Source organism: Aquarana catesbeiana, linkage group LG03, assembly GCF_042186555.1.
Source record: "Aquarana catesbeiana isolate 2022-GZ linkage group LG03, ASM4218655v1, whole genome shotgun sequence".
Lineage (NCBI taxonomy): Eukaryota > Metazoa > Chordata > Amphibia > Anura > Ranidae > Aquarana > Aquarana catesbeiana.
In genome coordinates, this window is record NC_133326.1 from 642,251,190 (window position 1) to 642,395,368 (window position 144,179).

Genomic DNA, 144,179 nt, shown 5'->3' on the forward strand with positions numbered 1-144,179 from the left:
CCCCCTGTGCCCCCTTTACATTTCATCTCTCCACAGGACAGGTCAGGGCAGCACTGTGCTGCCCTGACCTGTGGAGAGGTGAAAGGGGTACAGGAGGACACAGCACACTGATAATGTGGAGAAGTAATATGATGGTGGGCAGAGGAGGAGGCTACTGTGAGGATGTATCATGCCCGCAGCCTCTGTCCCCCTCCTGTAGTATGTCCGCAGCCTCTATCCACCTCCTGTAGTATGTCCGCAGCCTCTATCCACCTCCTGTAGTATGTCCGCAGCCTCTGTCCACCTCCTGTAGTATGTCCGCAGCCTCTGTCCCCCCTCCTGTAGTATGTCCGCAGCCTCTATCCACCTCCTGTAGTATGTCCGCAGTCTCTGTCCCCCTCCTGTGGTATATCTGCATCCTCTATCCACCTCCTGTAGTATGTCCGCAGCCTCTATCCACATCCTGTAGTATGTCCGCAGCCTCTATCCACCTCCTGTAGTATGCCCGCAGCCTCTATCCACCTCCTGTAGTATGTCCGCAGCCTCTATCTGCCTCCTGTAGTATGTCCGCAGCCTCTGTCCACCTCCTGTAGTATGTCCGCAGCCTCTGTCCACCTCCTGTAGTATGTCCACAGCCTCTATCTACCTCTTTTAGTATGTCTGCAGCCTCTGTCCACCTCCTGTAGTATGTCCGCAGCCTCTGTCCACCTACTGTAGTCTGCAGTCTCTGACCATCTCTTCTCTTTTATCATGTCTGCAGTCTCTGAGGGGATCCTGGAAAGGAGTCAAGAGTGGGAGCGCCGCCGGGATGGGGGTTACGGGAAGAGACAGACACGTGTGGACTGAGGAGAGGAGACTATAGAATAGCCACCAAGCTGGAGCCGTCTGACTGAGCCCTGCAGGGTGCACCTGAGAGGAGGTCAGTGACAGTGCCGCCAGGCCAGTCTGAGGGGGGTCACTGATGTAAGGGGGGAGTGAATACAATAATGTAAGAGGGCACTGATATAAAGGTTCCCCTCTATATTAGTAATCCCCCCCTTACCTTAGTGTTTTCACTCTGCGGAAGGTGGTCTCTGGTCACCATCCTGCAGACTCTGATGTAAGGGGGAACTCTCTGCTGGCCGGGTTATAGTAACCCGACCTTCATGTAAATTGAGAAATATGTGTTTTTGACTTTTGTTTAACTTAAACACATTGCTAATAGCACTAGCTATGTGTTTATAGTTCAAATATTGATAATTGCACTGTTTAGCACTAAAAAGAGTAATTTTAGGTACTTTTTTGCAGTACCAGTAAAAAATGTGGATCTGCCAGTAAATTTCATGTTTTCTTTGGCAGTAAAAAATTGGTGCCGTTTGTAAATCTTGGCGTTCTGCCATTAAATTTCACTTCGGGGGGTTGGCAACACTGCTCATGACACACTGAAAATGACCTTTGAATTGTAGCCAGTTGGACCCTGAAGGCTGGCTAAGAAATAAACTGGGTGAGAGGGAGCTGCCCAACGGGGGTGCTCTTCAGGACACAGATTTAATACCTTTTTGAGGATATCATTATAGATAGGTTCATTAAGTAAAATTGGGAGATATTTAGTGATGGTATTTTTAATTCTACTGTATTCTAAACTAAAAGGTGTGGAAAAAATCGGAATGTTCCTATGTGAATGAGAGTACTTTTTGGTGTTTTTATTAGGATTTTCTGTCAATAAAGTTTCTCTAGGAATATTCTCTACCGGACATCAAGCCCTAATTAATAGTTTATTTGGATATCCTCTATCTATAAACCTGTGAGTCATATCAATGGCCTCCTTCTCAAAGCTGGCGGATGTACTGCATATACGCTTCAATCTCAGAAATTGTCCTTAGGGCACACTTTTAATAGTGTGTCCTGGATGGGCAGAATCCGTTCTCAAAAGTGCATTACCAGCTGTGGATTTTCTGTGTAGGCTTGTGGTTACAATACCATCTGAACCCGTTAGTGTCACATCCAAAAAGGTGATCGAAACCTCACCAAGTTCTCCAGTAAATCTTAAATTTAACATATTGTCATTCAAATATGAAAGCCATTGATTTAGATCCACCTGATCGTTAGATGTGACGAACAGGAGATCGTCTATGTATCGACAAAATAAAATTGTATTCAAACGGCGGGGGCTATCACATCCAAAGATGCGGGACCTCTCCCACCACCCCTATAGAGGTTGGCGAGTGAGGGAGAAAATTTCGCTCCCATAGAGGCCCCGCATCTTTGGAGGTAATAGTCCCCGTCAAACATGAAAAAGTTGTGTGTCAATAGGTAGTCTAAAGATTGTAAAATAAATTCCTGTAGCAACAAGGAATATCTGCCAGATTCTCTGAGGAAAAAGCCGACTGCTTGCATACCAAGATGGTGCGATATGCATGAGTATAGACTGGTTACATCACAGCTGATCCATCTATAATTGGTTTTCCAGTTAAATTTCTTAAATTTCATAAGCAGCTGTTTTGTATCCCTCAAAAAACCAGGAAGACAATGCACCATGGGCTGAAGCTGGCTGTCCACCCACTCACCAAGACGTTCATTCAATGAACCGATCCCTGCAACAATCGGTCGGCATTCTAGAGGAATAAAGGAATCTACCTCTTTCTCTGTAAAAATACCGGCATGTACAGCCCTAAAGTGATAATTCAGCTTTAAAGGAGGAGGTAGGGTCAGCCCTCAGTTTTTGGTACGTGTTGATGTCAGATAATTGGCGTAGTGCTTCATCCCTATACACATCAGTATCCAAAACAACTACAGAGCCCCCTTTATCTGCATTCCTAATTACAATTTTATTGTCAGAGTTTTAAGAGCCACCTTCTCTGTGGCAGACAGGTTATCAGATAGAGAGCCCCTATGACAGTTTCGGGCCAGGTGAGTCAAATCCCTCTCAACCATTTTCTGGAACATATCCATGTCCTTACCCCTCGATGCCACCGGAAAAAAATTACGATCTAGATTTAAATGATATTCAACCAGAGGCATCGATGGGGTCACTAGGACATGGGTTGGACTCAGAAGACAGATCTTTAAGATCCTGTAAAGCACAAATTTCCATAAAAGAAAAAGGAGGGGAAGATGACTGACTTCTGGCTTTCACCAGACCGAATCGGTCCTGTGGGTGTTGTTAGATGTTCAGGTGATGAATCTGAAGCTGTAGTTGCTAATGTATCATTAGCCACATCGCTTTCTTGGTCAGAAAAGCTTACATGTTTTCTCCGATGTCTGTTGGATTGAGCAGAGAAAAACTGAAGCTTTTTCCAAGTATATACCTTATCATTCCCATAGTCTATCCGATCACGTGTCATTTTGCCTCTTTTTGTATCAATGACCGACTTCTCCATCTTGTCCAGTCTTTTATTCAATCGTTCATCTAGCTCCGCAAAACTGGCATGGGACTGTAAACCAGTAAGATCTTTTTGTATAGCTGTCATTTCGGTTTGTAAAATTTCCAATTCCTTTTTCTTAGAGGTAATCAAGATGTCCATAAGTTTAAATGAACAGCTATTCAAAGTTTCAGTCCATTCTTTCTTCAAATATTCATTAAATAATTCTGAGGTGGGGAACTTTTTAACCCTCAAACCTCTCGGAATCTGTGCCAAAGATATGTACTCCGTGAGGAAGTTGATGTCCCAATATGACCTGATTTCTTTGGCCATAAGGTGCTCTGGTTTTGCCTTTTGCCCTTTATCAGGTGTTTTAATTGTTTGTAATTTGTCTACCTGCTATATATGCATGTTATAATAATCTTCAACAGCTATGAATAATCATCAGTTGATGTGAAACGCGTTAGAAGTTATCCCCATCATCCACTAGTGATGTGACCTGTTTGCACTTGTTTTTTACTACAATAAATGTGCTTTTTTTCTACACGGAAGTGCGGACGTCCAGATTCTTCTTCCTTGTCTTCCATGAATGAGTATGGCTAAGTACGACGGGGTATGACTGAGTACGGCTGGGTACGGCTGAGTATGGATGGGATGGCTGGGTACGGCTGAGTATGGTTGGGTATGGATGGGATGGATGGGTACTGCTGAGTACAGTTGGGTATGGCTGAGTATGACTGAGTATTGCTGGGTATGGCTGAGTATTGCTGGGTATGGCTGAGTATTGCTGGGTATGGCTGAGTATTGCTGGGTATGGCTGAGTATTGCTGGGTATGGCTGAGTATGGCAGGGTATTGCTGGGTATGGCTGAGTATGGCTGGGTATGACTTAGTATTGCTGGGAATGGCTAAGAATGGCTGGGTATGACTGAGTACTGCTGGGTATGGCTGAGTGCGACTGGGTATGGCTGGGTATGGCTGGGTATGGCTGGGTATGGCTGAGTATGGCTGAGTATGGCTGAGTATTGCTAGGCATGGCTGAGTATGGCTGGGTATGGCTGGGTATGGCTGGGTATTGCTGGGTATGGCTGAGTATTGCTGGGTATGGCTGAGTATTGCTGGGTATGGCTGAGTATGGCTGAGTATTGCTGGGTACGGCTGAGTATTGCTGGGTACGGCTGAGAACGGCTGAGTATTGCTGGGTATGGCTGGGTACAAATGAGTACGGCTGAGTACGACTGGGTACGGCTGGGTATGGCTGAGCATGGATTGATGGATGAGTATTGCTGATGGATGGAGGAGTATGTATGGCTGAGTATGGTTGGATGGCTGAGCATGGATGGTATGAATGGCTGAATATGGATGGTATGGATGGCTGGGTATGGCTGGCTAAATGGCTGGAGTGGGCACATATCAGCGCTGTGGGCACTACACATCCAGCCCACATCGCTGCAGCACTCGATCTCTCCCCCTCTCCCCTCGCACTGTATAGATCTGTACAGAGAGGGGAGGGAGGAACCGGACATGACGCCGGTTTGTTTACATGTGATCGCTCCGTCATTGACTATCAGCGGCCATTTACTGTGATCTGTGATGCGCTGGGTCCAATCACGGATGTTCCGGGTGCGCGCCCCAGGGGACGTGCGAGAGCAAGATTCCGGGAGGACGTCCATGGACGCCCTACCAGAATAAGCCGACCGCTCTGTAGCCATCTTTCGGCTATGGCCCGGTCGGCAAGTGGTTAAATGGGGTTGTAAACCCTCAAGGTTTTCCACCTTAATGCATTCTATGGCAGATGGGGGGGGGTCTGCCCCCCAGAGCCCCTCTTGTACTTACCTGAACCAGATCTTTCCCACGCCGGGAACGAGCACACCAGCTCCAGCCGGTGTCTCGTGTCCTGATCGGATAGATTGATAGCAGCGCAGCCAATGGCTCCTACTGCTGCCAATCAAATCCAATGATGCGGGAGTCGGGGTTGGGGCCAAGTCCTGCTGTCTGTGGCAATAGACACAACAGCAGGACACAGGAGCACATCCGCACGGGTGCCCCGAGGGAGAGCGCTTCTCTGACGGGGCACTCAAGAAGAGGAGGAGCCAGGAGCAACGCTGAGGGACCCCGGAAGAGGAGGATCGGGGCCACTCTGTGCAAAACCAACTTCACAGAGGCGGTAAGTATAATATGGATGTTTGTTTTTTGTTTTTTATTTACCTTTAGATATCCTTTAAGTACATAGAAGTGGTATATACAAGGATTAACATCCAAAATAATATGGTCCCAATGCATGCTTCATGGTAAATTGTTAAGCAAAATACGTCATTAATGTCAAGCATTCAAAACAAAAAAATCATAACTGTCAGAAAAAAGGGTTCCAGTTGTCCCTCCCCAGCCATAGTTTTTTGTTTTTTTTTTATTATTTTTTTGCTATATTGGTTGTCACCTCTGATCTAGTATTCAGGTGTATTTGAGTGCAGCAGTACCAATGTTTTACCATATATACTAAGAGCAAGGTTTTGCTTTGCTTTATGTGCATAGTTTGGGGTTGTTGTGGGACAAATGGCTCCCGAAAAATACCTGAAAAGGAATAGAGGGAAGTGAGTGGAAGGGATGGGATGGGATGGGTTACCTGGATGAGTATGTTATACTCAGCATCAGCAATAAGTAATGCGAAGGTCAAAATTTGTGTTACATCTCAAGGCCCCAATAAAGTTATATCAAAGTCAGTTTCAATTCACGGCTGTCAAACTCTCTGGTATTTGCAAGGTTGCCTTATCTTGGCATGGACCATTGCCTGCGTGATCCTATGTTTGCTGGCCATGACTCAAAGAGTTGGGATTTTCCATGACTTTTGTTTTTGCTATTGTTTGCTTAGCAACCGTGGTGGTTACCAAAAATGTAAATTGTGTACACACAAAACCACAGACATCAGACAGAAACCATAAAAAAAATCCGCAAATACGTAAGTATTTTGTTGCCGCTACGCCACTGATATGTGTTCCCACATCCAAATATCTTATATCAAAAAGTGCAGCACAACAAATTTAAATATCTGTGCAATCTCATAAATATATTAAAGCGGAGTTCCGCCTGGGTGAAAAAAAATTAAAAGTTAGCAGCTACAAATACTGTAGCTGCTGACTTTTAATATAGGGATACTTACCTGTCCTGGGAACCTGTGATGTAGGCACCCGAAGCTGACCCGTCCATCAGTCCTGGGTGGAGGCGCCGGCATCCTTACTAAGGGAAACAGAAAGTGAAGCCTTGCTGCTTCACAGCCTGTTTCCTACTGCGCACGCGCGAAGTCTGCTGCTCTTTCTGAATGGCCATTGCTGTCTTCTGGGACCTGTGTGCAGTGTTGCAAACCCCCCCCCCGAAGTAAAATTTACTGGCAGGACCCCAAAATTTACAATTTTTTTTACTAGCAAAAATCATGAAATTTACTGACAGAGCCACATTTTTTTACTGCCACTGCAAAAAAGTACCTGCAATGCCTATTTTCAGCGCTAAACAGTGCAAATATTAATATTTAGACTATAAACATATAGCTAGTGCTATTAGCAATGTGTTTAAGTTAAACAAAAGTCAAAAAACATATTTCTTCATTTACATGGTTTACCTCCAGCTTCAGAGGGTCAGAGGCTGTGCGGACATGGTACAGGGGGTCAGAGGCTGTGCAGACATGGTACAGGGGTCAGAGGCTGTGCGGACATGGTACAGGGGTCAGAGGCTGTGCGGACATGGTACAGGGGTCAGAGGCTGTGCGGACATGGTACAGGGGTCAGAGTCTGTGCGGACATGGTACAGGGGTCAGAGTCTGTGCGGACATGGTACAGGGGTCAGAGTCTGTGCGGACATGGTACAGGGGTCAGAGTCTGTGCGGACATGGTACAGGGGTCAGAGTCTGTGCGGACATGGTACAGGGGTCAGAGTCTGTGCGGACATGGTACAGGGGTCAGAGTCTGTGCGGACATGGTACAGGGGTCAGAGTCTGTGCGGACATGGTACAGGGGTCAGAGTCTGTGCGGACATGGTACAGGGGGTCGGAGGCTGTGCGGACATGGCACAGGGGTCAGAGGCTGTGCGGACATGGTACAGGGGACAGAGGCTCAGACTGTGCGGACATGGTACAGGGGGTCAGAGGCTCAGGCTGTGTGGACATGATACAGGGGTCAGAGGCTCAGGCTGTGTGGACATGGTACAGGGGTCAGAGGCTCAGGCTGTGTGGACATGGTACAGGGGGTCAGAGGCTCAGGCTGTGCGGACATGGTACAGGGGGTCAGAGGCTCAGGCTGTGCGGACATGGTACAGGGGGTCAGAGGCTCAGGCTGTGCGGACATGGTACAGGGGTCAGAGGCTGTGTGGACATGGTACAGGGGGTCAGAGGCTCAGGCTGTGTGGACATGGTACAGGGGTCAGAGGCTCAGGCTGTGCGGACATGGTACAGGGGTCAGAGGCTCAGGCTGTGCGGACATGGTACAGGGGGTCAGAGGCTCAGGCTGTGCGGACATGGTACAGAGGTCAGAGGCTCAGGCTGTGCGGACATGGTACAGGGGTCAGAGGCTCAGGCTGTGCGGACATGGTACAGGGGTCAGAGGCTCAGACTGTGCGGTCATGGTACAGGGGTTAGAGGCTCAGGCTGTGTGGACATGGTACAGGGGGTCAGAGGCTCAGGCTGTGCGGACATGGTACAGGGGTCAGAGGCTCAGGCTGTGCGGACAATGGACATGGTACAGGAGGGGGTCTGTCTCTGTGGATGGCTCTGCTCCTGCTTAGTCACTCTGTTTATCTGTCCTCCCTCCTCCATACTTGGCTCAGTATAGGTAGGTCACCGTCAGCACAATACACAATCCGAGGTCTGACTGACGTGGATGGATGGATGGTTAGTCAGTGGCAGTGTTCCGTTCCGGAATCCTATCCAGGCCAGGCAAGGCATCATCGACCTCCCCAGACCCCTGCTGTTGTGAGGCGCCGTCGAGAACGAGCGCCAGCCATTCAAAAATGGCGACAGGTGGCGAAATTACATCTCTGCGCATGCACCCGCCCGTGACACCCGCCCAAGCGTGTACAAGTTCTCCCGAGCTTGGCAGGCTTTGGAACAGCGCATGCGCAGTAGCGATGTTGGCTTGCAGCCATCTTTTTTACGGCACCGCTGCCCGTAACGGACATTTACGGGCGCCCCGAAAATGGGGTGTAATTTACGGGCTGCCCGTAAATTAACAGACGGTTGGCAACACTGCCTGTGTGTCTCCCAGAAGGCAGTGGGGGGGAAGGAGGAGGGCCGGACATTGCGTAAATTGCCGCACAAGATTGCAGTGATCTTTCCCCGAAAGGTGCCAAATGTGGCACCGGAGGGGGGGAGGAATCAGATCCACGGAAGATTCATTTGTGGGTGGAACTCCGCTTTAAATGTAGTAAATGAAATAAATACAATGAAATAACTAATAATAATTATTATTATAATAATAATAATAATAAACTTCCTGCAACAAAAATGTGTCCGTGTGATTATTTAAAGTCTGTATCTCTTGCAATATCAAACACACAAAACAAATATATTTGTAAGTCTTTATATCTTCAAAAGCATACTTCCATCATAATATGTAGTGCAATCTTCAAAACCATTGTCCTCTTAAGGATCAGCATCAGCTCCACAGATGTGCAAAAAGATGGCTTACTTCCGCTTCCAGGTGTGATGACATCACGTGGCCCTTTGCTGACGCGTTTCGCCACATGATCAATTATGTTATCAAAAGTGTTGCATATCTGTGGAGCCGGTGCTGAACCTTAAGGGGCAATGATTTTAAATTAAAAGTGATGTTCCTGTGTGCACTAGTTCTAAATGCACTTCTTTCATGAGTGTTACTCCATTTATAGTTAAATAAAGGTGGTGTTTGTAGAATTATTACACTATGAGAGGCATTTTTATTCACTTTTGGTAAGTGTTATCCCAGCTGGAGTGGAGGTTTAACCACTTCCTGCCTGGCCTATAGCAGAAAGATGGCCGGGAAGTGGTTCAGTTATCCTGACTGGGCGTTATATGACGTCCAGCAGGATAAGTTCGTTTTGTAACAGAAACGAAGAAAAAGGTTTTGTTTTTTTTTTAATTTGTTTTTATTTGTAGTGCAAAAAAAAAAAAAAAACACCAGAGGTGATCAAATACCACCAAAAGAAAGCTCTATTTGTGGGGAAAAAAATTATAAAAAATTGTATTTGGGTACAGCATTGTATGACTGCGCAATTGTCGTTCAAAATATGAGAGCACTGAAAGCTGAAAATTGGTCTGGGCAGGAAGGTGTATAAGTGCCCTGTATTGAAGTGGTTAAGGAAGATTGGAGACTGGGTATTAGTAAATTTAGTGGATTCCCTCAGTGTATACTTACCTGGGTTAAAGGGAAAAGTGAGTGTTGACATTACCTAGTGTAGGTCAAACATTGCGGTAAGCGGTTTGCATTAATTGTGGTAACACACATGGTGAAGCATGCACTGATGTAATCGAAGCACATGTGAGCAGGTCAAGATGACAGGGTGATCATCACGTCCTCCATGTCTCTCTCCTGGTTTGGCGTCAAGTAAGGGTCGCACTTTGTACAGGGTCACCGCCATACACATGGGGTACCTTTACTTGAGCCACGCTCACAACCCGGACAGTTGGCTAAACATGAACAAACTCTAGTAAACTTTCTTGATGTATTAAACATTCAAGATTACTTGTAATGGTATGGGGTCACACTGTCCATCTAGCATGGACTCCATGCGTACACTTCACTTTTATAATTCTTTCTCTTCTATACCTGTGTACAGGATGGTGCAGACCTGCTCTCGTTGCTCATAGAGACAAATTGCTGCTAAAGAAGTGCCAACAACACCTCCCTCACTGCAAGAGGTTATCTCGCCTGCCAGATGTACATGCTAAGACAGGCTACGAGAGAAACCTTTGTTACCTTTGGTTACTGCTTGTATCTTCACATTGTATTATCTCTTGTACTGATGTCTTCATACCCCAATATGTTTAATGACCTGAGTCGTAGACTATGTGTGCTGGTTACTTGCATTACACCCCTTTAGTAACATCAGACTAGGCAAAGGCAAAGTTTCAAAAGTTTGACTTGCATAAAAAGTTAACATAATGATAATGACAATTGACAGTCAAAGATAAAGTGCAAACATTCCCTAACATCCCTAGTCCCTAGCTACAGGCTTGTGGCTGCCCCAGCATACCTGTCCATTTAAAAGTCCAATACTGGTTGAGTCTATGTCTGGAGTTTACCTCCAGCTTCAGCAGGACTTAGGCCATCCAGACTCTGGCAATTAGGCAGAACATCTGTGTGTGTGTGTGTGTGTGTGTGTGTGTGTGTGTGTGTGTGTGTGTGTGTGTGTGTACATTATACAGCCCTCCACCCCCCAGGATCCAGGCTCTCGTTTTTTTTATAGTACACAGACTGGAGGAGCGAACTCAAGAAAGCCCACCAAAAAAACCCCCAGGAGTTACAGTTGACCCCTAACTTCCCACTGGGACAGCAGTAACCTCTGTCTGCCTACACACGCATGGCACTTATGAGCACTGTCATGGCACTGATGTGGCACATATGAGCACTGTGATGGCACTGATGTGGCACTGATGAGCACTGTGATGGCACTGAAGTGGCACAGATGAACACTGTGATGGCACTAAAGTAGCACGGATGAACACTGTGATGGCACTGATGTGGCATTGATGGCACTGTAGGGGCACTGATGTGGTACTGATGAGCACTGTAGTGACACTGTAGGGCAAAAATGGCACTGTGATGGCACTGATGTGACACGGATGAGCACTGATGAGTCATTGATGAGCACTGTGGGCACTCCAAATCCAGCCCACTCATGCTGCTGCACTGTCTCCCTCCTCTCCTCACACGCTGTATAGATCGGTGCAAGGAGAGGAGAGAGCTGATTGCTCCGTCATTGGATGGAGTGATCACATGGTAAAGGGCTGCTGTGATTGGCCCTTTACCCCGATCTATGATGCGCTGGGTCTTAGCCATCACGGACACTCCCGGCTGCGCACCCCAGGGGGCGCGCGAGAAGTTCAAGCATGGGAGGACATCAATAGATGCCCTCCCAAAACTAGGCAGTCATGCTGTAGCCGTAATTCGGCTATAGTGCAGCCGGCAAGTAGTTAAAGGATTGTTCTCTCAGTAGATCCTTTTTTTTTTACCCTCTGCCACCAGTAGGCTGAAAGCCTGCCATCCTCCTAATCTGTGATGTAAACATAGAGCAGGTGCACAGGAAAAGAGGAGAGAGCAGTACTGAGATTCAAATTACTTTAAGCCCATCTCCAGGGAAAGCAAAACTGCTCCCCTGCATGGTGTGTTGCCCCCACACTGCAAGGGTTATATGCAAGGGTCTAGGGCAGAGGTCTCCAAAGTTTCTAAACAAAGGGCCAGTTTACTGTCCCTCAGACTTTAGGAGGGCCATACAGTGGTAAATGGGAGTAGAAGATACCCCGTTGTTGGTGGGAGGAGGAATATCCCCCCATCATTGGTATTAGTGGAGGAATAGTGCCCCATTGTTGATGTCATTGAAATTAATAGTGCCCCATTGTTGGTGTCATTGGGAGGAATAGTGCTTCATTGTTGGTGTCATTGGGAGGAATAGTGCCCCATTGTTGGTGTCAGTGGGAGGAATACTGCTCCATTGTTATATATCATTAGGAGAAACAATGCCCATTGTTGTTGTCAGTGGAAGTAATAGTGCCTCATTGTTGGTGTCAGTGGGAGGAATAGTGCCCCAAGGGCTGGATAAAGGCAAGCAAACGGCTGCAGCCAGCCCATGGGCCACAGTTTGGACACCACTGGTCTAATGGTTTTTCCACTACCCCAGCATCCGGGGCTCTCTTCTACTCCCCTGTGCTCCTCAGTGACCTGTCGCTCAGCATTCTCACGTCCATTTAGGGCTATGGACTCTGTATTGGACTTGATGGCATCAGAGACCTGTGACTATGGGATCCTAGAGCAGATAAGGAGGACCGGTATTACAGCACAGAACGAGCCTCAAGCAGCAGAGGATCAGGAAAGAAAAACTGCCACTTGCGACCCCCCGAGACCTAAACAAGCATTTAAGCCTTGCAGTGCGGGAGGCATCCCAACTGCAGGGAAGCATTTTTAATAAAGGTGACATGGGGATTCTGGAATATTTCTCAGGACACAGTATGGTCAGGGTACCCAGCCTGCCAAGTTTATGCCCAGAGAGGCAGAAGACATAAGCCTTTCTTCTTTGTGTACTTTGACACCCTATATTTGTATATTTGTGCTATATCACACCCCCCATTACTCCTAACACTTGTCTTCTACTTTTCTCATTTTGTGGCTCAAGAAAAAGTCAGCAATTACCCCATAACATACTAGGATCCTTTTTTCCAAAAAATGAATTTTGTTCAACTGATTCCAATGAGGTTTGAGTATTACAGTCACACAGCTATAGTAAACATCTTTATCCCTCTGTTAACCTTTGTGAATTGAGCCTACTGATATAAATATGTTTTACTTATCAGTACAGTAGATGCAGCCTGCACTGGAGGACAGGAGGCCTTATCTCTCCGTCCTCCTGGAATATACACATTATAGACATGAGATAAAATAGACACAGACATGTCTATAAGTTATGTCACGTTCAATAATTACATTGCCTATTAGATATTTCAAAACCTTCAATAAAAGCTATTAAACATGAAAAAACTGTAATTCCAAACTCTTCCTATTACTAAGAGAAATATCCACAGCAGTCATCACCCCAATTCATGGAACTGCATTAATCCAATTTAAAAGGTTTGTGCCTGCCACCTAGTGGTTGAATGTAATACTGTTTTTTAAGGAGGTACTGTTGAGATTTTTGGTCAATTTTATTTGTTTCTTTAAATTGGTTCTTCGCCCTGTCTGCAAAAAAATTAAAAGTCAGCGGCTACAAATACTGTAGCCGCTGACTTTTAATAAAAGAACACTCACCAGTCCTGGAGTCCAGCGCCGTCCTCGCCCGAACCGATTCTTTGCCGCTGTTCACCATCATGTTTACTGTGGGAAGCCTTCAGGAACCTGACATGTCCCAGAAGGCTGCGGGGGGGCAAGGACTTTTGGTGGATTGGCGCATTTCGCAACAGTTTTTGCTTGAGCTTTTGAAATGATGTCACAGTTAGGGCCTGTGATGACAGGCTTTGGGCTTACTCCATTGGTATTAGTTTAACGTCAGTCTCGGGGTCTCTTCTGAGATCATTGTGAATGCATTGGCAGGTGTATTTAACCTGCTTCAAGAGGTTTTTGCAACCTCATAGACTTTAAGCACTATTCCACTATGAGAGTGGTGCACATAAATAAATAAATGAGTCTCTTCTTCTTTCTTCACCTACCTGTTTCGGTATACAGCTGATATTTTTTTCACATATATGGCTTATTTGTTCAAAACTCTTTAGACTGCCGATCAGCTATTTGAGTTTTTTTTTTTCAAGTAAACAATTGTTGGAGTACATCCTTCCAAATATAGAGTATGGGGGGGTGTTATTTCCAGCCCCAGATCTCCAGATTCGAGGATGCTCTGTGAGTGCTGGGTGTCATGGACCCGCCTCCTGTAGGACCTCACAATAGGGGCCTACACTGGCCCTACACTGACAGTGTAATGATGTCATCAGCTAAGTGCCACTCCTTGCTTTATTAGGACCTCTCACTGCCGGGAATAGATCCGAAGAGGACAATGACCATACCTGTCACATGACTTGCCTGAAGACATCTGAAGACATCTGGAAAAACAAAGCATTAAAAATATAAGGCAAAGCTAGGCTAAATGTGGCGTCATTTTAACCATAAAATAAAATGAAAAACAAAAAAGCCCCAAAAAGAACAAAAAGGCAGCAAATGGGTTGGTTGCCCAAAGAGCTAGCAATCATAACTTGTACAGTTTCCAAACCACGACCCTAATCTCTCTCTATGCAGTTTCCCTATGCTTTCCTTACAACAGCTTCCAATTCACTGACACACTGGGGTTGAATTACTAAAGACTATGTACTGTGCAAGTGCAGTTGCTCCAGAGTGGGAGCTTCTAACTCCTGGGTTGATGTCTTTTGACAACTTCCAGGTGCACACCTCCTATGCGCACTGGAGGCTGTGCTGTTGCTCATTCTATCACCCGCTGTGTCCAACGGACACAGTTGATGACAGCTCGTTATACCTGGCTGGCCGGGTACCATGTGATTGCTGTGATCAATCACAGCGATCACATGTCAAATGTCCACAATAAATGGCTTTCATTCATAACCATTCATTGTGTATTATTGTGAGCTCTGTGATTGGCCACAGTGATCACATGGTACAGACAGGGCCAATCATAGCGCAGCTGTACCATGTGAAAGCTGTGCCCAATCACAGCCATCACAATTGTACATAATGGATGCCATTTATAAAAATAGTTGCTTATGACAGTGATCATCACTATTATGAGCAATCAGAGTGTAAACAAAATCCTGATCCCCTCCCCAGATTAGTACAGTGTCATTATGGTAACATCACATTGCTCATAGTATATAAAACAATGTAGAACATTTTTTTAAAATAATGTATTTACCATGCCTCTTACTAAATACATTGAGGTTTCCAAAAGGGGGTCATTTTTTTGTCCTTTGTTTTGTATTGTCCTGGCTTTTTAGGGCCTCCAGAAATTAGATAGGACATCAGTACATCAGAACTTTTTTTAGATATATATACACACCGCAGTTTGTAGACAAAATTCTACAATAAAAAGCAAAGGAAAAAAAACTTTTTTTTTTTCCAACATGTTTGGTATTTTTTAATTTATATAGCAAAAACAAAACAAAAATCCAGTGGTGATTAACCACTTCATCCCCGGAAGATTTGGCTGCTCAATGACCAGGCCCTTTTTTGCGATACGGCACTGCGTCGCTTTAACTGACAAATGCCCAAACAAAATTGATGGCCTTTTTTTCCCCACAAATAGAGCTTTCTTTTGGTGGTATTTGATCACCTCTGCGGTTTTTATTTTTTGCGCTATAAACAAAAGAAGAGTGACAATTTGTCCGCCCGCTTCTCCCGGCGCTCATGCCAGGAGGAGCGGGGGCATCTGTCCATTACCTTAGCCGTTGCCCGCTTCTCCCTTTCATCCTCGTGTGCCTGCCAGCACTGTGGGGGCCGCCCGCTTCTCCCGGCGCTCATGCTGGGGGGAGGGGGGGGGCATCCATCCATCATCCACCCACCCTCTTTTCCCACGGATCCATCTGGTCAGGGTGCTGCCCGCCCGCCTGCTTCTCCCGGCTCCCATGCCGGGGGGGGCGTCCATCCATCCATCACCGTAGCTGGGTGCAATCCCGCATAGTTGGGGGGCGCCGCCCGCTTCTCTCTATCATCTCTCTGTTACTGACAGCGCCATGGGGGCCACCCGCCCACTTCTCCCGACGCTCACGCCGCAGGGGAGGGGGGTCGTCTGTCCGTTCATCCATCCTCCAACTACCCACTTTCCCCACAGCTCCATCTGTCCAGGGTGCTGCCCGCCCACTTCTCCCGGCTCTCTTGCCGGGGGGGAGGGGGGGCATCCGTCCATACATCCATCCTCCACCCACCCACTTGCCACTCACCCACCAGTTCACCTCCCTGGTACCACGCAGTGCATCATGGAGGGGACGCCCGCACGCCTCCCAGTTCTCATGGGGGGGTGGGGGTCGCTCACTCGACTGCTCACCTCCCGGTATTTACGTGGGGCATCATGTGGGGGGGGATCCCCGTACGCCTCCCGGGCATCCACCGCTTCAGTCATATCGTGGCATTTCGGCCCCAGGAATTCTGTTATAGCGTTTCGGCACAGGTTTTCTGTTATAGCGTTTCTGTTTAGGCGTTTAGTCTCAGCGTTTGTTTTTCTGTCATAGCGTTTCTGTCTCAGCATTTCTGTTGTAGCGTTTCTGCCTCAGCATTTCTGTTGTAGCGTTCTGCCCCAGCATTTCTGTCATGGCGTTCGGCCCCATTGTTTCTGTCATGGTGTTTCTGCCCCAGCATTTCTGTCATAGCGTTCTGCCCAGCATTTCTGTCATAGTGTTCAGCACTTCTGTCTAGCGTTCAACATTTCTGTCGTAGCGTTCTGCCCAGCGTTTCTGTCATAGCGTTCATCATTTCTGTGATAGCGTTCTGCCCAGCATTTCTGTCATAGCGTTCAGCATTTCTGTGATAGTGTTCTGCCCAGCATTTCTGTCATAGCGTTCAGCATTTCTGTCATAGCGTTCTGCCCAGCATTTCTGTCATAGCGTTTTTTTCTGTCATAGCGTTTCTTCCTCAGCATTTTTGTTGTAGCGTTCTGCCCCAGCATTTCTGTCATGGCGTTCTGCCCCATTGTTTCTGTCATGTTGTTTCTGCCCCAGCATTTCTGTCGTAGCGTTCTGCCCAGCATTTCTGTCATAGCATTCAGCACTTCTGTCTAGCGTTCAGCATTTCTGTGGTAGCATTCTGCCCAGCGTTTCTGTCATAGCGTTCATCATTTCTGTGATAGCGTTCTACCCAGCATTTCTGTCATAGTGTTCAGCATTTCTGTGATAGCGTTCTGCCCAGCATTTCTTTCATAGCGTTTAGCATTTCTGTCATAGCATTCAACGTTTCTGTCTTAGCGTTCAGCATTTCTGTCACAGCGTTCAGCATTTCTGTCACAGCGTTCAGCATTTCTGTCGTAGCGTTCTGCCCAGCGTTTCTGTCATAGCGTTCAGTATTTCTGTGATAGCGTTCTGCCCAGCGTTTCTGTCATAGCGTTCAGCATTTCTGTCATAGCGTTCAGCATATCTGTCTTTACGTTCTGCCCTAGCATTTCTGTCATAAGCGTTCAGCATTTCCGTCTTAGCGTTCTGCCCTAGCATTTCCATCTTAGCGTTCTGCCCAGGCATTTCTGTCATAGCCTTCTACCCCGGCGTTTCTGTCTCGGCGTACAGTTTCGGCATTTCAGTCATATCGTTTCTGCCCCAGGGTTCTGTCATAGCGTTTCTGCCCCAGGATTTCTGTCATAGCGTTTCTGACCCAGGATTTCTGTCATAGCGTCTCTGCCCCAGGATTTCTGTCATAGCGTCTCTGCCCCAGGAATTCTGTCATAGCGTCTCTGCCCCAGGATTTCTGTCATGGCGTTTTTCTTTATTCGGTCATGCCGTTTTCTGTCATAGTGTTCTGCCCCAGCATTTCTGGCTCGGCGTTAGGTCTCAACTTTTTCTGTCTCGGCATTCAGTCTCAGCATTTCTGTCATAGCGTTTCTGCCCCAGGATTCTGTCTTTGCATTTCTGCCATCAGTATTTCAGTATCAGCGTTTCTGTCATTGCGTTTCTGTCATGGCATTTCTGCCCCAGTGTTTCTGCCCCAGGATTTCTGTCATCGCATTTCTGCCTCAGCGTTCTGTCAGAGCATTTCTGCCCCAGGATTTTCTGTCATGGCATTTCTGCTCCAGGGTTTCTGTCATGGCATTTCTGCCCCAGGGTTTCTGTCATGGCATTTCTGCCCCAGGGTTTCTGTCATGGCATTTCTGCCCCAGGGTTTCTGTCATAATATTAGAATTAAAAATGGGGGATTAAGGGACTTTGAGTGAACCTGTGGCCTGGTAAGGCCAACTGTTCCATCCCTTGGGACTTTAAATGTGGCCTGGTAAGGGTTTCTATCATGGCATTTCTGCCTCAGCGTTTCTGTCGTGGCATTTCTGCCTCAGCGTTGCATTTCTGCCCCAGGTTTTTCTGTCATTATGTTTCTGCCTCAGCATTCAGTCTCAGCATTTCTGCCATAGCATTTCAGCCTCAGCATTTCTCAGAGGGGCATTGTTATTCAGTCACGTCATGTAGCTGTTTTCCTCTTCACTGTTTGTCATGTCTCATCATTTTTTGTTCATGTTTGTACCTGGGTCAGTTAGCTAGGGCTCACATGTCAGGATCTGTCACGTCTACAGATCCATAAGGGCTGAGGTTTCGTTTGTTAATGATTGTTGACCACAATCTTCTCGCCCGTATACCATACGTCATACAATGCACGTTCATTCAACACACCTGTACGATTACCCACCACGGTCTGTGGGTACACCAGCCCTGAGTTTTCAGTTAATTACCTGTCTCTGCGCGGCAGGTTACTCGGGCTCACTCACTACTTACACGAGGGTGGGGGAGTCCGTCATCAGGTTCATTTACGCGCAGTGGTCTTGTCAATTCTGCTCATGTTCCCATACTTGGGTAGACACAGAGGGGCGTTGTTGTTCTCATGTCTTGTCTGTCATTTCTCTTGTTCGTCTTCTCAGGTTGGGCTGTATTGGCATCCATCATCCCCTTGTTGGTCCTTAAGTGGTAGGTTTGGCCAAACGTCGTCATGATTCTGGATTCCACTCTCGGCTCTGATCTCTTGTCTAGGATGTGGCCTGGAAGACTGCTCAGGGACTTCAATCCAGTCATCTTTTCCGTTCCCCAGCCGGTTCCAGGTAGGGGGGTTTCAGTCACTTTGGGTATGACTGTTTCATGCCATGGGACTTATTTTCCTGGGGTGGAGTCTGGCCCTCCTTCCTCGGTTCAGGATTCAGACTCGGTTGCCAGGTCACAGGCTGAAGCACGACCTGATCGAATCAGGTGGGACCAGTATTCTGTGTCTGGCATGGTTTTTCCATGTTGACAATGCTTATTGCCATAGTGCATGGGCCTCATCCACCTACTCCATCACATCCTTCAGGTATTTAGCATTTTGAACTCCTGTCAGTTGTCCTTTGGCACTCACCCTCGCACTTCCCCATACCAATATGGGTAGGCCAGGGTTCGGGGGGGTTTCACTGAGCACTTCACTGGTGTCCGTTTGAAGTTTCGATCTTCTCGGCTATCATTTTGCAGGGGCTCCTCGGGACAGCCAATGCTCCCCTTCCCCCACTTATCCTCTCATTCACAAGCAGTTCATTCTCATGTCTGGACCGTTTCGGGCTTCAGGCTCTATCCAATCATTCAAGGGACGTTTAGTTGGGTTCTGGGTAGCTTCGCAGGTTCTATAGGGGATTCTGTCTCTTTGCCAAGTCAGGAGTCGGGGGGGGGGGTTCTCCTGTCATAGCGGACACTTATCGGATATATACTGTTGCCATCCGGGCGCGCTACTCCACTTGATGGATTGTTACCTTCCCTTCTTCACCTAAATTTGTCTTTTTGCCCTCTTTTCAGGCATACTGACCAGTCAGGCCAAGGCACACCTCAGGCCTTGGTGCTTAGGAGTATCGCTTTCTCACTCGAAGACTCTGACTACAAGTGTAAAGGCTAGCCGGAGGCTAGCCTGTATTTGTGCGAGGAGTCTGAGAGGGCTATTTAAGCCTCTTCCTCTGTCAGGCCAGGGCTCGTCTGCATTTCTGGGTTCCCACCCACCCGTTTTCCCCAATCTTCATACATACTCATAATACTTTTTATTACATTCAGGGTATGCCCTCTTTTCAGGCATACTGACCAGTCAGGCCAAGGCACACCTCAGGCCTTGGTGCTTAGGAGTATCACTTTCTCACTCGAAGACTCTGACTACAATTAATATTAGGCCACTTACCGGTCCTGGAATCCAGCAATGTTGGCACCCCAGCCGATGTTTGCTAAGGCTCTCAGGTGCTGCCGCCTTTGGTAATATGGGAACCCAGCAGTGAAGTCTTTCAGCTTCACAGCCGGTTCCTTACTGCACATGCGCAAAGTGCGCTGCGCTTTCTGCTTTCTGCCTGGCGGTAGGGGAAGGAGGAAGGGGCCGAACTTCCGAGTGATACTGCCGCGGTGAAATCTCTCGGAAGCGGGGATGGGTACCTGATGATGTCACAGCCTCTGGCTCTGCCAATCCGAGCAGGCTTTGTATTCATTAATAGAATAATAAAAATACATCGCTTGCCGTGATTGGCTCAGCGGTGTATACTGTATTCTGCAGTGTACCTGGCGCTACTGTACATGCAGTATTACTGCACATCCAGCTCCAGATCTCCCCTTTATATAATATGATTTCTGGTGCTTTGGAGGAGAGGATTCACTGGCCATTGTTGCTGCCTACCAATTGTGGGATCTCTGGGACTTGTAATTCACCATTTTCCTTTTTGATTTCATAACAGTGATAATACAGTGGTAATACCTGACAGATTTCATATTGGTGTGAAATGGCTGATAGACAGGACCCCATACATCCCAACTTTTTGAGATGGGAATGAGGGGACACCTATCAGCAAAAGTATGCAGGCATAGGACACACTCCTTGCCACGCCCCCTTAAAGGAGAATTGTACAAAAAAACAAGATTGGTTAAAACCACAATTCCTTTTTTTTACCACTACTATTCCTTTATATTGGCTTTTGGAATTTACAAATGCAGCAATTTGGAAATCAGATGAAAGGTTTAGAGCTGGAAAACACTTTTTGATAGATAAAAAGTGCATTTTATATACATCTATATAGATCAGACCAAAATGAGGGACAAATGAGGAGGAATGAGGGACAGATGGACTTTGTTCCAAATCAGGGACAGTCCCTCGAAATCAGGGACAGTTGAGAGCTATGGGACCCCATCATGGCTCCAGCAAGAAGAAGGAAACATGAAGCCAGTTTCAAGCTCAACGTTGTAAACTTTGCCAAGGAACATAATTACTGCGCTGCTGAAAGACAGTATGAAGTAACAAAAAAGATGGTCTCAGACTGGAAAGCAAAGTAAGATGCATTAAAGAGTATGCCAAGGGGTAAATGTTCATTAAGGAAGAGGCACCCCACATTGGCCAGAACTGGAAAAGCATGTAGCAGACATGGTGCATGAGCATCGTCACAATGGTTTTGTAGTGACACAAAACAATATACGGATTTTTGTACTTCAGTGAGCCAAATCAAACCCAGATCACAGCAAAGGATTTAAGGCCACTATATCCTGGTGTACAAGGTTCTTGGAGAGGCATGATCTGGTACTGAGGCAAAAGACCAAAATTGAACAAAAATTACCTGCAGATCTCGATGGCAAAGTAAGTAATTTCCATCGATATGTAATACAGCAGCTCAAGAAACACGACTATGCGTTAAGTCAGATCAGAAATATGTATGAAACTCCTATGAATTTCGATATGGTTGGAAATAAAACAGTCAATTCAAAAGATGCAAAAACGATGTTAATTAAAACAACAGGACATGAGAAGTCCAGCTTTACAGTGGTACTAGCATGTTCAAGCTGATGGCGCCAAACTAAGACCAATGATTATTTTCAAAAGAAAAACAATGTCGAAAATCAAGTTCCCTGTTGGAGTTTTTGTACATGTGAATGAAAAAGGCTGGATGGATGAAGAAGGGGTAAAGCTACGACTTGAAAATGTATGGAGTAGGCGACCAGGTGGTCTTCAACGAGAACGTGGCCTACTGGTGTGGGATATGTTCAGGGCTCATTTAACTCCCAGCACAAAGGAAAGGCTGACAAGAATAAACACAGATGCGGTGGTTATTCCTGCAGGATTGACATTGTGGGTACAGCCACTGGATGTGTGCCTAAACAAGCCATTTAAAGATCGCATTCGAGAACAGTGGAATGAGTGCATGGTTAGCGGCGAAAAGTCATTCACAAAAGGAGGAAACATGTGTGCCCCATAGTTGGATGATTTGTGCAACTTTGTCGAGTTTGGAGTGGAGGAACTTGACTGGCCTTCACATTAAAGTGTGAGCCAGGCCTTCTCATCCAACATTAGTGCCTGACCTCACAAATGCACTTCTGGAAGAATGGTCAAACATTCCTATAGACACACCCCTAAACCTTGTGGACAGCCTTCCCAGAAGAGGTGAAGCTGTTATAGCTGCAAATTTTCTGCTGTGAGCTGACTTTTTGTTAGAAGATGGCTATGTTTGTTTTTTCATGCTCCCACTATATGTAGAAATGTAGGGAAAAGGAGAGGTTCAGGAGATGAAGGAGGCGGAAAAACACACTAAGAAACAGTTTCATGAAAAATAGATTAAAAGGCCATTAAAGCGGAGTTCCACCCAAAAATGGAACTTACGCTTTAAGTACTCGTGGCTTGTCATTTTTTTTTTGGTGGGGGGGGAGTGGGTACCTGGTTTTCACAGGTGCCCAGCTCCTACTTCCTCTCCTGGCGCCGTGGCGCCGGAAGGAAGTTCACCTCTCCCCTCTCTATCCCTGCATTCTTCTGGGACACGTCACAGGTCCCAGATTGCCTGGCCATTCATAACGCGCAGCATGGCTCACGCATGCACAGTGCGCGCCTGGCTGTGAAGCCACAGCCGGGCACCCCCCACACTTGCAATGCCAGCGCGGCAGAGAGGAGGGGGAGAAAAGCGAGGCTTCGGGGGGCCGCATCACTGGACCGTAAGACAGGTGAGTGTCTGTTTATTATTATTTAGCAGCTACACTTTTCGTAGCTGCTGACTTTTAAATAGGTGGAACTCCACTTTAAGTAGTGGATATATATGGATTTTATTGGAGAATAAAAATGCTGTTGTTGACCATTTGTCCTTGGAGCACTCACATTTACCACACCCCCTCATCCCTATAGTAAAAATAAAAAGATAGGCATACATCGCTTGAGCGTGTTCTCTCTGGATAAACCTGTCCTGCCACTGGCCAACTGGCCAATTTTACACTGCTGTATCCTCTGCTATATGATATCCTATGCAATTGCTTAATTCCTGCCTGTGTCCTGTATCTCTAGTATATTTTGGCTCAGTCTTGCTCAATAAAACTGTCCTTCTGCTGGCCAATTTTACCCTGCTATATCATCTGTGATCTTAGGTTAGCTTACAACTTATTTCTGCAACCTAAATCTAAACCCTGTACTGAGTCCCCCACCACTGTATTTTTTTTTTTCTGAAGTATTCAGGCCAAACACATGACATTAGGGTCCTCTTCCCTTGCAGATATTTTCCTGCCATTGGGCAGTCCTTAAAGAGGAGTTCCGCCTGGGGAAAAATTAAAATTAAAAGTCAGCAGCTACATTCTGTAGCTGCTGACTTTTAATATATGGACACTTACCTGTCCAGGGAGCCCACGATGTCGGCACCCCAGACGATTTTCGGAACGGCTGTCGGGTGCTGCCGCTGCCATCTTCACTAAGGGAAACCAGACCGGCTTCACGGCTGGCTCCCTACTGCACATGCATGATGCGCGCTGCGCTTTCTAACTTGTCCAGCTGCGGAGAAAGGAGGAGGGGGGCTGAACTTCCGAGGGTAGGCGCCATCTCCCGGAGGTAAGAACGGGAACCTGTCAAAAACAGGTCCCTGTTCCCTCCTCCCCCTGAAAGGTGGCAAATGTGGCACCGGAGGGGGAGGGGGGGAAGCAAATAAGCGGAGGTTACACCTTTGGGTGGAACTCCACTTTAATTATGCGGATAGCAACACTAACACGGTAAGTTAATCAGGTGTATTTTCTCCATGCAGGTGATGTTCATCCACAGCAGCAATGCAGGTGGAGGAGGAAGTAGAGAGGAACCGAGTTCCTCTATGGTTTTCTCGGTCACAGAGAGGCAGCATTCAATGTGACTTTGGCGCCCATCTTAGGTCAGGCAGAGTCTATTTAAGACTCTAGCTCCTGCTTTTGGTGCACAATTCGCGTGTGGGGACAGGTCACCCATCTGTCAGGAAAGTGCTTAGCAACATGGAAATGTTCCAGTCAAGTAGGGAAAGTGTAGGGACTTGTCATCCTACTTGGAAGCTGCCCCACTTGGGTACGACCAGTCAGGCCACAGTTCGTTCCTTAAAACAGATGCAGTTGGCACACCTGAGACTTTCTGTTACTACGCATCGCTGTTACATCCTATGAGTGTTGCACCACGATACGCCTACTCACACTCAATGACACCCTCTGACATGGTTTTACATGGGTGGGCAGAATGGAGGTGAGGATTGCAGTCAAAGTAAAAAAAAAAATGTTATTGGCTAGGGAATATTTTTTTTTAATACTTTGTCTGGGGTTGGGCTTTAATTGGTTGCTTTGATCAACAAGAATTTTATACACGGGTTACTCTCACATTATCTCTTACTGGATACTAGATTATGGGTTACTGTACTTTCCACAATTACTGTTTGTCTATTTAGGACATAACTCTCTGAAAAATGTTGAATATATTGTTCAGGAATAACTGGGCAGTTTGTACGGGGTGCGTGGAATACCACTCCCAGGTCTGCTCCCAGAGCTAGAGATGTACAAACCCATATTGGGCAGGAATCGGATAAAATGTAGTGACTCCTTCCACAGGAATGTCTTTTCTGGCCACCTTCCATTTCTCTCTCTTTCTCTGTCACTGATGTGAGAAACATGAAAGATGCAATGCCAAAGAAAATCACACAGCTACAAAAGAGCAAAAAGTGCACTATGGTGCTAAAAAATGGTTTCCATATCAGTGTTGTTCCTTATCTATGTTCTGAAATACATTCCTGCGTTGTAAAAGAATTGTATTATCTTTTCTAAACCTACCCAACTGTATGGAAATGTTGAATATTGAAGGAAAGGTAAAGTGTATTTCTTTTGAGCATATCATGAATTATTTTTGCTGTAAATTCCAATATAAATGTGCTTTATGTTCAATGTTTTTATTATTGTATTAAATGCAAAGATTTGTCAATCAACCACTAGAGCAGGGGTATCAGACTCAATATCCTTGTGGGCTGTATCAGCATTATGGTTGCCCTCAATGGGGCGATTGTATCTGTAAGGCTAGATGTTCAGAGCCCCCTCCCCCCATCATCAGAATCAAGAGTCCCCCACTCTCCCTTATATCACAGTGTATACCCCTTACCTTGTGCCGATGCCAGGAAAAAGATGGGGGTGAAGCTGGGAAGCAGAAAGTGCAGAGTCTGGAGGAGGACCAGAGGAGGGCTGGAGTCAGCTGCCGAAGTCTGCTGAATGCTGAGATCAGGGGAGGCGGAGATGCGGAGATGAGGGGGTGCTTCGGATCTGTAGGAGAGGCACAGGATCTGTAGGAGAAGTTCTGTCCTTCTCTCTGCTGTTGACTGCTGAGGCGGGGGGGGGGGCGGTATTAGAGCCAAGCTTATCTGCTGAGACGGGGGGGGGGGGGTGGCAGAGCCAAGCCTATCACGGAGAAGAGAAGGATCTAGTGGAGTTCTATCCTCATCTCTGCTGCCGACAGCTGAGGCAAGGAAAGAGCAGAGATGAGGGGGATGCCGCAGCTGCAGGAGAGGTGTGAAGGCCACATGAAATGGCCTGGTGGGCCAGATTCAGTCTGTGGGCTTTGTGTTTGACGTATGTGCACTAGAGGGAGCTTTGTATTTGACTCAGCCTCAGTCAGCCAAAGTTGAGATAACATATCAGCCATATGGGGGTGCATGGCTTTCAACGAATCAGCTGACTTGTAAATATCCAGCGTGAGAAAGAGCAGTAAAGTAAAACCTCTGTGTAGGTCTGAATATTTATTGAAAAAATAAGGCTGCTCCTATTGACATAGTTGAAAATATTTAATAGAAAAAAATACTAATATGCATTAACTAGATTATTTAAATCACGTTGAATTCTTTTTATGTGTAAAGAAAAGTTACTAAGAATGCATGCAATACTTATTAAAAGTTAAACAAGCTCACTGTGCCTAAAGTAGTGGTCGCCTATCTTTCAAACCTCACGGACCACAAAACTCACAGTTTTGAATCCCGTAAACCACTAATATGAATTTCACATGCCTTATACACACAATGCCCCCCTCCCCCTGGATCACACTGCTGCCTTATACACACACAATGATCCAGCTCTCTGCCCCTTCCCCTGTATCACACTGCTGCCTTATACACACACAATGCTCCAGCTCTGTGCCCCCCTCCCCCTAGATCACACTGTTGCCTTATATACACAATGCCCCCCTCCCCCTGGATCACACTGCTGCCTTATACACACACAATGCTCCAGCTCTCTGCCCCCCTTCCCCTGGATCACACTGCTGCCTTATACACACACAATGCTCCAGCTCTCTGCCCCCCTTCCCCTGGATCACACTGCTGCCTTATACACACACACACACACACACACACACAATGCTCTGGCTCTCTGCCCCCCTCCCCCTGGATCACACTGCTGCCTTATACACACACAATGCTCCAGCTCTCTGCCCCCCTTCCCCTGGATCACACTGCTGCCTTATACTCACACAATGCTCCAGCTCTCTGCCCCCCTTCCCCTGGATCACACTGCTGCCTTATACACACACACACACACAATGCTCCGGCTCTCTGCCCCCCTCCCCCTGGATCACCTCCTGCTCTCTGCACTGCTCCCGGCGCCTCCCTCTAAGTTCACAGGAAGTGGAACTACAGAGGAGGTATTGTGTATCAAAGCGCACTGACAGTAGTGACTGTCAGTGCGCATTGAGAACAACACTGGAAACAACATTGACCACAATGTTGATTTGCAGCAGAACCCCTGGGGACCACAAAAATGTTTTCATGGACCATCCATGGACCACTGGTTGGCAACCGCTGGTCTAAAGCTTCTTGCAGACAACCTGCATGTGTCATGTCAATGGACCCCATTATTACCAGGGGCGGATCCAGGGGGGGGGCAACGGGGCAATTGTCACCCCGAGAAATCTGTTGCAGGCCAGGCGGGTGAGCTCCGCGGGCAGCTCCGAGAGCAGGCGGCCCCGCCGCGGGTGGATAAGAGAGTGGGCGGCTCCGCGGGAGGGCGGGCAGGCAAGCGGGTGAGAGAGCGGATTGGCCGGGCTGCCGGGTGGCTCCGTGTGTGGATGGGAGGGTGAGACTGAGCAGGCTAGGTGTGTGGGTGGGGGCGGCTGGCCAATCAGCGAGCCGACGGGCAGGGGAGCAGAGGGATAACATCATCTCTCACCGCCCCCACATCTCTGCAGTAACTTCTGCCCTCACTGTGCAGGTAGTGTTGGCAGCAGGGAGATTACATTATCTCTCTGCTGCCTGTCTCTGGGACAAAGAAACAAGAGACAAGCAAAACACCACCTTACCTGGAACGTGACAATCCACATCTGGTGGCAGATGACGTGGCAAGTGACAATCCGCATCTAGTGGCAGGTGACGTAGCAAGTGACAATGCGCAACATGTGGCAGGTGCCAATTTGCATCTGGTGGCAGGCAAGTGAAAATCCACAAAATGTGGCAGGCAATGGTGGCAAGTCACACGCTTGGGGTTCCCACTGTTTCTGCATTATGGTGAGTTGAATGATTTCATTTTATATTACAATGTATTAATAGAAATAATGCGCTTCAATCATCCTGACACCATAACAACCATGGTGCCGGGATGATTAAAGCACCAACAACTGCCATTTCCCTGATAAATTGTCCGCAAAAAAAACGTATTTTCTGGCAGTGCCCCTCCTGAGACTAGGCTCTGGATCCGCCCATGATTATTACCTCCTTAAACAAAGCTAACTTTACAACCACATGTCATTGTTCAGGAAGAACCATTCTGCCAATCACTCTTGCATGACACATGCTTCCTATTGCGCAATGAGTGCATTGACCCTGAGATACGATGTGATGGGCAGGGCTGAGGAGGCAATGTCATAAGTAAGGGAAGCGTTCAAACTGGCCGTACAGAGATCTGTCATCAATCTTGACTGTCAAGCTGCAGAGGGATGGGGTGCAGTTGGGGGCACAGATCAAATTCTATATAAAGTTATATTTAAAGGGTAACTCTACTTTCATGGGAAAAAAATAGCAAATTAAAAAAATAATAATAATATAGCGTATACAATTGCGACACAAGTCCCATTGTAATTGAATGTTATTAAAAATTAACTTTCCTTTTTAGTCTGCAGTTATGTAATTTTCTGTAAGGTGCAATGCAATACGGCTACCTCTAGGTGTTCTTTATACACAATGTGTACAGAATGCCCCCCAGAAACATAATTTCCTGCTTGTGTGATTGGCTCACTGATTTTCTCAGAAGTCTGCACTAAGATTCAAGTCAGATTTTTGGCATCCCCTGCAATGGAAATGTCATTTTTGATACTCCCAATAGGAGATAACATCTAAAGGGATGCAGATCCTACCACTTTCCTCATTAGAGCCCTGATTCTGCAGCAGCTGGTTGATAATTATGAAACCACTCCAATTAGACTCACTCAGCATAGGGGCACAGAGGAACACACAGTGATTTCTTCAGAATAACAAAAGGTAGGAATCTGCAACAAAGTTTGTTAAAATCCTTGTAATGTACATGGATCACCCAGAGGGCAATGTTTTTTTTCTCAACAAAAGTGGAGTTCTGCTTAAACTGCTTCCGGACTGCCCGGGAGCGCAAAATCACGTACCTGTACGTGATTTTGTGTACGTCACGCAGCTTAGGGGGCGCGCGTGCACCGTCGTAGCGTCGCTCCTGCTGACACAGCAGGAGTCAATCAGCGGATCCGGCAGCCGCGATGTCCACCGCGACCTGCCGATACTTCAGAAAAGACGAGGAGCAGCGGTGTGCCGATGTAAACAAAGCACACCACTGCTCTGTCGGGGGGAAAAGAGAGAGATCGTGTTTTAGCTAAGCTGAATCACAAACTCTCTTTTCCTCCAGTGTAACACTCCCCCTACAGTTAGAAAGCACCTTCCAGGGAACACATTTAACCCCTTGATTTCCCCTAGTGTTAACCCCTTCCCTGCCAGTGTCATTTATACAGTAATAAGTGCATTTTTATAGCACTGATCACTGTATTGGTGTCACTGGTCCCCAAAAAGTGTCACTTAGGGTCAGATTTGTCCACCGCAATGTCACAGTCCCGTTAAAAAATGCAGATCACCGCCATTACCAGTAACAAATAAATAAATAAATAAATAAATAAATAAAAGTCCATAAATCTATCCCATAGTTTGTAGACCCTATAACTTTTGAGCAAAACAATCAATATACGGTTATTGGGATTTTTTTTACCAACAATATGTAGCAGAATTCATATTGGCCTAAATTGATGAAGAAATTTGTTTTTTACATTTTTCTTTTTTTTGGATATGTATTATAGCAGAAAGTAAGTGTTCATAGTGCAAAAAAAACCCCAAAAAACGCAGAGGTGATCAAATACCATCAAAAGAAAGCTATATTTGTGGGGGGAAAAAAAAGACATCAATTTTATTGCACGACCGCACAATTGTCAGTTAAAGCGACGCAATAAAATGGCCTGCTCAGGAAGTAGGTAAAACCTTCTGGGGCTGAAGTGACTAAATAAAACTACATGGGCAGAGGAAAGATTAAAGGGCAAATATTTAAAGTAAAACATTTTTTATAATTTTGGGTAGAGGAGTGCATATGCACACAGGCGCGTAAACAAGAGTCGTGCATTCTTCAGTAAAGAAGAAAAAAAATTAAAAATCAGCATTTTTAGTCAGTAATTTACGCCTAATGAGTGCAAATGCACGCAAATACCCTTGTTTGAATGCAAAAAATGTGTGCAAATGCTAATTTACATATTGTGCAGAACAAAAACGCAAGAATATGTTTTCGTGCATGCGCAAATTTGTGCAAATACATGCAAAATAAAAACGTCTGAAAAAGTAGATGCTCAAACAGGAGTATCGTGTGCAAGAGGCCTTATGGACTATTTATTTCAATACTTGTTTGTTTGCACACTCTCTGTACTATTCATTCATTTTTGCTATATAATAAGAGGTGCACTATTCTTTGTATACATGTTTTTTTTGGGGGGGGGGGGGGTTCCAAAATTTTTATTATTTTCTGGATAAAATTTACAAATAAAAGGTTACAAGACAGAGCATATCAAACAAAACAAAGGTAAAAACAGTATATATGAACTATATAATATTAAGTCAAATTCCTAACATATTTATTAAACATGGATGAACAGTTTCAAATTTTGTCCATACCCGATTAACCGGAGTAAAAAGGAAAAGGAAGTTAGATAAAGCAAAATAAAATAAATTTCAATTAAAATAACATGTTTTTATATCAATTTTGGTATTCGGGTGATTTATAGGTGCAGCTCATTTTATTACACTTTAGCACAGGAACATTTTTTTATTTTTTAAAGTAGTATTACAGCCTCAGCTGTTTTTTATTTTTAATTTTTTTTTTTAATAATACTTTGAAGGGGGAATTGAAAAAACAAAACTGGTGTTTTAGAATTCATAAGAATTTTCTAGCTGTGAAGTTAAAAAGCACTTCAAATGATGTGAGGCTTTTTGCTTCATTTGGTATCCAAGGACACAAATGTCTATGATGATTTCAAACATTAATAAACCATTCATTACATATGGTGAAAGTTTTTAATATAAAAAAAAAAAAGAAAGAAAGCAGGCTGGGAAGTCGCGAGAAGCCTGGAGTTCTTGAGTAAAAAAAAAAAAAAAAAAAGCTGCAAAAAGCTGCCAAATATTTCGTACCGTCCTGCGATCTCTCAAGACATGAAGGGAAGGGCAGGTCTGGTAATAAAGGGCCCACTAACCTTAGAATCAAGCAGACTACCGGTACTTTATGGGAATACATCAAATGTATACATATTTATGTAGATATAAATATAATGCTTATCAGCTTAAAGTGTATGTAACATGTAATAGCCAACTTTTTTTTAGTTTTCTTTTTCTTTTTTTTGTTTATTGAGGCAGGAAGTTGGAGGAAATCCAAAACCTATGATACTGTCAGAAGAGCAAAAGATGAAGGGAAATCATCCAATGGGGACAAATCTTCCGGTGACAGTTATCTATAATAGGAATCCCTCTTACCTTCCTCTCATTTCCTGTTAAGTCGTAAGGAAACAATAGGAAACATCTCCAGCGTGATGCAGATGCCGGATAATCTAACAATAGGGATGTTAACCCTTCCCTTCCCTATCCGAAGTGACTCTTTCCTGCAAGGAATCATACAAATGAATCACGGGTAGCCAATTTCTGGGAATTCTGGAATTGCGTGACTCTCCGAAAATCAGACAGATCTGCATGCAAATATTCACAATCCAAAATAAAGGAAATTAGTAAAGGGACTTTTTAGGTGCTATAAGTAAAATGATACATAGAGACATGTACAGTATATAATCATGTATTCCTATGCAGAGTTGCACTCATTCAGCTCAATACACCAAAGACAGGTGATTTGGTAAAAGTCCAAAGGTGATGGAAAATACTCTTTATCAGTGTCCACGCCATCCACCACCTTCCAGTGTGTGATCCCTCAACTATCACCTCCACCATAAACCAATCGTTCGCTTTACCAGCTTCTACAGACCTCCTATCACGGGAGGTCAGTGACACTTGTGGCTTATACCCAGTCAGGGCCTTTACACCATCCGAGGAACCTCTTTGGACATGCAGATCAACCATCCAGAAGGCATTGTCAATTGTGATCCTCAAAATATAAAAGGCTCACCATAGCATAAAATCCTTAAAACTTCCAAATTATCAAACATAAAATATAAAAGGCTCACCATAGCATAAAATCCTTAAAACTTCCAAATTATCAAACATAGTGCACTTACATCACAGAAAATGATTTTCGGCTTTAAAAACAAACAAGCCAGTCGCCAGAAACCCATCCTTCCTGGACTCGAGGACCGTGGTGACATCAGCATGTTGCTCCGCCCTTTGCGTTTCATCATATAGTGACGTCGTCTGGGGTACCTGAGTATAAAATCATAAAACGTATTGCAAAATCATATAGTTAAAAAACAGGTAAAGAACCCCAAATAGTAAAAAACATACTGGGTGAATCTTAGTATACAAATATAGTCAGCAACCCCATACAACTTCCCATACATACAACCATGTCAACATCTAAATAGCTTTTCAAGCAATAATACATGAGTCAGAACGCAGCATAGGAAAAGTGCAGTGTCCCAATGCGTTTCGCAAGTTGAGTTTCTTCAGGGGTTCAAGGGGTGCAGCTGAGAAAAAAGTAGGCAGGCACACGCCATCTAGAGGACAAGCAGAGCATGACAACAATATAATGATTCTATATGTCCACATCCACATTGATTCCTTGTGGACCTTCACCTACAGGCACAGCATTTCTCTTTTGTTTTGAGTGACAGATAATGTTGTGAGTTAAAAAAAAAATTAAAAGTCAGCAGCTACAAATACTGCAGCTGCTGACTTTTAAAATAAGGACACTTAGCTGTCCAGGGCGCCCGCGATGTCCTCACTCGAAGTCGATCTGTCCCTCGGCTCCCAGGTGCAGGCGCTGGCATCTTCAGTAAGGGAATCAGGAAGTGAAGCCTTGGGCTTCACAGGCTGTTTCCCTACTGAGCGTGCGCGAGTCACGCTGTGCATTCTGACTGGTCCCTGCTGTCTTCTGGGACCTGTGTGTCTCCCAGAAGACAGCGGGGGGAATGGAGGAGGGGCCGGACATGGCGTAGATCACCGTGGATACTGCAGCGATCCTTCGCCAGAAGTGAGAGCAAATACCTGAATTAGACAGGTATCTGCCTCCCCCTGAAAGGCGCCAAATGTGACACCGGGGGGGGGGGGGAATCCGATCAGCGGAAGTTCCATTTCTGGGTGGATGAGCACTTTCTGGATTTATATGGATATTGTTAATAATATTAATTAAGCTATTTACATGCCATTGATTTTAACTATTGTATTTAATCACATTATTAAAGTGGTTGTAAACCTCAGACATGAAATATATAACAAAGCATATCCCTCTATAGTGTGTACTTGTCTCACTTCAGAGCACTCAGTGTAATTTCTGTCTGCTGCTTCATTCCTCTCCTATAAGCATGATAGTTTTTTTATCTGACAAGTTTTCCTGACACCAAGAGAAAAAAGGTGACGGGGAGGGACCTCCAGCTGATTGACAGCTTCAGCTCTGTTCATGTGTGCTGTGTGAAGGGGGTGTGTCTCTTCCCTCCAATCAGCTCTCAGAGCCCTCCTCACTGATATACCTTCAGCTCTCCACCCCCTGCTTTTCAAAGTTGAGAGATTCTGTGTAAATTCTGCACTTTGAATGGATGTAGAGGAAAAACGGCTGTGGATAAACAGGTACAACTTATGTGGGAGGATTTGTTTCATCTCTGTGTATCACCTGAAGCCAGTCACTTCACTGGGTATATGTAAAGGTTTGCAGCCACTTTAATACAGCACTGTCCTTTTTTTTCTTTAGATATGCCTGGTATCAAGGGTATAGTGTTCAGCACTGATTATTTGGTCCACATGCATATATTCCCTCCTTTCACTTGAGTGTCAAATTGGCATCCCGCTAGCTGTTGCAGAACTACAAGTCCCATCATGCCTCTGCCTGGGTAGAGTGGTGAAGGATTCATGGCCGGTGGAGCACTGTGGTGAATTTGAAGAGAATTTCTTTGGGAGGCATTTATTGATGGACACCGTTTTTTACATTTTACTTTTATAAGAACCTTAATCTTTTTTTTCTCTTGGGACTTTTGGACTGTCACTGAAGCAATGTGTGATTTTGAATCTTTGCACTTTTTATTATTATTTTGATTTTTGCCCATGATCTAATGTTTTGCACACATTTATGCATTTGCACTTTGTCTAACTTTGCATAATTGCACTATTACGTATATTGTTGTTTAGAGGAGGTGCACTATAAATACTTTGGGTCATATTAGGTATAAGACAGCTGACATTAGGTTTAAATGCATCAGCCCCGGAAGATTTGGCTGCTCAATGACCAGGCCATTTTTTTGCGATTCGCACTGCGTCGCTTTAACTGACAAGTGCGCGGTCGTGCGGCGTTTCACCCAAACAAAATTGACGTCCTTTTTTTCACACAAGTAGAGCTTCCTTTTGGTGGTATTTGATCATCTCTGCGGTTTTTATTTTCTGCGCTATAAACAAAAAAAGAGCGACAATTTTGAAAAAAAAACACAATATTTTGCACTTTTTGCTATAATAAATATCCCCATTTTTTTTAAAAAAAGCAAATTTTTCCTCAGTTTAGGCCGATATGTATTCTTCTACATATTTTTGGTAAAAAAAATTGCAATAAGCATATATTGATTGGTTTGCGCAAAAGTTATAGCGTCTACAAAATAGGGGATAGATTTATAGCATTTTTATTATTTTTTTTTAATCTTTTACTAATAATGGTGGCGATCTGCATTTTTTTATTGAGACTGCGACATTATGGCGGACACATCGGACACTTTTGACACAATTTTGGGACCATTGGCATTTATACAGCGATCGGTGCTATAAAAATGCACTGATTACTATAAAAATGTCACTGGCAGAGAAGGGGTTAACACTAGGGGGCGATTAAGGGGTTAACTGTGTTCCCTCTCTGTGTTCTAACTGAAGGGGGAGGGGACTGTCTAGGGGAGATGACAGATCGCAGTTCATACTTTGTATGAACAGACGATCTGTCTTTTCTCCCCTGAGAGAACCAGGATAGGTGTGTTTACACACTGATCCCAGTTCTCAGTGTGTCACGAGCGATCGCGGGAGCCCAGCGGTCATTGCGCCCGCCGGGCACTCGCATCGGCTCCGGGGGCGAGCAGTGCGCGCCCCTAGTGGCCATAGGGCGAAGCGACGTAACATAACGTCGTTTTGCCCAGCTATGCCATTCTGCCGCAGTAACGCTGCGGCGGCTGGTCGGCAAGTGGTTAAAGCGGAGCTTCAGTCATTTTTTCAACTTTCAATCTATTAAATCTTCTGCCCTTGTCGTTTTAACTTTGTATAGTAAAAACATTTTTTTCAGCCAGTAAATACCTTATACAGCCCACTTCCTGTTTCTTGCCTGGTCATTGGCCTAGGCCAGTGATGGCGAACCTTGGCACCCCAGATGTTTTGGGGTGCAGACCGCAATTCCTCTTTAAGATCACTAATATTTAATATTTACACTGAAGGAAGTTATATTTTAGTATGTGGACCTGCGCTACTCACTTTATCTGCGAATCGCTTTATTGATACATTAATAATTGAAGCAGCAGCGGTCCAATTGTTTTTTTTATTTAAAACGGAGGTCCGGCCGTTGAAAAAAAAAAAAAAAAAAGTCAGCAACTACTTCAATGTTTTTTTTATATTTTTTTTTTTGTAGAATGTTAATGTAATTTTTAATTTTAGGGTGGACCTTCGCTTTAAACACTTTTCTGTGGCGCTGGTATTTTTGCACAATGCTTGTGACGGCCAGCCTTGCAAAGCCTCATGGGACTTGTAGTTCCGCAACAGCTGGAGGGCCGCCAGTTTGACACTTTTGATAGTATAAAGGTCACTGAACTCTGAGCTAAAGATTTTGACCATTTACATCCATAACAAAAAAACGGTGCACCACGCATGCAAAATGTATGTTTTCACTTTTTTTTTATATCCTCTCCCTATAAATGTGAATAATTCTTCCCACAATATCCCTCTCTAGATTTTTCTCTCCATGCTCCATAAATGGTAACTGTTATTCTAAACAATCCCACCCATTCATCACACCACGTGTCATAATAAACTTCTCCAAGCAGCTACTACTACTTTCTTCCATTCGTCCCACACTGACAGATTCTTTCTCAGGGAGGAGCGTGAGAGGCTCAGGAAGGCTTCCCCTGACATCCTTCACTTGTGACAAACGTCTATCTGAGATCCACATACTTCTACTGTCTGTGATACCCTGAGATTTACTGTACACTGCTTTCCAATGGAGTACTCCGCTGTGTGGACTGTCATCATCTTCTCCATCCTCAGAGTCTGCAAAGTGCACGGTAAGTCTGATCCTGAAATAATAACTTGGCAGATCTCTAATATTGTACAGAATCGTAGAAAATGTCACTTTTTTTTTTGTTTTTTTGTTAAATTTAAAATAATGATCGGTTTCTTTAACATGCCTAAAATGGATATTACAGTCTGCACAGATTCTTTTAGGTTGAGTCACCGACCAGATTTTCATTTTCTGCAGAGGGTTCCAGCATCAAAATTCCTGCAGCTTTCAGATTTTCTGGGAGATCGATTTTTAAAGTAACTTCGAATCAAAAGCATTCTTCCTGCAATGGAAGACCTTGGGGTTGATTTACTAAAACTTGAGAGTGCAAAATCTTGGACAGCTGTGCATAGTAGCCAATCAGCTTCCAGGTTTTATTGGCAAAGCTTCATTGAAAAAGTTGTAGTTAAAAGCGAATTGGCTAACATGCACAGCTGCACCAGACTTTGCACTCTCCAGTTTTAGTAAATCAACCCCATTGACTACTTGGAGATAATAGTGGAAAATTGGTACTGGACTTTATAGGCACTGATGTACACAATTGGGGTTATTTACGAAAGGCAAATCCACTTTGCACTAAAAATGCACTTTGAAGTGCAGCCGCTGTAGATCCGTGGGGGACATGCAAGGAAAATAAAAAAACTGCATTTTGGCTTGTATATGATTGGATGATAAAATCAGCAGAGCTTCCCCTCATTTCAGATCTGCCCCTCAGATTTACAGCGACTGCACCTCCAAATGCACTTGTAGTGCAAAGTAGATTTGCCTTTCGCAAATAACCCCCAATGTTATAATTAAAAATGTTTTTATTATAAATTGATTAAAAATGGATAACAATCAGACAGACAATGATTAAAAACTTTTCAAAGTAATGCCCCGTACACATGATCGGACTTTCCGCCAACAAAACCGTGGATTTTTGTTCAAAGGTTGTTGGTTCAAACTTGTCTTGCATACACACGGTCACACAAATGTTGGCCAACAATTACGAACGTGGGAACGCGGTGACGTACAAGACGTACGACGAGCCGAGAAAAATGAAGTTCAATAGCCAGTGCGGCTCCTTCTGCTTGATTCCGAGCATGCGTGAACTTTTGTCCGACGGACTTGTGTACACACGATCGGAAATTCCGACAACAAAGTTTTGTTGGCGGAAAATTTGAGAACCTGCTAGCAAACATTTGTTGGTGGAAAGTCCGACAGCAAATGTTCGATGGAGCATACACACGGTCGGACTTTCAGACAACAAGCTCACATCGAACAATACCCGTCGGAAAATCTGACCGTGTGTATGCGGCATAAGGGTTGCCTAAATATTGATACCACATACCAGGGGCGGCGCATCGATTAGGGGCACCCGGGTGCTGCCCCCTCTCTCCAGGCCACCCCCTATATGCAATGGATAGATAACATGAATCCATCCATGGCCGCCGCAGCCACCCCCTATTCATGCGTCTGGCCCCTTTCAGGACGCATAAATTACAGCAGCTGGGTTTTTTTTAAGCACCTGATTAGAGCCAGAGGCTCGAATAGGCTTCAAAATAGGGTGGGCTCTGGTTGCAGAGGATGCGACCAGAGCCCACCCAGGTGTGTTACAACAGCGAATGAATATTCGTTATATATGTTAGAAAAAAATGTATAATGTTTGGGGGTTCTAAGTAATTTTCTAGCAAAAAAAACAGTTTTTAATTTGTAAACAACAAATCTCAGAAAGAGGCTCGGTCCTTATGTGGCTAAAGAGAGATGTGTTCCTCAAGAAATACAGCAGCTGGTTAACAACATATCATAAATGTCAGGTTGCTTCCGGCGCGCCAGAGGTCACAGACCATGGTCAGAGTATAGGTCATTGACTACTTATGCCCTGTACACACGATCGGACTTTCCGACGGAAAATGTGCGATCGGAGCTTGTTTTTGGAAATTCCGACCGTGTGTAGGCTCCATCTGACTTTTTCCATCGGAATTTCTGACACACAAAGTTTGAGAGCTGGCTCTAAAGTTTTCTGACAACAAAATCCGTTGTCGTAAATTTCGATCGTGTGTACACGATTCCGACGCATAAAGTGCCACGCATGCTCAGAATCAAGCGGAGGAGCCGCACTGGCTGTAGAACTTCATTTTTCTTGGCTTGTCATATGTGTTTTACATCACCGCGTTCTTGGCGCTCAGAATTTCCCACCAACTTTGTGTGACCGTGTGTATGCAAGACAAGTTTGAGCCAACATCCGTCGGAGAAAATCCATGGATTTGGTTGTCGGAATGTCCGATCATCTGTACAGGGCATTACTCTCCAGTGGACACTAAGTCACAACTCCACTTGCTTCTAACACTGAAGCCTCTGGCAAACTCTTCTGGAAGCATTGGATGCCTGCATCCCCCATTGTGGTTCCTCCTGCCTGTCTCCTACTAGACACAGAAAAAATGAATGGGCAAGAAAAACATCCAATTTGGCCACCACCATATCCATACGTCCAATGAGGAGGTGTTCTGTGTTTGGCTCGGTGTTTGGTGACTCTCAGTTGCAAAAAATAGGCAGCACACGGCCCCTGCTCCCTGAGGTTGGGGATGTAGAGGTTGGGGATGTAGAGGTTGGGAATGTAGAGGTTGGGGATGTAGAGGTTGGGGATGTAGAGGTTGGGGATGTAGAGGTTGGGGATGTAGAGGTTGGGAATGTAGAGGTTGGGGATGTAGAGGTTGGGGATGTAGAGGTTGGGAATGTAGAGGCTGGGAATGTAGAGGTTGGGGATGTAGAGGTTGGGAATGTAGAGGTTGGGGATGTAGAGGTTGGGGATGTAGAGGTTGGGAATGTAGAGGTTGGGGATGTAGAGGTTGGGGATGTAGAGGTTGGGGATGTAGAGGTTGGGGATGTAGAGGTTGGGAATGTAGAGGCTGGGAATGTAGAGGTTGGGAATGTAGAGGTTGGGGATGTAGAGGTTGGGAATGTAGAGGTTGGGAATGTAGAGGTTGGGGATGTAGAGGTTGGGAATGTAGAGGTTGGGGATGTAGAGGTTGGGGATCTAGAGGTTGGCAGTAGGGACCATTGAGCACAGCAGGGACACAGGAATCTGAAACACCTATAAGATGTAAGAGCTCGCTCACACCATCAAGCCGCACTGGACACATAGCCACTGGTGTGCTCTGTGGGACAGAACCGACCCCAGCACATTGCACTGTTTACTTTTTTCACAGAACTTTATTGAAATGTCAGGAGTGACATTTTAATAGTCTTTGTCACGGTGATGAAAATGTGTAGAAGAAACGTATGTATGCGATATCTTTGCTCACAGCATTTGTAGGAGGAATGCTTTTTGAGAAGTGACAGATTTGCTTTAACCCTTTCATGACTAAGCCTATTTTTGACATTTGATGTTTACAAGTTAAAATCCGTATTTTTTGCTAGAAAATTCTTTAGAGCCCCCAAACATTATATTTGTATATATATATATATATATATATATATATATATATATATATATATATATATATATTTAGCAGAGAATCTAGAGAATAAAATGGTGATTGTTGCAATATTTTATATCACACGGTATTTGTGCAGTGGTGTTTTAAACGCAACTTTTTGGGAAAAGGGACACTTTCATGAATTTAAAAAAAAACAAACAGTAAAGTTAGCCCATTTTTTTGTATAGGGGACGCTTTAAAATTTTTTTTACGGTTACCAGGTTAGAGTTACAGGAGGTCTAGAATTATTGCTCTCGCTCTGATGATCGCGGCGATACCTCACATGTGTCATTTGAACACCGTTTACATATGCGGGCGCGACTTCCGTATGCGTTTCTTTGCTGCGCAAGCTCACTAGGATGGGGGCGCTTTAAAAAAAAATTTTTTTCTTATTTATTTTATTTATTTTTATATTTATAAATTGTGTTTAAAAAAAAAAAAAAATGTAATCACTTTTATTGCTGTCACAAGGAATGTAAACATCCCTTGTGACAGTAATAGGTGGTGACAGGTACTCCTATGGAGGGATCCCCGATCCCTCCTTTGCACTTCAAATTATTCAGATCGCTGTTTTTGGCGATTCTGAATACTGTATATTTTTTTAAAACCGGCGCCATTGGCAGACGAGTAAATGGGAAGTGACGACATGACGTCGCGTCCGTGTTTACTATTAGGAGGCTGGAACGAAGCTGCTTACGGCTCCGTTCCAGACTGTAACTAGCCGCCGGAGGCGGTGAATTGGTGATCGGGCCTCCCGGTGGATCGGGAGGCCCGGTAAGAGCGGCGGAAGGCGGCGGGAGGGGGCGACGTCCCCTCTCGCTCCTCCAGTATAACAGCCAAGCGGCTTTTCGCCGCATCGGTTGTTATACCTGGAAAGCCGATCGCCGGCTCTAAAAAACAGTACCGGGATGATGCCTGCAGCTGCGGGCATCATCTCGGTATAACCCCCGAAAGCTGAGTACATCTGTGTACGCTCGGCGGGAAGGGGTTAAAGGGTAACTCCACTTTCGTTGGCAAAAAATAAAATAAAGTAATACACCATATATAATTACAACTCAAGTCATATTGTAATTGAATGTTATTGAAAAACTCCTTTCCTTTTCAATCTGTAGCCCTGTCATTTTCTGTAAAATGCAATATGACTACCTGGAGGCATTCTGTACACAGATGGTATGCAGAATGCCCGCTAAAAATTTAATTTCCTACTTATGTGATTGGCTTACCAATTTTCCCAGAAGTCTGCACGAAGGTACTAGTCCGATTTTTGGCATCTCCAGCATTAAAAAACTGAATTTTTGGTGAGCATTTCCAAAAAGGAAATCACGTCTAAAGGAATGCAGATCCTGCCACTTTCCTCATTAGAACCCTGCGGGTGCAGCAGCTGATTGATAATTATAAAACCACTCCCATACAGATTCACTGAGCACATGGACAGAGACAGACAAACGCCTAGTCCTTCAGAATTACAACAGTTAGGAACCTGCAACAAACTTTGTGAAAATCCTTACAATCTACATAGATCACCCAGAGGGGAGTGTTTTTTCTAAAAAAAAAAGTGGAGGTACACTTTAAGAGTTTAAATTTTAATTGATTCGTTTGTGGCAAAGGATATTGATCAAGCTGCCACTATACCCATTCGGGAGTTTTGAGTGCTATTTGAGCTAGTCCAATCAAAATTAGACATATACAGATCCCAAAGATGTTATTTTACACTTGGCAATTGCATTTAAAACGGAAGTTCCGCCCACTGCTGCAAAAATTAAAAGCCAGCAGCTACACATACTGCAGCTGCTGACTTTTCATAATTGGACACTTACCTGTCCTGAAGTCCAGCGATGTCGGCACCGCAGCTGATGTTTCCATCAGCTGTCGGGTACTGCCGCCTCCATTGTGATTAACCTCCCTGGCGGTATGATTATTTCAGATTTTTGGTGCAAAAAGCGGTACAATTATTTTGCATGGAAATTTGGCGTTTTATATTGTAGGCCTGTAATTCTTAGGAATAACACACGTATATCTGTCCAAACAAGAGTCTAGTAGGCATCCCAGGTATGATAAAGTTTAAAACACTAAATCATAAATTATAATATAATAAATAACTATAAATTATTATAAGAAATAATAATATAATGATAATAAAAATTATTCATTAATGTAATCAAATCAAACACTGAAATTTGCTCAGTTGCAGAATTGTCGCTGTCGTTACTTTCAGTGTTTGATGACGGATCTCCCCACAAATCATTATTGCTAATTTCTGCAGGTGATTCTAATTTATTATCGCTGTTTTCTAGCTGATCTAAACCTGCTTTTGATGTAAAGGGATGGTTTTGGTTGCTATGAACAATCTCCAGTTTCTAGGCAAAAAGAACAGTATATATAATATAAAACTGCATGCAGGGCACTGGAGAAACCACTAGGGACAAAAGGGAGTTGAAATAAATTGATACAGTAATATAATCTGTAAGATTACAGTGTACAGTATGTATTGTGTGTTCTACTTTTTGAATTTGGTGCCTATCTCCGTCCCCGTGCGCCGCAACGCTCGCAGGGAACGGAGCCCGGGTGTGATAGATCGAGCGGAGGACGGCTCGCTTACACTGCGGGGAGACATCACAGGATCCAGGGGACAAGGTAAGTAACCTCTACATGGATCCTGCGATGCGATCCCAAGTCTGGCTCGGGGTTACCGTTTTTGGTACTGAAAATCCACCCCGAGCCAGACTCAGGAATACCGCCAAGGAGGTTAAGGGGATCCCGCAGTGTAGCCTTATGGCTTCACGCTGGGAACCCTATTGCGCATGCGCGATGCGCCGCTCCTCTCTACTTGCCTGGTGGCTGGGGAAGGAGGAGGGAGGAGGAGGGAGCCCCGCGGGGACGTCAATACCCGCGGCCGAGGTTCCTGGAAATGGGGACAGCATACCTGTGAAAGAAAGGTATCCTGCCCCCCCTCCCCCCAAAAGGTGCCAAATGTGGCACCGGAGGGGGAAAGGAGTACAATGAGTGGAAGTTCCACTTTTGGGTGGAACTCCGCTTTAAGCAAGTAAATGATACCGTTTAGTTGACAAACTATTCTGCCACGCCTGATTGTGATTCATTTGATGAAGCTGATCTGAAGAACTAAATGGGTTATTAAAGATAGCTTGCATCTTTCAAATTTCCCTAGACACAAATTCAGTATTGAAGACGAAGGAACATTGATTGGTCTGTGTGTGTGGAGGCAGGAGCCACTTGTGTTCTAGAAACCAATAGAGTACATTATAAATGTACATGTGTAAATGTTAGCACAAACATTGCATACATAAAGTGTACAAACAAGATTTTACATATAATCTTATTGCCAGCAAGATCCTATGTAGAATCATATAGCCATGTGCATGTGTCCACGAGGTTAAGTGTTAAGAGCCTGCGGGATCGAGGAATGAAGTATTACTCTGTATAACATGTGCTCTAGAATAAACAAGCATCAGGCCCTTACTATACAGAGTGGTTGTTTTTATAAATTGACTGGAATTCAGCTTTAATTTTTAGGGTTAGGTTAAGGGTTAGGATCAGGTTAAAGGGGAAGTTCTGCTTTTCCTCCTCTTCTCCCCCTCCCATATTTAGAATGTCTTTTTTGATGGGGGTACCTGATTTTGAGAGGTACCTGCTCCCACTTCTGCACTGACCATCTAGGCGATCAGAGTGAAAGTTCACACCCCCCCCCCCCACCTCTCCCAGCAGCCTCTTGGGACAAGTCACAGGTCCCAGGACACTGCGGACCATTCACAAGGTGCAGCACCACTTGTGCATGCGCAAGGGGGCAGCCAGGTGTGAAGCCGGTAGAAGTCACAGCCGGATGCCACCAGTGCCGATGCCAGGGACTCAAAGGCTGGCAAAGAACAGGGTCGGGTGAGGACATCGCTGGATCCCTGGACAGATAAGTGTGTGTTTTTTAAACGTCAGCAGAGGAGAACTTCCACTCGGATCGCCTAGGTGATCCGAGCGGAAGTGGGAGCGGGTACCTGTCAAAACTAGGTTGTCGTCCCACCCCCCTGAAAAAATGACCTGCCAAATTTGGCAGAGGAGGGGGGGAGAGGACTTAAAGCGGAACTTCCTCCTTTTGAGTCAAGCTCCTCTTTAAGTTGTGTTAAAGTTAAGTGTGGAAGTCTAAGTTACTTACTTAGATTTACTTTTTGGGTTAAGTTCAATTTTCCTCAAACTACGGCCCTCCAGCTGTTGCGGAACTACACATCCCATGAGGCCTTGTAAAACTCTGACATTCAAAGACATGACTAGGCATGATGGGAATTGTAGTTTCTGAACAACTGGAGGGCCATAGTTTGAAGACCCCTGATTTTAAGAGTATGGTAGGCTTAAAATGTAATGCCTCTTTTATTGAGAAAAAAAATCACCCCCCCTCTGGGTGATCTATGTACATTGCAAGGATTTTAATAAACTTTGTTGCAGATTCCTACCTTCTTCTCTTTTAAAGAAATAACTGTTTGTTTCATCATGTCCTGTCCAGACTGATTCGTAAAGTCGAGGATCTGTATTCATTATAACCACCTGGTGTACTCTCAGTGTTCTGATGAGGAAAACTGCAGAGTCTGCATGCCTTTAGTACACAAGCCTTAGGATCCTTTCACACATGCTTTCCAATCAGGTCAGATCAGTCCGTGCAGGTCCAGTTTTCTAGACCTAAGTGTGAATGATCAGAAGTAGTGTGATGTAAACTGAGGCCACAAAGGTCCGCTGTCAAAATGTGGATCTGAACACTGCCAGCTGACAGGTAAATAAAAACAAAGGGGCAGAGAAAGTGTTAAAAAAGTCGGGTCCCCCCCCAAAAAAAATCTATACCAGAACCTTCAGGTCTGATATGGATTTTAAGGGAGTCTCACACAAAAAAAAAAAAAAGAGCATGGAGTACCACCCATAATCCATGCCATACCCTAATCTGAGCACGCAGCCTGGTGGGCCAGGAAAAGTGGAAAGATGAGCATGCGCCTCTTCTCCTGAACCATACCAAGCCACATGCCCTCAGCATGTGGAGGGTATCTTGCCAGGAGGGACACCAGTGAAAAAGCACCCCTGTCCCAAAGAAAGAAAGAAAGCAAGAAAAAAATCCACTGATATGTCTGATTCAGTCTCACTTGGCGTGAATGACAGCTCTCGGTCACCTCAATGGAATGTAAACAAAGGAGGTGGGTATTCAGGGCAAAGTCATTGACCAAATATGATTATGTCCAACGTGATTGATCACAAATTTACATTGTGGGACTTTTTTAAAAAAATATAATTTGATTTATTTACTGTTTACTTTTTTGTGTACCCCTTACTAATTAATATAGGGGGGCAGTATGTGGGGGCCAACTTAATTGTAAAGGAGGTTCCCAGATTACAATAAACCACCCACCTATAGGCCTTCACAATCACCCAGCTAGGGTTAAAGGGAAGAAGCATTTGTCCTCATCAACATGGGAATAAGGTGCTATGCCAGGGTGGTCCCTTCTGGCATGGTACCATCCCTATGTGCCTGGTATAGTTTGGGGGTGGGGGGAGGGACAATTTGCCCCCTTCCTTTTCTGGCCTGTCAGGCTTCATGCTCAGATATGGGACTGGGATTTATTTATAGGGGTAACTGCATGCTGTTTTTTTTTTTTTTTTGCATGGGGTTAACATCTATACCGGAACGTCTTCTAGGATATGGGTCTGGTATTGAGGAAGGGAATCCTCATTTGCTTTGTCTGCAACAGAAGTAGACGGACAGGCGCTGTCATTTACTGGCAATTTAACTGCTCCCAGACCGACTCACGCAGATATACTGCGGCAGGAGGGCACATACAGGCAGATTAACGTACCTGTACGTTGCCCTTTAAGAGGCAGCTCGCGGGCGCGCACCCGCCGGGAGCTCTGTGACCGCGATAGCGGGTCCCACAGACCCGATGTCCGTGGGGATCCCCGCGATCATCTCACGGTGAGGAAGAATGGGGAGATGCTAATGTAAACAAGCATTTCCCTGTTCTGCCTAGTGACACTGACACTGATCATAGCTCCCTGTAATCGGGAGTGGTGATCAGTGACATGTCACACACAACCCCTCCCCCCCACAGTTAGAATCACGCCCTAGGACACACTTAACCCCTACAGTGCCACCTAGTGGTTAACCCCTTCACTGTCAGTGATATTCTTACAGTAATCAATGCAATTTTTTAGCATTGATCGCTGTATTAATGCCAATGATCCCAAAAATGTGTCAAAATTGTCTGATGTGTCCACCATAATGTTGCAGTCACTAACTATCCCCTATTTTGTAGACGCTATAACTTTTGCACAAACCAATCAATAAACACTTATTGTGATATTTTTTACCAAAAATATGTAGAAGAATACATATCGGCCTAAACTGAGGGGAAAAAATGTTTTTTTAAATATTTTTGGGGGATATTTATTAAAGCAAAAAGTAAAAAATAATGCGTCTTTTTTCAAAATTGTCGCTTTTTTTTGTTTATATCGCAAAAAATAAAAACCGCAGAGGTGATCAAATACCACCAAAAGAAAGCTCTATTTGTGGGAAAAAAAAGGCATCAATTTTGTTTGGGTACAACGTCGCACGACCGCGCAATTGTCAGTTAAAGCGACGCAGTGCCGAATCGCAAAAAGTGCTCTGGTCAGGAAGGGGGTAAATTCTTCCGGGGCTGAAGTGGTTAAACACCTTTTTTTAATTGTAAATTTCAGTTTTTCTGTATAAGGTTGTATACATCCTACAGATGAACCACTTCATAGGAAGGTTAAGGGCGTCCCCCAGGCATTCTATTTCAAAGAATTTTACATTTTTAATGTTTCACTTTAAGGCCCCTTTCACACTGGGGCGGTGGGGGCGTCGGCGGTACAACAGCGCAATTTTTAGCGCTGCTGTACCGTCGTTCTTGCAGTGGTATTCGGCCACTAGCGGTGCGGTTTTAACCCCCGCTGGCGGCCGAAAAAGGGTTAAAATCCCTAGTGCAGCGCGGCTATAGCCGCGGTATTGCCGCGGTATAGCCGCGCTGTCCCATTGATTTCAATGGGCAGGAGCGGTGAAGGAGCGGTGGATACACCGCTCCTTCACCACTCCAAAAAAGCGGTTTGCAGGACTTTTTTCACCGCCCTGCCTGCGCACCGCTTCAGTGTGAAAGCCCTCGGGCTTTCACACTGAACAAACAGCGGAGGCTGTTTAGGGGTGGTTTGCAGGCGGTATTTTTAGCGCAATACCGCCTGCAAACCGCCCCAGTGTGAAAGGGGTCTAAGCGTTATTAAAACCACTGCTTCCAGCAAGATGGAATTTTTTACCTTTTTTTTTTGCTTTGGTACATGATCTGCTAGGGCAGTTCCCAGCCCCCCTGCTATTTGTTTGGCAATATCTTGCCTATAAGCCTAGAACAGAGGTCTCCAAACTGCAGCCCGAGGGCCAGATGTGGCCCTTTGCTTGCCTTAATCCGGCCCATGGGATACCATTTATTCCACTGGCACTATTCCTTCCACTGACACCAAAGACGGGGCACTATTCCTCCCACTGACAACCAACCCTATGGCATTATTTACTCCCACTAGCCACAGTCCGGCCCCCCTAAAGTTTGAAGGGCAGAAAACTGGAACTTTGTTTTGAAAGTTTGGAGACCCCAGGCTTGATTTCTAAGTGTCTAAGAATGTCAGTAAAATTTGCCAAACCCGTCTCAAACCAAACCCAGGTATGTTCATCTCATTGGTAATTGCTAGCCATATAATGTGATTTTTTTTTGGGGGGGGGGGGGACTTTGTGGACACACGATGACAACTTGCAACCTCAGAAGCCAGTAAATGACTCAGGCCAATGTAACTGAAATATGAGTTTGCAACTGATTGACCTATCGATCCTTTTCTATCATAAAGAATAAGTGAGGTGAGAGATGGTACAGTGATTAAATTAGACTTTTTAAAACTTCAACAAACCGAGCAAGAGCTAAACATAAAACTCATAACTGACATCAGGATGCAATTATTATGCCCGTTGCCAATTACATGTTTTCCAGCTAAACTATATAAATTTTTTCCAAGGAATGCTTGCTCTGTCTGAGTAATTAGTGGGTGGGATAGACTCAGAAGAAACAAAACGGGTGTTTGTGAAAATGGAGAGAAAAGCAAAGGATAGGCGTTAATGGCCGCTAGCCTTTGAAATAAGATAGCCATATTGCGGGTCTTGATTTAATTAAACATTAAGTTAAACTTCTGGGAAAAAATTCAAAAAGCTAAGCTTTGTATCTGGGATACTGGACAACTCTAAAGGCTTTAAAAAAAAACGAATCTAACCAGATGGAAATATATAAGCAGCCATTTTATTTTTAAAGGGGCATTTATTCTGATCCTGGAATCACTGTCTAGTACTCTAGAACAAGTATGTAGGATGGGTCTCAGCTCAGACTTCACAGGCTGCATGTATATACCAGGTTCTTCTGAAAATCCTAGTTCTGCAGCTGTTCTACTGATCAAGTGGTTTCAGTACGTTTGAAGTCACAGGGGTAGGAAAAAAGTGTTGGAAAAAAACAAGAGCAGGTAATATAAAGTTGTTAATAAACTGACAATACTGTATGGATTATACCTATCTATTCAGCAGATGGCACTGCAGTGTTATAGTGTGTTATCCTATGGTAATGTGATCACAGGATGTTCTGTCTATGATCAGTATATGTACTTGTATGCTCCTCGTTTCTGTTTCATGATTCTAATGCTGTAAGACATAATCTAACATCCTCGATAAAACTAAAGCCGTTTGCTGTATCCAAGAAGCTTCCAGCGCTTAATTGCAATACTCTGCACAATAGGTTATGGGTCCCAGGCACCCATGCATTGGAGAGGATACTACAAGCCAGGCACTGGAAAGAATTCTACAGTGAATCAGTGAATACTGTATACAAATTAAAGAAAGATGACAAGCAGTTCGGATGTGAAGTTTGGAATAGCAAAGCTGAACAATGCCAATTACCAGCTATGGACGTTTAAGAAATGTTTCTTAGCAAGGATGACTTGTGGCAAGTACTGAATACAGACAGACCCCCAGACAGAGAGACGGAGGACTGGGATAGGAAGGACAGACAGGCAAAAGCAATTATAAGCTTACTAGTAGAAGATGACCAGCTTATCCACATAAGAACAGAGAAAACGGCCAAAGGTATGTGGACTTCATTACAAAATCTTCATGAGAGTTCAAGCCTCAACAGTGCGCTGTTTTTGCTACGAAAGTTATACAAGATGAGACTAGAAAGAATGCCAGCAAATGTGTGACCACGTGAATGCTATGCTAGAGATCATAGAGCAGCTACGCGCCATCGGAGAGGACATCGAAGGTAACCATATTGTTGCCCTGCTCCTCTGCAGTCTTCCAGAGACATTTACTGCTCTTATTAATGCTTCAGAAACCAGACCTGAGCAGGAGGTGACACTGGAATATATCAAAGGGAAATTAATCAATGAATATGACAGAAGGAAAGAAAATATGCACAATGATGACAAAGGTCTTAAGATATACAAAGGCACAAAGCACAACAAAGAAAGCAGAGCCTGTTTTCTCTGTAAAAGGACCGGTCACCTAAAAAAAGGACTGTTCTATCTGGAAAGCCGAGCAGCAAAAGCTAGAGCTATTGACAAAAGAAAGAGTCAAAGCAATCACAAAGAAAACTGCAGACACATCATGGAATGGCACCTTTAAAGTGACACAGAGCAGCAAGTCACACGGCTGGTGCATAGACTCATAGACAGGCCACATAACTAGCGATGAGATCTTCTTCACAAACATTGATTACAATGCAAAAGACAAGGTTTTCCTAGCAAAAGGGAAAAGGATCACCTCCGAAGATAAAGGCCAGAGCTTCCTGAACTGCATTACACCACAAGAAGGTAAGCAGAGTATCCTTGTAAAGAAAGTGCTGTATGTTCCAGAACTAGAAGGCAGCCTTCTATCAGTGAAAAGGCTTGCAAACTATTGTCTCACAGTTACAGGGTGATGAATGCACAATTCACAATGATAAGCGATTCCTCACAAAAGGAAAACTGGATGATCTCCTATACAGGCTCATCACCACAGACCTCACTCCAACTGCTACATCTGCAGGACAGCTTGTTCTTTCGAAAAACAAAAGACTTACTGGCAGGATCACCAGGTGATAATAAAAGAAAGAAAGCCTAGAAAAGAAAACAAATGCAGCCATCACATCTAAGAATTGGTAAAATGCAATATAATTAATGTTTGCTTATGAGTTTAACTTAATACTAACCATAAGTTATTTTGCCTCTGTGTGCCCTGTATCATACTATTGTAGTATTAGCACAGTATACAGCGCTGTGTTCTGCACAAGAATGGGCAACTTCCCGTCTGCTGCTGGAACAAAATAGAGTGGGGCTGAGTGCTTCTTATGCCGCGTACACACGGTCGGACTTTTCGACCGGACTTGTCCGACGGACGCCGACGAACCAAATCCGGCGGACAATCCGATCGTGTGTGGGCTTCACCGGACCGTTAAGTGGACTTTTCCAGTCGCAAATCTGACGGACTTTAGATTTGGAACTTGCTTCAAATCTTTACGTCGTAACTCCGCCGGACCCAGAAATCCACTTGTCTGTATGCTAGTCCAACGGACAAAAACCCACGCTAGGGCAGCTATTGGCTACTGGCTATCAACTCCCTTATTTTAGTCAGGTGTACGTCATCACGTACGAATCCGTCGGACTTTGGTGTGATCGTGTGTATGCAAGTCCGGTCGTTAGAAAGTCTGTTGAAATTCCGCCAAAAGTCCGTCAAAAGTCTGTCGGACGGGCTGTCGGACTTTTGTAGCTGAAAAGTCCGACCGTGTGTACGTGGCATTAGCCATTCTATTTTTATGAATAAACAAAAGGCTTCTTTCGATTGGCCAAGGTGGAGAGGCAGGGGGTGTCAGGACTCCATATAGGCTCACAATATCCATGCGTGCAACCAGTAGGGCATGGGTAGCAGTGGCCAAGATGGGTAGCGCTTCTAAGATTTCTCCTCACACACCACTTTGGAAGAATCCTAAATTAATACACTTCTATGAGTACCCTGATCCAATCATCTGGACTAAATTTGGTATTAACACGCTAAAAGACATAGTGGGTGGTGGGAAACTTCTGCAGTTTGACACCCCGAAAACTAAGTTTATTCTTCCCAACACTCACTTGTGACGTTATCTTCAGCTCAGACATGCATACAATGCCCAATATGGAGATATTGGTATTAACCTGAAAATGAGTGATGTTGAGTCTTTGCTGAGGGAGGACACTTTGGACCCTGTCTACAATATATAAACAAATGTTCGGTGAGGGAGGAGATCTCCTTGCAAAGTGTAGGGTGGTGTGGGGCGAGGTGTTCCCCCAGATGGACAGGGTTGACTGGGATGATATATGGGACATTAATTTTACTAGATTGGTCTCTGCTAGGGACCAACCCATCCAATTTAAATTCCTACATCGTATCTATCTTACTCCAGCTAGATTGGCTAAGATGTTCCCTACCCAGTCACCTAGTTGCTGGTGGTGCAGTTCCCTCACTGCAGATTTCATGCATATCTTTTGGAATTGCTCGAGCATCCAGGCTTTTTGGAAGGGGGGTAACAATGTATGGAATGTATAGCAAAAGTAACCGCCATTACTATACAGCCCACGATAGAGGTGTGCCTTTTGGGTTTGGTAGACAATCTAGCCCCAAAGAGAGTAACGCATACCTTACTAACAATCCTAATCTATTATGCTAGGACAGTGATGGCGAACCTTGGCACCCCAGATGTTTTGGAACTACATTTCCCAGGATGCTCAACTACACTGCGGAGTGCATGAGCATCATGGGAAATGTAGTTCCAAAACATCTGGGGTGCCAAGGTTCTCCATCACTGTACTAGGAAAACGATAGTGTTATCATGGAAAAAGCCCAATCCTCCATCTGTATCAGCATGGAAGGGTGTGGTAAATAGAGCTGCACCTTTCTACAAAGCTACATACATTAGCAGGGGCATACCACAGAAATTTGATAAAGTGTGGGGCTGTTGGATGAATAGTGAAACTACGCTGGCGGATTGAGTGGCACATAATGGAATACACCTGCTGTGAGATTCAACATGTAAGTAACTATTTGACATAATGAAATGTATTATTGATTGTCATTAGGAAAAGGTGGCCTTATTATCGTTATTCTGATCCTGTCACTGAGTGAGGGTCTTGAAGGAGGAGGAGAGGGTCAATGCTGAAGAAATGTAAATAGTTCTTTGTATGTGTGGCCCATTGGGTCCTGTGTTTACTTGTTATGTTAACCATTTGCCGACCGCCGCATGTACATATACGTCGGCAGAATGGCACGGCTGGGCAAATGGGCGTACCTGTACGTCCCTTTGAATTTGCCGTCGCCAGCGGCGCGCACGCGACTCTGCCGCGAGCTCCACGAGTAGGATTGCGGGTCCCGCGGACTCGATGTCCGCGGGGTTACCCGCGATCGTCTCACAGAGAGGTAGAACGGGGAGATGCTGATGTAAACATGCATCTCTCCCGGTTCTGCCTAGTGACACTGTCACTGATCATAGCTCCCTGTGATCAGGAGCTATGATCAGTGAAGTGTCACTCGTAGCCACACCCCCTGACAGTTAGAATCACTCCCTAGGACACACTTAACCCCTTCCTAGCCAGCTAGTGGCTAACCCCTTCACTGCCAGTGTCATTTTTACAATAATCAGTGCAATTTTATAGCACTGATCGCTGTAAAAATGACAATGGTTCCAAAAATGTGTCAAAATTGTCCGATGTGACTGCCATAATGTCGCAGTCACAATAAAAATTGCAGATTGCCACCATTACTAGTAAAAAAAAAATTATTGATACAAATACCATAAAACTAACCCCTATTTTGTAGACACTATAACTTTTGCGCAAACCAATCAATAAACACTTATTGCAAATTTTAACCAAAAATATGTAGAAGAATACGTATCAGCCTAAACTGAGGAAAACAATTGTTTTTTATATATTTTTTGGGGATATTTATTATAGCAAAAAGTAAAAAATAATGCGTTTTTTTTTTCTAAATTGTTGCTCTATTTTTGTTTATAGCGCTAAAAATAACCGCAGAGGTGATCAAATACCACCAAAAGAAAGCTCTATTTGTGGGGAAAAAAAAGGACGTCAATTTTGTTTGGGAGCCACGTCGTACGACTGCGCAATTGTTAGTTAAAGCGGCGCAGCGCCGAATCGCAAAAAAAAAGTGGAGAGGCAGGCAGATGATGTAATTTCCATCTCGGCCAATCAGAGGAAGAGCCCCCTGAACAGAGAACTGTCTGCTCTGCCCCCCCCCCCCTTGCTCGCTCACTGGCGCTCATGGTCGCGTTCCTTCCCAAGCCTGGACTGGCTCTGTGACGTCAGCTGTCAGCGGGCTTCATGGGCACAGGAGTGCAGAACAAACTGCACTCCTGTGATCCACAGAAGTACAGCCAAACGAGCCTTGGCTGTACTTCTCCTTTAGGCTGGGTTCACACTTGAAACAGATTTTACTGACGGCAGGGGTCCGCTGCGTCCCTGTTCTCTGTTTCAGGGACGAATCAGGCCCAAATTTTGGGCTGAATTTGGACCTGAAACTGAGCCAAAGACGCACAGGACTCTTGTTGCAATTTGCTCTGCAGCTGCCCTGGAGATGTGTGAACCGGCTCCATTGAGAGCCGGCTACAGTCTCCTGTCATACGAACTGGATGCGGGGAAATCCACATCCAATTCGCACCAGTGTGAACCCAGCTTTAAGCCTTTGAACAGGTTCACTCTCATTATTTAGGCAGTCCTGATAACAGCTGGACAGCACTTTCAATGCCTGTCTGTAGTCTTATACCTATACACAGGTAGAAAATCAATCGACAAAAGAGGTTGGAATTTAAAAAAAATCTGTTGGACATGCGATAACGCCATCATTTTTATCAATAGTTGTCACCCAAATTATCGCCATATTATCAATCAATAACGACATTAAAGGTAGACTTTTTGCCCATTGATTACATGATCCAGAGTTACATTTAGCCACTTGCCACTTGCCAATTCAACCACAGTTATACTGTGGCAGGTTGGATCGGCTGCGTACACACGTCAGTTCGTGCACGAGGTTTATTGGCCAGCAAAGGAGCCAATCACCGGGTCCGGCGAACTCGATGTCCGTGGGCCGCCCACGATCATTCCCCACAGAGACAGAACAGGGGTCTGTCATAGTAAACAAGGCAGATCTTCGTTCTGACAAGGGATCACACAGTGATCTTGTCTTCCTGCTTTGCAGGAAGACGGATCTGTGTGTTTTCCCAGGCAGCCCATCCCCCCACACAGTTAGAAACACACTGTGGGAACACGTTTAACCCCTTGATCGCCCCTGATGTTAACACCTTCCTTGCCAGTGTCATTAGTACAATGTCAGTGCATATTTTTAGCACTGATTACTGTAATATTGTCACTGGTTCCCAAAAAAAGTGTCAAACATGTCTGCTAGGTGTCTGATCTGTCCACCGCAATGTCACAGTCCCACTAAAAATCACTGATCACCGCCATTACTAGTAAAAAAAATGTAAAAAAATAAAAATGCCATAAATATTTCCCCTATTTTATAGACACTATAACTTTTGCGCAAACCAATCAATATACACTTATTGTTTTTTTTTTACTAAAAATTTGTAGCAGAATACATATTGGCCTAAATTTATGAAGAAATTAGATTTCCTGACAGACTCCATGGCAGTCTACGTGTGGGTTAACGTTGCCTCCTCTCCAATGCTATATTCCCATAAATTTGAGCTCACAGCCAGAGACTGCGTTCCTTTTTTTGTCCTCCTCATTGGACCTACAAGCACTCATGTTTAAGGATGTCCAATCGATCGAGGTTGGTGCTGGGCATACGTTCCTAGCGGTGTCAAGATAGCCCAGGGCCCAGCCATGGGCAAGTGCGTGGCTCCAGGCCTCTGTGTCCCTTGGCGGGGATGGCCTATGTATGCCTAGGAATGGCGGATCGGCTGGCAAGGTCTGAAGTTTTCCTCCACAGAAGCAGTTTGTGTATATATGTCTTTTTTTTTTGTCTCCCCCTCATGCCGTCCCTTGCCTTGTTTTTCTTTTCCTTGTTTCCTGGTCTCTCTATGGCACCTAGGCGCTTCTGCGTTCCAGGACGTGGCTCCCCCTTCCGGGTCACGGCTCCAGCGTGCTTCCACGGACGAAACTGAGGCTCGATTTTGCGCGTGCGGCCTGGGTCGCACCTTTGGGTGCCCCAGGGAGAGTGGTAATGCAGCGTGCTGCGGCAAACAATGGATGTGGCCAAACTGCTCGTGCTGACGTCATCGTCCCGCACCCCCACCCCCCCAGTGCCCCAAACGTGCCCCCAGACAACGGCCCACAGCTCCTGGATGGCAACAGATGTTTGTGTGACTATCTCAGTTACTTGGGGAGCCACAGCCCAGTCTGAATAATGTGTCCGGGTTTCAGTCAGACTCATAATTCCAAAAACGGACTGTCCGGGTGAATCCCAGACAGGTGGAAACCCTACAAGATGGTCCTTGAAATCTCAGGAGAACTTTGTTTCTACACTAGACACAGGCTCACCCAATTACAGTAGGTGCATGGAGCCCATAGCAGAGAACACATTTGGTCCTATAGTTGTCTCTCCTTAGTAGTAACCAGCGGTCATGTGACTACTTTTTTTGCTCCCTGGGATTAAATGAGGAAGGGATTTAGCAATCATCAGAATACTGCATTTCCTTTCCTAACTAACCTGATGGAGTGGCACTAGCGCTCCTTGGGTTAGGAGAGGCTGCCGCTGACCACCTGCCTTCATACCTGACTATTTTTTGGTATCACTTGTAATAAATCTGTACTTTCCCCCTTTTCCCTCCTATTGCTCCACCTTACTGATCACCCCACAAAGTGTACGCCAGCATCCATTTCACAGCAAATTTGCTGATATTCACTTATCACTACATGTGAGGATCTGGATTTGTGATATTTCAGAGGCGGCCCGCTGTCACATTAGTCCAGTGTATAGACATTGATAGAACCTAGAAGTAAGAACACTGACTGATATTTTTGTCTAATGCCTGCGAATTTTAAACATGTCCTTATATGAGCATGCAGAGCTATTTTTATTCCCTGCCAAAGAAGAAACATATCTGCTTGTTTACATGAAAATGGAACTGGAAAACACAGGGAGAAGCTGAGAGGAATATACAGTGTTTAGTGAAAGATGCACATACTGTACATGACTGTTGGATAACAGATGTTGTACACCTTTATAAACACCCCTCTTAACTTCTACTCCCATTAAACAAGACCACACCAAAATTTGGAGTAAGAAAGGCTTTACTACTACTACTACTTTATTTAAAACAATATATATTTATAAATTTCCTATAAATTCTGTCATCAAAACAATAAACAACAAAACATCTGTTACTCAATGAAAACCTTAAACTAAAGAGCATTGGTCTGCGCTATCACTTAAAATCAGTCTGATGGTCATCACCCATGTAGCACTGCGGTACTTATCAAAATGTCTCAACTAAGCCTCAAGCCGACAAGCTGGCTCAGAGACTACCAATTCCCGCAGTGCCCCATTATCACTTCCGGCTAACCTCCGTTAACCGGGAACCAAAAAACATCCGGATCCATAACAACGTTAGATCCCCCACTTACTTTTTCCATCTTCCTTCCCTTGCACAGACCAACGCCCACCACCGCATCCCACGAGTAATACCTTACTCGTGGATGCCCCTCCACACCCGAATAGCTCGCTGTATTCCATCCTGTAATCCTAAAGTCCATAAATCCATCCCCACATCATTAAGGTGGACCCCATCAGCTTTCAAATACCTCCACGTTTCGAATTCCAATTCTAGATGTCTAATTGCTAAACAACCATTGCGTACCATAAATTTGCTCACCTCCCTAATAATCTTTTTTCTGGCCCGATTTACACCCTCCACCGACCTGGCCATTCTCCAAGATGTCCGAGCCACCATGTCTGACCATATAATAATAGTCTTGGGGAATAATTCCATCAAGCGCCACAAGTCACATTTGATGTCGCGCGTGATGTCTACCATGGATCTTAGTCCTAGGTCATTGCCGCTAACGTGTAAAACTAACACGTCAGGCGGTCCCTCCCTCAGGGCATATCTCTGCACCTCCGGAAACAATCTACCCCACAACATTCCCGGTATCCCCAATCACTTAATACAAACCTCCCTTTTATCAAAACCTAACTGTCTGCCTTCCCAATGAGCATCCCCCCTTCTTGCCCCCCAACACACATAAGAATGGCCCATAATCCAGACCATTCCAGGCGCCGACCCTGTAATTAGAAGAAGACAAGAAAAAAAAAAAAAAAAACTCTATTCAAACACTATCCTGAAAGAAAAACCTTTCATGACTAAAACATAATTAAAGAACTACTCCCCTAAAATCCCTACAAATCTACCACCAACTGAGGCCGTACGTAAGACTGGAACCTGTTCGATTCCCACCGTCCAATTAGTTTTACCGCCTCCACATCTAGCCCATTTCTGGCTGCCTCAGTAGCCGCTCCTATTCGAAAAGAGTGGGACGAAAACTCTTTCTCCTGTAATCCCACACCCTGCAGGCATTTCCTGAAAACTGCGACGAACTGAAACCTAGATAAAAGGCTCCCGTCCAAATGCACTAAAAAGGGGCCTTGGAAATCCGGACGAACTTGCAAGAATTCCTCGACCGTGCCCACCGGGCACAGGCGAGATCCCTGAATCGGGTAAACCCTCACTACCCTGCCTCTCCCTACTTGATCTGTTTTTGACCTCCTTATAACCAACGTTAAACCTTCTCGCTCCAACTTAACCTCCTGACAGCCCAATCCTCCTTGAACTGTTTTTGAAGGACTAACCAGTTCGCTTATCCTGAATGCTCCAAAAAATGCCAATATAAAAGCCACCTTAAACAAGGTGACTTCATACACGGGAGAGCATACCTCCCCCAACTTTGCTACAATACTCCCCAAAATTTCAAAAGTCACCGGTCTTCTGGAATCACACCTGACTCCCAGCTTCCTATACCCCTTTAGCGCTTGACGCACCCAAAAATCTTTCGTGACATCCGGCTGACCCTGTAGCTTAAAAAGAAAAGCCAACCCCGCTAACTGTGTATTCAACCCAGATACTGACGCACCCTCTTCCATTTTCCTTGCCACGTAATATAGCAACAACGAATGCAAAGACCTCCCTGACGGCTCCTCGCCGACTCCCTGTACAAAAACCATCCACTCCCTCCATACCTTAGAGTATGCTGCCCATGTGGCCCCACTTACCGACTGCCGAATCCATCCAGCGATGGCGCCAAAGGTATCTCCCACAGCCACTTGGGACAAGGCACCCCTTGTTGCTCCGCTTCCGGCGCCAACTCTCGGAACCTGTCCCACTGGAAGCGAGATAACGCATCAGCTACCACATTTTCTACTCCCGGTAAGTGAACGGCATGAATGTACACATTCAATTGCAAACATCTTAACACCAAATGCTGCACTCCCTTCCCCACACTGCTACCACCGTCATGCACGCCCTGCACTTATCGCATTGCATGCTGCAGTTAGGGGCTTTTCTTATTTGCAGCTATATCACTCAAAGTGTACCTGTACTTTGATCATGCACGCCATATGCGTTGGGTATCATGGGGTCTATCTTTTAAAAAACTAAAAAACTAAACTGCAACTTTAAATACAGAAGTTCTGGCTGGTCATATGACATCCTTAGGTCCTCTTCCTCCCTGTGGCGGTAATGGATGGTCTTCAGTACTCCAGAGAATGTTGATGATGTTATGATGCTGTATTGTACTGTAAGCTCAGGCCAATATGGTAATGCACTGTCTGAGGGAGTGTCCATGACAGCCTGGGCTCACAGGAAGTGGGTTGAATGAGATAGACCAGTGATGGTGAACCTTGGCACTCCAGATGTTTTGGTGCTACATTTCCCATGATGCTCAACTACACTGCAAAGTGCCTGAGCATCATGGGAAATGTAGTTCCAAAACATCTGGGGTGCCAACGTTCGCCATCACTGAGATAGACCTTCACTCAGAGTAGTAGTGGACTGTGCTCTGTGTTTCTTGTGTTCAGAGATTACCTTGTATGTGCATACGCTTATTTAGTGCAATGGAGTACAAGCTTATCCACTTCAGCTCCAGGCCTTTTCTGGCACTTTTTGTTTACAAGTAAATGTAGCACTCTCTAGTGTGCTAGAATAGGATTTTTCTGTAGTGTAGGAAAATTGTTTAGGCTTGGCTGACAGCCAAGCCTGTGTTTGTTATCTGGGTCAGGTGAGAGACTCGGGGGGTCTGGATGACCCCCTACTTCTGGAACTTGCTAGAAACTTCTAGAAGAATGGGAGTGAAGGTGAGGAGGAGCTGTCTGTAGTATTCTGAGGGCCCTGACCAATCCTCAGCAGGTGAGTGGCAGGGGGCAAGCCCCCTCTAATACACGGGGTCAGCCCAGCTGGGGCAGTGGAGTTTGGGTGGAAGCTGGAGATGGAGTGTTAGGCTGTTGGTGGCCCTTGAGGGTTCCCCCTAGTCTAGAGGGAGGGGTGACCTCGGGCCTGGGCTCGGGTGCGGAAGGGACCCTCTTTACGACCTGTCCTGACCAGAGGCACGGGAGCAGAAGAAGGACAGCAGGAGAATACTGCTGGGCAAATCTCCAGGGAGGAAGACAGCCAGATGGGCTGGTGAGTGTTACAGTTGGAGAGGACTGAGAGGCATGCCTTAGAGGCAGGACCATTTTTAAGGCAAGGCAAAAGGGGCAGCTACCCTGGGCCCCATCATTGTTGTGGTGCCCAAAGCAGCTTCCTCATACTTGCCAACTTTCCCAGTTTAAATTCACTTATCCCTTGAAGTTTTAGTCCCGTACTGTGTCTTGATATCTCAGTGTAAAGTTCTGTTGCTGCTGCCCAGCTCTGCCCTATTGCCATGTACAGATGACTCACCTGCAGACCTTGTGCTTATATGTAAATAACCTGCATTGATAAGTAAATAGCGGCGGTATGAATATGTAAAAAGTCAGGGACCCCTATATTGATGTGTATATAGAGGCGGCATTCATATATATATCATGTCCCCCCGAGGTCATATCTACCATCACTTCTGCTGAATGCTGCCCACTGAGAAGGTAAAGGAGCATGCTTAAAAGTCCTGCCTACAACTGTGGTCATTCAGCCTAACATTAGCCTGTTCTGCAAAGGTAAGCAAATTGGAGGTGGAACCCTTCTTCAAAAAAACATGATGCCACAGCAACCTGAATTTTGGTGTATGTGAATACACATCACAGCCGATGCAGGAGGGTGTCATTAACAATTAATGGTCCCCTCACCTCCCCAGTCCATGGTGTGCTGTAACCTTTAGCAATCAATCAGTGAGCAATAATGCTGTGCACTAACCTCTTGCAACCAATCATTGAGCAGTAAGGATATGTAGTAACCTCTAGGAACCAATCAGTGAGCAGTAATAATGTGCAGTAACCTCTAGCAAACAATTAGTGAGCAGTATTGACGTACAGTATCCTCTAGCTACCAATCAACAAGCAGAATTGTGCTGTAACCCTTTGGAAAATAAACAGTGAGCCATAATGTGTGCTGTAACCTCTAGCAGCCAGTCAGTGAGCGGTAATGATACACTGTAACCTCCGGAAACCAATCTCAATCACTGCCTGATCTGATTCCGTAAACTGATTTTGAGTCTAGATGCTATTTATTGTATGTCTCAGAGCAGGTGGAGAGTGAAATTGCATGGGGGGGGGCAAGAAAATGTTTGCCCAGGGTCCAGTCAATATTAAAGACGGCCCTGCTTAGAGGACTGAGGAGAGCAGTCTGTGATGGTTGCAGTCAGTCTGGGAGTACTGCTGATGAATGACCTGGAGGGCTAGTGAAAGGGGCAGCTGCAGCCAGGTGGGCTGGCAGTGCCTGAAGAGGTGGGGCTGGGATCAGTAGCCACAGGAGGACAAGGACTTGCTACACAAACAAGGGGCCTACAGTCCTGCTTGTAATGGGCTTTTGCTACCTACAGTATCTGAATGAGTCTTTTTTGTCAGATCATCCAACAGTGTGCCAGCTTGTCCTGGGGTTTGTAGTGCTGCAATCATGAGTTGTGCAGGAGGCAGAGGAGAAGTGTGTATACCGACTATATATAGTTGTGTCCCTGAAGAGTCCTTTTGCTGAAAGTCAAGTGAGCACCCATAATATCCCTATGAAACTTATAAAGTGCTTGTAATTATACTTCTGTATATAGTAGCATCTGACAAAAAGATCTAAAAACACTGAAGCAGCAGACTTTGTGTCATTCTCAAAACTTTTGGCCACGGCTGTACAATATATATATTTTTTAGCAGAGACCCTAGAAAATAAAATGGCAATTGTTGCAATTTTTTATGTCACACAGTATTTGCACAGCGGTTTTTCAAACGCAATTTAAAAAAAAAAATTGTAATGAATTTTAATGCCAAAAAACACAATTTATAACCCAATTTTTTGATAAGATATAAAAGATGATGTTATGAGTAAGTAGATACCTAACATGTCATGCTTTAAAATTGCAAGCGCTCGTGGAATGGCGACAAACTACGATACTTAAAAATCTTACTTAAAAAAAAGGCGACGCTTTAAGATTTTTTACAGGTTGCCTAATCAGAGTTACAGCAAAGTTCTAGCACTAGAAATATTGCTCCTGCTCTAGCGTTCGCGGCGATACCTCACATGTGTGGTGCAAACACCGTTTACATGCATGACTAACGTATGCGTTCGCTTCTGCGCTTTACCTTTTTTTTTTTTTTTTTTTTTACACTGTTCCTTTAATTTCTTTTTTATCACTGTTATTCCTATTACAAGGAATGTAAACATCCCTTGTAATAGAAAATAGGAGTGACAGGTCCCTTTTATGGAGAAATCGGGGGTCTACAAGACCCCAAATCTCTCCTCTACCTTTGAAAGCAAAAGATCCCAAAAAAAGTGATCTTTTGCTTGAAATAAAAAAAAAAAACATTTGTTTACTTTTGGCCTAGGAGGGAAGTCACTCCGGTCCTCCTATCAGGAATCTCCAAACTACGGCCCTTCAGCTGTTGCGGAACTACACGTCCCATGAGGCATTGTAAAACACTGACATTCACAGACATGACTAGGCATGATGGGAATTGTAGTTCCTGAACAATTGGAGGGCCATAGTTTGGAGACCTCTGTACCTAGATCATAGAGGTGATCAGAAACGATCTGGTCTGTGTTCACCTCTGTGACCAGCCGTGTGAACCGTGAAATCGTTTCCCAGGCATGCCGGTAAGTACAGTAAGCCAAAGAAACACCGGCAAGGGGCAGGGGGGACCACCCCTCCTACTGGTTCTACAAATCAGCCGCTAGGCTCGCTTTTATTAGAAACAGGATCGCTGGCTGAAAAAAAATCTCAGCCAATCCCTGGGAGAGGGTGCCCAGATGGTGGCTGGAAAGCCTAGAGCTGCCCTGTTCTTGTACAGGAGGAGTTCCCAGCCTGAGGGGCTGCTGCCCTTCTGGGCAGCCCAGCTACAAATTCTACCTGCTTTCATTGAGGTCCCAGCTGTGACAAAGCTGGGGGGCATATCCTGCTAGAATCCTTTGAAGCTAAGTCACGGAGTACACCAGGGATCCAGTCTGGAGAGTCCATTAGGGAGATGTTTGCCTAACATTGGAGGGTGGTATCTAGAACTTGAGAGTACAGACCTGAGTGTAGGATCTGGATGACTGGCCAGCGACATTGCTTATGGTGTCCCAGTGCTGTTCATTCCCAGAGCTATTGCTGAAAGGGCTGTTCTGAGAAGTAGCTGCAGAGAGAAGAGTGTCCTATCACTGTGGTTCAGTGTTCTGGAGTATCCCACCAATCTCTCTTCAGAGAGCATTTGACTGGCAGTGAGGAAGAGTTGTATAGCCTCCTTGCCACCTGCTTTAACCCCTTGAAGCCTGCACGAGTGTGCAGCAATTGCCTGCGTTACATGCGGTTTGGGGCACCCCCATTAAGCGGGGATAATTTTTTCTGTGCTACAATGCAAAGCATGGTGGCCACAGCATATGTACACAACTCTCAGCTGCCTTTGCAGCCAAAGAGGAGCAGTTGGGGGGGTAGTAAAACTGTGGCTCAAACATGTGGTTTTACAGCACCCCAACCGCTAGTGTAAACAAAGCCTTAGGGCCCGTTAACATGGGCATTCAGTCTGGATCCATCCGTCATAACTACAGTGTATGTCTATGGGCGGGGTGGATGTAAACAGACATATGTCTAGTTATTTGTTTACAACCGAGGCCATTTGCGTCCACAGAAAAAAACAAAAAAGGTCTTCCTTCTTGCCCTGATGCAAACTGAACTAACGTATGATTGAAGTACAAACTGATGTAAACGTATATGTAACCTGAATCAGTATTCATCGGTTTTATCCTAACAAAAAATGTGACATAACTGAAAGGACCCTTACAGCCAAAGGAAGATGCCACCTTAGCCTCTGTTTGATCAGCAGTTGCCATGGTACTGCATATGTGATCAGTTATGACACCAGATATAATGTAAGCAGGTGGTGCTGGGAAAGGGATTTTCTCTGCTAAATGTTTTTTTTTTTTGTTATTTCCTTAAGTATATGTTCCTTTTGGTATATAACAAAAAAAATTTTTATTATGTTGTACTTGTAATGACTATACTAAGGTAGTGGAACCTGAAGGGCAAGGGTTAACACTGCTGGACAGGTTTTCCAGCACTTTTCAGGGGAACACCACCCCCTCCTGGTCACATCAAATAATGAAGAGGCTCCTCAAGTTCCTAGGAGTTTGGGAGGTCAGGATGTAGCCGTCAATCAGCTGTCCAGCGCCCCTTGCGGGAGCCCAGTCTGGGTCCCTGAAGGGCAGGGATTTCTATGGATTTATGTTATCAAATTATGGAATTTTGTGGATTATTGCTACCAATTATGGATTTACTGACAACAGTGGACTTTTGCCTTACAAAGGACTTTTAATGGGCTTTATCACCTAAACAAGGTATACCTTATGAGGCATTTAAAGAACGTTGTCAGGGAAATGGGTTGAAGATGTCTGGAAGAACTATACCTTGTTACCTTCAGTTAATTTAGTAAAATGACTTTATTGTCCAGTTTAACTGCCTGGTTTGAAGTCATTAAAGGGGTGCATGTATGGCACATCAAAGAAAAGGGCTTATTCAAGGGGACCAGAGAAGTCAGAGAGAAGACAGCACAGAGGTTTAATGAGCAGAGAAGCTATCTTGGTGAGGCTGTATTGCCTTTACTAATGACTATTGTACTTTTGTCTGGTGCCTAAGCACCCAACCAGCCAGGAAGTGGGTGACACAGCATAGAAGACTGAGATTGATGTTTGGCCCCTTTACTGGCATCTGGTTCCCCACATAATGAGACCGACTTCACAGCACGAAGTACGTAGGGACCTAGCCAGGGAGTCACAAGTGATTAAGTGAGGCCTCTGGAGGAGAACAAGCATGGGTTTATGAGTAATGTGCTTCCTGTATCCAATAGCAACGTACAGATCCTGGGGGTCAGGTGACAGGACTGCTAGGTTGGTGAAGACCGGTACAAGCTCCGTGACACCGGTTCCGAAATGGCGCATGCCTGGGGAGAGATGAAGTCTAACAGAAGTTGTGTCTGTAGTGCATATGTGTCAAAATTGTAGAAGTTTGGCCATGGATTACAAAGGGTCATCATGTGTGCTCTTGGAGGAGTCTTGCTTTTAATTCAGAGAGCTGCCTTGATGCTGATTTTACATGAACGCAGCCTCTGCCCACCACAGGGGGCACTAGTGAGAGCTCACTCTAGGGTTCCCCTCACTTGGGTGCTAAGCCCCACCTTTAATTGGATGGCTTGACAGTTTGGCAAAAGATATAAGCAGCTGTGACAGTTATCATTCATGGCAAGCCTTGAATGAAACTGTTTTGAGAAGCAGTTAAATTGATGGGTTTAATTCCATATGTCTAGGAGCCTAGGAACAAAGATGAAATATATTCCTCATTCAGGCAGACTTCCTCCATCTGTATAACTGTCCCCCAGAGCCTCTTCCCTGTCTCTCTCTCTGGGTCCTTGTTAGGGAGATTTTCCTTCACTTTCTGTCTCTGAGATACAAGAGGAAATGCAAAGAAATTCTCCCCAATGTAAGATGTAACGCCCTCTTAGGCCCCATGCACACTGGGCATTTGGCCCTGGTGCATGTGACTCTGGTGTTTAGGTGTTGGATGGGACACCTGTGCCCTCTGCCCACAGCTAAACACTAGAGCCATGTACACCCGGGCTAAACACTCACTATGCATGGGGCTTTATACAGTAATCACCAAAGCAAATTATCCTTCTGAAAGATTTTCCTTCACTTTTTGTACTGATAACAACTCTAGAATTTTAAATTTCCCATCATTTTCTGTCCTGATCACAATGGGGACAAAATCATTAGGGGATCATTAGAGCAAAAAAGGAGGTGAATCAGTGGGGACACAGACATCAATAAAATCTGACAGAGGTTCTAACCCTTCCATGCACCATCAAAAAAAAAAAAAAAAAAAACAAGTTTTGCTTTCACAACTTGCCACAAACCTAGGAACTTCAAACCAAGGATATAATAAAAAAAAAACATATAAGTAGCGGTTACATTCATGTAAAAAAAAGAGCCCCTGTCTGCAAACTTGCTATAGGTGCAAACTGAAAGCGTGTTAAAGTCAATCAATATTCAGTACTTTTAAAGAAATTACAGCCAACGCATTTCTCCCAGTACAGGGTTTTTCCTTTGATGGCCTCTTTGCCCTGACACCGCAAATCTGTCATCTGCATGGACTCATCTACCTTTTGTTATTCCGAGGAAACGAAAACATAATGCCATCCAACCACCTGCCATATCTCCACGAGATGGAAAACATCAGATCTCCTGGAGTAACAATGTGGTTTTTTCCTTCATTACCCCGTGTGAGCAACACAGCAAATTGTTATGACTCCATTTGCTATTTTTGTTAAAACAACATTCAGGAGTATTGTTAACGATATGATATCTGTGAACACAGCCCCTTCCTGGAAACTCATCGTCCTTCACAGCAGCAAAAGAAAAAAAAAGTTATAGTAGGTTAAAGAGACACTAAAATCAGAGTTTAAAAAATTCTATTCAAGTATGTACTCCTAAAGTGGCATTAAACGATATCTTTAGTCTCCAAAAACAGTCCATACACATCCATTACATTCTGTAATCTATTTTTCATTAAATTGTTTCTTACATTTTTCTGCCCTTTTTGAGCTCCCGAACGTCTCTTTTTCTCCTTCAGTTCCATTGGTTTAGAAGGAGTAGTGCAAGTCAGTTGTGGCCATGTGCACTGCTCTTTGCATGCTACAAATCCCATAGTCCCTAGTGCATGCTGAGAGCAAGCAAAAGAGGGTGGCTACATTCCTACAGTAAGTGGGACCATGGAGAACAGACATAGTGACCCTCTAACAGGAAGTTAGATCACATCCACAAAAAAAAAAAAAAAAGAGATTTGGTGTAGGCTGAGAGCAATACAAGGAACTTTTTTTTAGGTTAAGAATACAGACTTAAATAATTTTTTTTAAACCAAAGTTTAGTGACACAGGTTTAAAGTGGAAGTTTCGCTGTTTGGTGGGAGCATGCAAGTTTTTTATTGCAGAAGAGACATGCGATGTCTCTTCTTCAATAAAAATACACCTACTTGCCTGTTTGCCACATCCCCTAGCATGTACACTGAGCTGCACATGCACAGTCTATCTGGCCCGACCAATAGTTCAAAAGTGACTGGCACCCATCTGTTTGTGTCCTCATTACATATCAAGAATCCTACCCTGAGGTGAAATGCCAGCCCACCTGACCTCTGAGGGTCCCTTACAGCCTCTAGAGCAGCCTTTTTGCAACTCTTTAAACATGGGGGAAGCCTTGAATTAACTTTCCAGGGTCAGGGAACCCCTGCTAATAATTACTATATTTAGAGCTCACAGTACACTAGCGCGATGGTCAGAAGTAAGAATGCTCCTTATATTTGTGGTCTTTGGGAATAGTTCCCTCTTATAGATAGCTAAAAAGATCATTGGTGTCAGTGGTTACTTATCTGAGAGGGGGGCATTGCCTATTGCTCAAGGAACCTCTAACAACCCCTGGAGGAACCCTAGGGTTTCATGGAACGTTGGTTGAGAAAGGCTGCTCTAGGGGGTAAGGGGGTTCTACATAGACATTTTAAGACCAAACATAGGCTGTACCACCTGTGCAAGAATTACAGTGCATTGTATACAGAGTATAGAAGGGTGTTAGTTTAAAGTAAAAAAAGATAAAATGGTAAAATGGAAGTAAATGCAAAAACTTAACTAACTCTAAACCAACAAATTCTAACCCTAATCTATCTAGCCCTGTAAAGAAAAAAATCATTATACTTACCTGTTTTGCAGCCGCTCTAGTCCGGTCCCAGGGAGAGCTGTCAGCGGTGGCTTCAGTGTGTAGGAGAGACAGCCGACAAGGGAAGCCCCATAGTAACTCTATAGGCTACGTCACTTCCCAGGCATTTCCCAGCCCTTGTCAGCTTTCTCCTGCACACAGAGGACACCACTGAAGACCAGACCAGAGCGGCTTCAGAACAGGTAAGTACGAGGGGCGTTCAAGTCAAACCGGAACTTTTGAGTTTATATATTAAAAGAACAAATTTCAAGAAGTGGAAACTGCATTCATTTTTCAACATACTCCCCTGCTACATTTATACACTTATCCCAACATCTAGCTAATGCCTGGAAAGCTTCGGCATAGAAAGATTTGTCAGTTCGCCTGAACCATCCTAGGACAGCCTATTTCACTTTGTCATCAGTGCTCAAATGCTGACCTCCGAGGAATTATTTTTTTTGCAATTTCACGAAAGGTTACGCGTCGATTATCGAGGATCAGGCGTTCCATGCAATGAATGTTCACAGGAATGACTGCTGTGGGCTGGGAACCACCTCAGCCAGGATGCTAACTCACAGACGTAGGGCCTTCCTTGAAATGTTTACACCATTCAAATGTCTTACTGCAGCTGAGCATCTCATCACCGTACTGTGCTTTAAGTCTTCTGTAGATATCTGTGGGTTTTACACCTTCGTTCACAAACATCATCATCACATGATGTTCCATGCACGCACTATCACTGTTGTCTGCCATCTTGATTAATGGTCTCTGGAATGGCCCACAACATGTGCACCACCTATCAGTAATAGGACACACTGGCCACTTACTACTGCATGTAGTACCACCACACTAGCATCCCTTTTTTTATACCTGTAAAATTAAAAGTCCTGGTTTGACTTGTACGCCTCTCGTATACCGATTTTTTTCTTTGCAAAGCTAGATAGATTGGGCTTAGCATGTGGGTATAGATTTAGTTTAGGTTTTGCCTTTACTTCCACTTTAAGGATTAACAATATGTCAGTTGTGCTTGATATGAATCACTCATGCACTTGCAGTTGCTATGATATTGGTGAACATAATATTATTCTCTTGATAAATGGACAGCTATGAATTACAAGACTGCACTGGTTACAGTATGCATATCCCCAGGGCATGACTAGTGTTGTTTTAAGAGAGCCTTTTTCTCTTTCATAAAAACACAAACACGTCTCAACAATAGCATGGAACAGGAGCTTGTCTGGGCAGATGTGCATATTGAAATGATAGTTGAAGTTCTGTACAGGAAACAAGGTGGTTTCATCATTTCTGACCTTCCTTTGCTTAAAACATGCAACAACTTTGTGTTTTTCCATACCTCCCAACTTTTTGAGATGGAAATGAGGGACACCTATCAGCAAAAGTATGCAGGCACAGGACACACCCCTTGCCACGCCCCCTTAATGGAGAATTGTACAAAAAGATAAGATTGGTTAAACCCACAAGTGCTTTTTTTTAACACTAATATTCCTTTATATTGGTGTTTGGAATTTACAAATGCAGCCATTTAGAAATCAGATGAAAGGTTTATCACTGGGAAACACTTTTTGATAGATAAAAAGTGCATTTTAAATACAACTATATAGATCAGACCAAAATGAGGGACAAATGAGGAGCAATGAGGGACAGAGGGACATTGTTCCAAATCAGGGACAGTCCCTCGAACTCAGGGACAGTTGGGAGCTATGGTTTCACATCACAGTTTTTGAACACTATCTTGGCTAATGCATAGGGTACGTGACTGTAGTGGAATGAGTACTGTAACTGTATCCAAACTTTCCAGAATTGTTGTCAAAATAATATCCTTCCACCAGACTGGAAAAACTCCAACTTTATTTAATACAGATTATGACAAATATACACAACTTTTAACAAGCCTATACCTTCTAAAATACCCAGTTATTTGCAAATGTATATGGATTTTCTATCCCAAGGGGATGGTGTTTATTAACATTTGGACAAAATACAATGCAAATATACCCTAGCACTCAGCCTTACTAGATAGCAAACAGTGGTCTGCCTTGCAAACGTACATATAAACTGTCACATAAAAACACCTCACTATCATGAAGTCCAACTCTAATCTATTGTAGTGCCTCACCCCCTATTAGGCCCACTGAATGGTCTCAAGGTTCTTTCCCCAGTAAGTGTCCTAGCAGCCAGGTATACAGCCTCAGTCACTCTTCTGGTTCAGTAAACAGTCTAGAGCAAGGGTCTTCAAACTATGGCCCTCCAGTTGTTCAAGAACTACAGTTCCCATCATGCCTAGTCATGTTTGTGAATGTCAGAGTTTTACAAGGCCTCATTGGATGTGTAGTTCCGCAACAGTTGGATGGGCCATAGTTTAAGGATCCCTGGTCTAGGGGTATCCTTTTTCTGATGCTTTATTAAAGGGGTTGTAAAGGTAAAAAAATGCATTAAGGTGAAAAAACTTCCGACAATACCGCCGCCCCCAGCCCCCCGTTTTACTTACCTGACCCCTCGAATGTCAGCCGCTCCCTCCCGACATCCATTTCGCCACCCAGGCTGGCCGCTGATTGGCTACAGTGGATGGATTGAAAGCAGCGCAGCCATTGGCTCGCGCTGCTGTCAATCACATCCAATGACGCGGCGCGCCAGGGTGCGGGCCCAGTGATACAGTGAGCGCCTATAGCCGCCGGCTGTATCAGGGGAGCGCGCCCGCAAGAACTAACCACCATGCAAGGGAGCTCGCATTAAGGTGGTTAGTTCTTGCGGGGAGGAGCTGAAACAGCCGCCGAGGGACCCCAGAAGACCAGGTTCGGGGCCACTCTGTGCAAAACAAGCTGCACAGTGAAGGTAAGTATAACATGTTTGTTATTTTTTTTTTTTTTAATTACCTTTACAACCCCTTTAAAGCTGAACTTGGATGGGTGCAGGGTAACCGTGGGATACTCCAGTAACGTTAAGTAGTAACTTGAGGACACCTTTTTCCTTCTCAAAGTTTCCTAGCACAGTCCTTGCAGCAGCAAATAATGGACTGAATTACACAGGGACACCAAAAGAAATGTCCACATTTAAGCACAGAAAATCAGATTACAGCGCACACATACAAAAATTACATTTAAATCCTGCAAGGCTATTTAAAACACCTGAACATATTCAGCTAATAAGGAAAAAATATGGGGATTTGGTCACACCATATGGACATATAGTGCTTAAGCCCACTACTGCATCAAAGTACCCCATTATCAGTGGGTCCTACATAGGGTTGCCACCTTTTCTTCAAGTCAAACCCGAACACTTTAGCGGCGCACAGCAATTTTTTTTATAGTATAAACTACTGTATACATATATTTTGCTATTAAATAACATTTCTAATAATATGAAGTTAATAACAAGAGTCCACCTTTACACCAGAGTCCACAGAGTTCCCCTTTTACATCTGAACTCGCAGAGTTCCCTTTCACTGTAAGGGGGAACTCTGCAGACTATGATGTAATTAAGAACTCTGGGGCTTCTAACATAAGGGATGCTTTGGGAATCCTGATGTAAGGGGGAACACTGAGAACTCTGATGTACGGAGAAGACTCTGCTGTAAGGGGAAACACTGTGGCCTCTGGTGTAAAGGGGAACTCTGATGTAAGGGGTGCTCTGAGAACCCTGATTTACCTTAGTGTACTCACTCAGAGGCAGGAGAGAGAAGGGGGGAGACTTCAGTCACAGACAGGGATGGATGGTGAGCTCACTTACCCTTTGGCAGTCAGCACCTCTCATCCAGATGTATCGGAGGCTGCTGGACTTCACATTTCCGGACCCAACTTTCCTTTTCTGAGACACAGTGCCGGGGATTAGAGTGTGGGCAGAGGGGTAGGGTTGGGGGGAAGAGGTGCAGATCGAGCCCTCTCTCCTCTTCCTTCTGTGTGTGTGTGTTGGGGGGGATTGTTAGTGCTGGCTTTGGGCAGTGTGAAAGAGTGTAACAGACACTCTCAGCTTAGACAACTGCAGCCAGCTACCTTGCTGGGAAGCCATAGTTCAGTCTAAATAATGTGTCCGGGTTTCAGGCTGTCTGAAACCCGGACACATGATTCCAAACCCAAACTGTCCGGGTGAATCCTGGACAGGTGGCAACCCTAGTCCTACATTATTCATAGAATGAAAGATCCTGCTTCTCAACCATGGGAGAAATACACTCCTCTTAGTGGGAGAACTAAAGAACTCCTTCTGTAACACAGGTGAACACTAATAAGAGGTATTGGTGGGGGGGATGGGGTGGCCCAGTACAAGGGATCTTGGACTGGAGCATTCATTCTATGAATAGTGTAGGACCCACTGATAATGGGGTACTTTGACGCAGTAGTGGGCTTAGGCACTATATGTCCATATGGTGTGACCAAATCCCCATCTTTTTTACTTATTACTTATTGCTGAATATGTTCAGGTGTTTTAAATAGCCTTGCAGGATGTCATTTTTGTATCTGTGCACTGTAATCTGATTTTCTGTTTGTATGGTCTTATAGCTGCACCATCTTTAATGTAATGCATTTTAGTTTGTGCCCCCCAAGTATGATTTTGTTCACATTTAAGCACAGACTGACTCTGATGCAAGAGAGAAAGCACACAATCACTGGGATCTCACACATGTCTGTTTGTACCCACAAATGTCCTTGGGTAGTTGGATGCCTCCTTCCAATATCAGGCAGACTGGGATCTTCTCTTCCTGGACAAAAACATCTCTGTCCAGGCCTCAAGCTATTTATGCTCCCTCCCAGCTACTGGGCACCCTTCCCAAAGAATTGGCTGGGGCCACATAAATATTCAGACTGTAGATTGGACTTTCCCAACCCACTACCTTCAAGAACCATCCAAAAGGCAGGGGGGAGCAGTCTAAACCACAGTAAAACTCAGAACAGCCCAAAGCAGTCACAAGCAGTTCCACTAATGATGGGAGAGCTAAAGAACTAAATTTACCTAACCTAGCACCTATCCAGGAGGGTGCTGCACTATGACAACACCATCAGTGGGACAAATCTTAGAAAATAAAAGGACAACGGCTCAGTGAAGTCCTGGCTGCCTCCTACACCTACTCACCTCATTCAGTCCTATGACTGAGGTCATACTTCTCTGGCTGGAGCAGTTGGCATGGATTTCCAAAACATAGGCAGCACCAAAGAGAGTGGCACAGTGAAGATATTAAGTATTTAGCTATGTGGTTTACACCGAGAAAGGAAGAGAAACCTTTGGGCAACCTCATAACTTCATTGCTAACTCACTGTTCATAGTGCTAGTCCCTAGCTAGTCCCTGTTCAGTTTGTTCAAGGTCACTGATTTGGAACAAGCATTTTGATTAGAAAGTCAGATTGAAATAGGAACTCCAAGTCTGAAAGTTTGTATCCAGATTGAAATCACTGTAGCCCTTGGGTCACAGTACAGCCCAGCAACTAGTTTTTTCAGAGGGAGAGGTCAGCAATAGCAACAGATTAGTTAACCTTTCCTGCCAATGGTATATACTGTACATTTGAGGATCCCAGAAATAGCAGCTAAAGACTTCTTATGTGCAACAGCAGATACGTAGATATCTGAAAATGCTTTTTGCTGCTTTCTTTTTTTTTTTCTTTTTGACTAGGCTTAATAGGTCGAAGCCAGGGGTCGAGGAAATAAAACAATTACACAAGCCCCCCAAATATTAGCGCTTATCTGAAAAGTTACTCAAGTTTTTAAGCAAAATTTTATATTTGATTTTCTATCTACAGGATTCTCTTATTCTGATGTTTTGTGAGTGAGGCTTTTACATACAGAGTATGATGCTTTTCTATGTATGCTCTGGACACAACTATCAATATCAATTAAATAATTTTACATATTTAGAATAGCTTTTGTTAACTAATTTCCCTTATAAATAACTCCAGGTTAAGCCAAAAAAGCAACATACACTTGAATAAGTGGGCTTTATATATGTGTGCAAATTTATGGTAGGAATATTTGTGCCTGCTGAGATCTGTCCCCCATATAAGTTCTCCAGCATATCTTACAACCAGAATAATTCATTGTCAGCATTTGAGTCATAGCTAAGAATGGGGACTTTTGTGTCTACAAATCACCCATTGCAAGCACAAAATGTGAAAAATAGGGGAGGTCACCCGGACATAGAAAAAACACTAGGAGACCCAAGGTTTGTGGATATCTGACCATGACACCTACTATATGGCCAAAAGAATGAAAACACCCCTGTACGTTATTGAGTATGGGTCTTTCCAGTGAAAGGAAATGTTAATGCTACGAAATGGAAAGTCATTTTAGGAAAGCTCTCCATTGCGATTATTCCCTGTGCACAAAGCTAGCACCTCCACAGAGCTCAACCCCACTGAACGCATATGAAATTAATTGAAATTCCAATTGCAAGCTATATTTTCTCATCCAACATCAAAACCTGACCTCACCAATACTCTTTTGCCTGATTGGGCACAAATGCCAATTGTTTTGGAATGGGATGTCCATCAAGCTCATGTAGTGTGATGGCCAGGTGTCCACAAACTTTTGGCCATATAGGGCTGTGGTCATCAACCCTGTCCTCAGGGCCCACTAACAGGCCAGGTTTTATGTATTACCTTGGGGAGATGCAGACAAGAATACTGCAATCACTAAGCAGCAAATTATATCACCTGTGATGTATTTCAGTTATCTCGCAAACCTGGCCTGTTAGTGGGCCCTGAGGACAGGGTTGATGACCACTGATATTGGGTACATATTCACTAAAATTGGAAAATAATTTTAAATACTCTGAACTGAGGAAATAGAAAATACACAGCATATACAACAGAGACTGTTATAAAGATAATTAATGTATGTAACCAGTACTTCATGCATAATTTAAACAAATTCTCTTTTTCCTTTAGCTCTTCTACCAATCCCCTTAATAATCTTGGAAGACAAGGTTGAGCTGAATGCAGAGACAAAGGTGAGCTGTGTGTTACCATCCAGTGATTGCCATTGCTTGGAGGTAGAGCTAAAAATCGTCACTAAAGAGAAGCTCAAGAACTGTGTCTCCCATAAGGGGAACTACTCTAATGTCACCTGCACACTGGATGTCACCAAGGAGATGAATGGGATGGAGCTGTCCTGTGAGGCTCACTTCAAAACAAAGAGCAAGCCTTATAAGCTAAATATTCAGAGTAAGTATGGAACTTTAATATTCAAAACTCTGTCAATATAGCAAATAGCTACTTGCCCTTTATGCCCTACACAGCACACTAAGAAATTGGTTGCTAAACAACAGCCTAGTGTCCACAGTGTTGGACTTGTGCAAAGGGGCAATGGAAGAATAGGTACTGCAACCATCAGACTTTGTATCTGGACTTGTTCTGCACTTTGATTCTTCAAGTAAGCTCTAACATTCTTGCTACAAAACTCCCATAACATTACCATATAACATCAATAGTTTTGCCAGGAATTTAGATTTGTTCACCCATGCATATGGCTGTGCACGTGTCTATTGGCACATCAGCTCAGTGGTTGGTTACTTCTAGTGATGAGTGATGTTATTTGGGTAAAATTGATTTCTTAGTGTAATTACTAACTGAACATTTTTTATATGTTTTGTGTGTGTGTGAGAGAGGAAGATTTCAGCAAAATGACAAAGTCCACCAAAATCCCAGGATATTGAGAACTCTTAGCCTACCCCTAATTAGTTCCCGCGGTAGAACTCAATATTATTTCTGGTGAGGTTTTTTTGTACTTTACGGTGAATTCTATTTACTGATCAGATATTCTGCTTGCTCCAAACATGTACCACCTATCTTGACTTCCCAGCTGTTTCTAGAATATTCTTTAAATTGCTTCTTGCTCTGGGGTTTTTATCATGTTCTTCTCTGGCTTCTGATTTCAGTTTAACAAGTGACTACTACTTCTGTGGTTTTGACTCCTTTTATTCACATTTGCAACATCATTTTAGAGCTTCATGGTGTCAGAATCTCCTAATTAGCTATGTTATATTCATATAATTACTTCAATTGGTGATGTACAATGGCATAGGATTAGGGGTTCACACAAGTGACAGCTGTGACTCTTTTATTAAGACTCTTTTATTAAGGATGCATATGGTGGGCAGCTGGTTGAACTTCACTAATGTGCCATCTTCTCCAGGTCCAAAGAACACATATACAGCTTCCCTCCAGTGGCAGGAGGTGTAATGTGCACCCTAAATAGTCAATCATAGGGTGAAAGTAAATAGAACATTGTCGATCTGTAGAAGGTGTAAGCAATTAGGATCACATGGCAAGAGGAAAACTCAGGGATCTCAAAATAAGGTTCATCTATGACCTGCCTTAGGAGCACACAGTCAAGATAAAGCTTACCAACATGTCTGGATATTTAGATAACAATAAGAGACTGTTATAAAGGGGATATCAAATGCCTCATAAAAGCCCAGTGAAACAGGTCCATTGTCTCCAGTAGAGAAAGTGTTAAGAAATCCCAAATTTTTGAGTCACAGGAATATCTCCTAACAGCCACACCTATTCTGGTGACAACTGTCTAAAGCCAGCCATAGGTGGTTTGAATCTTGCAGCAGGGACTGGCTGAAATTCTATCCATCTATGGGCAGGCTGATTGTACCTATGTCAATTCAGACCATAGACGATGCGGGTTGCAGAAAAAAAAATTGCTTGATTCCCCCATCAACACAGTCAGTGTTGATGGGGGAATCCCCCCCGTGGAGCTATTGTGTTCTACCAGCGGGAGGGGGGAGGGGGCTGGCCTGGGGAACCATCCCTGCGAACTGAGAACTCAGTGATTATTGCTGGTGGCTATAGCTGCTGGCAATAATTGCATGCTAGAAATCCAATATGCTGGTTGTACCCAACTTGACCGATGGATCGACTTTGGTACAATCAGCCAGCCTCGAATCATCTATGGTCGGCTGAAGAATAGAATTCCCTTAATTTTGAAGACATCTCCTCTAACTTCTTGCTGTGTCTCTGAGACAGGAAGTGAATGGAAGCCTCCTTGACAGGATGCAGAAAAAATAACCTAACAGGGTTCCTTAACCATTTCCTACTCAAAAAAAAAGTTTTGGCTTTGGGGTGAATTCACACCTGCGAATGCACCCGCAGTCTGATTATATGCAATCAGTAGGGGTTCTTGCGATTAGTGGTGGGAGGCAGCCCCATTGAAAGCAATGGGAGGCTGGCAGTTCCTGCAGCTAATCACGACCACTCACATGTAATCTCTCATGCAGCAGTCACATGCGCCTGATCGGCCCTGGACGCAGCCTTCCATTGCTTTCAAAGGGGCTGCCTCCCACAGCTAATCGCAGGAACCCCCGCTGGGGGTTCTCACATCTAAATCGCAGTGCGGGCGCATCCGCAGGTGTGAAAGCACCCTTACATACATTTTAACATTTCATTTTGCCTAATTAGTGAACTGCTCCATCTACTATTTTTTTTTTTTTGAAGAACACTCTAAATACTGCAAGAATTTTCCATGGAGATTGCATTGTACAGTATACAGTTTGAGGCACTGGGCAACACAAACAGATAAATCTTGGCAGAAGAGGGATGATGACTCACACCTAAATTGTTTTCATAAGGCCAGTTTCTCATTATCTGTTCAAGAATTTTTCTCTGTCTGGTAAATCATCTGATTTCTTAACTCACGAGTTTAATCCAGCAGTGAAAATACATGACATCCAAGCCAGTCTAGAGTTCACATCATGTTCATTTCTTGTGTGACTTCATTATCTTGTGACAGGACTCTGCTACAGTTACACTGCAATTTATGGAATAATCAAAATAAATTTGCAGGTTTAGAAATCCTTGTTTTTAGCTGTACTCTATCTATGCAATGCATAAGACCCCTTTCGCTGTCTTTACGATTAGGTCCCCCTGTCAGTTTTTCAGGTGGACCTGATCGGAACCTCTATGCAACTCTATGAGCTGGTGGATATAAACAAACTTGTAAAAGATTCCAGCCCAACGGCTAACACTGCGCTAGAAATATAAAATATAAGATACAGTTGCTAGCACCTTCAAGTCAGATACAAACTCAATAGATTTAAAACACAAAATAAAGTGCAGCGCTAATACAATAAAAAATAGTGTAGGTGAAAAAAAGACTGAAAAAGGAAAAATAATGAGGAGTCCCAAATGCACAGTCCATGTATGTAGGAGAAAATAGAAACCTAAATCCGTGCTTCATATAGATGGAAAAGCCACAGGTAAGGGGAAAGGCGATGATCCTTCACATAAGATAAATCCTGCTCCACACCCAGGAGAGAGTAAGTAATCCTGCTTACCAGCTTCCCGTGACCACTATAAAATGGTCTCACAAAAAACCTCTGGTAATGGCCGGGATCTCCACTTTGCAGATGGAACTCAGAGATGAAAGATAAAAAGAAATGCTCCCATAGTGCAGTACTTAAAAAATCCAAATTTAATGGTATAAAACAGTTGCACTTACAAGAAGGATTTTTCAAAACAGCATGTCTCTGTACTAGGACCACGGCATCCCTACGAGCTTCACTCCACTTCCTACTTTGCTTGTTCGTCAACCTCCTGTGAGGTGTAGCGTGATGACGTCACTGTTGTAGGCCCCACCCTACGCGTTTTGTCACTAAAAGGACATCGTCTGGGGATTGGCCAACAGTTGAAATCAATAGGACGTTGATAAAAACTTTTACGATTCTCCATTTGCTCATGTTTGCAGTGAAAAGCTGTTTAAAGCTCAATAAAAATGAATATATTACCGAGATTATATCTTTATATCTTTACTATACCTGTGACATTGGTCCAAAAAGACCTTCAAACATTTCAAAATCTGGGGAGACAAGAAGCCTAGGGTGAACAAAAGTACAATGTACACTCCAAAAAAGAAAGGGGGCCTGGGCCTGCCTGATCTACAGAAATATTTCTACGCAGCTCAGTTGGCCCAACCTTCTAGGTTTCACTCTCAACAACCCCATGCAATATGGATGGATATGGAATCTTATTCCTGTCACCCGGAACCAATTTTTCACATTATGTGGCTCTCAATGAAAGAGAGACCGACTATACTATATCCTATTCTCTCCTTCACGCTAGAAATACGGGACAGACTTACAAGGACTCAGAAATTTAAGTCACCCCACAATCCATTAGCACCTTTACTGAAAAATAGAGAGTTCACCCCGGGCCTCAACCCTCATACATTCGAATGGTGGACTAATAAGGGTCTAATACGAATAGCCGATCTTTGCAACCACAAAGGTATGGTATCCGAACGAATTTTAATAGATAAATATAAAATGCCAGAACGGTATAGATTTACCCAAATACACCACTCTGTTCAAACAGTAGCCCGCAAGGGAGATTTAGTGACATTGACTCCCATGGAACATTTATGTAAACAATACGATAAAAATCAGAGGTCACATATCTGCAATATATACAATAATGATGTATGACTCCACAAAACTGAACTATATGAAACATTGGGAACAAAATTTTCAGGAAACCCTGGACCTTGAGGAATGGCACGCAATATCTGAGACAGCTTCTCGTTCACTCATTAATACCTCCCATTATAGAGGCTAACTACAAGGTCTTAATGAGGTGGTATATGGTACCAGCTAGAGTGGCCGCTTTCGTACCTGGTGCCAACTCTCAATGTTTCAGGGGATGTGGCCGAGTGGGATCCACCTATCACATATGGTGGACATGCCACAAGGTCAGGAGATTCTGGATCAGGGTCTACAAATTTATTTATACCCTGACCCAGTTGAACCTGAAGAAATCAGCAAAACATGCACTCCTGGGAGGCAGGATAGGGGAGGCCTCCAGACCCCAAAAGACCACTCCTTACATTTGTATTTATCTCAGCTAAAATAACTATAGCTCGAACAGCTTAAACACAAAATGTCATGGCTTATGCTGAATGAAAGGTTAACAGCAATAGTACAAGATAAGATTAAATTGTTTCACAAAATATGGGATCCATGGATTAATTATCTGACAAACGATCCAAGGACATTTATAACCTATATCTACTCTTGAGAAATGGGTCTTTGGGCACGGAGTCATGGCTCCCCCCCCCTTTTTTTTTTTCCTTCACTTTCCGCTTTTCTGCCTTTTACCAGGCACTTTTTCTTCATTTATTTTATCCCCCCCCCCTTTTAATAAATTTGAATTACTAGGTCTCAAATTTATTTGTTCCTGTTTTCATCTATCCTCGACAGACCATTATGTGTTTGGTCTAAGAAGGGAAACACCTGCTGGACGGGATGAATCAAGCTCCCCCGAGAGTTAGAAGGGGGGCGGATTGGTCCCAGCGGAGGAAACGTAAGTCAAGGAAATCTGCTTTGGGCCATAGAGGTCAAGGTGTTACATATAGTATAAGATTTTGAGAAGAGAAAGATGTATACACCACATTTTTCCAAGCAAGTAAATAATAGCTAACATCAGGGGGTGATAATGGTCCATGTAAGCAACAAGAGGAGGATTCCTCAAGTATACTAGAGCGATAAATGTATAGCTCCCTGAACAAGTTGTATTTTGCATTATGTAAAGTCGAGACCTTTGTTCTTTGTATTATAAAACTTTAATAAAAATAATTGAAACAAAAAAAAGCTGAACCTTTAATATCCTAGGCCTAGTACCAGAGTTCCCTCTTGGGAAACCTCACCTCTATCGAAGACGAGTTGCACATTCTCCTTTCATAATCTCTCCAAATGGAGTGGTTGAGCAGTGATATCTAGTTTTTGTTTTGTTTTTTGTTTTTTTGTTTTTTTTATCTGTTTTTCTGTCGATAACAATACTGTTTTAGGCAGATAACCTGTTGTTAGGTACCGATTTGCATGGTACTTTTTGAGCCGGGGAATGCCCCAAGGTTCTGTTCTTGTAAATCTATTAAAAATCAATAAAGAGAATTTAAAAAAAAAAAAAAAACAAACAAAAAAAGCTGTTTAAAGTGTGGGATAGCAAAAAAATAAACATACATGCTCACCTATATGGCTGCAGTATTGGACTGACACTGAAGCTGTCCCCCACAGTGGAGGGGGTGGGATCGGCTGGCTCAGGCTTGCTGAGTCGGCTGCCGATCAGGCATCTGGGTAGATCCCAACATTATTGTTGGAATCCCTGCAGAGCCTGGACCGGCTTTGTGGCATCAGCTGACAGCAGGCTGAATCTGGGTCACAAGAGTGCAGAAATAAGTTCACATCTATTACCCAGAAGACCAGTATGGGCAAAAAAGCTTTAGTCATACTTTTCTTTTAATAGCAGTTGATACTGGACAATATTATCTGAGAGAGTTATGCCCCGTACACACGGTCGGACTTTGTTCGGATATTCCGACAACAAAATCCATGGATTTTTTCCAACGGATGTTGGCTCAAACTTGTCTTGCATACACATGGTCACACAAAGTTGTCGGAAAATCCGATCATTCTGAACGCGGTGACGTAAAACACGTACATGGGGACTATAAACGGGGCAGTAGCCAATAGCTTTCATCTCTTTATTTATTCTGAGCATGCGTGACACTTTGTGCATCGGATTTGTGTACACACGATCGGAATTTCCGACAACGGATTTTGTTGTCGGAAAATTTTATAGCCTGCTCTCAAACTTTGTGTGTCGGAAAATCCGATGGAAAATGTGTGATGGAGCCTACACACGGTCAGAATTTCCGACAACAAGGTCCTATCACGGAAAATCCGACCGTGTGTACGGGCATTAGACATACACGTGAAAATTTTATAGAGATCAAACTTTTAATTCCATTTTTTTGTTAAAATCACTAAGCAATTGAAATGGAAATTGTCATGATTTAACTTGCCAAAAAAGTCTGATCATTTTGAAAGACATTGCGGTAGTTTTCTCACATTTTTTTATACAATCTTTTCATAAACTGTAATGATGCTGATTAGATAGGATGGTCCTTGTCTGCTAGAAGAGAGGAAGAAGAGGTATCCTTACTGTTTGGCTCATCTGTTTCTAATAGAGTCTTTATGCTATTAAAAGTATGACTAAAGGCAAAACTTTAGAGACGGATTAGAACGCCTCTCAGGTTTTTATTGCCGTGTCCCTGGTAGGAGATTCGCCCTTTCTTTTTGTCCTGTTTACCATTATTTAAAGTGAAAGCAAAAGAAAATCCCAAATTTTGGGTAGTCTCCAGAAAAGTCATAGAGGGGAAATGTTCCAATGGGGACACTAGTTCTGGTGACCTGGGTATCCCCAGGGAATTTCCCTTAATTTGCAGGGATTTCCTCTCACTTCCTGTTTGGCTATGGAACAGGAAGTGAAGGGAAATCTCCACAATGGGACACAGATGGCGAAAAAAAATCTGACAGGGGTGATAACCTTCCCTTGCGCTATCCAAAATTAAAAAAAGGTCTGCCCTGTCTCTTTCTCCTCTTGTGAAGACCCAGTTTGGAAGTCCTTATGGTGGTCACAAGTGGGCTTCGCAGATAGCAGATAGTGACTCATGCAGATAGTTAGTGAAGGAGAAACTAGACAAGATTCACACCAAGTGCTTTGGATTAAGGGAAGTACACACTATAGAAGGATATGCTGTGTTCATTTTTATTTCAGATTACAACTACTTTAAAGTGTTTTTTTTGTCATGGCATACCCTCTGTCCACTTTTTATTTTTTGAGACAGAAGGGTAGGGGAAGTTTTACAGAGACAATTTTTCCAATGGGGGCAAATATTGTAATGAAAACTGTCAAAGATGGGAGAGACTTCTTGTTGCATCTGAAAGATGGGAAATTAAGAGACATCTCCCTAAGGCTAGGTTCACACATGTCCGGCTGCGGTTTGCAGTCTGGAGTCTGGTGACTTTCTGTTCATCGGTTCAGGTGCAAATCAGGTGAAAATGTTTGCCTGAATTTGCACCTTAACCTGACCCAAAAACATACTGCGGTCGCCCCGGATCGGATCCATTGACAGCCGGTCACATTCACATGTTATGTGAATTGGATGCGGGTAAAAACGCATCCAATTCACATATATGTAAACCCAGCCTAACAGGACACAGACTGCAAAAAAAAATAATCTGGTAGAGATATAAAGAGGGAGTCCCGCGAAAAAAAATAAATTTAAATGTCAGCATCTACAAATACTGCAGCTGCTGACTTTTAAAATAAGGACACTTACCTGTCTCAGGGTCCAGCGATGCCGGCACCCGAGGCCGAATCGTCCCTCGGTCCTCGGATGCTGCCGCCGCCATCTTCTGTAAGGGAATCAGGAAATGTAGCCTTGCGGCTTCACTTCCCGGTTCCCTACTTCGCATGCGCGAGTCACACGAGTCCCGTGGGAGTCTACGCCCGGAAGTGGGTGCAAATACCTGTATTAGACAGGTATCTGCACCCCCCTCCCCCCCGAAAGGTGCCAAATGTGACACCGGAGGGGGGGAGGGTTCCAAAAAGTGGAGGTTCAGTTTTTGTGTGAACCTCCGCTTTAACCCTTCCCTATTTTATCCAAAACGAAAAATTTAAAGTTTTGGCTACACATACACATTAAAAACGAGGACAATTCAAAAGGTGTACACAACAAAAGAATTAGAAAATTAAGATGGCGCATTCCTGCAAAATTGATGACCTGGAAGTGCTCTGTGGAGTTGTATATGACAAGCAATAGACAGTGATCTGTACAGTGCCTTGAAAAAATATTCATAAATTTTCCACATTTTGTCATGTTACAACCAAAAACGTAAGTCTATTTTATTGGGATTTTATGTGATAGTCCAACACAAAGTGGCACATAATTGTGAAGGAGAAGGAAAATGATAGATGGTTTTAAAATTTTTAAAAAAATAAATATGTGGAAAGTGTGGCGTACATTTGTGTTCAGCCCCCCCTCAATACTTTGTAGAACCACCTATCGCTGCAATTACAGTTGCAAGTCTTTTTGGGGATGTCTCTACCAGCTTTGCACATCTAGAGAGTCACATTTTTGCCCATTCTTCTTTGCAAAATAGCTCAAGCTTTGTCAGACTGGATTGGTGAGCGTCTGTGAACAGCAATTTTCAAGTGTTGTCATAGATTCCCAATTTGATTTAGGTCTCGACTGGGCCATTCTAACACATGAATATGCTTTGATCTAAACCATTCCATTGTAGCTCTGGCTGTATGTTTAGAGTGGTTGTCCTGCTGGAAGTTGAACCTCCACCTCAGTCTGAAGTCTTTTTCAGACTCTAATGCCGCGTACACACAAGCGGACTTTCCGGCAGACTTGGTCGGACGTTCTTCCCGCCAGACTTTCCGGCGGAATACCGCCGGACTTTCTGAACGGACGGACTTGCCTACACACGACCGGACTTTCCGGCAGGCTAGGTCCGCCCGTCTTTCCCACGGACTTTCGCCGGAGTTACGGCGGATTTTCAGAATGAACGGACTTTCCCACACATGGACAAGTCCGTTCATTTTGAACGTGACTCGGGTACGACGGGACTAGAAAAGGAAGTGAATCTCGCCAATTTTAAAAGCGAGATTGACACCTTGCAAGCCCCATCGCGGGGCATGCCAGGCCCTTAGGTCTGGTATGGATTTTAAGGGGAACCCCCTACGCCGAAAAAACGGCGTGGGGTCCCCCCTAAAATCCATACCAGACCCCGATCCGAGCACGCAGCCCAGCCGGTCAGGAAAGGGGGGGGACGAGTGAGCCCCCCCCTTCCTGAACCGTACCAGGCTGCATGCCCTCAACATGGGGGGGTGGGTGCTTTGGGGGAGGGGGCGTCCTGCGGGGGCCCCCCCACCACAAAGCACCTTGTCCCCATGTTGATGAGGACAAGGGCCTCTTCCCGACAACCCTGGCTGTTGGTTGTCGGTTTCTGCGGGCGGGGGGCTTATCGGAAACCGATAGCCCCCTATAATAAGAGGGCCCCCAGATCCCGGCCCCCCACCCTATGTGAATGAGTATGGGGTACATGGGCTCGCTCGTCCCCACCCCCTTTCCTGACCGGCCAGGCTGCGTGCTCGGATCGGGTTTGGTATGGATTTTAGGGGGACCCCACGCCGTTTTCCTAAGGGCCTGATATGCCCCTATTGCAGCGAGCGCAAGATGCAGTACCCTGCCCTTGCATCGTATCTGGTCCGTCGGACCAGCATACAGACGAACGGGCTTTCCGTCAGGAACTGAGTCCGGTGGAGTCACGATGGAAAGATTTGAAACATGCTTCAAATCTAGGTCCGGCGGACTTTTGGGAAAAAAAAGTCAGCGGGAGCCTACTCACGATCGGATTGTGCGGCGGACCAAGTATGCCGGAAAGTCCGCTCGTGTGTACGCGGCATAACAGGTTTTCTTCTAAGATTGCCCTGTATTTGGCTCCATCCATCAACTCTGTCCAGTTGAAGGTGGTTCTACAAAGTATTGACTCAGGGTGGTTGAATACAAATGCACGCCACACTTTTCAGATATTTATTTTTAAAAGAAATTTAAAACCATTTATTATTTTCCTTCCACTTCACAATTATGTGCCACTTTGTGTTGGTCTATCACATAAAATCCCAATAAAATACGTTTACATTTTTGGCTCTAACATGACAAAATGTGGAACATTTCAAGGGGTATAAATGCTTTTTCAAGGCACTGTACAAGTGAAAATGATTGCAGAACAGCCCAAACTTCTCATTTATTCAGATGCTTCAGTAACCCTAATGAGCTGGAAATATATTAGAGGTTCTAAAGGCTTGCTTACACCATGTCAACTTAGCTGCATTTTTCTGCACACCACTGTACATGTATGGCGTGAACTTGGCAATATAACAAGCAATGATGCTCTAGGGCAGGATGCATAGCATTATTCATTGCTATGTTGATGGTGGATGCCTCGCCTATGCCATGGCAATGCATGATTCCAGGGCAAGCAGCATGCAGGGCCTCCCCCAGCATCCAGGAAAAGACAATAGTTCAGCCTTTTCCACTTCCCACCTTCTGCCGTGCTGCTGATAAGGCTCTGATATGAAGAGGGTGTGACTGTGTGATTGGGAGCTCTATAATAGAAGGACTGTATAATTTGGGGGTTCTGTGATGGGGAGGTTGTGTGACTGAGGGGCTCTGTGATTGGGATGCTCTGTGATTAAAGGGACTCTGATGTGGTGGGAAGGCTTTAATGTGATGGGGGGACTCATGTGGGGAGGACTCATATGATGGGAGGACTCATGTATGAGGGCCTTTGATGTGTAGGGACTCTGATGTCATGAGAGGTTCTCATGTATAGGGGTGACTCTGCCATGAAGGGGGGCCTCCGAGGTGATGGGGGGCCTCTGACATGATGGCAATATTCTGTTTGCAATGCCAAGCTGCTGCTAACAAAGCTAACAGAATATTGGCATGCATTTAAAAAGGGATTAACTCCAGAGATAAAACAATAATTCTCGCACCTAGAGTATGCTGTCCAGTTCTGGGCACCAGTCCTTAGAAAGGATGTACTGGAAATGGAGCGAGCTGTAAATTTAAACTACGTAGAGGGTTCTATAATGGTTGACGAGGAGCTTTACAGGTCTAAGACAGAAATCCTTGAGGGGAATCTAGGAAAGAAAAGGACCCGGGGGTCCTAGTAGATGATAGGCTCAGCAATGGCATGCAATGCCAAGCTGCTGCAAACAGAATATTGGCATGCATTAAAAAGGGGTTAACTCCAGGTATAAAGCGATAATTCTCCCACTCTACAAGACTCTGGTCCGGCTGCACCTGGAATATGCTGTCCAGTTCTGGGCACCAGTCCTCAGGAAGGATGTACTGGAAATGGAACAAAGAAGGGCAACAAAGCTGATAAAGGGTCTGGAGGACATTAGTTTTGAAGAAAGGTTGCGAGCACTAAACTTATTCTCTCTGGAGAAGAGACGCTTGAGAGAGGATATGATTTCAATTTACAAATACCGTACTGGTGATCCCACAATGGGGATAAAACGTTTTAGCGGAAGGGAGTTTAATAAAGATACGTGGCCACTCATTAAAATTAGAAGAAAAGAGGTTTAACCTTAAACTGCGTAGAGGGTTCTTTACTGTACGAGAGTGGCAAGGATGTGGAATTCCCTTCCACAGGCGGTGGTCTCAGCGGGGAGCATCGAAAGTCAAAAAAACTTTTAGATAAGCACCTGAACGACCGCAACATACAGGAATATACAAGGTAATACTGACATATAATCACACACATAGGTTGGACTTGATGGACTTGTGTCTTTTTTCAACCTCACCTACTATGTAACTATGATGGGAGATCCCTAATATGAAGTTAATTTTATCAGGGAAGTTGTGTGCCTTGCTCCCATTGATAAGTGGCATTTTATGTTTTTTACATTTTAGACTGGGGTGCCTTCAGATTTTGCATGGTGTGTCGTGGGATTGAGGCTTCATTACTGTTCCCGTTTTCTGTCATTGTCTTCCAGCTGAGCCTGAGTTCACAGACTGCTCTGACAAGTTGGTGTGGCTTGAGGGACAGGAGAACAGCTTCCACTGCCAGGCCAAAGGACACCCTCTACCCACCGTAACCTGTGAGAAAAACAACACCATCTATAAGGTCGAGGAGAAATTCACAGCAATGAGAAATATGTCTGGAGAGTATATTTGTAGAGCAACAAACTTTGACACCGTCACAAAACCAGTAACAGTGTCTGTAGAGTGTAAGTATCATAGAGAGCTCTGGAAATGGTTGGCATTGGATGATTTTTCTTGAGTGTAGGAATTAAAGAGGAACTCTGGCAACATCCTACTCACACCTTCTGCTGCCAAAATAGTCTACTAAATTAAGGTCCGCTGGGAGGTGGATGTAGGGGCCTGGACGATATGGAATAGGAGGTATTGCAAGTATGGGATAATTGTAAATCGGTCTCCCCAAGGATATCGAACCAGTGGAGTATTTTGGTTTTGTGCTGCCCTAGGCAAGACTAAAATCGAGCGTCCCCGGGCATTGATTTTTCATCCATTGTTAACATTCTACTGTTTCATTTTCTTTCAGATGAGCCTAAAATACTGAGCATTGTTGTGCAGCCCTCCATGCCTGTGCTGGAAGGGGCAAATATAACATTGACTTGTGATGCAGATGCAATACCCACTCCAACCTATAGCTGGCATCCTCAGACGCCTCATGTCACATTCCTTAATAACAACAGGACTATACAGATCAAGGAGGTGACCAGTGCACACGAAGGCTTCTACATCTGCATAGCACAGAACAAGCATGGGATCAAGACACTGCAACAGAAAATTGTTGTGGACAGGGAAGTGATAGGTGAGTCTGCCTTTGTCCTTGTAAGCTTAACATTAAAGCGGAGTTCCACCTTATTTAGCATCTATGATCCCTCTGGTAGCCGATCCGTGTGCCATTACTTTTTTGGATATTTTTTTTTTTTTCGTTTTGTTTAAATACCTTTTTTCCTTCACAAATCCCCTCACTTCCGGCCCACCTTGCTGTGGCGAGGTATGTCATTTCCGCTCTCCTGTTGGCTCCTGGGATATCAGTGTCATCAATCCCAGGAGTCAACATGCATCCTTCGCTTCCGGCATCGCATTATTTAAAAACTGGAAATGACGCAATGCCAGGCGGAATTAGGTGCCATTTTTGAACTGTGGACTCTCTTGTTATTATACCGGGTACCGAGCGGCGGTGGCATGGGTGACAGCAGCAGGAACAGTAAATTGAGATGGTTCTGGAAATTAATGTTGCACAGCACTATGATGGGGGCAAGGATTGTGGCACTGCACAGCACTATGGCAACCTATCATGAAGAAACTGCGAAGGCGCGCGTTTAGAAGGTGCATGCTGGGTAGCCAGCTGTACCTAATCCCGGAAATAAACAAAAGCAGGCTTCAGGTGCCCACAACTTCGATGGCCCCTGCCTGCTTCCGAGATCAACTAATATTTTATTGATTTCTAGGAAAGAAGCTGGATGATATTACTAACAGTATGCAAATATCATAGTAGAAGTTGTAGCAACTACAGGGAGCTTTTTTAAAAAAAAAAAAAAAAGGTTATGGGGACTGGAGCTTCCCTTTATCCCATTTGGGGCCAGGGGTGTTTTTTTGCCTCCATAGGCAGTCCCTTTCCAGTGAGAAGGCTTACATCTGTACATAAACCCAAATTCTATTTTCCCAATATTCTTGGCAATGCATTATGACTATACGGATTTCTTAAAGAGGAACTCAACACTAAAAGCTGTGCTCAGAAAAAGTCAAGCAGAGCGCAAAGGGCAGCAGTTTTCCTGTGATTTATTTCCTAATACTGACTTACCATGCCTCGTTCTGCATACTGTCAATTTTTCTTGGGGGGGGGGGGGGGGGGGGGTTGGCCATCTTGGTAGAGCAGGGTTTTGCTTCCTCGTGTCAGAGCCTCCAGCAAGGAGAACAGTGAGCAGCACAGTTGAGACATCAAAATATCTCTTACTTCCTGAGACCAGCAGACAGAGGAAACATTGACTAATGGCCTGCTCACGCCACCTTGATGCAGTAACGTGCATTATGTATGTTGGTGTGATGTGGCCCTATTAATTTTGCATTGCATAGTTCTGCCAATTTTGCTACATGCAGCTTTTTGGTGCATTTCAGCAGGGCTGCCTTATTACGTGCATGTGCTAACACAATATAATGGTGTTCATGGGTCCATAGATCTCACACTGTAGATACATAGCTTGAGGATGTAGACACAGGAGTGCCTAGGCACCTGCACGTGCCTGGTAGTGCACTGCTAATTTTCATGAGAAATTTAAGACAAGAGGTAGGTTCTACAGGGTACTATTTAGGCACAACTAACAATTCTAGATGTTCCCCATACCACAGCAAAACTCTTTTTAGTTTTTGACCATATTATCATTTTTTTGGGAATCTGTTGTGTTTCTTACCTGGAGATCCTGCCAGCACTTCCTGTTGTGGCGGACAACACCAAGCCACTGCATTGCAATTACCAGCAGCATTGTCAGCATGCTGTATGCATGTCATTAGGTTATCACTAATAAAAAAAATAAACTTTTAGGGGTTGTGCACTCGGACACTTAGCAGCTCATAAAATCCCCAGTACTTTTTTGAGCCAGGGAGCCGCACGTGCCATGTATAGCCACCGATATAAGTAAAGTAAATAGCTGTACATACTTATGCTTGGATAATCGCAGATGGCTTCTGCATGAAGCAAGGCCAGGGATTTTACGCCTCACATAGGACCTATGGCATGAGGCCTTACAGCTTATAAGCATGCACATTCAAAGATGTATAGGAGTCAGAGGTAGGATTATCACATTTTTTATAAATACAATTGTAGAGCTACTTCTGTAGGAGCCGCAGGAATACTGTCCAGGTCTTCTCCACAAGCTTTGTCCTGCAGCCAGGCACATTGGTCATAGAAGAAACTCATGAATGAGCCAGTGTAGTGGTGTTGTTTTTTTGTCATTTTATTTTTGGAGAACTTGGATCGGGTTGAGGGAATTGAGTGGGATACTCTATAAACAGGAACTATGTACAACCTGAGGAATAAGTATTCTCTTTCTGGATAAGCTGTAATAAAGTCCGTGCTTGTAACAAACAGTAGACTTTAGCTTTAAAGTAGCAGTAGTAGAGGGTAACTGTAAACTCCTTTGTTAGCACCACAAGAGCAGAGTCCCTTTAAGCAGAAGATTAGATGGAAAAAGCTCTTCAGGACACCAGCCGGTGTGCCCTGTAACTAGACCCACAGCTGGCTCTCTAGCACAAGAGGGGTAGCAACAGCACAAAGGTCCCAAAGATCTCTTATGCCCACGGTCGGATTTTCTAACGGAAAATGTGTGATAGGACCTTGTTGTCGGAAATTCCGACCATGTGTGGGCTCCATCACACATTTTCCATCTGAATTTCCGACACACAAAGTTTGAGAACTTGCTATAAAATTTTCCGACAACAAAATCCATTGTCGGAAATTCCGATCGTGTGTACACAAATCCGACACACAAAGTGCCACGCATGCTCAGAATAAATTAAGAGACAAAAGCTATTAGCTACTGCCCCATTTATAGTCCCGACGTACGTGTTTTACGTCACCGCTAGAACGATCGGATTTTCCAACAACTTTGTGTGACCGTGTGTATGCAAGACAAGTTTGAGTCAACATCCGTCGGAAAAAATCCATGGATTTTGTTGTCGGAATGTCTGATCAATGTCCAACCGTGTGTACAGGGCATTAGAAGCATCTTTACTCACACAAGGCTTAAGGACAGCTGGTTGCCTACTTCCAAGCGACACCTTACTCTGGTGATACCAGACTAGATCTGCAGCAGGCAGCCCCCCTCAGTCAGCTCTCCTTCTAGCTCTAGGGTCCCAGCATCCCAGACGCTCAGGTCGCCCACCTGAGGCCTCGCGACAGCAGACATAGCAGCAATGCCTGGAGGGGCAGCGTGCCCTCCAGGCTGAATTAATCCTCTCCAGGAAAAGACCCTGAGCTCCATATACTCACAGAATATACTGTATACAGTTTCCTAGTATTCCTTCAGAGCCTGTCTCTCTGGGATTGGCCAGGGTTGTATCAATATTCACACTTCCATCTGCATAGCTCCACACCTATCATCCAGAAACTTCTCAAGCTCTCTGAATGCAGAGGGAGCCATCTGACTGGCAGCAGCTGAACACACTGAGCAGACCTGACTAGCAGAATTCAGCTGCACTGATTACAGTGAGCAAACTATGCTTTTACCCAACAAATCAAAGCCACACTGGCTACAGAGTGGCAATTACATTTGCCTATCAAAACACATACTAATTCTCTATCTATCTATCTATCTATCTATCTATCTATCTATCTATCTATCTATCTATCTATCTATCTATCTATCTATCTATCTATCTATCCCTAGCACTTATCACTTATCTAGGGTGCTACACAATAAAACCTACATAATAAGTAAAAATAATATCAAAGGGTTGCTTGCCTTCACCTTTCCTGACCTGCTTTATAGCAGTAAATTGTTCAAAAAACTGCAGGTGCTCTTTACAAGTGTAGGAATGTAAAGTCATTGAAAGGTAATTAGTAGCAATTATGTTTCTGTTTTCACATTTCTGTTCATCAAATATTTTTATCTTGTTTTAGAGACTGCAACAAATCCAGCACTATTTGTGCAAGACAAAAACAACAGAGGTGACACGACGGACGCAGCATTCTCCAAGATTCTGGCCCTGTTGTTATCTTCGAGTTTATTATATTATTTCTGTTAATTACATCTGTATTTGCCACGTTAGAAAACAAAGCACTCAAAAATCTATATGCACTATGAAATTCTCGGTGTGTTTTGGATTAAAACATTCCTTAATAAAATGTGTTTGCTGTCTTTATGTTACCTAGAATAAAAGTCTTTGTTATAACGAAATACTTTGCAAATACTGAAAACAGAAATCACTTTGCCCATTTATTAGTGACAGCAAACCCTGGACTTCAGTGTGAAAGGGGTCTTATAGCTGAGGTGTTTTTCAGGCGCTAAAGGGCTAAGAATAGCGCCTGAAAAATGCCTCCCCTGCAGCCCCAGTGTGAAAGCCCGAGTGCAGCATCTTTGGAGTGGTGTATACATCGCTCCTCCACCGCCCCTGCCCATTGAAATCAATGGGCACCGCTGCCAAAGCACCCGCAAAGCGCTCCGGCAGCAGCGCTTTTCGGGCGCATTTAACCCTTTCTTCAGCTGCTAGCAGGGGTTAAAAGCACCCCGCTAGAGGCCACACTGTCAGTGTGAAAGGACTCTACTTTCGTGGAAAAAAAAAATAGAAAATGAACCACTTGACCTCCGACAGGTTTTACCCCCTTTATGACCAGGGCTTTTTTTGCTATTCAGCACTGCTACTTTAACTGGTAATTGCTTGGCCATGCAACACTGTACGCAAATGAAATTTATATAAATTTGTTCACACAAATAGAGCTTTCTTTTAGTGGTGTTAAGCCTAGATTCACATTGCAGCAATTTGGCATGCGATTTGACATGTCAAATCGCATGCCAAATCAGCTGCTATTGCCGACAATGGCACTGTCTGAATGTACTGATAGTCCATTTCATCTCTTGTGGCCCTAAAATGTCAGGACAGTACAAATACCCCCAAATGACCCCTTTTTGGAAAAATAGGCAGTCCAAGGAATTTAGTAAGAAGCATGGTGAGTTTGTAAGTTGTAATTTTTTGGTTGCAATTGTTTGGAAACTTAAGAAATTAAATAAAATTTATTTATTTTTTATTTTTACACAATTTTTTTTTACAAACTATCACCATTGTTATGCCTGCCCTCCATTATGAATGCACACAGGTGCTTACTTCATCTCTTTTACTACATCTGGGTTGGCAACCTAGACCTCAGTGGTCGTCTTTGGCTTCCCTTAATCTGTAGTTTATACTTTGCTTCATTTGAATGGACACTGAGCAGGATAAGAGAATTTAATGACTAAGTGTTTTTAACCTAGTATGGCATTGTGAATTGCATTACTGTTCAGATGATAAGATGTGACATTCCACAAGCCTCTGATGAATGAGACCTGGCTACTCTGAAACACGTCGGGCAAAGGAAGATGCAACCTAATACTTGCAATCAGTACAGTCTCTGTATTAGCGAAATTTTTTGCCATACGGATATTTCAAATTTTTGCACAGATATTAATAAAATTGTTCATTTTAATTAAACTAAATGTTGTGATCGTTTGAATGTGCCAGTAAAATCCAATTTTGTTCCTTGGGGAAAACACACATTCCATATATACATAGAAATTGATCAGCCCTGCTGTATTGACAGCCTATCTCATTTCTTGAGGCCTGAAAATGCCAGGACAGTACAAATATTCGCGAAATGACCACTTTTTGGAAAGGAGACAGTCCAAGGTATTTAGTAAGAGGCATGGTGAGTTTTTTGAAGTTGTAATTTTTTGGTGCAATTTTTTTGAGAAATAGGAAATTAAATAAAAATGTGGAGGTTTTTCCACAAATTTTTTTTATATAGTATCATCAGTGCAGTACAACGTCATCATATAACTGGTGTGGTGGTGATCAGGGACACTGACTGGTGAGGTGACAATATGTAAAAAAAAAATAAAAAAATATATATAATTTTATTCAACTTTTTGTTTTGTTTTGTTTTACAATTTTTTACATACTCTTATCAGAGTAGTTCAGTGTTACCATGGTGACTTTTTTTTTTACACTGTGATTACTTGTTGCAGTGATGATAACTGTAACAGCAATCATTTGAACTGTTATGAATGGCTTTCATTCATAACTCATTGTTTACTATTGTGATGCCGTGATTGGCCCGAAGCCATCACATAGTACAGGGTGCTGGTGATTGGCCCAGGTACCATGTGATCACTGGTGACCAATCACAGATTACACACAGTAGTAAACAGTGATGTCATGAATGGATTCCATTCATCCTCTGCTACAGGAATTATATTTTTGGTGAGATGTTAAAGAGTTAATTGCTTCTAAAAGGGATGCAGACACTGCAACTTTCCTTATTTGAATACTGCAAATGCATCAGCAGAAAGAATGACCACAGGCACTCCCATTTAGGAATTAGCCTTCCAAGGACATAGTAGAATATACACCTTTTTCCTAGGGCTAGGTTCACACTAATACGGCTGAGATTTGATCTGATTTTTTAGTGTGATTATGTAGTGCCAGTTGGTTGAATTTTGGATTTAGTTTACATATTCTATGGGGCCAAAACTGTGCTGGAATCGCACCAAAGTAGCACAGGACCCTGTTCCAAAATCATGCCGTGCTAAGTTGAATTGATGTGAGTTAGCACCATTGAAAACAATCCAATTTCCATTGTCATGTGATACTGTGCAATTCAATAGCAGCATCGATATTCCCATCACACACTTTCCTGGATAGGACTTTAGGATTAACAGGCGCTACAGCAACGACCAGCTGGGACTGTAGACATCACAGATCAAATGCGCATATTGGCCAGCACTCCACGGATGCTCAAATACATCCGCATCTTTATTGAAGAATGACCACATCACAGAAGACACACACAACACAGATCATCACATGCCTGACGAAAGGGGTCCTGCGCGGCTCCAAAACATTGCACTGTGTCTTCTGTGATGTGATCATTCTTCCAAAAAGATTTCAATGTATTGGACGATCTATGATGTGCTGGCTAATATGTGCATTTTTTCTGTGCGACTCAAGTGGGATCTGAAATCTTACTAGTGCGAACCAGGCTTTAGAAAAGAAACGGGTAGAATGCTGCTACAAAGTTTGTTAAAATCCTTGCAATGTATATAGATTACCAAGAGGGGATTGTTTACCTCCCTACGAAAGTGAAGTTACTCTTTTAGAACAAGTTAACCATTAAGGAAAAGGTAAGTGGTCAGGTGTGAGGGATGCCCCAGCAGGGGTGTTTAAATATCTGTGGGGAATGCTGAATATTTTGGACCAAAAGGGTCAAATTCTGAGAGTGACAACATACTGTAGGTATTTGGACATGCTGTGCAGATTACACAGCCAGTGAGCTGCAACATTATTTAGCATTTTGTTGTGGTGGGAGAATCTTTTTTTTTTTTTTTTTTTTGTTTTATCTGAAATTAAAAACAAATGTTGAAAAATCGAGGTTACGAAGCTGAAGACCAAAATCTCATCAGCATTGGGGGCATCACCACACTCTCCTTTGAAACCACATGTTGCTGTACTAAAATACTATGGGCTATATGTATCATGGCACATGTAATATACTGTAGCTACCAGATCTTCGTTTTGTATTACTTTTTACATTTTGTTCCCCCTTTATTTTCACCTGGTGATCCTGCCAGTAAAACCCTTCCTGTCCTAGGGTGACAACTGTACTGTATCTATGGAGGAGTAGTGTACTCCTAAGTTGCCTTCTGATTTTGGCTGCAAACACCTCTCCTCCTCTCGCCTTTATCATATAAGAAGCTAGTACTATAGGTAACGTTTTGTAGTTCCCATAAGAGGAAAAGCTGAGAAAATTGTTTGGAATTTCAGTTCAGCACACAAGCAGTTAGGATACAAGGTTTCCAGCAGGATCAACAGGCATGCAGACACCACATCCAAGGATAGGTAAACTGCAATATTTAACCATTTTCTTTTAGGTTTTGATATGTCACATGGCATTGTTCACATCAACAGCTCTCCAGTATAATTCTGAGCAGATAGGAAGGGTCAGACAACATTTCAAGGCAAGTGGAAGCCTTGACCATTTTTTTTTTTCCTGATATGTAACAGCTGGCTATACTCTTTACATTCTGACTGTGCAATCCCGTACTATCCCTTTAGCAACTCAACTTATTTACTGAACTATGTAATGTGAGGACCTATTTAAAAAAATAGTTCACCTTTGCAAAAAAATTTGCCTATGCAGTTAAGGAATGTTTGTAGATTTAACCACTTCAGCCCTGGAAGGTTTTAGCCCCTTAATGAACAAGCCATTTTTTTGCAATACGGCTCTGCGTTACTTTAACGGACACCCAAATAAAATGTATGTCCTTTTTTTTTTTTCCACAAATTGAGATTTCTTTTGGTGGTATTTGATCACCTCTGCGGTTTTTATTTTTTTGCGCTATAAGCAAAAAAATTGCGACAACTTTGAAAAAAAAACACAAATTTTTTACTTTCTGCTATAAAAAACATATCCAATTAAAAAAAATAAAAAATACGAATCTCTTCATAAATTTAGGTCAATATGTATTCTGCTACATATTTTTGGTAATTTGAAATTTTGTCAAATCCCAATAAGCATACGTATATTGATTGGTTTGCGCAAAAGTTATAGCGTCTACAAACTATAGGATAGATTTATGGATTTTTATTTTTTTTATTGTTTTTACTAGTAATGGTGGCGATCAGCGATTTTGAGCGGGACTGCGACATTGTGACGGACGAATCTGATACAGAGATCCCTTTCACATTTGTTTAAGCGGGGTTTTACCACTGTTTAAGCATTTCGGCCACTAGCGGGACGCTTTTAACTCCAAGGAAGGGGTTAAAATCTCCTGTGTTGTGGCGCTTCCAAAGTGCTTTTCAGGCGCTTCGGAAGCGCTGCCCATTCACTCCACTGGGTAGGGCATTTTGGGAGCGCTAAAAATAATGCTCCCAACCCACCCCAAAGATGCTGCTTGGAGGAGTTTTCGGGGCAACCTGCAAGTGCACCGCCCCAGTGTGAAAAGTCACACTTGAACGACAGTGAAGCATGGTGGTGGCAGCATCATGCTGTGGGGGTGTTTTTCAGCTGCAGGGACAGGACGACTGGTTGCAATCGAGGGAAAGATGAATGCGGCCAAGTACAGGGATATCCTGGATGAAAACCTTCTCCAGAGTGCTCAGGACCTCAGACTGGGCCAAAGGTTTACCTTCCAACAAGACAATGACCCTAAGCACGCAGCTAAAATAACGAAGGAGAGGCTTCACAACAACTCCGTGACTGTTCTTGAATGGCCCAACCAGAGCCCTGACTTAAACCCAATTGAGCATCTCTGGAGAGATCTAAAAATGGCTGTCCACCAACGTTTACCATCCAACCTGACAGAACTGGAGAGGATCTGCAAGGAGGAATGGCAGAGGATCCCCAAATCCAGGTGTGAAAAACTTGTTGCATCTTTCCCAAAAAGACTCATGGCTCTATTAGATCAAAAGGGTGCTTCTACTAAATACTGAGCAAAGGGTCCGAATACTTAGGACCATGTGATATTTCAGTTTTTCTTTTTTAATAAATCTGCAAAAATATCAACAATTCTGTGTTTTTCTGTCAATATGGGGTGCTGTGTGTACATTAATGAGGAAAAAAATGAACTTAAATGATTTTAGCAAATGGCTGCAATATAACAAAGAGTGAAAAATTTAAGGGGGTCTGAATACTTTCCATCCCCACTGTATGTAAATGGCCTACACCTATAGCAAGGGTATGATTCCTCTTTAGTCAGAGCTGCACAGTTTGTTTTTATCTACAGATGTCCCTTATCTGCATAGGAAGTTTTGTGATAAAAGGTGAACTATCCTTTTAAACAATCCATTCATGTGTCCAAACAGGCAAGTCCTACTACAAAAAAAATGAACAGTCAGCTTGTAAAATGTGCATGTCTTGTTAAAAAGGTCAATATTCTAGTTCATGCACTTGCCTTGATTATATTCTCATAAACTGAATTAAAATTAAATAACCATGTAGTATATAACAATATAAATTAACTTTATTGCTTTGAAAAAAACATGTTATGAATGCTATTTTTTTGTAAACAGTTATAAACATGAGCTTGTGAAGAACATTGCCTTTTGTTTTTGGCCTTGGAACCTTTTTCTTCAATTCCTGAAAAACAAAAAAAAAACAAAAAAAAATATGTGAGGTGAAATATGCACTGTAAAAGTATTTTAACTCAAGCTCTTATTCTCATCTTATGGTATAAGCATGGGTTTACCATTGAGAAAAGTAGGCCATCACACATGGGCAGTAACGACAGAAAGGCAGCTCTTCCCTGCTTGGTTGTCAGACATTTTTGTCTTATTTTAACCTAAAAGGTTTATAGTGGAGCTCCAAGCTCCCTCCCGAAAAAAATTATAGTCAGCAGCTACAAATACTGTAGCTGCTGACTTTTAGCATAAGCACACTTACCTGCCCCTGGATCCAGCCATGTCCTCATCTGAGCCGATTCTTTAATCGGCTTAAGGTGCAGGTGCCGATGTTCTTTCAAAAATAGCCATTTCATCGAGATCTCCAATCAGATCACTTCTGGTTACTGTAAGTGTAAACAATCAGTAATTGGAGATTTTCAACGACTTGCTGTTTTTGACACAACACCGGCAACAGTGTACACTCCAGTACACGAAGATTTCGCTTTTTTGACAGAATAGCGGGTAAGGAGGAAAAAGTTGTCGCCACCTCGGAGGCGGCCATTTTGTTGGTTTGTATCAGAGCAGACTATACATTATCGTGTACACGGTTGTCGTATTGTGTCAAAACAGCAAGTCGTCGAAATCTCCAATTACTGATGGTTTACAGTAACCGGAAAGGGATGTGAATGGAGATCTCGAAGAATTGGCTATTTTGACAGAACAGCAGCATCTAAAGTAAGGGAAACAGGAAGTTAAGCCTTGCAGCTTCACAGCTGGTGTCCTATTGCGCATGGGTCGCGCTGCGCCTTGTGAATAGTCCCGTAGACTTCTGGGACCTGTGATGCGTCCAGAAGACTGCAGAGGAAGGAGGAGGGGCAGAACTTCTGGCTCAGATCACCAGGGCAAACTGAGCCAGATGTGGGAGTGGGTACCTGTCAAAACCAGGTGCCCGCTCCCCCCCTAAAAAAGTGCCAAATGTGGCAGTGGAGAGGGGAAGGGTGCAAACAAGCGTAGCTTCCCCTCTTGGGTGGAGCTCCGCTTTAAATATTTTTTTCATATACAGTGGGGCAAAAAAGTATTTAGTCAGCCGCCAATTTTGCAAGTTCTCCCACTTAAAAAGACGAGAGAGGCCTGTAATTGTCATAATAGGTATACCTCAACTAAGAGAGACAAAATGTGGAAATAAATCCAGACAATCACATTGTCTGATTTTTGAAAGAATTTATTTGCAAATTATAGTGGAAAATAAGTATTTGGTCAATATAAAAAGTTCATCTCAATACTTTGTTATATATCCTTTGTTGGCAATGACAGAGGTTAAACGTTTTCTGTAAGTGTTCTCAAGGTTGTCACCCACTGTTGCTGGTATGATGGCCCATTCCTCCATGCAGATCTCCTCTAGAGCAGTGATGTTTTGGGGCTGTCGCTGGGCAACACGGACTTTCAACTCCCTCCAAAGCTTTTCTATGGGGTTTAGATCTGGAGACTGGCTAGGCCACTCCAGGACCCTGAAATGCTTCTTACGAAGCCACTCCTTTGTTGCCCGGGCGGTGTGTTTGGGATCATTGTCATGCTGAAAGACCCAGCCACGTTTCATCTTCAATGCCCTTGCTGATGGGAGAAGGTTTGCACTCAAAATCTCACGATACATGGCCCCATTCATTCTTTCATGTACACGGATCAGTCGTCCTGTTCCCTTTGCAAAGAAACAGCCCCAAAGCAGGATGTTGCCACCCCCATGCTTCACAGTAGGTATAGTGTTCTTTGGTTGCAATTCAGCATTCTCTCTCCTCCAAACACGACGAGTTGGTTGTGTTTCTACCAAACAGTTCTACTTTGGTTTCATCTGACCATATGACATTCTCCCAATCCTCTTCTGGATCATCCAAATGCTCTCCCGCAAACCTCCGACAGGCCCGGACATGTACTGGCTTAAGCAGGGGGACACGTCTGGCACTGCAGGATCTGAGTCCCTGGCGGCGTAGTGTGTTACTGATAGTAGCCTTTGGTCCCAGCTCTCTGCAGGTCATTCACTAGGTCCCCCCGTGTGGTTCTGGGATTTTTGCTCACCGTTCTCGTGATCATTTTGACCCCACGGGGTGAGATCTTGCGTGGAGCCCCAGATCGAGGGAGATTATCAGTGGTCTTGTATGTCTTCCATTTTCTAATTATTGATCCCACAGTTGATTTCTTCACACCAAGCTGCTTGCCTATTGCACATTCAGTCTTCCCAGCCTGGTGCAGGTCTACAATTTTGTTTCTGGTGTCCTTTGACAGCTCATTGGTCTTCACCATAGTGGAGTTTGGAGTGTGACTGTTTGAGGTAGTGGACAGGTGTCTTTTATACTGATAACAAGTTCAAACAGGTGCCATTAATACAGGTAATGAGTGGAGGACAGAGGAGCCTCTTAAAGAAGAAGATACAGGTCTGTGAGAGCCAGAAATCTTGCTTGTTTGTAGATGACCAAATACTTATTTTCCACCATAATGTGCAAATAAATTCTTTCAAAAATCAGACAATGTGATTGTCTGGATTTGTTTCCACATTTTGTCTCATAGTTGAAGTATACCTATGATGACAATTACAGGCCTCTCTCATCTTTTTAAGTGGGAGAACTTGCACAATTGGTGGCTGAATAAATACTTTTTTGCCCCACTGTAAGCTTGGTCACCTGGTTATATTGTTTTAGGCTAGGATAAAACCAGTGAAACAAAAAGTATTGAAGTTTGTGCATTAGAGATGATACTGAAGGAGCAGTTTTGCATTCACATGCTGCAGTGATGGAAATCTGGCTCTGTGGACAAATGATGAAGATCGCTGGTAATAATCACATTCACCTGGACTTGTTCTGTTATGTTGAAGAGGTTTTACAGCTTAACCAAGCCAACTCTAATTAGCTTCTGGAACATCTCCAACATTTATATCCACACAGGTAACTCTTTGATCCAGTCACCACGAAATGTGTCAAGGCAGATGTTGGTTCTCCAAAAACAGGATGGAAGGTATGAAAGTTTATTCTAATTATGTAGTCCAATCCACATGATGCAACAAAGGATAGGACAGGTAGTAATCTTTCAATTTACATGGATGAAGGTATGAATTGTTCTCAAGATATCTTATACATTACAGAGCATGTCCAACTGAATATGACAAACAACTATGAGCTATACCATGACTATGGATAAGTGAGAATCTTCAGAGACAAGCCATGAAGATAAAAAAATAAAATAAAAAATAACATTATGTAAATATCTATTGGCAAACAGTTATTAACATCATAAGGGAGGTTGAAACCAAACTATGATCAACCCTATATAAATCAGTCTATAAATCTCTTTTTTGCTTTCAGCATTATTTAAGTCAAATAACGCAGATCACAAATATCATGAATGGGACATACAGGGGTTTGTTAGATTTAGATTCAGGCGGGGCCCTCTTAACCCTCATGTCTTGGGTTGGATTGTAAAAGTACTGTCCAACTTTATTTTGCATAGTGCTGCACAAACTGCTGGCGCTTTAAAAATCCTATACAATAACAATATTTATGATAATTTAGGTACTGATTGGCATGAGATGACCCAATCCAGCCAAATTATCTGATGTCTGTGGTTTGTGGTTTCAATCAGTCCTGTTCCCTCTGATAAGTTGACACTGACCTCCAGCTTTCAGCCACCCACCCCATCTTCTCTGTTGATATGTTCTAAAAAAAAAAAAAAAAAAAAAAAAAAAACAAAACACAACACACCTTTGCACTTGCCTTTAAAGCTAGAACATGAAAAACAATATTGTACTCAGAATATAAAATATATAGTATAGGGGAGAAAACATGTTTAACGAGCACTCTGCAAACATCTTATCTTGACAAAAGTTTTTTTTTTTCTTTTTAATAAATCAGCACCGCTGCCCCCATGCTTGTCTGTGGCCAGAATTGAAGGGGTAGGTCATATTTTCACTATTAGCAGCTGCCTTAAATTTCTGTTAGCTGTAGATATTGTCTCACACAAGTACCTACAGTTTTTTCACAATATACGGAACTTTAAAATTAACCTGTTCCTAGTTAATTTACAACATTTTTACATCGTATGATCAAGCAGTAAAAGCACTTTAAAACAAGTTCTAACTCATCTCTGTATGTACCAGCATTGTTGAGAAATTACATTTTCAAAGTCACAACACAGGAATATTTTTTTGGATGAGAACAGATCTCTCAGCCCTATAATGTAAATACACAGCAGGTGTTTCTAATTAAGACCCCCTTTCACACAAGCGGACCGATCTGGTCTGATTGTCAGTTTTTCGGGCAGATCCAATCAGACCCTCCATTCTCCTCTATGGAGCAGCGGGTGTAAACAGACACGTGTCTGTTTAGTCCCATCCACATCCAATCCGTTCTCCTTCGGTCTAGAGGTTCAGATCAGATGGCAGTCAGGTGTAAACGGACAAATGGTCTATTTACATCCAACAACTCAGAGGAGAGCGGGCTGTGTCTCTGTCTGCTCTGCATCAGCGAACAGTTTCCTCGCTGAGCAAGCAAACTCCTAGCGGAGCCTGCCTCATGTGGAAGGGGCCTAAACCCTGGCTTTAAACTCTTTTTTGTTGTGATTTTTGAAGCTCTTTGAGAATTAATAGTTTAGGCAACTAGTGAGGTCAAGCATGGCTTAAGCTCTTCTGCTTGCTAAGAATATATAAATAGTTTAATGTTTGTAGTCTGGGCACAAGCCCAGTTTAAGGTGCCAGACTGACAGTTTCTGAAAGTCTGAATCAGATTGGTGCCTGCGATTAACACAGACAGATCTTTAAGGCCCCTTTCACACATGCGGACCGTATGTCCGTATTTCATCCATCCGTTTTCGGATGAAATACGGACATACAGGCATCCCTATGGGATAGCGGGTGTCAGCGGATGTACATCTGCAAACACCCGATGTCATCCGGCTCCGCTCTCGTCCGATTCTGCGGACGGAAGAAAATCCTATTTTTCTATCCGTCTGCAGAGCGGATCGGAGGAACACGGACAGACGGTCCGTGTTCCTCCGATCCCCCATAGGGGAGAGAGGAGATCTGACGGGGCGGTCCCTGCACAGTGTGCGGGTCCCGCCTCGTCATCCGCCGGCTCAGCTGGGGAAAACGAAGCAATCCCCGCTGAGCAGCGGATGTTCACGGGGCGGATCAACACGGATCCGTCCCGTGTGAAAGGGGCCTAAAGCATTTAAATGTGGCCCAACATTAGCTAGAAAGACAATAAAGGAATCAACAGAAATCCTCATGGTTAAAGTGGAAGTAAGCCCTCCTATGGTTATCAGCCAAGGAAGCTGCCATCTTGGCCTCTCTTTAATCTTCAACTGCCATGATGCTGTACATATGATCAGTTATGACACCAACCATTGGATGGTTTGACAGTTTGGTTAAAAGCACAAACAATGTAACTGTTTTTTTAAACTGTTAAAATAGATGGGTTTACTTCCGCTTTAACTGTTGCTAAAGTCCTAATAGACCTGACACCCACCTCACCAAAAAAAAACCACTATCAATTATGTAGGAAGCCCCCTACCCAATTCAGTTGTATTAATGATCCCCCACCAGCACCACCATTTTTCATTTGCAAAGGGAAGAGCAGAAAGTTGTTGCCGATTTTCAACGGCCTCCACCAGACACTGTGCACCCTCAAGCTTTTACTTGACTGCCACAGCTTTGAGAGCCATCTACTTCAGGTCTGAGCAGGCAGTGTAGAAGAAGTTTTCTGCCCAGCTCTAAATATCATATACAGCCAAGGCTACATTTAAGTAATTGAGGGTAATAATCATTTTTAAAAAAGGAAAGTGTCAACATCCCTATGTGATGTATTTGGACAAAATTGTTTTTGTCCAAACGCAGCTAAGGCTGCCAACGTTTCTGGAACACCAGCCTTATGTTCTTTTCCATATACAGTATAACATTGGCAACATGCCCCAGTTTTATCGGCCAGGCCAATAAAATACCGGCTAGGTGGAAACTCTAAGTACAACACATACAGACATATGCTCTTATTAGACCTCTTTTGTGATTGGTTTTAATGCCAGTTACTCAGGTACCCTGTGAAAACAGACCCTGGATACTAACAATTTCCATAAGATATTGTAAGCATAAGACCTAGAAACTGCTTCACTGCTTCTGACTGTGGTAGAATGATTAGACTGTAAGCTCTTCCAGGGTAGGACACAGCTCTATAGACTCTAACAGCACTGTACCCATTATGCAAGTAAATACTGATGATAAGAAAATAAAAATTGACATTGTCACAGATATACAAGGAAAACAGTCACCTGAATTCATAGATCACCAGCTTCCAGATTCTCATATTAGAGCCCTGAACACCCCTCCACATCCACAGTATCTGGAGCATGACTTGCCATCTTTCTTTGGTATATTCCAACACTGTCCACACCTCATGCCGTACTTCTTATACCTAATGTATGTAGGAGTTAGAAGACGTGATAGCAGGAGTTAACAGAAACTACCCAAAGTTATAAAATTTGTTTTAGTTAGAATAATGTTTTAACAAGGATTGCATGGCAAAGAAACAGTTCTGATAAACTATAATTCATAGCGATCTTAAGTCCTCGCCCTATACATACAGAACTCAATGAAAGTCATGGCATGTAGCAGTCCATTGGTCCTAGTAAAACTGCAATGTTCAGAAACAGAAAGTTGCTATAACTGGAAACCCCTTCTGAGCATTTGCACAGACATTATATTTTACTTTTAGATGGACTATAAAACAAGAATTATTACCATTTATGACACTGCCACAGTTTGGCATTTTTAAGTGGAGTCCAAGCATTTCCATACCTGAATCCAACGCACAAGTTATTTGGTAGCATTGAGTGCAACCATACCTGAATCCGACCGTGGGAGGCATTTGGTGGCATTGAGTGCACCCATACCTGAATCCAACCATAGGAGTTATTTGGTGACAATGAGTTCATCCATACCTGAATCCAACTGTGGGAGTTAAATGGTGGCAATGAATGCACCCATACCTGAATCCAACCTTGGGAATTATTTGGTGACATTGAGTGCACCCATACCTGAATCCAACTGTGGGGGTAATTTGGTGGCATTGAGTGCACCCATACCTGAATACAACTGTGGGGATTATTTGGTGGTATTGAGTGCACCCATACCTGAATCCAACTGTGGGGGTAATTTGGTGGCATTAAGTGCACCCATACCTGAATCCAACTGTGGGGGTAATTTGGTGGCATTGAGTGTACCCATACCTGAATACAACTGTGGGGATTATTTGGTGGTATTGAGTGCACCCATACCTGAATCCAACTGTGGGGGTAATTTGGTGGCATTAAGTGCACCCATACCTGAATCCAACTGTGGGGGTAATTTGGTGGCATTGAGTGTACCCATACCTGAATACAACTGTGGGGGTTATTTGGTGGTATTGAGTGCACCCATACCTGAATCCAACCATAGGAGTTATTTGGTGGCAATGAGTTTATCTATACCTGAATCCAACTGTGAGAGTTATTTTGTGGCATTGAGTGCACCCATACCTGAATACAACTGGAGGGGTTATATGGTGGAATTGAGTGCACCCATACCTGAACCCAACTGTAGGAGTTATTTGGGGTCATTGAATGCACCCATACCTGAATCCAACCATAGGAGTTATTTGGTGGCATTGAGTTTATCCATACCTGAATCCAAACTGTGGGGGTTATTTGTACAATTCTAACATTGGCTGTGCTCTCAAAATACCATAACCTACATTTCCTACTGAAGAAGAATGGTAACACTACATGGCTGATGAATAGTACTGAAGATCTACTTGACTCTTATCAATTTGATTTCATAACTTTCTAACTATGCCCTGTGCTATTTTCTCTACTTGCAAGGCTGTATGTATAGTAGTTTGCCAAACACTCTCACGGCTATCAGTTTGTTGGTCAAAGAAGAACAAAATGTATTCTGTGACTTGTGACGCTATTATCTTTCACACAGCAAAATGATATGCAATGGTTAAAGAAGAGACAAAAATGAATCAGGAAGGTAGAACACAAAAAGAGATATGGTTAGAAACTGCCTCACCCTGGCCTCATGTTGTGACAGTGCCAAATAAAAATAAATATTGAGTTAAATATGTATTCCAGTCTGAAAAAAGTATTTGAAAATCTTTATTGATATTTCATCAAGCACAGTCTAAATCTCTTCCATGCATTTCTAGTCAAAGAGTATGTAAACCCAACATTTTATATACTTGATATGAGCCTGCTGTACCATGCATTTGTATGAAAAAATGATCCTGTTCTCTTTGTACTGCTTCCTTTGTGTGAAATTCCTGGCGATTCTGCCAGTTCCTCTGCTTTTCTATTAAAAACTGACCACACTAAGCATGAAAGTACTACACGGTCAGTTGTCTAGCTATGCTGGGAACTCATTGCACTCTCCTCCAGTGATCAGACTTGTCCTAAGACTCCTGTCACGCCCCCTTGCACAGCCATTAACTGGGAAATTCAATGTTCTGCTCTTTCCCATCCCCCAGCTCTTATGCAGCTGGGAACAGAAGGAATGTGATCACTAATAAAAAAAAAATAATAATAAAAAAAAGAAAGAAAGGAAAACAAAGTATTTATAATGTGTTTTTTTTTTTTTTTACATCTATTACTCACGTTTTGCCTTTCATTTTTATTTTAAATTGAATGGGTTGTTTTTCAAGGTGAGGGTTTACAATCACTTTGATGCCTCTCTTATTTCTGCAGCCAGTGTAGGCACTACTTTTATGAGCCTGTTTTGAAATGTCAAATACTGCATCTCCACCTAATGAGACTGCATACATTTATCAGATTTGTCCCAGCTTCTCTTGTCTCAAATCAGTGAGGATACTATAATTCAGGACCTACAAGCCATTTCACCAAAATCTGTGAAGATGCAGGCAGGATTTCCCTCGAACATCTTTCTCTTCAACATTGTAGAACCAAAAGAGGGTATAGATTTAAATGGAATGAAGGCATATGTTAGCCACAGTTCCTCCATTCTAAAGCTCACAGTATGGGCACCATCAATCATTCTATTAATGGATAAAAAAATATATAATATATAGAAGAGTGACAGAAAAAAAAAGACAAAGTAGCCCACTGAGTCAAGTATAGAGAGAAGTTTATCACAAGCTTGTTTGAATTCATTTATTTTAGCCACTGCTGAGTCACTGGAAAACTCTTGGACACAAAAGACTTCTTTGGACACTCTCAAATGTCATCTTTTCTCCTAGCCGAATGATCTGTTGGTTCAGTGTGTGCACACAACAGTGCAAATGAGAGCTCTTTGCAAATCCACAATTGTTCTGAGGTTGGATAGAAGGTGTCACCTTCAGACACAAGGGACATAAAGGCAGTCAGCTACCGAGACTGAAAGCAGTACAAAGCTAGCCTGGACTAGGGATTAAAATGAAGTCCAACATCAAATTCCTATTCCTAATATAATTAGGCTCCTGTCATGTGGTTGACGCCTGTGGTTGATGCATATCCAAGCAGGCCTTAGTTTTCTAACTCCTTCAACTCATTCAAACTCCTCCTTTCAGTCCATCCCTTTGTTGCTACTGTAGCCCCCTGTTCCTAAAATTGGGGCTATAGTGTAAATTTTGTTTTTTGGCTGAGCTGTAAAAAGCTCAGGTATAGTTTATTTGGTTCTGCTCTGGACTTAACTGAGTTGTGAATTTCTCACTGTTGCCAGTAGGTGTCACTGATACCGCAGTCCAGTATGAGAATTCCAACTAGGTTGAGCTAGTTAATGATTATTCTTTTTCCAGAGCAGCCCAGTAGGAGGTTCCTGGCCACTGTGCATTCTAGAAAGGGGGTATTTATTGGGTAGAGCCATGTGCTCTAGTTAGTATTACCTCGGAGCCCTCCTGGCCAGAAGATGTGTTGCTGCGAGATCTGCAAGTAGGCCCACAAGCTTGTCTGGGACCTACTAATCCTGCGGTGGTCTTTACGCTGTCTTGCCTGTGTGGAAGAAGCCGAGCCAAGCCGAGGAGATCCAGGGGAGGACCCTTGCTGGAGAGAGCCAGGATGAAGGCTGGTCTCCAAGGAGGGCCTGGTAACTTATTTGGAGGACAAACCTATACCTAAAACTACTTTAATGCCGCGTACATACAATCAGAATTTTGGCCCGCAAAAGATTGATGAGAGCTTTCTGTCGGAAAATGTGTATGCTCCATCGGACTTTTGCTGGCCGAATTCCAGCCAGCAAAAGATTGGGAGCATGTTCTCAGTTTTTCGGTTGGAAAAAGTTCCTATCCGAAAATGCGATCGTCTGTGGAAATTATGATGCGCAGAATTCCTACGCATGCTCGGAAACAATTCGATGCATGCTCGGAAGCATTGAACTTCATTTTCTCGGCTCGCCGTAGTGTTGTACGTCACCACGTTCTTGACGGTCGTAAGTTCAGCGAACTTTTGCGTGACCGTGTGTATGCAAGGCAAGTTTGAGCGGAATCCCGTCGGAAAAGCCATCATATCTTTTTCCGACGAGAAGTCCGATTGTGTGTACGCGGCATTACAGTGTTGCTGGATGGCTTAAAGGTTCTGACACTGTGAAGCCGAATCCTATTCTACAATCTAAACCGTGGTAACTAGCTCCTGGCTGCTAAGTCTGTGAGAGAGGCTTGTCCAGTAGTTCTACCGGCTGCTAGGTCTGCGCGAGAGGCCTATCCAGGTGGTCAAGGTCTGCTAAAAGAGAAACCTGTTTTACCTTTGTTTTCAAGGAGTCTGTAAAGTGATCTGCAAATGGTATCTGAAACCTCCCCTAACCCTCTCTCCTACTACTTCTTTCAAGTTCCTTATTAAAGCATTGCAAATATATGAAGTGACTGGTGCCCGAATTCTGTTCTAACTTCCAATTATAGCCATGGACTCAGCCCTGAGGTGAATGTAAGCTTGCCCCCTGTCTCTGGAGGTACCTCCTTGCTCCCAGTAGACCCAGGGGGGCGCTACACTACAAAAATAGCATCCAACTAGCAAAGCTTTTATATACTCCACTGGGCACCATCGTGCCAATTATGCCTAAAATTGTGGAGTTCATCACTCCCAAAAGAACAGGGCACTTAGTTGTTTCTTTAGTAAAAGTAAAACAAGGTATGGTTCTGGTGTCCCAGGCTACACTCAACGAGTGCCTCTACAGAGCAAAATGCAGAAATCAGACTTGAACAGCTTCCCTAGATCACTTATAACATTTGTGAAAAAGTGCTCCATTGTGCCTACAGCTATAGAGGCCAGTGAGGGCTTGTTTTAACTGTTGGTTAATAACATCTAAATAGTTGAATGCACATAGCCTGGCCACTGTTCTAGGGGCTTTTCACATTCTACCTAAAAGCAGATTAATTGTCAGCTTGCTACTTTTTGAAAAGTTTGCTCTCCACAGAACCCCGCTGATAAGCGGTTTCATCTGAGAAGCTGAATAGCTGTATTGTTGGCCACAAACGTACAGACATTTTTATCAATTTCAAAAAGGAATAAATAGATCCAGACAACATTATATCCAACTTTATCAACCTACCTTTATCAAGGATGCTGTGGTGGGTTCCCTTGATATGTTTTGTGTTTTTGAAATCAAAAGCAAAAGCTGGTTAAACTTGTTAAAATGTATACAAAACTGACATACAGAATGTACTGTATGTATGTATACCCAGCATATTTCTACCACCACTAAAGCTGAATGGCTTTCCACAGGTGCTTCCTGCATTTAAAAACAAACTGGACCTCAATATAATCTATGTCATGTTGTTGTCACAACCTGCCTTTAGAAGGAAGCTAGATCCCAATATTTGTGTCATCTTTGTGTTGAAGGCGTTGTGGAAAGACAAATACAATTTTGAAGGTTTTTTTGCTTTCTGCATGAACATGGAAAACCTCTAAATTTAGTCACAAATGAGAAAAAAAAAAAAAAAGCTCATCTCAAAACTTCTCTTCCCAGTATACTATCTCTCATTGAAATATTTGGCCTGGTCTCCAGTTATATCATCAGCTTCGACAAATTAAAGGCACTGTACCTAACCACTTGTCATAAACACACTTGGAGCAATCTATACTCCTTTATTTGATGTAAAAAAATAAAAAATGTCCTACCTTGGATTATCTGTACCTAAAAACCCCAACAATCTGTTGAACAGCCACACATTCCTTTTCCTTCCCTTGTGGAACAACTCAGACCTTCCGGAATCTACAGAACTAACCACTTTCAAACAATGACACCATGGAGGCCTTCACTATGTAAAATTCCTAGTAGATACTAAAGCCAAACAACCACTCTCTTATAATGTAGCTTTGGAGAAATATTTATGCAGCAACCCATTCTATTTTCTAAAAATAAAATCTTATATTATCTCCATCTCAGAAAGACTGCGAAAACTCACTGCACACTCCTAAAATTATTCCAATCCAGACACAAACATGGTATCAACTCTACATAACTTCTTTTGACAACCACTGGACTATACATCCATAACGACTGGCCTTAATAGATGGACCAAGACTTTCCTCCAGCTTCAGATGGACATTCTTTTAAAATCATTATTCTCATCTTGGAGAGGAATCAAAGCCACAATGTACCATGAAACGATACTCGTATATGTCCCCACAACAATCTTATCTCGTGGGTCTAAGCCCTTCTTCTAACTGCCTGAAATGTGGACACACATACTCAGGGATCTATGGTCATGCCCCAAAATTTTACGATTTTGGACCACAATAGTACACTATAGTACCACACACTTAGTAAACTACTTGCCCTTAACCCCAGAATGGGCACTCTTATGCCGCATACACATGGTCTGACTTTTTGGCTACAAAAGTCCGATGGCCCGTCCGACAGACTTTCGACGGACTTGCAGCGGACTTGCAGCGGACTTTCTAACGAACGGACTTGCCTACATACGATCACACAAAAGTCCGACAGCCTAGTACGCGGTGACGTACACCAAGTCCGATGAGACTATAAAACGGAAGTTTGATAGCCCGTACGACACCCTTTGGGCTCCTTCTGCTAATCTCTTGTTTATCTCGTGTTAGTAGAAGTTTGGTGAGAGACGATTCACGCTTGTGAGACTCGTATTTTTCAGTTGGTTTTAACTGGTTGTTCAGTCTGTGCTTGTGAGGTTTGTATCTGCTTTTCAGTGTGTTTGGTCAGTTGGCATTGAGCAATCTTTGTTTTATTGTCCGCTCGTTGCTGATTTTCAGGTCGCTCTTCACAGGCCTGTTCTTCAGTGCGTTCTGTTAAGTGCGTTCTGACCAGCCGACCGTTTTGAAGCCATGTTACCTGTACGTACTCGTCGTAGAGCTTGCACATTGTATGTGCTTGGTGCTGTAGTTCATTCTTCATTCTAGTCCCTGAACAGGGCGAGAAGGAGTTCATGGACGAAGAATTGGTTGCTCCAACGTGACCAATTCTGTCACATGCCATTGCTCCGTGAGATCCGTGAGAATAATCCTAAGGATTTCAGGAACTTTCTCCAGATGACGGACCCCGTTTTTGACCGTTTGTTGGCTTTGCTCACCCCTTATATCAGCAGGCAGGATACCTGCATGAGGCAAGCCATCACTCCGGAGCAGAGGCTAGTCGCCACGTTGCGGTACTTGGCGACAGAGAGAAGCCTGCAGGACCTTAAGTTCTCGACAGGCATCTCCCCCCAGGCTCTGGGGATCATTATCCCAGAGACCTGTTCTGCTATAATTTAGGTCCTGCAGAAGGACTATATTAAGGTAAGAATTTTATCCTTTATTAGCATCACATGTTATTTTATTTAATGTTTGATAATGTAATGTATTTCTTAACTCAAACACTACTTACCATCATTGCAATATAGAGTGAATGTCCCCTTTTTGTCCTCATGCATGCTGTAATTTTTTCATGTTCTTTTTTTGTCCTGCATGTATATTTGCCTTCACTAACCTCCCCACATATCCACCTAGTCTACTCACTTTGAATGTATTTTGTCAGCTGCATTGTAGTTTTTTTCCCCTAAACTCCATCCAAATAGTGTGTGTGTCATTAACTCGATTTCCAATCCCCCCCCTAAACTCCATCCAAATAGTGTGTGTATAGCAATAATTTGCTATAATGTTCTGTGGTGTTGATTATAAAAAAGGAAATATATGTTGCACTCTGCAAGTGCATTTGCTCCAGGGCTTTAGTAAATGAGCAGAAGCTCTGCTGATTTCCATCATCCAATCATGTGCAAGCCACAAAGTGTTTGGATTAATTGCCCTTGCATGTGATTGGGTACTCTTTGCAACATGAAGCCTTTACCTTATCTCATTTACTAAGCTGTGGAGCAACTGCACTTGCAGAGTGCAACAACTGCACTTTTCAAACTGCACAGTCTTGTAGCCTTTAGTAAATCAAACCCTGCGTGTCCTTAAACTTTATTTCTAATTTCACCACCCCCTAAAATGTAACAATGTGCCATCAGAGGGGGTGAGCAATCTGATAAGTGTGCTTTTCCATATTATTTATTAAAGAAGATTTCAATTATTTAATGTTATACTGATTCTGGGCAATAATGTTTTAAGTGTAATGTTCTGTTCTGAGTTTTGGTTTCTTGTTTGATTCTCCAGTTTCCTTCAACGCCACAGGAATGGCAGACTGTGGCATCCCATTTTGCCACCCGTTGGGACTTTCCCAACTGTGGAGGGGCTATAGATGGGAAACATGTCCACATCGTGCCACCACCCCATTCGGGATCATACTATTTTAATTATAAGGGGTTCCATAGTATTGTCTTAATGGCGGTGGTGTCGGCACAATATGACTTTCTGTATGTGGACATGGGGAAGAATGGCCGGATGTCGGATGGAGGAGTATTTGCCCAGACAGAGTTCTACCAGCGTCTCCAGAGTGGTGCCCTGGGATTGCCACCTGATGCGGATAATGTGGAAGGACTCCCCTTTGTCTTCATAGCAGATGAAGCCTTCGCTCTGAGCAAGCACCTCATGAGGCCATTCCCCCAAAGGACCCTCACCCCGGAGAGGAGGGTTTTTAATTTCCAGCTGGCCAGAGCGAGAAGAGTTGTTGAGAATGTTTTTGGGATTCTGGCCAGTCGGTTCTGCCTGTTTCAGACATCGATAAACCTTGCGGAATACAAACTTAATTACATAATTTTAACGTGCTGCATTCTGCACAACTTTTTGAACAAACATTCCCCAAATTATATTTTGCCAGTTGGGCCTGAGGCCAGACTTATCATTAGTGACAATCTGACGGGCCTGGATACTGTCCATACTGGCTTGGCCCCCCAAAGTGCCCGTCAAGTTCGTGATCAATATGTAGATTCTTTTATGGGTAGGGGGGCCATTGCAATGTCCCAGAATATTTAATTTGTTAAAATAAAAAATCTTGATCAAATCTTGAATTATATTTATTGCTTGCCTTTCTTTTTGGCTTTCTCCTAGGTTATTGTAGAGCACTTGTAGTGCCAAGTGTATTTTCCTTTAGTAAATAAGCATCATTGTCACTGTAACCAACTATTAACTTTAAACAAACTGATACTGAGCATTTAAAGAAGATACCACACATTTTGTTAATTACTAAACAGATTTTTTAATATTCGGTGTACATTCACTTACGCGTTTGTAAAAAATGTTGATAGTCAAAAATATATCTATATTTAGAAATTGTAAACAATATAATTAGGTCATTTTTTTACATTATTTTTGTTTCTTTTTGTTTTAACAAACAGGCCTCTATTTTTTTTGGTTTTTCATTTTATAAAAACAGGCCTCTATTTTTTTTGGTAATAAAAACAACAGGCGTCCTTTTTTTGGATTCTAATTTTTGGAAATAGGCATATAATTTTAAGAATAGAAAAGAGAAGGCCCAGAATGGGGTCAGCAAACAAGGAAATGAAGAACATGATTGATGTTTGTTTGGTTGAAAAAGGGCATTTAGATTCTCCCCAAACCATTGATCATGTTCTTCATTTCCTGCTGCATACGATCCAGCTGATTCCGCATTAAATCAATCTCCCCATTCCAGGCCATTATCTGACCAATTAGGCATTGTGCACTGTCTGTGCTAAAATGTTCACCCAGACCTAAAATTGAATGAAAATAAGATGTGTTTAGAAATATGCAGCCATACATAGATTACCTTACCATAAGCTGGTGTCTGAGACACTGACCTGGTGGGGTGCCCATGTCGCATACTTCAGAAACATCTTCGGGGGTGGCGCTGTTGCTTGATTCAAGCACAACCAGATCACCTAAAATAGAGTTGAAAATGTTATTTTCAAAATATGCAGCCATACATAGATTAACGTAAGCTGGTGTGTCAGACACTCACCTGGTGGGGTGCCCATGTCGCCCAACTCTCCTTCCTCCACATCCTCTGTGGGGCTTGGGCTGATTTCCCAATTATGGTGTTGCGGGGAGTCTTTTCTCCCCTATGTGAATGAAAAAAAATATATATACTTAGCACACAGATATTTTAGTACATGAATAGTAATCTTAAAACATTGTAGTGAAGTGGTGTACAAATTGTCTGTTTGTGTAGAGTTCCTAGTTTAATACATTTTTAAATTTTCTTAAGACATATCTATATATGAATATATATCGATGATAGAGATAGAGATAGAGATAGAGATCTAGATACATTAATAAAAGATATAGGTCTGTATATATGTAGCAAGGTTTATTACATTAAAGAAAAGCACATGGAGCAGTGTACAAGGTAATAAACAGAATATGAACACACGACAAGTACTTTACTTTTTTTCAGCACTTTACGGATGCATCTGTACTGATCCGGCTCCCGGAGTTTGAGGTTGGACCATCTTTTCCGAATCTGATCTTTTGAGCGCTGTACCCCAAAAAAAAGATGTAATGTCTTCACCACCTTCGCCATTATTTTGGCTTTTCTAAAATTAGGCCGGGCGTACGGTCCATACTTCCCATCATAGTCATTTTTTCTCAGAATTGCCAGCATTTCCACCATCTCTTTAAAGGACATATTGGAGGCCTTAAATCTCTGCTTCCCAGATCGGGACATTCTGGCCTCCGGGCTTTCGTCGCTACCTGAGGTAGTACACACCTGCTGTGTCTCCGCCATTGTTCATCCCACTACGCACCGTAGAAAGAATGGGCGGAGAATATTCGTTAAACTAGAACGTCAGGGGCGGGCGACGCAGGCGGAGTTTCACACATGCGCAGTGTATAAAGAGAGGTATTACGCATGTGTTGTACGTACGTTCTGTGCGTAGAGACAAGGGGCTGAAAATATGCGTAAAGAAAAAGAACGTCAGGGGCGGGCAAAGCAATCGGAGTTTCACGCATGCGCAGTGTATAAAACGTTATTACGTATTGTGTCGTACGTACGTTCTGTGCATAGATGATAGTGGACCTAGAAGGTCATTTTCAATTTTGAAATTTGGTAAAAACTTTGTAGCAAGCAGCCTATATGGCTTGACATATTGATGAGGCCTATGTTGGGAGAAGATGATGAGGGTTTAGCAGAAACATAAGTGTTTTTTGTCTTGTGTCTTTATCTTTTACAGAAATTATGAATGCAAAATTTAAGGAGCCTGAATTTCTGTCGGCTTTTAATGATCAGTACAGAGAGATGAGGAATCTGTGGGAGGTCAAACACCCTCAATATTATCTTAAGCATGTAAGGAAGTCATCGCTGGAGAGACTTCTGACATTTGTCCAGACGTACATCCCAGAAGCAACGATGGAGATGTTGTTATCGAAAATTGGGATCGGGAGGAACATGTATAAGAGGGAGCATAACAAGATCCAGAATTCCCTGAGATCAGGAGCATCAGCAGATGATGTATATGTACCCAGGCTGTGGTACTACAATAAACTACGTTTTCTTGATGACCAGACTGAAGCCAGGGCATCACTTTCAACCCTTCCCTCCACCCTTTCATGCACTCTTCCATGCACCCTTCCCTCCACCCCAGCAGAGGCTGATGAGGACCAAGATGGGCCTTCCATCCTGGAAGAACCGGATGTGACCATCTGGAGTCAGGTAAATTAATTAAAAAAATATTTAGTGTCCTAATATTAATGATGTTAGCTAGATGTTATAATTGATTAAAAGAATTTTATCCTAAAAATGATGTATACATATCAATTGACAGTAGTGGCCAAATATGTTTGTCACCTGCTTTAAAAAATTATGGTGTCTGATTTCTAGACTCTTTTATTAATAGATGTATTAACATTGAATTTGCAAGTCATGAGAAGAAAATTGTGTGTCATTGATGAACCAAAAACAAACAACTAAAACTATGTCCCTTTTTTATGATGAGGTCAGCCAGGAGGAAAGTGGGGAAAGTGGCAGGCAGGAGGAGGCCGGGCCCAGGGACAGCCAGGAGGAGGACGGACCCAGTGTCATCCAGGAGGAGGACGGACCCAGTGTCATTCAGGAGGAGGACGGACCCAGTGTCATCCAGGAGGAGGACGGGCCCTGTGTCATCCAGGAGGAGGACGGGCCCTGTGTCATTCAGGAGGAGGACGGGCCCTGTGTCATCCAGGAGGAGGCAGCACCCTGTGTCATCCAGGAGGAGGCAGGACCCTGTGTCATCCTGGAGGAGGCCGGACCCAGTGTCAGGCAGGAGGTGGCTGGGCCCAGTAGGAGCGTGACCCAATCCCAAGTGGCTCCCCTCCGCCTTCCTACAAAAAGGGTCAGGAAGGGGACGGTGACACAGGAGGCATCCCTGCGCCTCATGAGAGAGGCCACCAATTTTTTGAAAAGCCCCCCCGAAGCTGAAGAGGCCTATGGGTGCTATTTAGCCAGCAGGCTACTTCAAATGGAGTGGGGCCAACGCCTCATTTGTGAAAAACTTTGCTGAAATTATACACAAGGGGCTGAACGGCGAGCTAACTGCCAACACACAAATAAATGAGGCAGCCCCCCCTCCTCCTCCTCCTCCTGCCACAACTCAACCACCAGAGCCACAGCCGCCAAGGAAGGCTGCAGGGAAGGGTGCAGGGCAGTGTGGAGGGAAGGCTGCAGGGAAGAGAAGAAAGTGATGACCTGGGTTCAGTCTGGTCTGACAGAAGACGCAGGCTGGTGTAGTACCACAGTCTGGGGACATCTATGTCATCTGCTGCTGCTGTTGATCTCTGGGATTCCTGGACAAGATTGTGCTCCCTCTTATATGGGCTCCTCAAGATCCCAATTTTCTTGTCCACAGACTTTTGCCAGCGTTGACTTCCTCTTTATTTTCTTTTTACCATAAATAAATGGATATTTTAGTTTATGAAAAGACTTTATGTGTTTTAATTAACATCATTGATTTAGAGACAATGTCAAATTAACAAGGGACAACAACTTCCTTGAGGTTGCAAAAACACCAAAAAAAAATAATAATATAATGTTCTAGTGGTTTCCCATAGAGAAACAGCTGCTGTTAACCTTCAGGTGTATTGCAGCACTGAACGTCCTAAGCTCCTCCCACGCGTTGCATCACTGACACGTAACTTTTTCAAGGAAACCTCGTCCACAGCGGCTGACTGCAATCTGCATATTTGAATGCTTCTAATAGACCGGGAGTTTGTGAGTGTATCTCTTGTCCCTGTTTTGCTTATGTACTATCTAGTAAGTTCACTGCACAATGATCTATTTTTTCTTTGCTTGCTTTGCATAAAACCTTTATCCTGAGAACCGAATCACCAACAGTATTATGTCTAAAGTGGGATGCAAGAAAAACTAAATATCCTGATACAAACGATCTAACCCAGTGAGTCAATCAATCTGGATTAAGGGAAGGAACTGTTTAATTATTTTTACTTTCCCCCACTATTTATCTCTGCCTGGACATTGTACTCAGAGTGTCATTATTATTTTATTTATATTCACCATCACATCACCAATTTGAAGATTTATTTTGGCAATTTTAACACATGTATTAGCACCATAATTATTTATCTATTTTATTCACATGTATGCATTTTTTATTCCTGGATTTAAGCTTAGTCGCAGCAGCATATTGTGCACTATTTATTTAAAGCGCATCAATTTTATACTTCAGTATACTTTACACTGAATCTTCACAGGCATGCAGAGTCAGAAGACAGCCCGTAGCTTTGTTTTTGTTTTTTTTATTTATGAGGGGGTTAACAACTTGGATAGGGATGGGAGGTGATGGGATGCCCACTTCCTATATACATCCATATACAGTCTCCTCTTCACTTTCCTCCTGCACATACTTGTCAGCTTCTGCTGAATCACTCTGGAAGGCTCTGACAGACTCCTTGTCAGATTAGCAACAGCCCATTACAGGCAGGAACTCGCAGTTCCTGAAGTGTAGCTCAGATGTAGTGAAACAGCATGTAACTTCACCTCTGTGGCCACTGATCCCATCACCACCTTTTTTAGGCAATGCCAACCCACCTGGCTGTAACTGCCTCTTTATCCAGCCCTCCTGGCTGCCTCTCTACACCAATCCACCCAACTGACTCTTCACCAGCCTTCCTGGCTGACTCTCAGAAGATCTATCAGGGAAGGATAGTAGACTTAAGCACATCTCCTCAACACTGTATTTCCATCTTCCACACAACTGCCCCTGCTGGCATGGCTAATGTTTATTTATAGGGTTGTCTCAGTCTGCTGCCAGCCCACTGCTGGGGATTGGCTGAGGCCCCGTAAATATTCAAGGCAGCTCTTCCCAACCCCCACCCACTAGTTCTAGAAGGTTCTCCAACCTTCTGGACCAGGGGGAGGCACCAGGGATTGCTGCCAGGATGAGTCACCCAGCCCTGAACTTCAGTAAATTGTTCACCCAGATTCAAAGTCTCATTTTACCAAAAGTCAGTAAATTTGCCTCCAACTATTTTAGCACACACTGGAGGGTGCTACAATAGCTTCCAATGAAAGAGGATCTATGCATGGAAGATGGGCGGATGACTGAAAGGTCCACCTCGTTTATTCACAGAATTTTAGTACAGCTTCTATGAAGGGGGGGGGCATTGTCAGTACTCTTAATGAGTGCATATAAACAGGTCCTTCAGCTTTATTAACCCCCGCCACACCGGAAGATTATGATGGTGGGGGGTAGGAGGGATTGGAGGATGTAGATTTCAACAAGCAGGAGCCAGCAACACAAGGGACCCAATGCATTGATAGTATGTAAAGTCCCTTGTTCCGTTTTTTTTTTTTTTATCTAGTAAACGTAGGCTTTAATAGGTTAATCACATTTTGCATATGTAAATATTGTAATGAGTTTGTGATGAAGCTTTTTTTAAACTGATTTTTCATCGGCTGTTAACAAAAGTTATACATTTTTGAGATGGCTGACAAAAGATAATTCTTATAGATATCAGGAAGGGTTTTCCAACCTGCAATTGTAGCAATCTGTGACATTAGATGTTATACCCTGATGACTATCGTGACTCACCATTCCCACCCACTGAAAAGGGACATTGACAGTGACTTGTTCGTAACAATTTTACCCACGGCTTGACCGCTCCATCAAATCAAAATGGCTCCTTTTCAGCGAAAATCTTCTTTCACAGGGAAGCCGGTAATGTACAAACTATACAGAGAATCACGGCGTGCTTCCAATGTATGTTTGTTTTGGAGACGTTTTGGAGTCCAAATTTAATAATTTGAAAGAGACTGGAAAAAGTTTGTTGCATGTGCTGAGTGGGAATTCCCGGGCACAGCAAAGAATGTGGGATAACGTCCAGCTCTGTGTGGAAACAGTGAGTGGGTAGCAGGGGAGTTGCCTGTGAAATGTTCTCTGTACAGAGAGCTCTGTAGAAGCTTTCACAAGGAAAGAACACAAAGCAACAAAATAAAGTATGGAGAAGCGGCTGGGATCAGCCAAAAACCCATCCCTGGTAACAAAATAAAAAAAAAATCTATAAAAAGGCTAATATTGTATTTTTTTTACCTCCATACTCCTCAATGCTAAAATACAATTATCCTTCTGAGGAAGGGAATTAAAACTGAGACACTTGTAGAAACAAATGTGCACCATTTGAGGGAAAATAGCCCAAGGATTATAAAGAACTCCTCCAACAATAAAAAAAAGCTAGATTCCAGTATGTTTATTGCACTGTAGAATTTCCATCAGAAGAACAGCATACATTTATATAATGCATGAAAACTGTAAATTGCATGTTTCTAACTTTTTTTTTTCATTCATAAACGTGATGTGATGCAATTATTACCTGATGCCACAGGCGTTACATAGCGGGGTCCCATCCTCCGCATCCCGCCACAGGGGAGTCTTCTGTGTCTTGCAAGAGGCACATCGTTTAATTCCTAGATAAGGGAATTCACTATCAATATACAAATGTAGTGTGATTTTTATCGACGCATAGATATTATCATTATCCAGTGCATTGTGATCATAATTGGCATACTCAGTATGATTCTACAGTACAGTGTTTTTTTTTGTGTTTAGGAACTGTGTATCATTAAACAGTGCCCTGTGATCAACATTGGTGTAGAGATACTCTGTACGATTATATATTGCAGTGTGGTGATTATAATCAATGTTTAGATACCTCCTTCCATTAAGCCGCGTTTACTGGGACATTTATAAACCTTTCCTTATAAAGACAGGCATTTACAAGCTTTAAGAGCAGTCCTGAAACTTGTTAAATGTCTGCTGAAGTGTGCCAAATAATTTTTTTTAAACCACAGCCAGAACCTTTATTAAAGAGCGACATCCAAACTGCAGTGTGAAGTGGATCGGTCAATTGTGCTATGAGGGAATGGGACTAAAAAGGGTTAGTTGACCTTTTCAGAAAAAATTTAAAGGTAAAAGCCCTAAACCCTCTCTACCCCACCTGCCTCGCTGTACTTACCTCCATGGGTGTTGAGCCGTCAGTGCCCATGTAGCCATTGCAGTGATCTTGGGATTTGAAATCCCTGCTCTTCTTCACCTTTTTTCTGTAGAGCTTCTGGTGTGGATCAGAGTGATTCTGATTGGTCATGTTTTGGTGTTGACCAATTGGAATCACTCTGACCCATCCCGGGAAGCCCTACAGAAAGAAGGGAAGAATCCCCATACCACTACAATCGGCTGCATGGGTACCAGTGGTGGCCCGTCTATAAGGGGTGCCGCCCCCCTAATCCATGCGCCCGTCCCTTAATTTACATGCAGGGTGCCGGACGCATTGGTTTTCAATGGGTTTTTTTTTTTTTAAGCACATGATTAGAGCCTGAGGCTCTAACTGGCTTCAAAAAAAGGGTGAGCTTGGGGCGCAGAGCACTGCGCCCTAAGCCCACCCAGTTGTGTGACAGTAGCGAATATTCGCTATTGTCTTCCTGATTCTCCTCCCGGCTAATTAGGAAGCGGCTCCTGAGACCCAATTGGCCAGGGAGTCTTAGGGCTCCCAGCCAATTGGATCTCAGGAGCCGCATCCTGTTCGGCCGAGAGGAGAAGCCCTCCTTGTCATCTTCCTCAGTGCCATCCTCCTCCTCACGGTAAGGCCTCTAAACCCCTGCCTTCCCATCCGTCCCCTGCACGGAGGGGGTGGGTAGTGGCGGCGGTGCGATTGAGGGGGCAGGTTTGTTTGCCATCCAATCCACCCCCCCCAAATATTGAGCACCAGCCACTCCTGGTGGGCACTGACAGCTCAACACCCACAGAGGAAAGTACAGGGGGGTCTGGGAGTTGGGGAGGGTGTAGACTATTAGTAGACAGTTAAGTTCACCTTTTCATTTTTTCTGAAAAGTTGATCTGACACTTTATCTGGCTATATCTGACAAGCCGACTTCTAGCTGTCAGATGGAAGCAGTCCAGTGCCTCCGCTGGATTGCTTCATTACCCCCCCCCCCCCCCCCCTATGTATCCTGGGCTCAGTTTGCCCATCTGCAGGCCCAGGACTGGCATAGCGACCTTGAAGTGACGTGTAAAAACGTCCCCATGTCAGCTTCCCAGCCATGGCTCTAAAGAATCTATTGCAGTGCAATCTGCACAGCATTTGATTCAGTGGAGTACAAGGAAGACATCCAGGGTGTTTTAGACCTCAGATGTCTCATTAAAGAGAACCTGTCACCAAAAAAACATCACATAGAGGACTTAAAAGTTAAGTAAAAAAAAAAAATCTAATTACACTTGAGCACATTTTTCCCCCCTAAATTTTTGTTGAGGCCCCTCACATACATGCATGTACGAATGTAAGCGTATGTGTTGGGGTTCCTACACACAAAAACATTGATTGCTATACACGTTACATATCGCCACTCATGCCAGAGTGAGAGCAATATTTTTCACCAGACCTCTTCTAACGCCTGTAGGGTGCTTTTAAAGCATTGCATTAAAAATGTAGGGGTACTGAAGTATGTTGCCATTTCACGTACGCACGCAAATTTAAGGTTTGACATGTTGGGTATCTATTTACTTGGTGCAACCTCCTCTTTTATATTTTACCCCTCAAAAATTAGCATTTATTGTGTTTTTATGCCCTAAAATAAACTTTAGTGTATATTTTACCGAAAGTTTGCATGTCCTAGATAATAATATCGTGTGACATAAAAAATTAGAGCTATCACTATTTTATTCTCAAAAATATATAAAGTTTTTGGGGTTTGTGCAATCCTCAGGCCTAAAATGATTTTTTAAACACGTGTGCAAAATAAACACAAAAACAGCTCTGGAAGCAAAAAAGTTAAACAATCGAATTCTGTCAAGTGAGGGAGCCCACACACCAATCAAAATTCGGCCAATCCCTTCTGGACTTGCCGAGTTTGGATCAGTGTATGGTCAGTAGCGATGGGTTCGGGCACGTTCAGATTGAACCTGCCAGGAAGCCGGCACTGCACGCCGCCAATCATAGGCAGCATGTGTATGTGCAGCTGCCGGTCGGGGAAATGCCTCACTGCCTATGATTGGCGGTGTGCATTGACAGCTTCCTTCCTGGCGGGTGCGATCCGAACACACCTGAGCCCATCACTAATGGTCAGCTTAGTGAAGACTTGGGCAGACATGGAGGCCTTGTGTACAGCCTGAGATTGTGATTTCAAGGGCTCCACAGAGACAAAGAAAGGGATCTAAAATTCACACTGGCTCTCTTTAACAGTGTGTTAACCTATAAAAAGGTGTGAGATTTGACAGATTTGATTTACGTCTCCTTTTAGACAATTGCCAAATGTGATTTTCTGCAAGCTACAAGCTGCAATTTAAAAAATGCCCTTTTAAAAACGGTCCTAAACAGTATAATATTTACATCTGAGTTGGATTACATACTTGCTGTCTGTGTTGGATCATCATCTGAACCACTGGACAGTGAATTTGATTTACTCCGGGGTCTGGATTTTGTGCTCTTTCTCCAATTTCTTCCTTTGCTGTAGAGAAATCAATACATTAGTTCCTAGAATGCATACAATGTTGGCACTCTCTTACATGTAAGTAACCAGGGATTTTCCTACATTTCCTGAATGTATAAAACATGGTCTAATTTCACAAAGTTCCTGTTTATTCCAAGAAATGGTATAACTACATCATAAACCAAAAAAACTCATTCATTACTTTTTTAGTGCGTGTATGTTAAAGATTTTAGGATTTGTTTTGGGTTTTATTTCTTCCTTTTAGCTCATATTATGTCAGCAGTAATAAACCAATTAAACATTTTTAGCGTCCCCTTTTTGTGGAGAATTATGCAAGCTGAAGAATAGGGATGAGCTTCCAGTTCGAGTCGAACTCATGTTCGACTCGAACATCGGCTGTTCGCCAGTTCGCGGAATAGCGAACAATTTGGGGTGTTCGCGACAGATTCAAAAGCCGCGAACACCCTTTAAAAGTCTATGGGAGAAATCAAAAGTGCTAATTTTCAAGGCTTATATGCATGGTATTGTCATAAAAAGTGTTTGGGGACCTGGGTCCTGCCCCAGGGGACATGGATCAATGAAAAAAAAAAGTTTTAAAAACGTCCGTTTTTTCGGGAGCAGTGATTTTAATAATGCTTAAAGTGAAACAATAAAAGTAATATTCCTTTAAATTTCGTACCTGGGGGGGTGTCTATAGTATGCCTGTAAAGGGGCGCATGTTTCCCGTGTTTAGAACAGTCTGACAGCAAAATGACATTTCAAAAGGAAAAAAGTAATTTAAAACTACTCGCAGCTATTAATAAATTGTCGGTCCGACAATACACATAAAAGTTCATTGATAAAAACGGCATGGGAATTCCCCACAGGGGAACCCCGAACCAAAATTAAAAAAAAAAAAGAATGGCGTGGGGGTCCCCCTAAATTCCATACCAGGCCCTTCAGGTCTGGTATGGATATTAAGGGGAAACCCACGCCAAAAAAAAAAAAAAAAATGGCGTGGGGGTCCCCCTCAAAATCAATACCAGACCCTTCAGATCTGGTATGAATTTTAAGGGGAACCCCGTGCCAAAATTTAAAAAAAAAAAATGGAATTGGGGCCCCCCAAAAATCCATACCAGCCCTTATCCGAACAAGCAACCTGGCAGCCCCCCCCCCCCTCCTGAACTGTACCAGGCCACATGCCACGGCCCGAAGAAACAGACGTTTTTAAAACTTTTTTTTGCATTGATACATGTCCCCTGGGGCAGGACCCGGGTCCCCAAACACTTTTTATGACAATAACTTGCATATAAGCCTTTAAAATTAGCACTTTTGATTATTCATGTTTGAGTCCCATAGACTTTAACGGTGTTCGCGTGTTCAAACAAATTTTTTGCCTGTTCGCATGTTCTGGTGCGAACCGAACAGGGGGGTGTTCGGCTCATCCCTACTGAAGAAAAGTTGAATTAAATAAGTATCCTTGATGGTAAATGAATGCTTCTTCTTCCTTTCATTCAATTTCTAAGTTGTTACATGTGTATATTTCAAAAGCCAGTATACAGGAAAAGTAAAAAAAAAAAAAAAAAAAAAAAAAAAGAAAAAGCACTTGGGCAATCATTTTTGTGTATTAGTTCTCCATGTAACGGGGGTGTGGCCTATATACTTTTTGCTAAGAAGTGTCCCTCTTTTCCATCTCAGAAAGTAATAGAGAGGTATGCTAGCATGTTAGGACAATTTAGCTGTGGTTTGCCTTTAGTGTAGAAGTTGGCATAGCAGCAGCAAATAATATTCCAGCTCTTAATTTGCCTAAATTGTGTAAATGACGACTGTCACGGATTTTGCAAGGTCAGAACCTCAACCATATGTGAGTTACTGTGCATGCACAGTAACACAAAAAAGGGCATAAAGTGAGGGGTGGCAGATGCAAGTAGGCAGTTCCTGCCAAATTAAGGACGGAAAGGGGGACTGAGGAGAATATGCTGGCAAGTATGCAGTGGGGGTATAATTACAGAAATGCTCCCAGAGCGTAACAACTGTTGTTACACCTCTAAATGCTCAAATAACATCTAATACACAAAAGGCTGGATTCACAACTTTGCATTGTATTATTGCACATTACAAGAAAAGTATGAAGTTGGGGGGAAAATAAAAAAAACAAAAAAACAATTATACTCACCTAGGTGGAAGCAGCATTCATCCCATGCTGCATCTGTCCTCGCAGGCTCTGCACTGAGAATTGAGTGATGAAAGACCGCTGATCGCTCAGTTCTCCCCTCTACTCTGAGCAGAGAGCCATGACTGTCAGTCACCGGCTCTCTGCTCTGCCCCTCCAGTGCTAACTGGAACGCCGGGCTGTGGGAGGGGGTGGGAGCAGCTGGCTCAGTCTCCTAGTGGCTGGCTGAGTGCCTGAGCTAGCTGCCAGTCCTGGCATCTGGGTGGATCAAGACTGTAAAGTTGGGATTGATCCAGAGCCCGGACTGGCTGAGTGACATCACCTAACAGCAAACTTTAGCCCGCTGTTGGCTGATAAGGGGTCACAAGAGTGCAGAATTAACTGCTTTCCTGTGATCCCCAGGAGTATAGCAAAAATAGCTTTGGGCATAATTCTCCTTTAAACCCATGTTTAAACATGTGGTCAAAGACTGTGCTATGCTATTATTTTAAATACCATTTTTATTGGCCTTTTTTCATTTGTTTCTGTTCAATAGTTACTTCATCATCATCATCCTCATCTGCATTCGAGGGAACACAAATAGGATTTCTGGTAGAAAAGAGTTTGTGAGGACAGAAATATGGTAGCTGACACTTCTGATTAATTAACATGGTTGTAAAGGCAAAAAGGTTTTTGACCTTACTGCATTCTATGCAGCCATTGGCTCCCGCTGCTGTCACAGCCAGTGATGACAGAGTAGGGGGTGGCGCCCAGCCCCGCTCTGTGTGTGTTATCACTGGTGATGCGGCAGTCTAATCCTTAGAAGGGGTATGTACCTATATATGGAAAAAGTGTTTTTAACCACTTAAAAGTGACACTAAAGGTATTTTTTTTTTTAACCACTTCAGCCCCGGAAGATTTTACCCCCTTCCTGACCTGAGCACTTTTTGCGATTCGGCACTGCATCGCTTTAGTTGACAATTGTGCGGTCGTTGCACCCAAACAAAATTGACGTCCTTTTTTTTCCACAAATAGAGCATTCTTTTGGTGGTATTTGATCGCCTCTGTGTTTTTTATTTTTTGCGCTATAAACAAAAAAAGAACGACAATTTTGAAAAAAACGCAATATTTTTTACTTTTTGCTATAATAAATATCCCCAAAAAATATATAAAAAAAACCTTTTTTTTCCATCAGTTTAGGCCGATACGTATTCTTCTACATATTTTTTGGTAAAAAAAAAAAAGAAACAATAAGCGTATATTGATTGGTTTGCGCAAAAGTTATAGCGTCTACAAAATAGGGGATAGTTTTATGGCTTTTTTATTATTAATTTTGTGCTATAAAATTGCATTACTGTGAAAATGTCACTGGCAGTGAAGGAGTTAACCACTAGGGGGCAGTGAAGGGGTTAAGTGTGTCCTAGTATGTGTTCTAACTGAAGGGGGGAGGGGACTGTGCAGTGGAGATGACAGATCGTCTGTTCATACTCTGTATGAACAGACAATCTGTCTGTTCTCCCCTCAGAGAACCGGAAACTGTGTGTTTACACATACAGATCCCGGTTCTCGGTGTGCCCCGAGTGATCGCAGGAGCCTGGCGGTGATCGCGACCGCTGGGCACTCGCATTGGCTCCATGGGCAAGCAGGGGGCCATCTATGGTACCGACGTACCATGACGGCGATTCGCGCAGCCTAGCCATGTTGCCGCAGTATAACTGCGCCGGCTGGTAGGCATGCGGTTAAATAACAAACATGTTATACTTACCTCCACTGTGCAGCTCGTTTTGCACATAGTGGCCCCGATCCTGGGCTTCTGGGGTCCCTCGGCGGCTGTCACGGCTATTCCCTGCATCAGATAACTCCCTGGGAGAAGCGCTCTCCCGGGGGGTTACCTTGCGGGCGTGCTCCCAAGTCCAGCATTCGGCGTCCATAGACACCGAATGCAGGACTCGGCCCCGCCCCCTGGTGGCCGCGTCATTGGATTTGATTGACAGCAGCGGGAGCCAATAGCTGCGCTGTTATCAATCTATCCAATCAGCAGCCAAGAATCCCCTAGCAGAGAGAGGCCTGACCTCGTGGGACAAGTTTGAGGGTTCAGGTAAGTAAAATGGGGGGGCTGGGGGCCGGTTACTGACAGGTGTTTTTTCACCTTAATGTATAGGGAGTATTAGGGTGAAAAAACACCTTCCTTTACAACCCCTTTAAGGATCGGCATATTTTTCAAACTTGTTGTTTACAAGTTAAAATAATTTTTTTTGCTAGAAAATTACTTAGCACCCCCAAACATTATACATTTTTTTCTAACACTCTAGAGCAGTGATGGTGAACCTTGGCACCCCAGATGTTTTGAAACTACATTTCCCATGATGCTCATGCACCCTGCAGTGTAGCTGAACATCATGGGAAATGTAGTTCCAAAACATCTGGGGTGCCAAGGTTCACCATCACTGCCCTAGAGAATAAAATGGCGTTGTTGCAATACTTTTTGTCACACAGTATTTGCGCAGCGGTCTTACAAGCGCACTTTTTTTTGGAAAAAATACACTTTTTTGAATAAAAAAATATGACAACAGTAAAGTTAGCCAGTTTTTTTTTTTATATTGTGAAAGATGATGTTACGACAAGCAAATTGATACCCAACATGTCGTGCTTCAAAATTGCGCTCGCTTGAGGAATGGCGACAAACTTTTACTCTTAAAAATCTCCATAGGCGACGTTTGAAAAATTCTACAGGTTGCATGTTTTGAGTAACAGAGAAGGTCTAGGGATAGAATTATTGCTCTCGCTCAATCTATCACAGTGATACCTCACATGTGTTGTTTGAACACCATTTTCATATGCGGGCGCTACTCACGTATGCGTTCGCTTCTGCACGCGAGCTCATCGGGACGGGGTGCATTAAAAAATTTTTTTTCTTATTTTACCTTTTATTTTTTCACTGTTCTTTAAAAAAAAAAAATTGTATGTAAAAACTGAATGTAAACACCCCTTGTAATAGAAAAAAAGCATGACAGGACCTCTTAAATATGAGATCTGGGGTCAAAAAGACCTCAGATCTCATATTTACAATAAAAAAAAATGTAGTTTGAATAAAAATTTAAAAAATGTCCCTTTAAGAGCTATGGGCGGAAGTGACGTTTTAATGTCGCTTCTGTCCTGCAATGGTATGGAGCCGGGTGGGGGTCATATTCCCCTCACTCAGCTCCATACCACAGAGGGGAAAGGACCTGATCGCCTCCGCTGCTGCCGGTGGTTCCAGTAAGCGGGGGAGGGCACTGGAGAAAAGTGATCTTGCTGTGAATCCGCCGCAGAGACCACTTTAATCTGAAAGCGGACTGCCTGCTGAAGACGAGGATATCGGAGTTAAGGTAGCTAGCTGCTGCCATAAAAACGATATCTCTCTTCAAAGTGCCGATGTATAACAACGGCGGGTGGACTGGTCTGTAAGTGGTTAAAGTGAAACTTTAGCCAGAAAATTAAGTCCTGCTAGATCACTTCAGGCTGGCCACTTTTGCAGGTATAGCTATGTAAGAAAAAAAAAAGTGTCTATACGTTTTAAAATCCAGTAATACACGGTCTCACCCTGCTCTGCACATGCTCAGTTGCTCTCCATTTTTAGGCATGGCTGAGTTTGTAGAGGCCGATTTTCTGACAGCCTTGAAGCGGGAATTAAACCCTCCTATCTTTTACAGCCAAGGAAGCTGCTTCTATTTGATCTGCAACTGCCATGGTCCTGCACATGTGATAAGTTATGACACCAGCCATTTGATGGTTTGACAGGTTGGTTGAAGACACAATCAAATGTGTCAAATAGCATTCCCAGAATTCCAGAAATGTAACTGTTTTTTGAAACCGTTAAATCAATGAGTTTAGTTCCATTTATGATTTACTGCTGGGGCTTTGGGCTTCAGCAAAATGGCAGCCCCTGGCAAGAAGAAACAGGGACAATGCTGGAGGCAATTTGCAGCATACACTAATTTTGGTAGCATCGTTATTAACCACTTGCCGACCAGCCGCCGTCATTATACTGCAGCAGGTCAGCACGATCTCGCGAATCGCCGTAGCTGTACATCGGGCCTTGAAACAGCTCTAGCAGGCGTGCGCATGCGCTGCACGGGACCTGATGCACGTGGAAGGCGGCTGCGATGTCCGCCCGCCATGCGTGAACGCGGGCACGCGACCCAGAACGGGGATGCGTGTATGTGTGTAAACACACAAATCACCATTCTGTCAGGGGAGTAGAGACAGATCGTCTGTTTCTACTAATCAGGAACAGCGATAGGTCTCCTCCTCTAGTCAGTCCCATCCCCATACAGTTAGAAACACACATGAGGGAACACATTTAACCCCTTGATCACCCCCTAGTGTTAACCCCTTTCCTTACCAGTGACATTTACACAGTAATCAGTGCATTTTTATAGCACTGATTGCTCCATAAATGTCAATGGTCCCAAAAATGTGTCAAAAGTGTCCGATCTGTCCGCCGCAATGTCGCAGTCCCGCTAAAAATCGCAGATTGCCACCATTACTAGTAAAAAAAAATAACTAAATAAAAATGCCATAAATCTATTCCCTATTTTGTAGATGCTATAGCTTTTGTGCAAACCAATCAATATACGCTTATTGCGATTTTTTTTTACCCAAAAACATGTAGAAGAATACATATCGGCCTAAACTGATTAAGAAATTTCTTTTACACTTTTTTTGGGAATATTTATTATAGCAAAAAAGTATAAAATAGTATAAAAAAGTGTTTATTAGATCTGTTTGACAAGTGAAAAAACGTGCTGTTCATCAACATGAGCTGTTCCTGTGCTCTCTGCCCCTGGAATGTTATCTGTTAGCATTGTTCTCTGCAAACTCTGTGGGCTACAAAACACTTTCCCCCTGTTGTGGAGCAAAGAGGGAGGTATAATGTTTTTCTAACACAGTGTTATGCAGATCTAACACTCCCTGTCCAAGGAGTTGCTAGGTGGGAAAAAGACCAGGGGCTTCAGCCCGAAGTCCGACCCCGACAACGGTGGTGGTGGGGGGGGTGTGGCGGGGGTGAGCTCACTTGCTGGTTGCTGCCTGGCTTACCATCGCCCATCAATTCTGACCACTAAAAACTCATCTACCTGACCCACACTGACCATTACACTGACCCACACTGCCCTACCTGACACACACTGATCTACCTGACACACACTGACCTACCTGACCATTACACTTCAGACTTCAGGTGACCTCCTCCTGCAGCTGAGCCGTATTGTGGGGCACGCCCATCCCACTAGACAGCAGGCAGGAAGCCATAGACAGGAGAGGAGAGCCGCCCGCCCGAGCGCCGATCAACGTGGTCGCATTTTAATTACCCCCTTCTGGAGCCTGCAGTTCCTATGATGGACGTCACATGTCCCGCAGTCCCGGCATTGGACCAGTGGGACGTCCATCATAGGTGCTGCAGGCTCCAGAAGGCGGGACCTGCTATGTCACTCGGCCGCGCTCGGGAATTGTGAGTGCCCGAGACCCGGGGCTTTGTCTGGGCCCACTTGGGGCTCCAGCCCCCCCCCACCGACGCCACTGAGGACAACGCTGCTCACTACTGTTGTCACCCTAAAACAGGAAGTGTGTTAATAGCAGGATTGCCTGGTTAAAAGTAAAGAAAAAAAAGTGTAAGGAAAGAAAACACATTGCGCCATCATATCTAAGGGCTAGTAATTTGCAATGTTATCAGTTTGTGTTATTGGATTTGCAGTAGTTAAACGTTCCTGAATATAGTAAAGAAAAAAAGAAAATACATATATAGTATCTCACAAAAGTGAGTACACCCCTCACATTTTTGTAAATATTTTATTATATCTTTTCATGTGACAACACTGAACAAATGACACTTTGCTACAATGTAAAGTAGTGAGTGTACAGCTTGTATAACAGTGTAAATTTGCTGCCCCCTCAAAATAACTCAACACACAGCCATTAATGTCTAAACAAAAATGAGTACACCCCTAAGTCAAAATGTCCAAATTGGGCCCAAAGCGTCAATATTTTGTGTGGCCACCATTATTTTCCAGCATTGCCTTAACCCTCTTGGGCATGGAGTTCACCAGAGCTTCACAGGTTGCTACTAGAGTCCTCTTCCACTCCTCCATGATGACATCACAGAGCTGGTGGATGTTAGAGACCTTGCGCTCCTCCACCTTCCATGTGAGGATGCCCCACAGATGCTCAATAGGGTTTAGGTCTGGAAATATGCTTGGCCAGTCCATCACTTTTACCCTCAGCTTCTTTAGCAAGGCAGTGGTCATCTTGGAGGTGTGTTTGGGGTCATTATCACGTTGGCATACTACAGTCTCCGAAGGGAGGGGCTCATGCTCTGCTCCAGTATGTAACAGTACATGTTGGCATCCATGGTTCCCTCAATGAACTGTAGCTCCCCAGTGCCGGCAGCACTCATGCAGCCCCAGACCATGACACTCCCATCACCATGATCGACTGTAGGCAAGACACACTTGTCTTTGTACACTTCACCTGGTTGCTGCTACACCCACTCGACACCATCTGCAATAAATAAGTATCTTGGTCTCGTCAGATCACAGGACATGGTTCCAGTAATCCATGTCCTTAGTCTGCTTGTCTTCAGCATACTGTTTGCGGGCTTTCTTGTGCATCATCTTTAGAAGAAGCTTCCTTCTGGTACGACAGCCATACAGACCAATTTGATGCAGTGTGCGGCGTATGGTCTGAGCACTGACAGGCTGACCCCCCCACCCCATTCAACCTCTGCAGCAATGCTGGCAGCATTCATGCGTCTATTTCCCAAAGACAACCTCTGGATATGATGCTAAGCACGCGCACTCAACTTCTTTGGTTAGCCATAGCGAGGCCTGTTCTGAGTGGAACCTGTCCTGTTAAACTGCTGTATGGTCTTGGCCACCGTGTTGCAGCTCAGTTTCAGAGTCTTGGCAATCTTCTTATAGCCTAGGCCATCTTTATGTAGGGCAACAATTCTTTTTTTCAGATCCTCAGAGTTCTTTGCCATGAGTTGCCATGTTGAACTTCCAGCGACCAGTATGAGAGAGTGAGAGCGATAACACCAAATTTAACACACCCGCTCCCCATTCACACCTGAGACCTTGTAACGCTAATGAGTTACATGATACCGGGGAGGGAAAATGGCTAATTTTGCCCAATTTAGACATTTTCACTTAGGGGCGTACTTATTTTTGTTGTCAGTGGTTTAGACATTAATGGCTGTGTATTGAGTTATTTTAAGGGGACAGCAAATGTACATTGTTATACAAGCTGTACACTCACTACTTTACATTGTAGCAAAGTGTCATTTCTTCAGTGTTGTCACATGAAAAGATATAATAAAATATTTACAAAAATGTGATTGGTGTACTCACTTTTGTGAGATACTGTACATACAGTACTGTAAAGGAGTTGTCTAGGATATCTAATCCTCTCTTTAGTAGAATAGAGGACACACTTACCTCATTGAGACATTTCATACTTTCGTTACCTTTGCTTAGCATACCCAATGCAGATGAATGGCAATTTTATCTGAATAGATGAACTACAATATGGCTTTTTTTTTCAGTTGTTCATTGTTAATTTTTTATTTTATTTAATGTTAACACGGAGTTCCAAATTTAAATGTTTACCACGGTTTGCTTGATGGTTAAATGACAAGAAAAAGACATGGTCTGTGATGCCACAGCTGCCATTTTTTTTTAGAATGGGAAATAACGTTAAAAGGAAGCATCTGAATAGCTGAAGCAAAACAGATATTTCTTCTGTCAAGTTCATACAGTAACCCCTTGGCACCATAACTCATTCTTTGGTGGATCATGCCACAGCTTACACAGTATTTCTCCTAATGGTCCACATTTTTGTTGTGTACCTGTAAAATGATGAAACAATCAGCCGGTAATCTTCACATTTTTCCTTCTCAAAACAGAGATGCATCTGAAACTCAATACCCTTGAAAGTTGGGTCTGTCTTTTCCATACTTCTCATTGGGGTCTTCTGCTTCCTGGGAGTCCTCTGAAAACACCTCAATTTATCTGATGATCCATTGATTATTGAGCTTCCTTGAGATTGATCTCCATTCTTCTTCACATTCTGTACTTTACATAAGGTACTAGAGTGGCACTCTTTACACAAAGGTTCACTATTTGTGTTAGTGTTTACCCATTCTTGATCCTCAACAACTTGTATCTCACTAGTGGATGGTAAGCAAGATCTATCCAACATAAGGATATTATTGTTAATCTCAAGATGTCCTCTACAATCCTTCTGAACCTTGGACTGTACAAGAGGTTTGCTCTCTTCTTCTAGTCCTAGTTTAGCTAATTGGTTGCATTCCAAATTAATACGATTCAGAATTTCCATAGCTTTACTAGAAGAGCTTTGGGACCTTCTGTAGGAATTCCTTAGAACAGAGGTCCGGTTAAAGTCATTGATCATACTACGGCCATTTTGAGCATGGTCCTCCTTGTTTTCAAACTTTGGAATATTTTTTACACTTTCCTCCAATAGACTCAAAACAGTCCGTTCTGAAACCTGTACCATACATGACATTCTGTGCTCGAAATGTTGCAAATTATTGGTATGGCCCTGTAACTGACACCATTTCTCAGCCTTCCCCTCAGAGAACCTTTAAAGAGAAAAGCAAAACAAAATCAATTAAGTGCCAACCAATGGATCATTGGGCAGTCAATCTAAATGCTGCTGATCCCCAGTCACATAGCTGTACACAAGATAATTGGAAACTTATTGAATATTTGCAATGATACCATTGGAGGGGAATTTACTAAGACTGGAGGAGACAAAATTTGGAGCAGCTATTCATGGCAACCAATCAGCTTCTAGCTTTCATTTTCTAAGCTTAAAGTACGGTAGTTCTAGATGCAAATAGTGTTTTACATGATTGCATTATCTGCATTAACCACTTCAAACAAATCGCCTTACCCATGCATCGGTACTTTGGCGCTAAATGTCGTTGTTATGGCAGCAGCTAGCTGCGTGCATTTCTCTTTAAGATAAAAGTGGTCTCTGCGGCGGATTCGCCGCAAGATCACTTTTATCGGTGGTGGGAGAGGGGCCCCCCCCCTCCCGCTGCGCTCGGTCGTCTCTGCTGCTTACCGGAGCCATCGGTAGCGGCAGAGAAGATTGCGTCCGCTCCCCTCACTGCCTGGATGCCGAGTGAGGGGAAGATGGCCCCCGCTCGTCACTTCCGCCCAATGCTCTTAAAAGGAGAATTTTTTTTTTCCAAATTACATTTTTTTTTTTATTAGTTTTTTTTTTTTTTTTATTGCATTTTAGTGTAAATATGAGATCTGAGGTCTTTTTGACCCCAGATCTCATATTTAAGAGGTCCTGTCATGCTTTTTTTCTATTACAAGGGATGTTTACATTCCTTGTAATTAGGAATAAAAGTGACCCAAAATAATAAAAGTGTCAAAATAAAAAATAAAAAGTAAAATAAATAAGAAAAAATAAAATAAAAATAAATTTAAAGTGCCCCGCATACGTGAGTAGCGCCCGCATATGAAAACGGTGTTCAAATGGTGCCGCGATCGTTAGAGCAAGAGCAATAATTCTAGCCCTAGACCTCCTCTGTAACTCACAACTGGTAGCTCGTAGAAATTTTTAAACGTTGCCTATGGAGATTTCTAAGGGTAAAAGTTTGTCGCCATTCCACGAGCGACACAATTTTGAAGCGTGATATGTTGGGTATCAATTTACTCGGCGTAACATTATCTTTCACAATATAAAATAAATTGGGCAAACTTTGCTGTTGTCTTATTTTTTTTTATTTAAAAAAAAAAAGTTTATTTTTTTCAAAAAAGTGCGCTTGTAAGACCGCTGCGTAAATACGGTGTGACAGAAAGTATTGCAACAACCGCCATTTTATTCTCTAGGGTGTTCGAAGAAAATATATATAATGTTTGGGGGTTCTAAGTATTTTCTTGCAAAAAACAGATTTTAACTTGTAAACACAGAGTCTGAAAAATAGGCCCGGTCTTTAAGTGGTTAAGGTAAAAAAAAAAAAAAAAAGAAAACCTTCCAATGATGCCTTGTAATGTACTGTGGTCATTGGCACCTGCTGCTGTCAATCAAACATTGCGAGGAGGGAGCAGGGGGCAGGGCTGAGCTGTGTGTTTGTCTATAGACACACACAGCCCAGCTTGGGAGTGAGCCTGCAGGTGTTCCACCACAGGAAGCAACTTCTTATGGAGATGCACAGAGAAAAAGAGGAGCCAAGAGAGTGCCAAAAGGTAACCCCAGAGGAGGAGGAGGTTATGGGCCGCTCTGTGCAATATCATAGCATTGGGCAGGTAAGTATAACCTGTTTATTATTTAATTTAAAAAAACGTAAGCGTAACAATCACTTTAATGTGGCCCAGTGTCAGATAGAAAGGCAATAAAGGAACAAACAAAAATTCTCATGGTTAAACATTTGTTATTTAAAAAAGATTGATAGTCTTTTTAACCACTTTAGATACCCCTAGGACTGCAGCTGAAGGAAGCTTTAACCACTTCCCACCAACTTGGTGCATATATGCGGCCTCTCAGTGGGTTGGCTTTAATACCGAACGGCTGCATATATGCAAACCTAAGTAAACACATTACTGTGCTATGAACATGCTCCCTTCGTGCTCCCAGCACAGTAACAAAAGGGTACCGGAAAGATCCCGATGCATACTTGCGATTGGGAGCTGTCTGATCATGTGACCACTGTGACTGCCAATCACAGCGGTAAGAGGATCTGAACGCCGGCCTCTGCTTCCCAGCATTTAGATCCCGGCGGCAGAAAGGAGTTGAGAAAGAAGTGCTGTGTAAAAATTTGCTGAATCTGATGCTCTTCAGGAGTAACATGTATGAACTCACATTAAACAATGTTGTGTATTCAAGACCATAGGTGTTTCCTTTCCTTCTACTTTATTCTCTATAATATAAAGTATATTTGGAATCCAGCAGCTACAGTAAGAGTCACTTGTAACAATCAAAGTTCGGTATACGCAGACCTGGGGAAAGGAACACCATCCACATAAGGAACTGATTGGTTTCAAAACACATAAAAGGAGAAGCAGAGCCAAAGCTCGTTTGGCTCTACTTCACCTATAGATCCCAGGAGTGTGCAGTCAGCTGATGTCACTCAGCTGGTCCAGGCTCAGATAAGATCCCTGACCATATGGTCAGGATCCACCCAGATGCCTGGACCGGCACCTGGCTCACCCTCTCATTGATCAAGAGCTTGAGCCAGCCCCTCCTGCCCCTTCCACAGCACAGTGCTCCAGTGAGCGCTGGAGGGGAGAGCAGAGAGGTGGTGACTGACAGTCATGGCTCTCTGCTCAGAGCGGAGGGAGAGAACTGATCGATCAGCGGTGTTTGATCTCTCAGTTCTCCGGGTAGAGGCGGTGGGAGACAGGTGCAGCTCAAATCCGTGCTGCAGTCATCTAGGCGAGTATTATTTTTTTTATTTTGTTGATTCCCATTCTTCTCTTTTAAGCTGCTAGGAAAATCTAAAATAGCTTTGGGTGGACTGATTCTTCAAAGTTATCCTGTTGCTAATTTTATTTTTAAGTCAGTTGTCAGTCCTGTCTTCACTCTCATGAAGAGCTAGGACACCTGAAGAATCTTCAGCATCCAATACTTCTGGGTGTGTCAGATGGCTTACCCCCCTCTTCCCCATTGCAGATTGTGATTTCACCTGCTGGCCCTTTTGTCTCAAAGGCAGCATTCACACCTGAGCAAAGTGATTTTCTGGCCGGGTTCACACTGGTGCGACACGACAGCCCTCCTACTTTGGATCTGACTTTGCCCTGCGACTTGAAGCCGATATACGTCCGACTTTCAATGAACGGGGATCAGACTTGGGTCCCCGCCAATACCAGGTATGGTATGAATCTTGAGGGGGGACCCCAAGCCAAATTTTAAATTAAAAACCGGCATGGGTTCCCCCACAGTCCTATCATGCCCTGGGACTGTGATGTCATAAGGGGCGGGGTCACCGGGTGACATCACACGGTGACCACACCCCATCCCTATATAAGTCGTTGCTCACTGCACACACGGCATTACAGCAATAGAGAGCGTTGTGTCAACATCGGAAGAAGAGAAGAGGGAAGAAGACGGCGGAGAAGACTGGGCCACCACTAGCAAAAGAGCATAAGATAGCGGAGGAGCCCGGCAGAAGATACCGGAGAGTGGCAGAAGAGAACAGGAGAAGAACCGGAGAGCGCGGAGAAGAAGGTAGCGACCCCCAAAGTCGGAAGAAGACCCCCGGAGCTGCCTAATAAATTACTTTAAAAACCTGTCTGGTGTGTTTTTTTATTGACACTTTTTTTCCTAGGTGAATGGGTAGGGGTACGATGTACCCCATACTCATTCACATAGGGTGGGGGGCCGGGATCTGGGGGCCCCCTTATTAAACGGCCAACGGCCAGGTTTGTCGGGAAGAGGCCCTTGTCCTCATCAACATGGGGACAAGGTGCTTTGGGGTGGGGGGGCCGCAGGGCGCCCCCCTGGCCCAAAGCACCCACCCTCCATGTTGAGGGCATGTGGCCTGGTACGATCCAGGAAGGGGGGCAGATAAGGGTCTGGTATGGATTTTGGGGGCACTCCCCACTCCGTTTTTTTTCGGCGTAGGGGGTGCCCCTTAAAATCCATACCAGACCGAGGGGCCTGGTATGCTCTTGGAGGGGGAACCCATGCCGGTTTTTTATTTAAAATTTGGCGTGGAGTTTCCCCTCAAGATTCATACCAAACACAGTACCTGGTATTGGCGGGGATCCAAGTCGGATCCCCGTTTATTGAAAGTCGGACATATGTCGGCTTCAAGTCGCAGGGCAAAGTCGGATCCAAAGTAGGATGGCTGTCGTGTCGCACCAGTGTGAACCCGGCCTCAATGATAGTCAATGGGCTGAAGTAGGATCAAAGTCGGACCGAAGTAGTACAGGGAGCATTTTCAAAGTCGGACTGACTTGTGTCAGACCAGTTAGGACGGCTCTCATAGGGAAACAGTGATTTTCACACGCCATGCGACATGAGCTCCCAATGTCGGAGCGTTTGTAGCACCAGTGTGAACCCGGCCTTAGCCAAAGGAAGAGCACTGGGGGGGGGGGGGGGGGGGGAGACCGGTGCTTACAGGCTCAAATTTTTTTTAAATACACCTGAATACATCAAAAACGCTTGATTTGCACATTTTCAGACACTCTTATTGAACTATATTGGGCCAAAACACCAGAATCTGCCTCAAAATTAGCTCATGTAGCTTTGGGAGCTTCAGGCTTCCAGCTACAGGTGTCTAAACATTGAACAGTCACCTTTGTAATACTTGGGATTCTATATGCGGAGCACTTTGAGTGCTAGTTCACACCAGATGCAGTTCCGTGCGCTTTTTTCTGCACTTAGGCTCGATTCACACCTATGCATGTTGCTTTTGAGCGTTTTTGGAGGGTTTTTTTTCATGCTTGCCGCGTTTTTGAGCCGCGTTTTTGCCGCGTTTTAGCGGCGTTTTTGCGTTTTTTTTTTTTTTTTTTTCATTTTTTTTTACAGTCTTACAAAAAAATTACAAAAAAAAAAAAAAATAAAAAAAAAAAAAAAAAAAAAACGGCAAAAACGCACCAAAAACGCATCAAAAACGCTGCAAAAAAGGTGCACTTGCGTTTTTGATGCTTGTCCATTGAAAACCATTACATGCAAAACGCTGCATTTTGCATGAGAAAAAGTCCCCGACCCTTTCCAAAAACGCGGAGATACAAAAAAGCATTGATGTGAACATGTTCCATAGGAACCCATGTTAAAAAATTCCCGTGCATTTCTGCAAAATGCAAAATGCATCAAAAAACGCGCTAGTGTGAATGGGGCCTTAGGGCCAGTTCACACCATAGAGACGCAGTCCACATGCGTTCCAGGTGCTTTTCTGCATGCGCATTTTTGATGCCCTTTTGATGCATTCCAGTGCGTTTTTGATGCAGTCCAGTGCTTCCCCCCCCCCCCTTTTTTTCTTAACCAATATAAGGACAAGTGTGTTCCAGTGCGTTTTTGGTGCATTATGGTGTGTTTTAAAGCTTTCCAGTACAGTCCAGTGCAGGCATATTCTACTTTTTTTTCTGGAACTGGAACACACTGGAACTGCAAGCACTGGTGTGAACTATGCCATTGAAAACCTACTTTCCATGCATTTTTGATGCAGAAAAAAAACGCACTGGACTGCATGTGGTGTGAACTGGCCCTTAGTGCTAGTTCACAACAGATGTAGTTCTGAGCGTTTTTTCTGCACTAAAAATGCATGCACAGTGTTTTCCATGTATTCCAATGGCTCTAGTTCACACCAGTGCAGTCAGTTTCAGGTGCAGAAAAAAAAGTAGAGAATGCTGCATTTTTTTCTGCACAGAACTGTACTGGAACTCAGCAAATTGTATCAAAAACACACTGGAACTGTGTGTGGTGTGAACTGTAAGCAAAAACTGATCTGGAACGTATCCAGAGTGCATTTTTGTGGTGTAAACTGGCCTTAAAAATCCATGCACAGTGTTTTCCATGTATGCCAATGGCTCTATTTTACACCAGTGCAATCAGTTCCAGTTAGTTTTTGCACAGGAAACTAACTGGAACTGACTGCACTGGTGTGAACTCGAGCCATTGGAATACATGGAAAACATTGTGCATGCATTTATAAGTGCAGAAAAAAAAGCGCACGGAACTGCATCTGGTGTGAACTGGCCCTGAAGCTCAAGTACTCAACACTCAGGTGTGAACGGTGCCTAAGGGCCTGTATGGACAAGCTTTTATGGACTTTCAACTGCTATTGCTTTCTCATACAAGTCTATCAGGGGAAATCAATATAGTCCCAACAGTCTTCTGGCGGTAGTTCACTTAGGCTGGATTCACACCTACGCATTTTTAGTGCTTTTTTGCATTTTGCAGATTTGCACTACTGAACTTGTTCCATAGGAAACCATGTTAAATGGACTCTAGTGCAAATCTACAAAATGCAAAAAGCACTAAAAATGCATAGATGTGAATCCAGCCTTAAGAACTACCTGTGTCTACTTCAAGCAAGCATTTGAATTCGATCTTTCCACACAAAAATTGTGATTGGGTCTGCCTGTATTTTTTATTAATTTTTTTCACAACATTGTTGTGGGAGGGGGCTTTAGTAAAATATCAAGAGTCTAAACAGACCCCTGATGTCTCACTTTTGAGACAGCGAAAGGGACTGAGGATATAAAATCCCTTCCTCTGCAATCTTATAGCTGCACTGAACAGTGAATGAACAGAAAATGCTCTGTACAGCTCCAGCTCATTCACAAACTGAAGCATAGAAAACATAGTAAAAGTGTTCATTCAGGAAAACAGGAAAAGAAAGGGCCGGTAAATATTGTATATTTACTGTCCTCTTCCCTCGCTCTCCCATCCTGAAGGATCCCATTATAGTACATTGTGCACCTGCAGCTGCCACAAGGGAGAGCAGGGAAGCCAGAAGTTCGGGGGAGGGGGGCAGGGGAGCCCGGGCTGAAGGGGGAATTGGATGGTGCACAAGGAGGGTGATTGGTGTGATGGGTGGGGGGGGTCAATTACTGGAACTGATCCCCTGTATGGCTTTCTCTGCAGCAGCTACAAGCCGGCAGGAATGGGATGAGAAGCCAGCTTTCAGCTGCTGCAGAGAGAGTCATACAGGGGATCCATTCCAGTAATTGTCCTACCCCACCATCCCATAATGGGCCAAACACCCTCCACATCCAATTCCCCCTGCTGCCTGGGCCCCATACAGGAGGATCAGTGGTACCCCCGCCCCTTATCAACGGCCCTGCAACTCACCTCCCCATAGACGGATCGAAATACAGCTGGTTCCTGACGAACCAGCTGAGTTTCAATCGGTCTACGTCTGGCTTTAGTATTCATTTCTTTCCCTTTTTTCGCTTCTTTTTTATGCTGCCCATTAAGAAAGTGGTGATTTGTAATGTCTAAGAAAGTCATACCATTTACATTTTATTTGTTCATTGCTTTATAACGCTTCTCTAGTATCCCATAGACCATTACTTCTGCTAACAATGCAACACCAGGGTAAACTGCCAACTGATAAGATGCATACTTTACCCAAATTCCTTAGGATCAGGAGCAGTCTGCTCTATTTAGAGATTCTTCGTACAAAATATTAACAACAAAAAAAAATGTGTTTGGCTTTGTGGATAAACAGGACTGTCTGCTTGTCCCCGCACTGCTAACAGAGATAGGAATAATATTTACCAGTAGTATGATAAAACACTTTCACAGAGCATCAGGTGCAGATACAATAAAGGTGCGTGTTCTGTCAGCAGACAAATAGCCAAATAGAAATATGTGTGTGTGTTATATATTCAGGTCCAGGACAAAAGGGCAAGAGAGGTAGCTGCCCCAGGCACAGTGTTTCCTCCCTATTGTCAGAGCCAAAGAGTGACAGCCAACAACCGGTGCTGGAATGTTAAAGCGGAACTAAACCCAGGGCCGGTGGTACCACTAGGCAAACTAGGCAGCCACCTAGGGCGCACTGCTGCCGGGGGGCGCCTGGCCACTGGTGTTCCTACTCTCTTCTCTCTGCAGCAAGCAACAAAGTCTCAGCATCAGCAGGCAGCTGCCGCTCCGTTCGCACAGTGTCAAAGGCACAGCGGCGGTGGAGGACTGTGTCTGTGTCCCAACTCCCGAATGAATTGAAGCAAGCAAACATTGATTGATGGGTTCTGGTGAGGCTGCATTTGATGGGCGCTGGGGAGGCTGCATTGATGGGCGCTGGGGAGGCTGCATTGATGGGCGCTGGGGAGGCTGCATTGATGGGCGCTGGGGAGGCTGCATTTGTTGGGCGCTGGGGAGGCTGCATTTGTTGGGCGCTGGGGAGGCTGCATTTGTTGGGCGCTTCATTAAAAAGGTGGGGTATACATGGGCATGGCACAGGGAGTGGAGTCAGGGGTGGAGCCAGGGGGCGGCAAAATGAGGTTTTGCCTAGGGTGTCAAAAATCCTTGCACCAGCCCTGACTAAACCCACAGAGTTACCAGTCTCCCAAAGCTATCACAATCAAGACATGCTGGGAATGATAACTATCTCAGCTGCTTGTGCCCTCAACCAAACTGTCAAGCCATCAAATGGCTGGTGTCATATCTGATCACATGTGTGGCACCATGGCAAATTCAGATCAAACAGAGGCTAAGATGGCAGATTCCAGGAAGAGGGTTTAGTTCCGCCTTAAGTGCTCCAGCTCCGTACTGTTCAAATAGAAGGTCTGTATTTCTGCACAGACCTGGGGCTGGGGGTAAACAATGCAGGGACCTTCAGCAATACACTGAAATTGGCCACCACGCTCTGCAGGATTTAACCACTTCAACACCTGACACTTCTCACATATATGTAAAAGTCTACATTTTGTGCTGGAAAATTACTGAAAAACCCCAAACAATATTTTTGTTTTTAAGCAAAGGACCTAGAGAACAATTTGGTGGGTGTTGCAATTTTTTGTGTCATACGGTATTTGTGCAGCAGTTTTTCAAACACATTGAAAGAAAAGAAAAAATACACTTTAGTGATATTGAATGCATAAAATCACAACATAATACCCGATTGTTATAATATAAAAGGTAGCGTTATGTTCAGTACATAGATACCCAACACGTTACGCTTCAAAATTGTGCATGCTCGTGGAATGGCACCAAACTACAGTACTTAAAAATCTCCACAGGCGAAGCTTTACAATCCGTTACAGGTTACCAGTTTAGAATTACACAGGAGGTCTGGTGCTAGAATTATTGTTCTTGCTGTAACATTTGCTGTGATACCTTACATGTGTGGTGTAAACACAGTTTAAATATACATGTACAACTTACGTATGCATTTGCCGTCGTGCACAGGGGGGGGGGCTTTAAATGTTTTATTTATTTTTTTATTTGAAAAAGAAATTACACTGTACGTTTCATTTTTTTTTTCTATCTTTTATTGTTATCAGAAGGGATGAACAACATCCCTTCTGATAGCATGGGCCATGACTGGTCCTCTATTAGTCCACAGATCTCTCCTCTGCCCTCCAAAGCATTTGATCAAACCAAGACCAGTTTGATCAGGTACTTGTTCAAGCCAGTAAGGACTTGTTTACATGAGACCAGAAGGGATTATTCATTGTTTTTGGTATCTGATGTCACACAGTGGGAGGAACGACATACATTTTTCTCACTGTGTCCCAGGAACCAAATGCCGCCAGTCACATCCTTATCGGGCTCCCCAATCTCAAGGGAGAGCCCGGTAAAGGCAGGGGGGTGGGATGGGACCTACTTTCACCGCCTGTAAGGCTATGTTTCCACTAGTGCGACTTGGGACTACAAAATCGCATGCCAAGTCGTACCCGATGATTTCCAATGAGTACCGTTCATATCTGTGCGACTTCAAAGTAGTCCCTTCACTACTTTGGTCCAACTTTGATGCGACTTGAGGTCCATAAACCTCAAGAATACACAGGCATTGCTTCAAGTCTCATCAAAATTGCGGCAAAATTGTGCGCCTTTCAGGTCGCAATAGTGGAAACCTAGCCCAAAAGTAATCCAGCAGCCTCTTAGCCACTAGGGAATCGCCAGCACTAAAAAAAATTATATCTCGATCATTGCTGCAGCAATGACTAAGATATCACCCTTCCAATCCAGCACTGGTACGTCGTTGGGCAAAAAGTGGTTAAAAGCAAAGTTCACCTTTCTGAACAAGTTACATGGTACATCCATACTTGGGGTGTAATGTGTAAAATGTTCAGCATCCTCCCCCTCCAACCTGTGACAGTGGGCAGGGGATCTTCTCCCTGCACCTACTGTCACAATATAAAACCAGCACAGTCATGTGGGGCTCTGCCCACACAGCCGCATCATTCATTCACAGAGTTCTGTGATTGAATGAACTACAAGTCCTGTCAGCCATTGCGGCAGACGGCTTGTAGTACTCAATGAATTGCAAGGGTGCTGGTGAGTGCTCTTGTAGTTCATTGATATGGGAGGTACAGGCAGACAGCTATACAGAGAGTCTGCAGGAGCCTGACATTGCACCTGTGATCTGCTGACATGGTTTCCTATGATACATGTTCACATCTATCCGTTTTGCAGTCAGTGCATTTTTGGAAAGGGTCAGGGCATTTTTTCCCCGTGTTTTGTGTGTAAAAGACTTCAATGGAATTGCACCAGAAACGCAAGTATTGTATTTGTGATGCGATTTTTGATGCATCTTGCGTTTTTTATTTTTCCCTTTTAAACACTGTATATAGCTGGTTGCGAGGGGCGGATCAGGAAGCCGACTGCCGTGTCCTTAACAACCGTTGAGTCATCAGCTGTCAGCGGGGTTCCCCACGGACAGCTGAATATAAAAAAAAAAAGAAGAAAAAAAAAAAAAGTTACCGGCAAAAAAAAAAAAATCATGAAAAAAAAAAAAAAAAAATGTTGGTGGTCCCCCCAGGTCCATGGTATGGATTTGGAGGGGATACGGCAGGTCAGGAAAGGGAGTGGAAGAGCGAGCCCCCCCCAACCATACCAGGCCTCATGCCCTTAACATAGGAGGGGTGCTTTGGAGTGGGGGGGCTCTGCTTCCCAGGCCCGCTCCTTGGCAACAAGCTATATACAGTGTGTAAAACGCAAAATGCATGAAAACTGCATGCAAAAACACATAAACAAGGGATTAAAAGCACAAAACGTGCCTGAAAAACGCATTAAGCGCAGCCCGCATACATGTGAACCTAGACTGACCTAGACCTAAATGAACTTAGC

The 144,179-nt window shown here is 43.7% G+C and overlaps 1 protein-coding gene across 1 annotated transcript; it reads left to right on the forward strand.

The window, feature by feature from the left end:
* The first annotated feature begins 35,618 nt into the window (after positions 1-35,618).
* LOC141133286 (limbic system-associated membrane protein-like) lies at positions 35,619-91,015 on the forward strand. Its single transcript, XM_073622560.1, has 5 exons — positions 35,619-35,880; positions 73,668-73,943; positions 86,136-86,369; positions 86,705-86,977; positions 90,791-91,015. The coding sequence occupies exons 1-5, from the start codon at positions 35,817-35,819 to the stop codon at positions 90,913-90,915; spliced, it is 972 nt and encodes a 323-aa protein (XP_073478661.1). The 5' UTR covers positions 35,619-35,816; the 3' UTR covers positions 90,916-91,015.
* Positions 91,016-144,179: the final 53,164 nt, after the last annotated feature.

Bases quoted from the DNA above. Each gene is read 5' to 3' on its own strand.
- LOC141133286 (XM_073622560.1), top strand. From the start codon at position 35,817: ATGGAGTACTCCGCTGTGTGGACTGTCATCATCTTCTCCATCCTCAGA. The intron at 73,944-86,135 runs GTAAGTATGGAA...ATTGTCTTCCAG, and splicing joins TTATAAGCTAAATATTCAGA to CTGAGCCTGAGTTCACAGAC. The intron at 86,370-86,704 runs GTAAGTATCATA...ATTTTCTTTCAG, and splicing joins AGTAACAGTGTCTGTAGAGT to ATGAGCCTAAAATACTGAGC.